The following is a 144179-nucleotide window of genomic DNA, read 5'->3' as shown; positions in this document are numbered from 1 at the left end:
CATCGGTTGCTCATATGTAAGTTCAAGATGAAACCGAAGAAAATCAGAGCAAGTCCATGAGAGCCAAAATATGACCTTGAGTATATTCCACCTGAAATTGGAGACCATCTGAAGAATAGACTTGTTGCATTGAACACTAGTGACCGAAGACCAGATGAGTTGTGGAATGACATCAAGGACATCATACATGAAGAAAGAAGGGGTCATTGAAAAGACAAAAAAGAAATAAAAGACCAAGATAGATGTCAGAGGAGACTCTCAAACTTGCTCTCAAACGTTGAGCAGCTAAAGCGAGAGGAAGAATTGATGAAGTAAAAGAACTGAAGATTTAAAAGGGCGTCTCGAGAAGACAAAATATTATAATGATATATGCAAAGAGCTGGAGATGGAAAACCAAAAGGGAAGAACATACTCAGCGTTTCTCAAGCTGAAACAACTGAAGAAAAAATTCAAGCCTCCAGTTGCAGTAGTGAAGGGTTCTATGGGGAAAATATTAAATGACGCTGGAAGCATCAAAAGAGGATGGAAGGAACATGCAGAGTCATTATACCAAAAAGAACTAGCCAACGTTCAACCATTTCAAGAGGTGGCATATGATCAGGAACTGATGGTACTGAAGGAAGTCCAAGCTGCTCTGAAGGCATTGGTGAAAAACAATTTTCCCCATAAAATCCTTCAATATTCCAACTTGAGGCTTGAATTTTTTCTTCAGGTCTTTCAGCTTGGGAAATGCTGAAAGTGTTCTTTCCTTTTGGTTTTCTATCTCCAGGCCTTTGCACATGTCATCATCATACTTTACTTCGTCTTCTCAAGCCACCCTTTGAAATCTTCAATTCAGCTCTTTTACCTCATCATTTTTTCCTTTTGGTTTAGCTACTCGACTTTCAAGAGCAAGTTTCAAAGTCTTTTCTGACATCCTTTTGGTCTTTTCTTTCTCTCCTGTCTTTTTAATGACCTCTTGATTTCTTCATGTATGATATTCCTTGATGTCATTTCACAACTCATCTGGTCTTCAGTCATTAGTGTTCAAAGTGTCTAAACTATTCTTGAGATGGTCTCTAAATTCAGGTGGGATATACTTAAGGTAGTACTTTGGCTCTAGTGGACTTGTTCTAATTTTCTTCAGTTTCAACTCAAACTTGTGTATCAAGAATTGATAGTTTGATCAGCAGTTGGCCCCTGGCTTTGTTCTGACTATGATGTTGAACTCTTCCATAATCTCTTTCCACTGATGTCATCAATTTGATTCCTGTGTATTCCATCTGGCCAGGCCCGTGTGTATAGTCGCCATTTAAGTTGTTGAAAAAAGGTAGGGTACAAGTTATTTTTTTAATATCTCAAAGTACAAGTTTAGACTACTTATATATAACAAAAGTGTATCCTCCCCACTTGCAGAAACTACTCCATTGACCCAAAGTCCTCATCTCAAGACAAGAGGACAACAAGAAACTTACTTTAGAGCACTGTACACAGATCTCATGATTAACATACATTTTTTCCCAATTTTTTGGGGTCCTCCTTCAGACCAGAGTGTATGTTTCTCTATTCTTATTTTTTCTCTTTCAATATACCTAATATTTTTGGTTTTATGGAAATTCAACATTTTAGTTGTATGTGTTGGTCTGGTTATACTTTTTGAACATAATTTCCAGGTGTTGTAATATAAAAATAATTTCTATTTTACTAATTCACAGGATATCACCAGATACACATGTGATCATGAGATAATCAATTGGGAATAAATTTATAAAATTATAGAGTGTACAGGGATATATGCATGGCATAGGAGTACATGGATGGTGGGAACAATAAGCACTTGACTACTAGCTGAAAGGTTAGCTGTTCAAACCAACCCAGAGGCACCTAGAAAGACAGGCCTGTTGATCTGCTTTCCAAAATTCATAGCCTTGAAAACCCATGGGGCAGTTCTACTAACACACATGGGTTGCCATGAGTTGGAATCAACTTGAAAGCAGCCAACAGCATATACATGTGATACATACACCTTTTAAATTTCAATGACCTTGACATGTCCCTTTATATGTATGTGAAAATACTTTGTTTTACGAAGAAATTGTTTTGATAATTTATGCCCTGAATTCCTCTTCCTGAGAAGCATTTGATTTTAACTCTATGAAAAATCAGAATGTTGCGTGCACCTCATTAAGAAATTTAATGAGATATCCAATTAGTACATTGAGAGACTTAATTTATCACCCTCATATTTAAATGAGGTTTATTTATCATATCTTAAATGAGAAACTTTAGTAAAAAAACTGGTAAATATAAATACCAAGTTTTGCTGCTTGGCTGGTCTCTCTCTCTCTCATCTATCTTACTATCTATGCCAACCTATTTACTCCTACACTGCACAGTTAAAAAAATTTTTTTAACATAGCTCACAATGATACATAAAATACAAAAGAAACCTAAATTTGAAGTAGATAAAAAAGAAAAAGCAAACAATTGGGTCTTTAATACTCGCTTTTATTAACATTATTCTGTATGACAGGTGTTCTGGATCACAGAGAGATTAATTATTAGTATTTACGTAATGATAACTGTGTTGACCCCTTGTGCTAGTCCTTACACTGGAATGACACAATGTAACCCAGATAGAAAAACCTCCTATGTGAGTGACTGGGCAATCCCAGGGAAGAGATGAAGAAGAAGGGATTTTCTTTGCTTTTATACAGGAGGAAGAGGCAGCTGCCTGCCTTTTTCTTCCAAAAACAAGAGCAAAAAGCCTTTGCTTCTTGGAAACAGGATGAAAAATTGTCTACATTCTTACCCTAACCTTTTGGGGTGTAAATACATTCCTTCAAAGGTTGATATGCCCTGAAGTCGCCAGGTTTGATGACCTAGAGATATCTCCAGTGTCCTGGGCCTCATTTTCCCTTGAAATGTAAACACATACCTGGGAGTTGGCTAAATCTTTCTGAACTTCTTTCACCAGGTGTACAGTTGAAAATTGCATTTTATTGACTATACAATGGCATTCACCTGTGTGGATCATAATAAATTATGGATAATATTACAAAGAATGAGAATTTCAGAACACTTAAATGTGCTTGTGAGGAACGTGTACAGAGCCTTCAGTATGGATTACACCTCAACATAAAGAAAACAAAAATCTTCACAACTAGACCAATAAGCAATGTCATGATAAATGGAGAAAAGATTGAAGCTGTCAAGGATTTCATTTTACTTGGATCCACAGTCAACACCCATGGAAGCAGTAGTGAAGAAAACAAAAGATACATTGCATTAGCCAAATCTGCTGCAAAAGATCTCTTTAAAGTGTTGAAAAGCAAAGATGTCACCTTGAAGACCAAGGTGCACCTGACCCAAGCCATAGCATTTTTAATCATCTCATATGCATGTGAAAGCTGGACAATCAATAAGGAAGACCAAAGAATTGATGCCTCTGAATTGTGGTGCTGGAGAAGAATATTGAACATACCATGGACTACCAAAAGAAAGAATAAACCTGTCTTGGAAGAAGTATAACCAGGATGCTCCTTAGAAGCAAGGATGATGAGACTATGTCTCACATACTTTGGACATGTTGTCAGGATTGATCAGTCCCTGGAGAAGGACATCATGCTTGGTAGAAGGTCAGCAAAAAAGAGGAAGGCTCTTAACAAGATGGATTGACACAGTGGCTGCAACAATGGGCTCAAGCATAACAACAATTGTGAGGATGGCACAGGACCGACCATGGCAGTGTTTCGTTCTGTTGTACATAGGGTCACTATGAGTCAGAACTGATTCCATAGCACCTAACGACGACAACAACTCAGTTGCAAATTAACTTCCCCAGGCTTGCTTTTACCCCAGGATCCCAAATTTCTGCAAAATTCATTCAGGAACTCCTAAATTTGCAGAAGCAGAAAAATATTTTCTCCACATGCCACGGAAACATAATGGTAAGATCATAGAATCTATATTAACAAGAAAATTAGGCTAAAGTAACTCTAGATAAATTCCTTTAAGTTGCTCTTTTTTAAGGAAATCTTAGAAGCACCTTCTTACCCCATTAATTGTGTCAAAAATAATCAAAGCACAAAGAAATTAAAGCATATAGGATTTATTCCAGAATTCAAGTAGTTAATCTATATGCATACTGGGGTATCTTTCTGTCCAGAAAGAAAAACAGAAGGGGCTATTTTAGGCTAGTTACAATGAGGTTTTAAGAAGGAAATAGAATAGAAAATTACTCATTGGCTATCTTAGAGTGACTAATTGAATCATGCCTCCCCCTCTGAGATTGACTGATATCAGGTTACTAGGTGGTCTCTGTGGCCTGGCCAGCCCCCCATTCATTTGCATAAAACCTCGGGTGTAGTCTGAGGGTTTTAAAATAATAAAGGCACCTCAACTACTCAAGACAGTCTAAAGTTTTAGAATTCTCTCTCAGGAAGCAAGGGAAATTACCTAAAGTTAAATTATTTTCATGAGATAGACTCTGCACTAGATTATGGTTTACAGATGTCTTTGTCACAAGGAAGAATCTGCAGGACTTCACGGTCACTGTGTCCCACATTCTTTCTTTTTATCTGTTTTTGAGGTACATTTCACAACAGTCCACGACTTTTGTGAAAGTTCCTATGCAGTCAGAAGAATCTGTCAATTTGGGCCTCAGTTGTCTTTCTTATTGACAATCAGCTCTCTCTTCAGAGTACAACACACACACATACATATTTGCCTGTGTATGTAGACACACAGAAGACAAATGAGCAGGGCAGATTTATTTATTTAATTCCAAAAAATGTAACTATGTTATGTCTGGGATTTTTGTCTTTTCTATTTTTATTTTGTTTTCAGTTGGGAAATTGAAATAAGCTTCACAGAATTAAAGAACCAAAATGTTTTGTTGTAAAAAAGGGAGAAAAACTTACTGGGCTCATTTAAAATGTTCTTTTAGTAATTCTATACTCTTAGATAAAATACATCTGCCCAGAGCATATGGTTGAAGTCAGATTTATTTATTAGGAACAGAACATTTTAGCATTAGAAAAGAAATTCAATATATAGCAACTCTAATGGTTTCAGAGCTAATTTTAGAAAAGGGTATGTCTAGAACACATATTGATTTCTAGTATTGATAAAGTTTGCTTCTTCGGAACTATATATTTCCAATTACCTTTCTGTTTCCCACTGGCCAAAGGAGATTCCTAACTTTTTTGAACCATAAATCTTGACAGGAGATAGGTGCCTTGTAATTAAAAGGAAAATTCTTCACTGTTAATAGAGAGTTAATGTAGGATACTGAAAAACATTTTGTAGGGGAGAGACATGAGTTTAGTTCTAACTCAAGCACTCAATACCTGTACAAAATTGAAGAGTAAAATTGGTTTACTCATCTATGAAATTACTTCCATTTTAGAGATGAATGCAGAGGGTAGACAGGGCACTGGATGAAGAAAAACTACATTTTGCAGTCTTTGAGAGGCATAATAGTGTTGTATAAATTGCCTGGCAGAATTCATGAGACACAGTAAGCACTCCACAAATAAGAGAAAATATAAATAAATGCCAATAAAACCCACTGCCGTCGAGTTGACTCCGACTCATAGCGACCCTATAGGACAGAGTAGAACTGCCCCATAGAGCTTCCAAGGAGCGCCTGGTGGATTTGAACTGCTGACCACTTGGTTAATAAATGTAGCACTTAACCACTAAGCCACCAGGGTTTCCTAAATGCCAATAGTAGAAATAATTTTTTATTGTTTTTCCATAGTGCCCTGATCTCCCTAACCTAAAGCAGAGTAACTAAAGACACACTTGGCAAGTTTCTTGAAGTGCACCTTAAAGAATTCTTATATGCTGAGCGACACAATCATTTACACACCTTCAACAAATCAAGAGTAGTACCCCGGTGTTCAGGTAAAGAATGTCTAGAAAGTTTATTATCAAATGAATTGTTTTAAAAGAGGCAAGTTTGGTTTGTTTGTTAGTTTGTTTTAAACAAAAATGTAATAGTATTGGTACACAATGAAACAAATTATCCCATTGTCTTGCTTTCTTTACTCTTAGTTTTCTTCTTTTCTCTCTCTTTCTCTGTCTCTCTCAGTATGTATGTTTGTATGTGTGTATGTAGTATTTCATTATTTTGGCCATTTTAGACGCCTTCTATTCAGTTCTCTCCTCCAGATTTCCATTTTAGTTGTTCTTAAGAGATCTTGTCAGTGAAATGTAAGGCAGGGACAATAAACATCTGTGTGACAAAAACAAATCCTTAGGAGAGGGATTCCTCCTTCTCTCCATTATTCTTCCCAAGTAATAAAATAGTGAGTTATGACTACAACTTCATAATTAGTAGAATAATCCCTAGGATTATACTGAAGCAAAGAGTTTCATTGCTGGATGTTTATGCTGATTGTTTATTTCCTTGAAGTTTAATCTGCTCAGTCTTACCTTTTTCTGCGGGTGGCCATTGTCCTTTGAAACAACTGAGGGCAGATGTTTTGATAAATTTTCTCAAATCAACACTTAGTATAACAAGTCCTGGTAAATCTACATATCTGCCCTTACTGGAATTAGGGTTTGTGGGTACCTGTAAGATTATGCCCCTGCCTAACAGTCAAAACACATTTGCATTGCTCTTGCCTCTCCAGAGCAAGGTTCAAACAGCATATATCATCTTTTCTGAAACTAGATTATACACCCCGATTCACTAATTTCAATCTCAATGTTGTTCTTGGTTCTTTGATTTTTATTCATTCAACAAATATTAATTGAGTTACAATTTGTCACACACTAGACATAGGGCAGTAAACAAGCAGCAAGATTATAGGATATGAGGTTAGTGGGGTTTGTGAATCAGGCAGGGTAAGATATTTGAATTTTTTTATGTTTGCTAAAAAACCATTAGAAGTTATTAAGCAAACAAATATATTGATGTGGTTCTTGTTTTAAGATCACTCGGGCTGTTGAAAGCTTAATGACTTGTTAGAGAGTTAGAAAAAGCAGGAAGACTCAATGCCTTTCTAAACTAAAAAACCAAGCCCATTGCCATAGAGTTGATTCTGACTCATGGCAATGCCATGTGTTACAGAGTAGAGCACCTCCACAGGGTTTTCTTGGCTGTAATCCTTATGGGGTTGCTATGAGTTGGAATCAACTCAATGGCACTGGGTTTGGTTGGTTTTTTAATCTTTATGGAATCAGATCACCATCGCTTTCTCTCACAGTATCACTAGGTGGATTCAAACTGCCAACCTCTAGGTTAGTAGTTGAGTTTGAACTGTTAGTGTTATTCAGGGAAGTTTAATGCTTTTCTAGACTTTCTATAAAGGTAAATAACTGCTCACCTACCTGGGTCCAGTATAGTAGATATTGTCAAGCATGGGCTCTTCAAACTGACTCTGCGTACAAACACTGGCTCATCATTCACTAGTTATGTGACCTTGAGAGAGTTACATAAACATCTCAGTTTCCTTACCTGTAAAATCAGGATAACAAGTGTAACTTTCTCAAATAATTGACATGAGGATTAAATGCCGGTATATTATATATACAGCACTTGGAGCTATTCCTTCTAAAATCCACCTACTCTTTTCTCTTTCGGTTCTGTGGATTTTTTTATTACCTCACCACAGAAACTCCAGGTCTTCCCAGCTTGATTATTTTTCTTAAAATCTTGAGCTCATTTCTTTATTCGAATCTGGGCTACATATTTTCTCTTTTTTAGTCTGAGTGAAATCACTTGCATTAGTAGATTGCCCGGCTATCTGTCTAGTACATACCAGTTGTCATATTCTTCAGTGCAGCCTGGGTTTTAGACTTCTTGACCAGACCTTGTTGCCCAAACCCATGTAGGAAATCCATATTCATACTTTTTAATGTTTACTATCAAGAATGTATCAAGAATGTAAAACCAGTGACATCCCCTACAATGTTTATTGCTATTCTTTGGTGTCTGAGGCTCACATTTTTATTTTAACTATAGGATTTTATTGTATCCATTTTATGATGATGAATAATTCATGCTATTTTTTTTATTAGTTAGCTACTGAATGACACCAGTTTTAGCCTTCCAGATTTAAAAACAAAAATCCCAATTGCCTCATAATGTTTGTGGTGCTTTGAAGTTTTAGTCTAGAGATAAGCTAACATACTTGTCTATGTGTCTTTGATTTCATTAGGACAGGGAGCGTATCTGTAAGAGACCTAATCTGTAGGGCTTTCAAAGGAACAGGCTGGATTAAATCAGAATCTGAGGGTGGGCCTCCCAGGTGAGTTGCCAGAAGCTTAACTGGTCTCCTAAGTTGAGAAGTGTGACCCTCCAGTGTAGCCAGCTCTCTGCTGGCTATGGTTCACAAGCATTTAAAAATCATTGTAGTTTGTTCTTTTGTAATAATCTGAGAATTTGAAGAGAATGACTTGTGTGATGACAGCTATTGTATATGTTTAGGTTTATAAGAGGTTAGTTAGGGGGGAAATATAGTCTTTGAGAAACAGAACAACATTTAATAAGTTGACTGTTGCTATTATTCAATGATAAGAGTCCTGGTGGCACAGTGGTTAAAACCCTCAGCTGTTAACCAAAAAAGGTCAGCTGTTCTAACCGACCAGATGTTCCGTGGAAAAAGATGTGGCATTCTGCTTCTGTAAAGATTGCAGCCTTGGAAACTCTATGGGGCAGCTCTACTCTGTTCCTATAGGGTCATTATGAGTCGGAATCTACTCGAAGGTGGTGGGGATTTTTTGTTTTTTGTTTTCTTCTGGTTTTATTATTCAGTGATGGCAAATAGTCTCACTTTGAGAAATGCCCTTCTTGAGAAGTCACACCCTCTATGTTTTCTGATATAATGAGGGAGTTCACATTTTTTCAATCAAGTAATTGACTATGATTTAAAATTCAACAAAAATTATAAAAGGAATGATTGTTGGGCTTTTATTATATCCCAAGCACTGTACTAAGCATTGTACACCCAAAGTTTCATTTAATCCTCACAAAATCTTATGATATTGTGTATTATTATTGTGTCAGTTTCACACATGAAGTTAGTAGGTATTGAGCAGAAAATTCAATTATTTCCATTGGAGATCCAGTGTCAGGTGACACACATGTACTATGTCACCATTTCCCTGGCCTAACATGCATTAGCAAAAGCCGACCCAGAATCTTGGCAATCTAAATACTGCTGAATACTTGCCTCTTGAGTGGTTCAAAACTCTTCCAAACTTAAAAGGAAAGGGAAATCACATTGAAGTACAAAACTACTATTGCTTAAGAGGGGAGTTGGTAAAATTTTCTTTTGAAGGCCAGGTAGTAAATAAATGCTATAGACTTTGCAAGTTGTAAGATACTTGTTGCAGCTATTCTGCCATTGTAGCATGGAAACAGCTGTAGACAGCAACTAAGCAAATTGGCATGGCAATGTTCCAACAAAACTTTATTTGCAAAAACTGGCTGTAATCCACAGACCCCATTGACCACCCACTGACCCCTGGATTATGGAAAAAAGTGGGTGTAATTTTTATTTAATTATGTAAAAATCACGGAATAATCTTTGAAATAATGGGTGAAAGGTCGTTAGTTTTCCATACTAAGTGGAATTGAGATATTATAAAGGTTGGCAGTTCGAGTTCACCAGCCACTTCTTGGAAACCCCATGAGGCAGTTATACTCTGTCCTATAGAGTCACTGTGAGACCAAATTGACTCAACAGCAACATAATGGCTTGTTTTCTCCAGGAAGGAAAATTCTCAAGACTGAAATCCCTAAGCCTAAGGGATGAGAATAAAACTTATCAGTGTAAGAACTAAATAGAGATGAAATTATTCTTCCTGGTAGAAGACCTGGCAAATCAAAACCCTTTCCTTGTTTCCCCAATACACTCCAATACATCATCCCAGATGTACTCATCATCATGAAAACATTATTTCTGTGTTAAAAACATCCAGCAGCTTTTGCCTTCAGAATGAATCCTCAATTTCTTACTCCAGCAAATTGTTTCCACAATCCATCCCCAACCTACCTGGATTACATCATCTCATGGCACCTCCACCCCTTGCCCACAATCACATTTAGCCTGTTCCATTGCTAAACATCTCCGCTGAGCTCCCAGTTCCTGAAATCAGAGCTTTACAGGTGAGTTGACTTTTTTTTTTTAATTGTGCTTTAGGTGAAAGCTTACAGTTCAAGTTAATTTCTCATTCTGAAATTTATACACTTATTGTTTTGGGACATTGGTTGCAATCCCCACAATGCGACAGCACCCTAGCCCTTTCCACCCCAGGTTCCTTGTATCTATTCTTCCCATTCCAGTCCCTACCTGCCTTCTCATCTTGCTTTTGGTCAGAAGCTGCCCATTTGGTCTCGTATATCTGATTGAACTAAGAAGATGTTCCTCACATGTATTATTTTTTGTTTTATAGTCCCATCTAATCTTGGTCTGAAGAGATGACCTCGGCAATGGGTTTCAGTTCTGGGTTAACAGTGTGTCTAGGGGCTGTAGTTTTGGGGGTTTTTCCAGTCTCTGTCAGACTGTTAAGTCTTGTCTTTTTATGTGAATTTGAATTCTGTTCCACATTTTTCTCCTGTTCTGTCTGGGACTCTCTGTTGTGTTCCCTGTCAGGGTGGTCATTAATGGTAGTTGGGCACCATTTAGTTCTTCAGGTCTCATGCTGGTGAAGTCTCTGGTCCATGTGGTCCTTTAGTCCTTTGGGCTCATATTTTCCTTGTGTCTTTGGTTTTCTTCATTCTCCTTTCCTCTGTGTGGGATGGGACCAATAGATGTATCTTAGATGGCCACTCTCAAGCTCTTAAGACCCCAGAATCTACTCACCAAAGTGGGATGTAGAACATTTTTTTTATAAACTATGTTATGCCAGTTGACCTAGATGTCCCCCAAAACTATGGTCCCCAGGCCCCAGTTCCAACTATTCTGTCCCTCAAAGTTTTTAGGTGTGTCTAGGAAACTTCTTGGCTTTTGCTTTGATCCAGTTGACTGACTTGTATTGTGTGTTGCCCGTCCATTCACAAAAGTTGACTCTTGTCTACTATCTAGTTAGTGATTTTCCCTCCCCTTTCTTCACCACCCTAGTAACCATCAAAGAATAATTTTTTCCTATGTTTAAACCTTTTCTTGAGTTCTTATAATAATGGTCTCATGCAATATTTGTCTTTTTGTTATTGACTTATTTCACTCAGTATAATGCCCTCCAAATCTACCACTTTGTGAGATGTTTGGGGATTCATCGTTGTTCTTTATTGTTGCATAGTATTCTGTTATGTGTATATACCACATTTTTTTAATCCATTCATCTGTTGATGGGCATTTAGGTTGTTTTCATTTTTTCCTATTGTGAATAGTGCTGCAAAGAACATGGGTTTGCATATGTCTATTCGTGTGATGGCTCTTATTTCTCTAGGGCATGTTCCTAGGAGTGGAATTGCTGGATCATATGATATTTCTATTTCTAGATTGTTTAAGAAAATGCCATATCCTTTTCCAAAGTGGTTGTACCATTTTACTTTCCCACTAGCAGTGCATAAAATTTCCAATCTCCCCACATCCTCTCTAACATTTGTTATTTTGTGTTTTTTGGATTAGCGCCAGCCTTGTTGGGGTAAGATGGTACTTCATTGTAGTTTTGATTTACATTTCTTTAAGGTCTAATGGTTGTAAGCATTCCCTCATGTGCCTGTTAGCCACCTGAATGTCTTCTTTGCTGAAGTGTCTATTCATATCCTTTGCCCATTTTTAAATTGGGTTATTTGTCTTTTTGTTGCTGAGGTGTTGCAATATCTTATAGATTTTAGAGATTAGACCCTGATCAGATGTCATAACCAAATTTTTTTTCCCAGTCTGTAGATTTTCTTTTTTTATGCTTTTGGTGAGGTCTTTTGATAAGTATTTGATTTTTAGGAGTTCTCAGTTGTCTAGTTTCTCTTATGGTGTTTGTGCATTGTTAGTTATGGTTTATATATTATTTATGCCATGTATTTGGGTCCCTCGTGTTGTCCCTATTTTTTCTTTCATGATCTTTATCATTTTAGATTTTATATTTAGGTCTTTGATCCATTTCGAGTTGGTTTTTGTGTATGGTGTGAGTATGGGTCCTGTTTCATTTTTTTACAGATGGATATCCAGTTATGGCAGCACCATTTGTTAAAGAAGCTGTCTTTTCCCCATTTAATGGACTTTGGTTTTTTGTTAAATATCAGATGCTTATAAAAAGTGGATTTACATCTGAGTTCTCAATTCTGTACCACTGGCTGGTGTTATACCAGTACCAGGCTGTTTTGACTACCAGGGCGGTATAATAGCTTCTAAAATCAGGTAGTGTGAGGACTCCCACTTTGTTCTTCTTCTTCGGTAATGCTTTACTTATCCAGGGCCTCTTCCCTTTCCATATAAATTTGGTGATTTGTTTTTCCATCTTGTTAAAAATTGTAGTTGGAATTTGGCTCAGGATTGCATTGTATCTGTAGATCACTTTGGATAGAATTGACATTTTCATAATGTTGAGTCTTCCTGTCCACCAGCACGGTATGTTTTTTCACTTATGTAGGTGTCTTGGTTTCTTGCAGTAATGTCTTGCAGTTGTCTTTGTATAGGTCTTTTATGTCTCTGGTTAAGTTTATTCCTAAGTACTTTATCTTATTGGGGGCTGTTGTAAATGGTAATAATTTGGTGATTTCATTTTTGAAGCTGTCTTTATTGGTGAGGGGAATCCAACTGATTTTTTTATGTTTATCCTGATACTTTGCTGAAATCTTCTATTGGTTCCAGAATTTTTCTTGTAGATTCTTTGGGGTTTTCTGTGTATAAGATCACACCATCTGTGGATAGGGATACTTTTACTTTCTTAACAATTTGGGTGCACTTTATTTCTTTTTCTTTCCTTATTGCTCAGGCTAGGAACTCCAGCAAAATTTTGAACAAGAGTGGTGATAAAGGGCATCCTTGTCTGGTTGCCACTCTCACGGGGAATGCTTTCAGTCTCTCTCCGTGATGTTGGCCTTTGGCTTTGTATAAATGCCTCTTATTATGTTCAGGAATTTCCCTTCCATTTCTATTTTACTGAGAGTTTTTTTATCATGAATGGGTGTTGGACTTTGTCAAATGCCTTTTCTGCATCAGTTGATAAGATCGTGTGGTTCTTGTCTTTTGTTTTATTTATGTGATGAATTACACTGATTGATTCCTAATGTTGAACCATCCCTGTTTCCCTGATCATGATGGATTATTTTTGATAGGCTGTTGAATCCTATTGTCTAGAATTTTGTTGAGGACTTTTGTGTCTATGTTCATGAGGGATATTGGTCTGTAGTTTTCCTTTTTTGTGGCGTTTTTGCCTGGCTTTTGTATCAGGGTTATGCCAGCTTCATAGAATGAGTTTGGGAGCATTTCTCTATGCTCTGAAACACCGTTAGTAGTACTAGTGTTAACTCTTCTCTGAACGTTTGGCAGAATTCCCCAGTGAAGCCATCCAGGCCAGGGCTTTTTTGTTGTTGTTGTTGTTGAGTTTTTTCTTTTTTTTAAATTACCTCTTCAATCTCTTCTTTTATTATAGGTTTCTTTAGTTTTTCTACCTCAGTTTGTATTAGTTTATGTTGGTAGTATGTTTCTAGAAATTTGTCCATTTCCTCTAGGTTTTCAAAATTTATTGGAGTATAATTTTTCATAGTATTCTGTTATGATCCTTTTTATTTTAGTTGTATCTGCTATGAAATCTCCCATCTCATTTTTTATTTGGATTATTTGCTTCCTCTCCCATTTTTCTTTTGTCAGTTTGGCCAGTGGTTTGCTGATTTTGTTGATCTTTTCAAAGAAACAACTTTTGGTCTTTTTGACTCTTTCTACTGCTTTCCTAGTCTCTATTTCATTTTTTTCTTCTCAAATTTTTATTATTTTCTTTCTTCTGGTGTCCAGGGGCTTCTTTTGCTGCTCTCTCTATTTGTTCAAGTTGTAGAGTTGATGTTTTGATTTTGGTCCTTTCTCCTTTTAGAATGTGTGCATTTACTGCTATAAATTGACCTCTAAGCACTGCTTTTGCTGTCTCCCAAAGGTTCTTGTAAGATGTATCTCATTCTCTTTGGATTCTATGAATTTCTTAATTCCATCTTTGATTTCTTCTATAATTCAGTAGTTTTTAAGCAAGGTGTTGTACAATATCAATATATTTGATTTTTTTTCCTTGCTGTTTCTGATATTGGTTCTCCTTCTATGGCATTATGTTCAGAAAAGATGCTTTGTAATATTTTGATGTTTTGGATTCTGTTAAGTCTTGCTTTTTGGCCTAAAATATGGTCTATTCTGAAGAATGTTCCATGTGCATTGGAAAAAAATGTATACTTGGCTGCTGTTGTGTGGAGTGTTCTGTATATGTCTATGAGGTCAAGGTGATTGATTGTGGCGTTTAGATCTTCCATATCCTTATTGAGTTTCTTTCTAGATGTTCTGTCCTTCACCAAAAGTGGTGTGTTGAAGTTTCCTGTTATTATTGTGGAGCTGTCTCTCTTTTCATTGCTTCTTAAAATTTATGTGTTTTGGAGCCCTGTCACTGGGTGCACAGATATTTATTATAGTGTGAGTCAGGGTTGTATCCTTTCATCATACCTATTCAATTTGTATGCTGAGCAAATAATCTGAGAAGTTGGACTATATGAAGAAGAATGGGGCATCGGGATTGGAGGAAGACTCATTAACAACATGCATTATGCAGATGACACACCTTGTTTGCTGAAAGTTAAAAGGACTTGAAGCACTTACTAATGAAGATCAAAGACCACAGCCTTCAGTATGGATTGCGCCTCAACATAAAGAAAACAAAAATCCTCACAACTGGACCAATGAGCAACATCATGATAAACGGAGAAAAGATTGAAGTTGTCAAGGATTTCATTTTACTTGGATCCACAATCAACAGCCATGGAAGCAGCAGTCAAGAAATCAAAAGACGCATTGCATTCGGTAAATCTGCTGCAAAGGACCTCTTTAAAGTGCTGAAAAGCAAAGATGTCACCTTGAAGACTAAGCTGCGCCTGACCCAAGCCATGGTATTTTCAGTCACATCATATGCATGTGAAAGCTGGACAATGAATAAGGAAGACTGAAGAAGAATTGACACATTTGCATTGCGGTGTTGGTGAAGAATATTGATTATACCATGGACTGCCAAAAGAACGAACAAATCCATCTTGGAAGAAGTGCAACCAGAATGCTCCTTAGAAGCAAGAATAGTAAGACTGCATCTTACATACTTTGGACATGATGTCAGGAGGGATCAGTCCCTGGAGAAGGACAACATGCTTGTCAAAGTACAGGGTCAGTGGAAGAGGAAGACCCTCAATGAGGTGGATTGACACAGTGGCTGCAACAATGAGCTCAAGCATAACAATGATTGTAAGAATGGAGCAGGACTGGGCAGTGTTTCCTTTTGTTGTGCATGGTGTAGCTGTGAGTTGGAACTGACTGGACTACACCTAAAAATAACAACATGTCCTCCTGGTGTATTAACCCTTCAATCATTATATCGTGTCCTTCCTTATTCTTTGTGGTGGATTTTGCTTTAAAGCCTATTTTGTCAGAGATTAATTTCCACTCCTGATCTTTTTTGGTTGTTATTTTTGTGATATATTTTTTCCCATCCTTTGGGTTTTAGTTTTTTTGTGTCTCTTGTAGACACCATATAGATGGATAGCAGTTTTTTAATCCATTCTGCTACTCTCACTCTCTTTACTGGTGCATTTAGGCCATTTACATTCAGTGTAATTGTTGATAGGTGAGTTTACTGCTGTCATTTTGATGTTTTGTGTGTGTGTGTCTATGTGGTATTGACAGTTTCTTTATTGTAGTTAATTTTCCGTGCTAAGTCCTTTTCCTTTATATATTTTTTTCATCTTTTTAATTATTGTTGATTTCATATTTGCTAAGTCTACATGTTTTTCTTCTTTTTTATTTTGATGGGTAGGTTTGTTAGCTTCCTTTGTGGTTACCTTGAAATTTGCCTTTATTTTTCTAAGTTTAAGCCAATCTTTTATTTCTTGATATTGCCTTAACTTCCTCTTCATGTGGAAGTTCTATGAGTACAATGTTTATTTCCTCTTTTTTGTTTTGATGTCATCATTTACATACTGACATTTTCGGTTCCGTAATTTTCAGTCTTTTAGCTTTAATTTGTTTTTGTGAATTCCCTATCTGGGTTGATAACTGGTTGATCTGTCCTGTGTTCTAGTCTTGGATCGTTGTCTGCAATTGTTGGTTCTCTACCTGGAGGACTCCCTTTAATATTTCTTACAATTTTGGTTGAGTTTTTGCAAATTCTCTTAATTTCTGTTTATCTGGACATGACCTAATATCACTATCGTATTTGAAAGACAGTTTTGCGGGATATATAATTCTTGGCTGGCAATTTCTTTCCTTTAAGATTTTATGTATATCATCCCATTGCCTTCTTGCCTGCGTGGTTTCTGCTGAGTGGTGAGAGTTTAGTCTCATTGGTTCTCTTTTATAGGTGACTTTTCATTTATCCCTAGGTGCTCTCGAAATTCTATTTCTGTCTTTGGATTTGGCAAGTTTCATTATGATATATTTCGGTGACTTTCTTTTGGGGCCTACCCTGTATGGGGTTCATTGAGCTTCTTTGATAGATAAATTCTTGTCTTTCATGATATCTGGGACATTTTCTGGCAGCAAATCTTCAACAATTCTGTGTTTTCTGTTATTCCTCCCTGTTCTGGTACTCCCATCACTCGTAGCCTTTTCCTCTTGATAGTGTCCCACATAATCCTTAGGGTTTTTTTTTTTTTTTTTAAATCTTTATTCTGATTTTTCCTTAAATAAATTGCTGTCAAAGATTTATTTTCAATTTCACTAATTCTGACTTGTTTTGCCTCAATTCTGCTTCCAAGACCTTCTATTGAGTTTTCTAATTCTGAAATTTTCTTGTTTTCTTTTGGATTTCTAGTTTCTGTCTCTTTATGTATTCTATCAGCCTGTTAATTTTGTCATTTTGTTCTTTCTATTGTTTTCCTGAATTCCTCTATTGCTTTATTAGTGTGCTCCTTGGCTTGGTCTGAGTTTTGCATGATCTTCTTGATCTCTTAGAAAGCTCTCTATATTAGCCTTTTGAATTCTTTCTCAGGTAGCTCCATTATCTTATCTTCCTCTGGATGGTTTCCTGGTTCTTTATTTTGGTTGATTGCTGGGGCCACCTTGACCTGCTTCTTTATGTTGTTTGATTTTGACTGTTGTCTCTGAGACATCAAAAAATATTATATTTATTTATTGTATGCTTGTTTACAGTGGCCTAACTTTTTGTTCTGATATATGCAAGTAGGCCGGGATTGTGAGCTACTTTTGTTATTGGTGTCTTTGAAGTTCCCACTCCTGTCTCCAGGTGGTTAAAGCAGCTATTGGGTGTGTGAGCCCATGAGTCTGTTCACTTTTCTTGTGTGGGTGCAGCACAGGTATTCAGGTTGTCTGTCACTGAGTGCATGGTACAGACTCTCGCTTATAGTCCTAGACAGGTTTAGGGCTGCATAGGGGAGTTTGGAGCAGATACAGTAGGGGGCTATGCATGGAGCAAGGCAGGGGGCTGATAGCTGCCCCCGGTTGCCTGGGCAGAGGTATGTCCCTGTCCCCTAGAGTCCATAGTGGGAGAGTACTGCAGCAGGTCCTTGGGAATCTGGTGGCTTTGCCCAGAGGGACTGGGAGGCACCACTTATTCTCATACCCCTGTCGTAGGTGGCTAAATGGAATGAGTAGTAATGCCAGCCCTCTGCCCCTTGGTGTGGGTGGGTGAGACCACTGCTTAAGGGGCAGAGCTATGTTAAATGCCACAGATCTGAAGCTCCCCCTTGGCTGCTGCAGTTGAAAATAGGCTTCAAGTGTATAGGCTTCTATTTTATGCTAATGAGGGCATGTGGTGTTGAATCGGCCCACATAGATCTGGGCAGCAGTGAAGAGTGCTGCAAGTCTGTGGTTCCCTTATGCCAGTGGCTGGGTGAAGAGGCAGGGCCTCCCAAACTTTCCTGAGTTCCCAGCTTAGGGGATGTGGCTTTTCTGAGTGTTGCAAGGCTGGTGTGGGAGTGGAGAGCCCTGAGTTCCTAGCTTAAGGGGCGTGGCACTTATTGAATACTGCCAGACTGGTGTCTGAACATAGTGGGGTGGGGGGCAGGTGAGGGGAAGGAGGTACTTCTCCCCTATGAAGCTCTGGGAGGGGGAGGGATTATCTTGCCCCTGCATGGTAGGTTAGAAGCTTGTCCTTAACTTTTGCAGGTCTGGTGTTGCTCCTACTTGTTTCTGGAGGTGTATGCGAATTCGTTGCTGTTTGGCTGCACCTGATGTGATGGGGATCATCTTTGAATGTTGTGCTTGCCTCAACCAATGTGCACTGTGTAGGTTTAGCAGGGTGCTGGCGATCACGTGATCTGTACTTCTCTGCTGTTTTTGAATTGTCTCTCCTTCTACCTACTGCTCAGTCTGATTCTTCAGCTTTTTTGATTAAGGTTCCTATATTGTCAAATATAATCAATTCACTTGTTTTGGGGGGTCTTTGTTGTAAAAGGGATGACAGGAGGTGTCTCTTATTCTGCCATCTTGGCCCTGCCTCTAATTTTTTTTTTTTTTTTTTGAGGTTAAAATACATATATGGAAAGAGATTTGGACCCTGGTGCTGCAGTGGTCATACATTTGGCTGCTAACCAATAGGCTGGTGGTTTGAAACAACCAGCCACTCCATGGGAGAAAGATGTGGCAATCTGCTTCTGTAAAGATTACAGCCTTGGAAACCCTATGGGCAGTCTACTCTTTCCTATAGGGTCTCTGTGAGTCAGAATTGACTCAACAGCAATGGGTTGTATATATATATGTTTATGTATGCATAGGGTCGCTACGAGTAGGAATCGACTCGAGGCACTGGGTTTGGTTTTTTGTTTTGGCATGTATGTATGTATAAAACAAACATTTGTCATTTCAACATTTTTCATATTTTAAAGCAATTTCATTTTCAATTCATAACAATACTCTACTGGAGAGTTCAATACCTGTGAGCAAATCTCATCATTCCATTAATATTTTTGTTTGTTTTGTTTTTTGCTCAGCTTAAGGGAGTATTACAATTGTCAGTACTATGTCTGACTCAGTTTGAAGCAACTGAGAAAGTCCAGAATGGCAGAAGCAAAGTCTAAATGAACTTAAACCATAACAACATACAAAACTAAATAAAACAAGAAATCTGTATGCGCCCTCACTTCACAGGGAGACAGTGAGAATGAATGATTTGTTTATGGAATCTTCTTAGTAATTACATTTTAAAAACATGACTCTTGAAATAAGAAACTTTGACAAAGCAAAATTTAAAAATTTCTGAGAACAACCATAGGCACAAATAGACACCAGGAGAATCACCACCCAAACAGAGAGCAAGACAAAGGCCCTAAATACTCATTTCATGGTTGCATAGCATGTAGAAGAGTTTGAACTTAGACAGAAGTGGATTCCGTATTTCAAACCTTGGGCAGGTGCTGGTTGTTGTTGTTGTTGCCTTTGAGTCAGCTCTGACTCATGGCAACCTCATACGTAACAGAACAAAATGTTTTCCAGTCCTGTGGCATCTCCATGATCATTGGTGTGTTTGAGTCCATTGTCGAGGCTATTATGTCCACCCAACTCACTGAGGTGTTCCCTCATTTTCACTGAATTTCTGCTGTGGCAAACATGATGTCCAAACACAGGAGGTGCCAGTTACCTTGAAAGATTAAAACAAGAACAACAACAGAACAAAAAGCCTAGAGAATGTCTGTCACTGATGTGGAGTCTCTGGGTGGCACAAACAGTTAAGGGCTGTATTACTAACAGAAAGGTTGGTGGTTCAAAAACACCCAAAAGTACCTCAGAAGAAAGGCCTGGTGATCTGCTTCAGAAAGGTCACAATCGAAAATGCTATGGAGCTGTTCTACTACTCACACGTGGGGTCCCAATGAGTTGGAATTGATTTGCCAGCAACTGGTTTTTGGTTTCTCACTGATAAATAGGGTTCTCTGTGATGCTTAGAAGGGAGAGGTGAAATGGGATGGTGGAAAACTCAGAAATCAATTGTCTAAGAGACTGGGGCTTGCACAAAGTTCCACCATGTGCTATGAGAAAACTGAAAGCAGGTGACTTTCTCTTGAGTCTCAGTTTATTCCTTTGTAAAATGACTACAATAATGACTACAATAATAACCGTCCATTCCATTTTACCACGTTGTTAAAACTAATGGAGCGAGTACCTGGCAGAGTGAGTGTTCAGTGTATCAGATTTATTTCATCACGAGGTAGTCAAGCTAATTTCAAACCCAAGCCAAGCACATGGATTCAAGAGTTAAGGAACTTCTGGGTGCCAACCCCCCCCCCCAACTTGCTCTTTGTAAGGAGGCACCCTTGGCCATGGAGAATTTCTAGCCTAGGTTTAAGGGCTATAGGCAGCTCTGACCATAATTAGGAAAGTGCTGGAGATACAGACACACAGAGATCAAGCTATGCCGAAGGGTACAATTGTGGGTGAAAGCAATCCATTATGTTTTAATGGGCAGACTCTAGAGATGCTATCAAATGCATTTCTATTTTCAGAAGAAAGACGTGATAGATATCCACATAATTCCAGATAACATAATATCGGCTCCTAGTATTTGATGGCCCACATATAGCTCTTGCTGTACAGAGACATAAAGGAGCCTTGATTCTCACCAAGAAAATAAGGGCTGCACTGGAAATGTTGTTTTAGTCACAAGAAGTTTACAGTGTGTGCCATCCATTCTGTAAACAGTGTGGCAATAAAGTTATGACAATTAATCATCTTTTTAAACCACTATTTGTCGAGTTGCAACAATATGCAAGATTTGGCACTATTAGATCCTGACAAGAACACATAAATGTTAGCCATGGTCTCTGTGCTCAAACAGCTTGACGTAATTGGGAAGATAAAATGAAAATTTAACTTATAACACTTGGCGCTGCAAATGTTAGGGAGCAGTAGTAGGCAGATGCAGACTTCAGATACATCATTTATTAAGATCTAAACAAACTTATTAAGTACTTCAGACCTTATTACCTCAAGCCCATAATAAGAAGGGAGACAATTCACTCAAAGGCACACACACCCCAACATGCAGACTATGAGGCAGAGGTAGGCAGAATTTTAGGAGTCAGAGAAAGGAAGAAAGGAGTAGAGAGAATCATGGTGAGTGAAAGGGGCTTCACAAAGAGCATGGTACTAGATGTGTGAGTTAGGGAAAGTTGGACAGAGAAGAACTCCTCTTCCCAGAGAGTGAGTGAGCATGCCCGTCAAATTGGAGAAGGGTTGCACAGAATGAAGACTATGATTAAGCCACAAAAGACTAACAAGTATGCTCTGAGTTCTGCTCAGTCAACCTTGAAGAAGATGCTTCAGCTGAGACTGTAGGAAGATGAAAGAGAGACAGCTATGTAGGAGAGTTCACACAGGTGTGCCGAAGAAAGGAGCAGGAGCATTAAGAACTGAGCAGATCAACCAGCCAAATGATCAGATGACTAAGTGTAAAGTCCTTGCTTTTTTTAGCTGATGATCTTAAAATATTTTGCAAAGAGTGGCTGGACAGGCTAAATTATACTTCCTTGACTTGGTCATCCACACTGCTAGGCAATCACCTTCAGAAAGGCAGGAGAGACCACAGTCTTCATAATTAGTCTATAATAATCAGTTTCTTTCAAAAAAATGTAATCTGTTAGGACAGGATATCATTGAAGAAACAGTTAACACTAAACAATATTTATTTAGTGTCAACGATAGAAAATGTTCTAGACATTGGGGATAGAGCACTGAACAACAGATAAATCTGCACATTACTTTCTAGTACAAGAACATAGATGAAAAACAAATATATAAATAAAAGTTTTCGTTGATCAGATGCTAAGAAATGTTATGATAAAAAACAAAGTGAGAAGATGAATTAGGAGTGCTGAGTTGTACGTGTATGAAATAAATAAATAAAGTTGCCAGAAAGTAGAAATCTGACACATGGCAACTCCATGTGTGTCAGAGTAGAACTGTACTCTATAGGATTTTCAAGGCTGTAATCTCTTCAGAAGCAGATTGCCAGGCCTTCCTTCTGAAGTACCTCCAGGTGGGTCCTAACCACCAATCTTTGGGTTAGTAGTTGACTGTTTAACTGTTTTCACCACCCAGCAACTCCCAATATGTATAAAGGCAGGTGCAATCTAAAACAGAGTGGGCAGGGAAGGCTTTGGTGAAAATTTGACATTTTAGTAAAGAATTAAAACAGATGAGGAATGGAGCCATGGGAATGGATCCCAAAGTGACAACATACTGTAATGTCTGTTCTGGGTACAGCAATAAGGGCAGAGGAGCTGAGAGAACTGAGTCATGGAGAATAGTAAGAGGTCCAAAAGCAACAGATACCAGGTGATGGAGCAACTTACAGATTATTAAGGGATTTTAATGTCTACTCATATTTAAATGGAGAGCCACTGGAGGATTTTAAACAGAGGAATGCTGTGGCATTGTTTCCATTTTGAAAGGATGACTTTGGGTTCTTTTGGAGAATAGACTAAGAAGGAGAAGCCAGGATAGAAATAGTAAGGCTGATTAGGTTATTGCAGGAACCCAGGTAAGAGGTGATTATGGATTTGCTCAGGGTGGTAGCAGTGTAGGAAATAAGACGAGGTTAGGCTCTGAGCATACTCTGAAAGATGAGTCAATAGATTTCCTGACAGTCTGTGTGCAAAGCATGACAGAAAGAGAGACATCAAGGACAAATCCAAGGTCTTGGCTTAAGTAGTTATACTGATAGCATGGCCATTTCCTGAGTGGATGAAGATGTTTGGAGGAACAAGTTTGAAGGTCAAGATCAGGAGTGTAGTTTTTGCACACACTAAATTTGAGATGCCCACCAGATGTCAAGATGGAGATGCCAAATAGGCAACTAAACTGAAGGAAATATTTCTCAGTTTTATAAACTTGCCGGTTGACAACATAGCAATGGTATTTAAAGACATGAGATTTGTTGAGATCCCCAAGGAAATAAGTGTAGGTAGAAAAGAGAATAAGCCCAAGGAGTGAGCCCTGGGGCCCAATGTTTAAAGGTCTGAAACACGAAGAGAAATGAGAGAAAGAAAATGAGAAGGAGTAGCTGATGAGGGATGACAAAAACCAGGGCAGGAAGCCAAGTAAAGAGAGTGTGTCAACCACAAAAAAAAGGAAATTATAGACCTATATCCCTCAAGAATTTAGATGCAAAAATCCTCAACAAAATTCTAGCCAATAGAATTCAACAACATATCAAAAAAAATAATTCTTCATGACTAAGTGGGATTCATATCAGGTATGCAGGGATGGTTCAACATTAGAAAAACAATTAATGTAATACATCATATAAATAAAACAAAATACAAGAACCACATGATCTTATCAATTGATATAGAAAAGGCATTTTACAAAGTCCAACACCCATTCATGATAAAAACTCTCAGCAAAATAAGAATAGAAGGAAAATTCCTCAACATAATAAAGGGCATTTATACAAGGCCAACAGCCAACATCATCCTAAATGGAGAGAGTCTGAAGCCACTCCCCTTGAAAACAGGAAGCAGACAAGTATGCCCTTTATCACCACTCTTATTCAACATTGTGATGGAGGTCCTAGCCAGAGAAATTACGCTAGATAAAGAAACAAAGGGCTTCCAGATTGGTAAGGAAGAAGTAAAAGTATCTCTGTGGAAACCCTGGTGGTGTAGTGGTTATGTGCTACGGCTGCTAACCAAAGGGTCAGCACCTCAAATCTACCTGGCGATCCTTGGAAACTGTATGGGGCAATTCTACTCTGTCCTATAGGGTCACTGTGAGTCGGAATCCACTCGAGAGCACTGAGTTTGGTTTTTTTTTTTTATTTGTGTTTGCAGATGACATGATCTTATACACAGAAAACCCTAAAGAGTCCTCAAGAAAACTACCGAAACTAATAGAAGAATTCAGCAGAGTATCAGGATATATGATAAACATACAAAAATCAGTTGGATTCCTCTACACCAATGAAGAGAACATCGAAGAGGAAATCACCAAATCACCACCATTTACAGCAGCCCTCAAGAAGATAAAATACTTAGGAATAAATCTTACCAGATATGTAAAAGACATATACAAAGAAAACCACAAGGAACTACTTCAAGAAACCAAAAGAGACCCATATAAGTGGAAAAAGATACCTTGCTCATGAATAGGAAGACTTAACATTATAACAATGTCTATTCTACCAAAAGTGATCTATAGATACAATGCAATTCTAATCCAAATTCCAATGGCATTTTTTGATGAGACGGAGAAATACATTGCCCACTTCATATGGAAAGGAAAGAGGCCCTGAGTAAGTAAAGCATTACTGAAAAAGAAGAACAAAGTGGGGGGCCTCACGCTACCTGATTTTAGAACATATTATACCTCCACAGTAGTTAAAATAGCTTGGTACTGGTACAACAATAGATACATAGACTAATGGAACAGAACTGAGAATCCAGATATAAATCCATCCACATATGAGCAGCTGATGTTTGACAAAGGCCCAAAGTCAGGTAAACAGGGAAAAGACAGTCTCTTTAACAAATGGTGCTGGCATAACTGGATATCCATCTGCCAAAAAATGAAACAAGACCTATATGTCACATGATGCACAAAAACTAACTCAAAATGGATCAAAGACCTAAATATAAAATCTAAAATGATAAGGATCTTGGAAGAAAAAATAGGGAAAAGGCTAGAAGCCCTAATACATGGCATAAACAGTATACAAAACAATACTAACAATGCACAAACAGCAGAAAAGAAACTAGATCACTGGGAGCTCCTAAAAATCAAACACTTATGCTCATCCAAAGACTTCACCAAAAGAGTAAAAAGATTACCTGCAGGCTGGGGAAAAGTTTTTAGCTATGACGTTACATGATACTGCAAAAACTCAACTAAAAAGACAAATAACCCAATTAAAAAATGGGCAAAGGATATGAACAGACACTTCACGAAAGAAGACATTCAGGCAGCTAACAGATACATGAGGAAATGCTCAGGATCATTAGCCATTAGAGAAATGCAAATCAAAACTGCAATGAGATTCCATCACATTCCAACAAGGCTGGTGTTAACTCAAAAAACACAAAATAATCAATGTTGGAGAGGTTGTGGAGAGACTGAAACACTTATACACTGCAGGTGGGAATGTAAAATGGTACACCCACTTTGGAAATCGATTTGGCACTTCCTTAGAAAGCTAGAAACAGAAGTACCATATGTTCCGGCAATCCCACTCCTTGGAACATATCCAATATATAAGAACCTTTACACGAACAGGTATATGCACACCCATGTTTACTGCAGCACTGTTTACAATCGCAAAAAGATGGAAGCAACAAAGGTGCCCTTCAATGGATGAATGGGTAAATAAGTTATTCACACAGTGGAATGCTACACAACGATAAAGAGCAATGATGAATCCATGAAGCATTTCATAACATGGAGGAATCTGGAAGGCATTATGATGAGTGAAATTAGTCAGTTGTAAAAGGACAAATATTGTATGAGACCACTATTATAAGAACTCAAGAAATAGTTTAAACAGAGAAGAAAATATTCCTTGATGGTTACAAGAGTGGGGAGGGAGGGAGGGAGAGGGATATTCACTAATTAGATCGTAGACAAGAACTATTTTAGGTGAAGGGAAAGACAACACGCAATACAGGAGAGGTCAGCACAACTGGACTAAACCAAAAACAGAGGTTTCCAGGATAAACCAAATGCTTCAAAGGCCAGAGTAGCAGGTGCAGGAGTTTGGGGGCCATGGTTTCAGGGGACATCTAAGTCAACTGGCATAATAAAATCTGTTAAGAATACATTCTGCATCCCACTTTGGAGAGTGGTGTCTGGGGTCTTAAACACTAGCAAGCAGCCATCTAAGATGCATCCATTGGTCTTAACTCACCTGGAGCAAAGGACACTGAAGAACACCAAAGACACAAGGTAATTATGAGCCCAAGAGACAGAAAGGGCCACATAAACCAGAGACTACATTAGCCTGAGACCAGAAGAATTAGATGGTGCCCAGCTACACCCCATGACTGCCCTGATAGGAAACACAACAAAGAATCCCTGAAGGAGCAGGAGAGCAGTGGAATGCAGAACTCAAATTCTTGTAAAAAGACCAGGCTTAACGGTCTGACTGAGGCTAGAAGGACCCCAGAGGTCATGGTCCCCAGACCTGTTAGCCCAAGGCAGAAACCATTCCCAAAGCCAACGCTTTAGACGGGGATTGGACTGGACTATAGGATAGAAAATGATACTTGTGAAGAGTGAGCTTCTTGGATCAAGTAGACACATAAGACTATGTGGGCAGCTCCTGTTTGGAGGGAAGATGAGAAGGCAGAGTGGGACAGAAGCTGGCTGAATGGACAGGGAAATAGAGGGTGGAGAGAAGGAGTATGCTGTCCTTCTTAGGGGGAGAGCAACTAGGAGTATATAGCAAGGTGTATATAAATTTTTGTATGAGACACTGACTTGATTTGTAAACTTGCACTTAAAGCGCAATAAATATTTAAAAAAGAAAAAATAAAAGAGAGTGTATCAAAATAAAAAAAAATAAATAAATTTTTTTTTTTTTTTGAGAGGGTCAAATACCAAGTCAAACAAGCCCCATAGGTCAAATAAATCAGGACTGAGCACTGACCATTGAATTTAGCATCTGGAAATCACTGATGACCTTAATGAGCAGTTCTAGTAGAGTAACCCAGTAACCAGTTGCCATCATGTCTACTTCGATTCGTGGCAACTCCATGTGTGCTAGAGCAGAACTGTTCTCCACAGTGTTTTCAATATCTGATTTTTTGGAAGTAGTTTGCCAGACCTTTCTTCTGCGGTACATCTGGGTGGACTCAAACCTTCATTCTTTTGGTTAGCAGACAAATGCCTTAAGCCTTTGCACCACCATGGATACAACAGTCTGATAGAGTCGCTTAATGGGAGAATGAAGTGAAGAACTGGTAACAGTGATTAAAGATAACTCTTCGAGGAAATTTTGCTTTACCTTTATCAGAAAAAGGTTGAGGTTGATGAAAGGGGATGTGAGATCAACAGAGTTATTATTATTTGTTTAAAGATAAATGAGAAAAACATAGAACAAAATTCTAACTCACAAAAAAAGACCAGATTACTGGCCTGACAGAGACTGGAGAAACCCTGACAGTATGGCCCCTGGACACCCTTTTAGCTCAGTAATGAGGTCACTCCTGAGCTTCACCCTTCAGCCAAAGGTTAGACAGCCCATAAAACAAAACGAGACTAAAGGGGCACACCAACTCAGGGGCAAGGACTAGAAGGCAGGAGAGGACAGGTAAGCTGGTAATAAGGAACCCAAGTTTGAGAAGGGAGAGTGTTGACATGTTGTGGGGTTGTTAACTAATGCCGTAAAACAATACGCGTACTAACTGTTTAATGGGAAGCTAGTTTATTCGGTAAATCTTCACCGAAAGTACAATAAAGAAAAAAAAAATGAAGGCTAAAGGAAACCATAGCTTGTTTGTATGCTCATGGAAATGCTTCAGGAGCATGAGCAAAGGGAAGAGGCAGGAGAAGGGAGTTAATTGCTGCAGTGATGTCCTTTAATAGGAGAGAAGAGCAGGGATCTAATGTGCAAGAGGAGGTATAGGCATTTGATAGGAAACGCTCCGCTCATCCATGGAAACAAAAAAGAGTCAGAGGATATGGGTACAAATATAGGTGAGTAGGTTGATGTGGTGGTGGGAGCTTGGAGAAGCTTTTTTCTAACTGTATTTTTTCAGTGAAATAGGAAGTGTGTTCACCAGCTGAAATTAGGGATGGGGGAGGAAGTATTGGAGGGGTGAGAAAATGGTGTAGAAGAAAACCAAAAAACCAAACCCATTGCCACCGAGTTGATTCTGACTGGTGGTGCAATGGTTAAGAGGTCAGCAGTTAACCAAAAGGTCAGCAGTTCAAATCCCCCAGTAGCTCCTTGGAAACCCTATGTAGCAGTTCTACTGTGTCCTATAGAGTTGCTATGAGTTGGTGTAAAATAAAAAATCTAAAAAAACCAAACCTATTGCCATGGAGTCAATAGCAACTCTATAAAACAGGCTTATAGAAATATGAAATTTATGAGCAGAATCATAAACGCTATTCCTTTGGGCCTACTTATCCAAACAAGGAAAATCTAATTATATTACATTTCATACCCTATCATCATTCCGCTTTGAATCTATGTCACTTAAGCCATGTTGACCTTACTGAATTTAGTATCTTTCTTAAAATTGTTATGAAACAGAGTTAAACTGAAGGCAAGAAATGAATTTAATGCTGCAACAAAATTGAAGTCATGCTGAGACTGGAGGAATCCCTGCGGCCATGCTCCTCAGACCTTCAGTTGACACAGGACAGGAACCATCCCCGAAGACAACTCATCAGAAATGAAAGGGACTGGTCAGCGGGTGGGAGAGAGAAGCTGATGAAGAGTGAGCTAATTATATCAGGAGGACACTTGAGATTGTGTTGGCAACTCTTGTCTGGAGGGGGGATGGGAGGATAGAGAGAGAGAGAAGCCGGCAAAATTGTCAAGAAAGGAGAGACTGAAAGGGCTGACTCAAGAGGGGGAGAGCAAGTGGGAGTAGGGAGTGAGATGTATGTAAACTGATATGTGACAGACTGATTGGATTTGTAAACGTTCACTTGAAGCTTAATAAAAGTTATAAAAAAAAAAAATTGAAGTCATGTATGTGTTATGCATTACTCATTAATTGTTTTATTTAGTCTATATTATCATGTGGTGTAGAAAGCATTGTTATCCCAAGTTTATTGTAAGGAAATCCAAACTCTAGGTTTATTAATCTGCTCAATGTCACTACCAAAGTAATATGATTTCTGGAATTAAAAGGTGAAACTATTATATAGTCTGTTTACTCTGGGTCTGCCATTCCCCAGGAATAACCTTGTCCTTTCAGATGGATGTTGGCTGTATTAATTGTATTATTGTATTGATGTATGAATTTTTGGTTGGAAAATATGATAGTGATGTAAGTCCCCAATTTTTCAGCATTCTGGATTTCTATATACAATGAAGAAGGCCTAAGAAAAGGAAACAAATAATTCAGCAAAATCATGGAAACATCCTGATGTTCCAGAGATCTTACAGATCAAACAGACTAATGATATTAACTTATAAATAAGTCACTGAGGCCCAGACAAACAAACGACTTGCCAAGGGTAGCTGATTTAGTCACAGGAGAACACAGAGCTCCTGATTTTGAAGCTGGTGTTCTTTTCAGTGCATTTAAAGCACAATAAAAGGATTGAAATTAGCTTCTAAATCTATAAAGAGAATTACAATTTCCCCTTTGATTAATTTGACTTTGGAGTACTTTATAATGATATTTCTTTTGAAGTCAGCCAGAAAATCCCAACTTTTTATTCCAGATTTTCTATGTGAAGCTTTTACCATTAATATTATAATTTGAATTAAGATGAATTTTCTCCATTCACTTGATTCACTTGAATTTATTTCCAGCCTTTCTACGTGTTTCTCTTTACAGAGGTGGAAAAGGATAATTGTTTTGGGTCTGTAGAGTTGGCTACTTTCTGCTTCTTACTCAGAATGTATTCTTTATTGTCTGTCTTCCTTCCATGGCCTTCATCATTGTGAATTCAGTTCTTCATGTCCTGAAGAAGGTCTGAGGGATTGCTCTGCATGTTGCTAGATAGAAGGAGAAGGAGAGGGAGTGAAAAAAGAGAGAGAGAGAAGGAGCCTTAAAAGGGTGTTATGGATAAAGCGTGACCCCAAAAGGATATGTTGAAGTCCTAACCCTCCATTACCTGTGAATGTGACCTTGGTTGGAAATAGGGTCTTTGAAGGTGTTATCACTTAATATAGGTCATACTGGAGTAGGATTGGACCTAATCCAGAATGAATGGAGTCCTAATTTAAAGAGGAGACACATGAAGGGAAGACAGCCATGTGAAGACAGAGGCAGAGGTTACAGTGCTGTATCTCTAATCCAAGGATTGCCAGGAACCACCAGATGCTAGGAAGAAGCAAAGAAGGCTCTTCTTCTAGAGCCTTTAGAGAGAGCATAGCCCTGCCAACACCTTGATTTTGGACTTATGGGCTCCAGAACTGTGAGACAACACATTTCTGTTGCTTTAAGTCACCCAGTTTGTGGTACTTATTACAGCAGCCCTAATAAACCAACGCAGGGCAGAAGCCTGAAAAGGGATCTGGCTTGTTAAAAAAAAAAACAATGGCTTGTTAGGGAGGTTAAAAAGGAGACAAAAGACAAGCCTTACACAAGGCTGTGAAGGCTTCTAAGAGAAATACTCTTGGCTGACGATTTTGTAAAGAGCTGAATCCACTGGTGATAAGGAATGAGCACAAGAATCTTCAATTTCGAAACCGTCATGGAAACCAAGATAGGGGTTGATTAGAGAAAGTTCTGAGAGAGCTGCTTCACTGATTTGCAACAAAGAAATAAGAAAGGAACAGAACAGTCTCATATTTGTCTAATCATTCTTTAAAATCTGTTTTTGTCTGACATTTGAACTCCACAGAGCCTCTTTGATATTGAAATCTGTTTCAGGGTTCATTGTTTTTTTTACAAAGCTTTGTATCCTTTGGTGATCACATTAATTTAAATACATAAAGATGTGACCTAACAGGGAGAAGAAATCACAGGCAAGTCATAATATCTTAATTTTTCAGTATCTCACACTAGCAATCTGGTAGAGTTTAGAATTGAGGGATAACAGTCTCCAAGTTTGAATGATTGATTATAGAACGATTTGAGAAAGAATAAAGCTTTTTCCATCATAAAAGAAAACAGACTATAATAAGAAAGAATACAGATCTAAGCAGATATATTCTTTAAACACCAGGTTTCCACTTATTGAGTGTGTGTTTTGAGTAGGTTATATAAACTTTTTATGACTTTTCAAAATTTCTTGGTTGGTTCACCTGGATTAACTACAGATATTGCCAGATCTCTAATATTTCAGACAGTCTAGCTGTGGTTTTTCCAAAGACATCAGGCAAGTGCCTCAAAGCCTTATCTTATCATTTAATACAACACCACAATTAATTGACATTCCATGGTTGGTATTTTAAAAATTGATTTATCCTATTTTCCACAACTTGGACTTTGTCAAAGGTAAGCTCGATATAGTTCTCATCACTCAACTTAAAATGCTGTTTTTAACTGTCACTGTTGAAAAAAAAACTAGTGAGTTTCATTTGCCATGTGAATAAGTGTTTGTTTGGTGAAGGAGCAAATACACTGACTGGCCCATCAGCCTTCAGTTATCTCTTACATTGACTTGAAAGAATGTCAGGAATTCTACTGGTAGAAATAGTCATTTGAGTTAAAGTTGTTTCAATGATACTTTTAAAATTTCTGTGAGAGAAAACAATTGAGGATGTAATCAGCAATAATCTTTTTGCAAATTAATTCTGTCATTCATTCAACAAATTTATGCTGAATGCAGTGTCTATATGCAAGATACCGTTAGGTTTGTGGTACTACAGAAAGCAAAAGCAAGCAGAGTCTTTGCTTTCTGGAGCTTATAGTCTGTTGGAAGAGGCAGATAATCAAATAATTAGACTAATAAGCATATGATCCACCAACATAAGTTTTCAGAGGGAACAGAACCCAACTTTACACAGAAACTTGACCTAGATTCAAGGGTTAAGAAAGGTTTTCCTGAGAGAGTGAACCTTAAACTGAAGGAATGAGAAATCAACTTGGTCAATAGAAGGAGAGGAGAGGACTCCAGATAGAGAAACACATATATTCAGAGGACCTTTGATGGGAGAAAGCATGGTGTGTTGGAGTAAAGGAAGGAGACCTGGTGGTACAGTGGTTAAACCCTCAGCTACTAACCGAAAGTTTGGCAGTTCAAACTCCTAGTGGCTCTGAGGGAGAAAGATGTGATGGTTTGCTTCTGTAAGGATTCCAAACCAAGGAAAACAAAACCATTGCCATCAAGTCAATTCCAACTCATAGCAACCTTATAGGGCAGAGTAGAACTGCCCCATAGGGTTCCCAAGGAGTGACTGGTGGATTTGGACTGCCAACATTTTGGTTAACAGCCAAGCTCTTAACCACACACTACCAGAACTCCCATAAGGATTACAGCCTTGGGAACCCTATGATACAGTTCTTCTCTGTCCTATAGTGTCGAAGAGTAGGAATTAACTTGACGGCAATGGATTAAGGGTTGGAGTAAAGAGAGAAAGCCAGGTGATGCTGGAGCTCAGAAAAATGAAGAAAGGAAGGAAAGAGAAGACAGGAAGGCAGGAAGAAAGGATCATGGCAAATGAAGCAAGAGCAGTACAAGTAATAAAAACAAAATCAATACTTATATAGCTTTTAATATGCACCATTCACACTTTTAAGTGCTTTACATAAATTACCTCATTTAATCCTGGTAAAAATGGCTATGAGGTAAATACTACAGTTACCTTCATTTTTAGAGAGAAAACTGTGGCACAGAGAGATCAGATACTGCCCAAGGTTTGTAAGTAGTAAATGTAGGGGCTGGGAATTAAACCTTGGCAGTCTGGCTCTTAGAGTGTACTCTTACTTACTATACTGTGTCACCTCTTTATAATTAAAAGCTAAACTAATTATAATTTACTTTCATTGAATGCTGACTATGGGGCTTCCATATCAGAGCTGACCCAATGGCAACAGGTTTGGTTTTGTCGGACTGTATACCAGCCATGTCTCCATGTTCTTAAATGTATTAATACATTCATTCACTAAAAATTTGTTGACAGCCTACTCTTCTAGGAACCTGGATACACAGATGAACAAAACAGAAAATTCCTTCCCTCACAAAGCCTACATTTTAAGGAGGGGAGAGAACTAAAAAATAAACAAACAAGTAATGTATAGTATGTTAGAAGGCAACAAAGGCTTTAGAAGTGCCAGGGTGGAAGTAGTCTAAAGGGTGCCTAAAGAAGACCTCACTGATACGTTGACATTTGAGTAAAAATCCAAAAAGCGTGAGGAAACAAACCATGTGCCTATTAGAGAGGTGAACACCCCAGCAGAAGGAATAGCAAGCAAATCCTTCAATGCAGAATGTGCTTGGCATGTTCAATAAATAGCAAGAACACAGGGAGACAGGATAAGGGTAAGTGATAAGATATGAAATCAGATGGCATCAAGCTAGATCATATAGATCCTGGGGGTTATCACAGGACTTTTGTTATTACTCCAAGATGAGATTGAAAAGGCTTGAGCAGAAGCAGCACATGATGTGATGTTATATTCATAGAATATTAATAGAATAGTTTATATTAATAGAATAGTTCTGAATGTTACGTGTATAATAGACTCTGAGGGAGCAAAAGAATAAAAAATAATTAAGAGTCTATTTCAGTAACTTAGGCTAGACATGATGTCCTGGATCAGAAGGCTAGACATATGTGTGCTGAGAAGTGGTCAGATTCTTGATGTATTTTGTGCATGGAGCCAAATGGATTTTCTGACTGATGGGATGTGAGGTTGTGGAAAAAGGAAGGATCAAGAATGACTCCTCAGTAACTGAAAAGATGTATTTGCAATATACTGAGAGAGAAAAGACTATGGAAGCAGCAGGTTTGGAAGAAAAGATCAGGAATTTGGCTTTGTACTTGTTGAGTTTGAGATAACTATCAGACATTCAAGTGAAGATGCTGAAAAATATTTGTATCCGTGAGTTTGAAATTCAGAGGAGATTTTCAGGTTAGAGATAAATATTCAGCAGTCATAAATTTACAGATGATATGGAGGGTCATAAGATTGGATGAGAACCACCCTACTAGTGACTGCATATAGAGAAAAGTTGCAATAATAGTTCCCTGGAAAACTTGAGAATTTACAAACTGAGGAGAGAAGGTGGATCCAACAAAGGAGGCTAAGAAGTAGTGAATAATGTAGCCTGAGATCCATGGTGTACCATGAGCTAGTGCTCTTTCCAAAAGGTAGAAGTGATCAGCTGTGTCAAATGCTGCTGATCAGTCAAGTTAGTAAGGGTTGAGAATTGGCCTTTGGGTTTAGTAAGGTGCAGGCTATTGGTAAGGAACCCTGGGGGCTCAACAGTTAAGTATTTGGTTGCTAACTGAAAGGTTGGCAGTTTGAACCCACCCAACAGCTCTAAGGGAGAAAGACCTGGAAAACCCTGTGGGGCAGTTCTACTCTGTCCCATGGTGTCACTATGAGTTGAAATTGACTTGATGTCACCTAACAACAACAGATTACTGGTAACACTGACAAGACTTGTTTTGGTGAGTGGAGGATGAAAAGTCCAATTGGAGAAGTTCACAAGAAGAAATGGGGAGAGAAGAACTGGGGACAGCACCGTAGACTCATTTTTTAAGACATTTTGCTGTTAAAGAACGCTAAACATGGGTGGTAGCTTGGTGGAGGGGAGAGTGATGTAAAAGGAGAAATACATTTTTTAAAGATAGAATAACTGATAGCACATTTGTTTACTAATTGACAGAAACAATAGCGGAAATGATGGCATTAAGGGGGCAAGAAGTAATAGAATCTGATGTACTAGTGGCCAGTAGACCTTAGAGGCATAGAGAGTATGTCCACACAAACAGGAGGGAACCAAACCAAAGTGTATCATTGATAGTTAGGCAGATATACAAATGGGAGAAGGTGAGATTTTGCTTCTTTTCCTCAGTGAAATAGCAAGCAAGTTTGTCAGTTGGTATGAGGAAGAAACTATTTGGAGATTTGAGGAGGGAAGGAAGAGTATAAAAGTGAACGAGCCAGGGAATGTAAAAAAAAAAAAAAAACACCTGTCAGCACAGATTCATCTAATGCTCACACATCCTATGAAATAGATGCTATTATTGGGCCCATTTTATACATGAAGTAGCAGAAGCATAGAAATGTTTCATATTTTTTCCAAAGCCTCAGAGCTAATAAGTGGCAGGCAATTTACCTTTTTGATTGTAGTAAATATGTCTGTAACAGAACATCTGCCATTTCCACATCCTTCACATGTACAATTTAGTGACATTAATTGTACTCAACATGCCCTACAGCCATCACCATTATCTCTTTCCAACTTTTCATCACCTTGAAAAGAAATTCAGTGTCTCCTAAACAGTGAATCACTTTTTTCCCTCTCCCTCCTACACACCCCTGGTAACCATTAATAACCTTAGGTCTTTGTACATTTCCCTGTTCAAGATATTTCATATAAATGGAATAATATAATATTTGTCTTTTTGTGACTTACTTATTTCACTCAACATGATGTTTTCAAGATTCATCCATGTTAAAGCATGCATGAGAACTTCATTTCTGGTTAAGCCTGAGTAATATTCTATGGAGACTTTGAAAGTCAAATAAATCTTTATCCTAAGACCCATGAAAAGCTATTGAATCATTTTCAACAGGCATATGGCATGATCAGGTTTGCATTTTGAATAGGTCATACTTATTGGAATGTGGCCAAAAGAGTCTATGGTAACTAGGACCAGGATGGAGGCTGAAAACTGGAGAGAAGTGAATGGAATATTATGAGGAGTTAAAATAGAACACTTAGTGATGAATTCCTTATGAGGGATGTAGGGGTATGTCAAGATGAGTCCTAGGTTTCAGAATTGAAATACTGAATGGATGACAACTTCATTAACACAGAGACCAAGTTGGGGAATAAAGTACTTTAAGTTTTGTACCTACTGATTTTCAGGGGCTGTGAGCCATCCCAATGAAGATGTTGAGTGGAGAGTTGGCTATACAAGTCAGTTGCTAAGATAGCTGGAACCATAAAATGTGAGGCATGGCGTAAAGACGATAATTAAATTATACTGAGGATGAGATTGCTTTGGCACAAGCACACAATTGAAAGAAAAGAAGGTAATGGATAGCATCTTGGGAAACTCCAAAATTTGAAGGCTGCATGGAAGAGGACATGCCTGTGAGTTGCTGGAGGGCTAGGCAGAAGTTCAGCAGACTATTGTCAAGGGAGCCAAATAGAATATTTCAAGGGGGAGGGCATGATCAAGCAGTGCCAAATGCTATTGAGAAGCCAAATGAAAATCAAAATATTCATTGGATAATAGAAATAGGAAAATCATTGCAGACATTAATCAGGACTATTTCATAGAATAATGAAGGCAAATGCTAGACTGTAATGTGTTAGGATGAGTTGGAGGTCAGGAAGTTACTTCCAGACATACAGATAAATTTTGAAAGATGTTTAGCCAAAAAGATAATGAAAAAGAAGATGATAATGGGAGTATGGGATATAGATTTTGAGGGTAGGAATTTTAAAAAAGGATAGCTGTGAGCTTGTTTAAATATAAAAGGGAAGTTTCCGGTTGACAGATATTGGTTCGATTTGTGGGATAATTAATTTGTGAGATAATTATTAATATGAGATAGAGTGAGCTTATAGAATCCCAAACAAAGGTAAAAGAGTTGTATTGGCGGAGGGATATTTCCTTTAGGAGAACATGGGCATATAGATAGGTTTGTACAAGTCCTTTGCACATTTGTTTATTGGTGTTTTCTTTTCCTTTTTATTGATTTGAGAGTTCTACATTATAAGGACATTAACCCCCTCCTGTATCATATATGTTGCATACACTTCTCAAATGTTTTGCTTGTATTTTAATCTATTTGTGATTTATGACATGCCTAAATTTTAACTATTTATATTTAGTTTATTTTTATCAATTTTCCTTTATGGTTTCTGCATGAAGTATTCTACATAGACAGACCTTCTTCAACCAAAGTTTACAAAAAAGTTCTTCAAAAATATTTTGTAAGGCCAGTCATGAGATTTGATACCCACAGCCTAACAAATAAACTTTTCAGAAGACAATGCACATTTTGAGGACAGCAATGCCAAACTCCTGTTTCATATGGAGGCCATGGCTGAGCAGCCTTACCCAGGTCTGTGGCACTTGAATCCTGTCTATAATCGTTTCTATGTTCCTGGGGCAGGTTTCAGAAATGGCAATCTATATTTTCCATATTACCCAGTATCCTGGCCATATTGTTCTGCCGTCTCCAGTTCCTATCAGAGTTAACCAAAGACCTCCATTCCCTGAGTATCATTATACAGCACGATTCCGGCACCATAGCGGCCTTGGGGAAAAAATGGAAACCAAGGAAACTCAAACAGATCCTCAAAAGCCTGGAAACAAATGCAGAAAACAAGATATCCACTTGGAAGCTGACAGCCATGACATTGATTGACATCAGTAGAATGACAGTGCTCATACTGCTACTAATGAAACAGAAGCTGACAGTGCCATGAGAAAACAAATGGGTCTTTATCTTCTGTTGCTCAAGAGAGGGAGCTCCATGCTAAAAGCCCTTCTAATACCACTCCAGATAGAAACACACCTTCAGGAAGTTATGACTTTGAGAAGGAAGACATGAGAACAGAATATGGCAATGGATCCCCTGCAGTACAATTCTCAGAGACTTTTAAAGAAACCATCCCTTTGAATGAGCTGGCCATGCCACAAGACAAGACGTAACACCATCTGATTTTAGGGAGTTCTGGTGAAAGCGTAGCTGGTATGCACTCTAACCCTTTGGAGGGTGAGGGCAAGATTACATATACAGATGAGCAAAGAGCAGCTATCAGAAGTGTCCTGAAGGAGTACAAGACAAGGAGTCAGAATCTGGCATGGAAATGAGCTTGGATAAAGAAAAAAGCTTACGAGGCTGTTTCCAGAATCCCATCACCACTGGTAAAGTAGGAGCTACAGATGATGGTCAGTTGATTGAAAGCCAGAATACCCCATGGTCAGAAGTATGCAAGTCCACTGAAGATGTGAATGAGTTCCAGCAGGGGAGTCTACTCTGCTCCAGCAAGAAACTGTTAATGACCTGAGCCTGCAGTCCAATGCCCAGAACCCACTCAATGATAGGGAAAGAGTCCTGGATGTCAGTTTTGTCTCTCCTGAGACAGTACCTCTTCCTTCTCCTTCCTGGCTGGCCCAGTTCAAGTACGTTGATGAAATGATCTCTTGTGATATATCCCAGTTCTCATGGAATAGTCTCCTAACTTTACCTGAAGGAATGTCCTCTCAAGAAACACTCTTGGATGAGAAACTTGAGGTGGCTTACTATAAGGACTTCGATAAATTTATGGAGTGTCTCCAGCATCATACAGAGTTTAAGATAAAGAATGGCAAGACACCAGACTTGGAAAAGGAGAAAGGCAGGAAGCAAGAGTATGAAAAGGAGGAAGGGAGGAAGTCTAAAGCTTCTACCAGCTCCCAAAATCGAATGACAACTTATAGGTTAAAGAAAAATAGTGCCTTGGAAAGCTGACTCTCTGAGGATTCAGAAGACTGGGAAATAGAAGAGGAAAGTGAAGATGATGATAAAGAAGGAGATGTATGAGGTAGAATGTTTCTTTCAAGAAGTTTGTCCACAGGGTCATCTGAATTCTTCCAAATGCAGGCTTTATCAAGAGGTTGGCAGAAAGATAATCTGGAAGTCTTCTGAGAGCTCCCTCTCTCCCCAGCTCATCCTCTGGCCCACCAGAAATAAGCTGAAGTTGAAGCTTGGTGCATATGAGGGCACCCGTCTGGTATACAGGGTGAAGGAGCAGGAGGGCTGTAAAACTACTTATGGCAGGCACCAGAAGAAACATAGCATGGCCAAGCAGGAGGCAAAGAGAGCTTCTCACAGGTCTCTGGAAAGTACTCTGGGAGATCAAATAGGAAAGTGTCTTTTAGGCCAACAAATAAATCAGAAATTCGAGGCTGGTTCCGTAGAAGTTTGGGACATACTTAGCCAACGCAGCGATAACTCTGACAGACCAAAGACTAAAGCGTGTTGCAAGCTAACAAGCAAACACAGATTTGGAGCAGATGCCATGGATGTGAAAAACACAATATTTATCAAAGAAAGATTAGTAGCTTAACTCAAGAAAAGTGACAACACAGGCCTTTAAGATTATACTGAAAAATTGAAGCTGAAGATATATTAATAATGATTCTCTGTATAACTTATTAATTTCTTAAGTATGTTATGTAGCAGGCTTAAGGACATATTTTATATGTTTCATCTCATAGGAAAAAATTGAGCTTCAAAAAAAAAAAAAAAAACCCTGTTGCCATCAAGTCGACAGAGTAGAACTGCTGCATAGAGTTTCCAAGGAGCACCTGGTGGATTCAAACTGCCAACCTTTTGGTTAGCAGCTGTAGCTCTTAACCACTATGACACCAGTTTCCATTGAGCTTTAGATACAGAGAAAAGCTTATTATTACATATGACTTGATGGGAAAGAACATGTGATCTTTTTTCTCTGTCAGACCCAATAAAACTCTTTTCTGTTAACTAATAAGTTAACAAAATGTGACCTGCAAAGCCTTTGGAATCGTGAGTTGTGGAACAGGAAATAAATTAAAGTGAGCGTGTGTGGGGAAAAAATATTTTGTAAGACTCTCATGATTTTTTTTCAAACTTTTGAATAGTAATACACCTGGAAGTCATATTTATATTAGATATGAAATAGAAATCTACGCCCAAGCCACCTCCACTACGACTGCCTCATTGGTTACCCTTAATTAGTACTTGATGTTCACCCTCTAGCTTTTAGCCTCAAGGTCAAAAGCAGTTGTGTGGTGTGATCCAGGCCCATTTCCTTGTGCTAGATCAAAACTACCTATCTACCTGGTCACCTTCTTTATCCTTGCCCTGGAAGCAAGAAGAAAGAACTGTGCACATCTTTTCTCAAGCACATGTGCCCCCCTTCTATCAGAGCCATTCAGAATGATTCCCGGATGTATACTTTTGATGATTTTATTCCTTTCTCAGTTTAAAGGTATGTTTTAATGTTTTCATCAGGAATTTGTTATTGTACTATGAGGTCATATCACTTTCATCACAAAGTTTAAATTGTAAATGATAAAAATAAGAAATATCCATTAATGATTTTGCTGTGACCATCCCGACAAGAGTAGCCTTGCCAATCCTCTTTCTTAACGGTGTGGCAGGGTCTTTACAATTGGATAAAATTAAGTGTAAGACTAAACGTAAAAAAAGAAAATGTGGATGGCAGGGGGAAAAAAGGTTTCGTCTTCACCAGTAATTAATTCCATATTAACACTGTGTTGGATTGTAACTGATGTTGTGATATGCCTGCAAAAAAGTAGAGACTGCAGAGACCAGTTCATTAAAATTTTGATTTATAAGCGGGTTGGCTGATTAAAGTTTTTGATTGATTTGGGAGATATAGACATGGTTTTTTGTTGGTTTGTTTGCTTGTTTCCAACTCAATTGCTACTGAAGATAATTATAAAAGGAACCAATATGCTGAGTATTCATTACTTTAAGAACTCTAGATGCTGAAGATATACCTGATTAGATTAAAACTATGGAAAAAACACTTTCTTTGGATCAAATATGATCATCTTATTTTCTTGTGACTTGCTTCCCCTCTCTGAAAACAGAGTATGCAAATTTGAGGTGAAGGTTCTGTTTAATTACTGTCTTTAAATTAAATTAGATTAAAAATAATTGCAGTATAGACAAAGACTATGTATTTTCTATTTTTCCTGCAGCATCTGCTCAGCCAAAAATTCTCACTCTTTCGTTACCAAACTTTGTGCGGTTTAGGAACTGCTTGGAACAGACATTTGGGTAATATGTCTGCATATCTGAGAATAGCACTTTACTTATTTTGAAATTTTAAATATTTGAGATTTCGATCCCTTTTCTGAAAGAAAAGAGACCTGGTAGCACAGTCGTTAAGTGCTCAGCTGCTAACCTAAACATTGGCTGTTGGAACCCACCAGCCACTCTACTGGAGAAAGATATGGCAGTCTGCTTCCATAAAGATTACAGCCTTGGTTGCAGGGAGATTGGAATTATTATGCACTATTGGTGGGAATGCAAAATCGTACAACCATTTTGGAAAACAATATGGTGCTTCCTTAGAAAGCTAGAAACAGAAATACTATATGATCTAGCAATTCCACTCCCTGGAATATATCCTAGAGAAATAAGAGCCATCACATGAGTAGACATATGCACACCTATGTTCACTACAGCATTGTTCACAATAGCAAAAACATGGGAACAACCTAGATGCCCATCAACAGATGAATGATTAAACAAATTATGGTACAGACACACAAAGCAGTACTACTCAACGATAAAGAACAATGACGAGTCTGTGAAGTATCTCACAACGTGGATAAATCTGGAGGACATTATGCTGGGTGAAATAAGTCAATCACAAAAGGACAAATATTGTATGAGACCACTACTACAAAAACTCATGAAAAAGTTTACACACAACAAGAAACAGTCTTTGATGGTTCCAAGGGAGGAAAGGGGAGGGTATGGGAAAACACTAAATAAACAATAGATAAGTGGTAACTTTGGTGAAGGGTAAGACAGTACACAACACTGGAGAAGCCAGCACAACTTGTACAAGACAAGGTCATGGAAGCTCCATAGACACATCCAAACTCCCTGAGGGGCCAAATTACGGCGCTGAAGGCTGTGGGGTCCATGGTCTCAGGGAACATCTAGCTCAATTGGCATAACATAGTTTATAAAGAAAATTTTCTACATTCTACTTTGGTCTGGGGTCTTAAGAGCCTGTGAGCAGCCATCTAAGATGCTCCACTGGTCTCACCCCTTCAGGAGCAAGGGAGAATGAAGAAAATTAAAGACACAAGGGAAAGATTAGCCCAAAGGACTAATGGAAATGGACTACAACTACCACAGCCTCCACCAGACTGAGTCCAGCAAAACTAGATAGTACCCTGCTTACCACCACTGACTGCTGTGACAGGGATCACAATAGAGTCTGCGACAGAGTAGAAAAAAATGTATAACAAAACTCTAACTCATAAAAAAAGACCAGACTTACTGATAGAGACAAGACTTACAGAGACTGGAGAAACCCCAAGAGTATGGCCCCTACTATGGCACCTTTTTAGCTCAGTAATGAAGCCACTCCTGAGGTTCATCCTTCAGCCAAAGGTTAGACAGGCCCATAAAACAAAGTGAGACTAAAGGGGCACACCAGCCCAAGGGCAAGGACTAGAAGGCAGGAGGGGACAGGAAAGCTGGTAATAGGGGACTCAAGGTCAAGAAGGGAAAGTATTGACATGTTGTGGGGTTGTTAACCAATGTCATAAAACAATATTTGTACTGTTTAATGAGAAGCTAGTTTGTTCTGTAAACCTTCATCTAAAGTACAATAAAAATAAATAAATAACTACTGTATTTCACCAAAAAAAAAAAAGATTAGAGCCTTGGAAACCCTATGGGGAAGCTCTGTTCTGTCCTATAGGGTCATTAGGAGTCAGAATCTACTCAACTACACACAACAACTCTGAAAGAAAAGAAATATGTGTAAAAAATATCCTCCCACTCTTAACGCTTTGGAAAAATCTAAGTGTCCACTGGGAGATTTCTTACTGTTTTTAATTTAAAGGCTCAGAAATGATCAGAACTGAAATAATTACAATGTATACATTTTTCTTCTGAGTTAAAATGGTATTCTGAACAGTACTGTGGTCTGAGCCATAGAATTTAAGAGTTAGAAGGGGCTGTAGTGACCGATTGAAAAAACATCCCTGATCTGAGTCCATCTCTGTGTTGACTTATCTTGTAAATGGTCTTGCAACCCTCACCAAATCATATGGTATGTATGAAGGTTCAGATCTTCATCAACATGAAGAGGCTAGATTATGTGGGAGAATCTCAATACCTTCTCTGGAGAGCTACTAGTCTAAAAGTCAGTGCTCTTCACCTATCATTTACCTTCAAGGGCTAGGGTTATGTTTCTCATGCATATTCAAACATGAGATTACACAATTGAAAGAGTACCATTTAAAGAAGCTTGGAACGTCATAATTTGGGACAAGTGTGGGCAAAAGAGCTGTCCCCGCACATTCAAAAGACCATCATACAGAAGAAAATTAGATCTCTTCTTTGTAGCTCCAGAGTGTAGAGTAAGAACATCAGCACCAATCAAGGGTACTACATAGAGAGTTTTCAGATGAACCTATTAAAATTGTGGGACAATCTATGATCAGAGAAATACAGAAAGAAAATGGAATACTTGCCTGTTGGTGCAGTTGAGGTCCACTTCAAGGATGCTGGTGAGGACATTATAAAATAGCATAGGGCTCAGGTGACTTTATTGCTCACCTTGAGGTTCTATGATTCCATGAAATACTACATGACTCTTAAAACACTCTGATCCACAGTAAGAAGGAGGAAGGAGTGGAAATTTACTTAGTTCCTACAATGTAGTCAGCACTGTGCTAGCCATTAGCCACTTTTTATGTTAGGATTTTTAAGTCTTTATTATTATCCCCCACTTTATACATAAGGAAATTAAGACTGATATTTACAGATCAGAAAAAGTAGATATGCTATTCATGGTCATACTGGTAAGAAACTGCTAAAACCTTGAATCAAACTCAAGGCAGACTACAGAAAGTCTGTATCCTTTCCTTTATATCACTATTTAACTACTGTTGCTGTGTGCCATTGAGTTGATTCCTTCTCATAGCGACCTGATAGGACAGAGTAGAACTGCCCCACAGAGTTTTCTAGGTTGAAATCTTTAACCAGGTCTTTTCTCCTGCGGAGCAGCTGGTGGGTTCAAGCTGTGGACCTTTCAGTTAGCAGCCAAGTGCTTAACCATTACACCACCAGGGCTCCTTCCCTCTTTAACTACCATACCATAATTAAGCAGAGCTCATCTCACAGATGACTACCAGTTTGATAGGAACTAAGTAGAAGATTATGTTTAGCACTAATTCTTTCCATTTGCCAGTTGCTGTCAGGTCTACTCCATTTCATGGTGACCCTACATGTGTCACAATAGAACTGTGATACATAGAGTTTTAAATAACTGATTTTTTGGGAAGTAGATCACCAGGTCTTTCTTCCGAGGTACCCCTGGTTGGACTCGATCTTCCAACCTTTCAGTCAGCAGCAGAGTACCCATTAACCTTTTGCTCCACCCAAGGACTACAACTAACTCAAAGGACCTAAAATGCCTTTAAAGATAAAAAGTCTTTTATTTATCTTTGGTAGCTAAAAGTTCAGATGCAAACATCCCTGGGTGATAAAATTCAGTAATTTACATTGAAACAGGCTTTCCTGGGAGGCAGAATCCAGAGACAGGCATTAAGAGAGTAAGGTGACAACTGAAGAACAAGGTACAAATGTAGAAGAAGCTGAGAGACTGATTTTATTTTACTTGCCTACTTTCTGGCTTTTCTTGTATTTTCCTAATTTGTGAATATTAGTTGCAAATTCCCTGACTATAATTGTAAGGCTGATAATACTTCCTTGTTGTTGGGCGTGCTGCCAATTGGGAGTAAGCAAACTCTGAGAACAATTCTGTTTTTCATTCAGTGTAAATAAGTGTTAATGCCAACTGTATTTTCATTCTTATTTTTCCATTTAGAAAAGGTAATCCTTGGAGTAGAGGGTCAAGAACTGGTTTATCCTAAAAAGCTCCCTCTGGTACAGAAGCGAGATGTTGGGCACGCCCATGATCCCGACATACAGGTACAGGTTTTGACAGAATATTAAGCTTTATTGCTTTCCCATGACATTTAGAAAGCTGCATTTGCCTCCAACTCAAAAGCAAAAAGAAGAAAGGAGTCTCAATTTTTCTCTTCACTTTATAGGATGTGTCGGGGGAAAACAATCCCACCATAGATTAGGGAACAAAAAGGAGTAAGCAGAACTCACCTCACAGTTGACTTCAGGTTTTATGGGGTACCATTTTCTGGAGCCCTGGTGGTGCTGTGGTTAGGCTTTTGGCCACTGACTAAAGGTCAGCAATTTGAATCCACCAGCCACTCTTTGGAAACCATATGGGGCAGCTCTACACTGTCCTATAGGGTCGCTGTGAGTCAGAATTGACTTGATTCAATGGATTTGTTTTGTTTTTGTTCTTTTAAGTTTACAGTTTACATGTTGGTAAGTTCTACCAACAGCTTGTGCCCCATTTCCAGGCTGAATTAAGGCAATCCCATCTGTTCTGAGCTGGTGTTCATGAAGTGTAATCTCTGAGCATTTTACTTTCCTCGCAATCGGATGTGTAGATTGGTTTACTTTCCAGATTTTGCAATAAATCTGGGCAACTTTCACAGGAACAAAAAGGTCTGCTTGACTTGTCGTTTACAAAGGCTTTTATTCAGGAATTGAAATTTCAAACCATTTAATACGTTATTTTGAAAAGTAATAAATTTTATTGTAGAAAATAGGTTACACACAAATAGTAAAAAAAAAAAAATTGGTTGTTTTCATTTTCCCACTATTATAATAACTAGATGAATGCCCTTAATATTTATCACCATTGTTAGTTGCCATCCAGGGTGTTCTAACTCATGGAGACCCATGTGGGCAGAGTAAAACTGCTCCATATGATTGATCTTTTGGAAGCAGATCGCTAGGCCCGTCTATGAGGTGCCTCTGAGTGGGTTTGAATCAACATTTCCTGTAGTAGTCTAGCTCTTGACTCTTTGCACTAGCCAAAGACTCCACATATTTACCATTGTTGTTGTTGTTAGGTAGAGTGGCTTCTGACTCATAGCGACACTACGTAAACAGAACAAAACACTGCTCAGTCCTGCACCATCCTCACAATTGTTGCTGTGTTTGAGTCCGTTGTTGTAGCCACTGTGTCAATTCATCTCGTATAGGGTCTTCCTCTTTTTCGCTGACCCTCTACTTACCTATTTATCATTAGGCACTTGCATTTTAAGCATTAGGTTTTTAATTTGACCCATGAAGAATAAGTAAAGGGGTACTTAATTCCAACAAACTCTGGGAGTGCAAATCTTTGCCAAGGCAGCAACTCTCTTTTCCTCTACCATTAGAATAACCAGGCTTCCTGTTTCTCACATTTTAGATTTTTCAGTCATAAGTAAGAAAAATTCCAACTTTCTAAATGGTTCCATTGGCACCTTTTTTTCCTTGGCTTGAAACAATAGAATAGCAAATTTCTATCCACTCCCATGTGGAAATAATGTCTTACTATATTTCTCCAATAATTCTCTTTACAAATAAATTATCTCCAACTCTTTTTCACCTACTCAAACCACTGTATTGGTTAAAGTTGGAACTTAGCTAAAGGAGCAAAACCAGTTTTCCACCACTCATTTTGGTTTTCTTTCATGGTGGTCTCTTCTGCCATTTATTGTCTTAAGACTTAATCAAGGTTGATATTAAAATGTTCCATTATGAATATAGAAGATGAAACTGGAGCATCATTTAGAGCTAGAAAGTAGAGAAGTACTCAAAAAACAAAACTTTGGGCATATGTCCAATGTTCACAGGAGTCAACTGAAAGAGCTCCCAATAGTCAAAACTGGGATAAGCTGAGCAAAAAAATGTGATAATGTAGTATATTATAACCAAAAGTATAAAATAAATATCCATGAGACCATACTGATATAAATAAATGATTGAATAAATAAATAGGGTAGGAGGAAGAATAGAAAAATCTTACATACAGAATTCTGAATAAGTTATATGGACATGCCCTTTCATGGAGCTAGATAACTCCTCAGCCCTTAAGTGTGGGCTGCATATAGTGACTTCCTTCCAAAGAGTATACAGTATATATGCATATATATACTAAAAACCAAGCCTGTTGCCATCAAGTTGATTCTGATTCATAGCAACTCTATAGGACAGAGCAGAACTGCCCCAGAGGGTTTCCAAAGCTGTAATCTTTACAGAAGCAGACTGTCACATCTTTTTCTTCCAGAGCAGCTGGTGGTTCAAATTGCTGAGACAGCAAGGAAATATAATGAATGGTAAAAATCTGGATGACAGGGAAATATGCATTTTTCCATTTTATTTTGTTTTATAATTAGGAAAAGGCCCATCGAAGGTTTATAACTTGAAAATAACTTGAAAGTAAAATCTACCTTACAGTATTGGCTCCATTATAAATTCAGCTTTATCAGTATTTATCATTTTTTCCTGCAAAGACTACTTTTATAGGGCTGTGGGAGACCTGTGATTTTCCCCTTCACTCCACTACTCACCCAGACACACACAAAATGGATATTGTTTTGCAGGAAACTTATGAAGAAGAATTGTTGTATGAATTAAAGCTAAATAGAAAAACCTTAATACTTCACCTTTTGAGAACAAGGTAAGTTCTATCATGATTCAACATTTTACAGATTTAGTAGTCTATAGTATTCTACTTTTTGTAAAGACCACCAAGGAAGTGACTTTTTCAAGTTATTGCCACTTATATGTAATCTGAATTATTATTTGTCTAATGCAAGCCCATTTCATATCACTAGAGTTTAATTTTTCTTAGCTTTTCCTTTTGATGTACGTTTTCCATACAACGAAATACAGAAATCTTCAGTGTACATTCATTTAATTTCAATAAATTTGTGCACCTGGGTTACCCAAGCATCTACAAAAATACAGAACCATCACTCCAGAAATTTTCCTCATGCTTCTCCTCATCAACTCCTGTCAAACCCTGCCAACAGAGGCAGCCATATATCTTGTCTCTTTCCTCATCATAAATTAAATTTACCTGTTCTAGAAATTGTTATAAATAGTATCACATTGGTCATACTGTTTTGTGTAAGACTTTTTTAATTCAGTATAATGTTATCGAGATTCACCTATGCCGTTACATGTATCAGAAGTATGGTTCTTTTATTTTTCTTGAAGTATTTCATTGTATAAATATAAATGAAGTGTATTTATCCATTTTCTTATTGATGGGCACCATGGTTGTTTCCAGTGTTTAGCTGTCATGAAGAAAGTTCTATGAGAATCCTTGTACAAGTCTTTTTATAAACATAGGTTCTCATTTCTCTTTGGTGAATTGAATGCCAAGGAGTGATGTTCTTGCACTATAGGGTATGTATATGTTTAGTTTTATAAGAAACTGCCAGACTCTTTTCCAAAGTGCTTGTGTAATTTTACATAACTACCATCTTACCATCAATATCTCACATGTGTCTGTCAGTTTATTGTACTGTGGGGGCTTGTGGGTTGTTGTGATGCTGGAAGCTGTGCCACCAGTATTCAAATACCTGCAGGGTCACCCATGGCAGACAGGTTTCAGCTGAACTTCCAGACTAAGACACACTAGGAAGAAGGACCCGGCAGTCTACTTCTGAAAAGACTTAGCCAGTGAAACCCTTATGAATACCAGTGAAACATTGTCTGATATAGTGCTGAAAGATGAGTCCCTCACTTTGGAAGGCACTCAAAAGACAGCTGGGGAAGAGCTGCCTCCTCAAAGTAGAGTTGACCTTAATGATGTGAATGGAGCCAAGCTTTTGGAACCTTCATTTGCTGATGTGGCACTACTCAAAATGAGAAGAAACAGCTGCAAACATCCATTAATAATTGGAATGTGGAATGTACGAAGTATGAATCTAGGAAAATTAGAAGTCATCAAAAATGAAATGGAATGAATAAAGATCTATATCTTAGGCATTAGTGAGCTGAAATGGATTAGTGTTGGGCATTTTGAATCAGACAATAATCATATGGTCTATTATGCCAGGAATGACAACTTCAAGAGGAATGGTGTTGCATTCATTGTCAAAAAGAATATTTCAAGATGTAACCTGAAGTATGATGCTGTCAGTGATAGGATAATATCCACATGCCTACAAAGAGGCCCAGTTAATACGACTACTATTCAAATTTACACACCAACCACTAAGGCCAAGATGAAGAAACTGAAGATTTTTACCAACTTCTGCAGTATAAAATTGATCAAACATGCAACCAGGATGCATTGATAATTACTAGAGATTGGAATTCAAAAGTTGGAAACAAGGAAGAATGATTAGTGGTTGGAAATTATGGCCTTGGTGATAAAAATAATGCCAGAAATCGCACTATAGAATTTTGCAAGGCCAACAACTTCTTCATTGCAAATACCTTTTTTCACCAACATAAATGGTGACTATACACAAGGACCTCACCAGATGAAATACACAGGAATCAAATCGACTACATCTGTTGGAAGAGACGATGGAAAGGCTCAATATCATCAGTCAGAACAAGGCCAGGGGCTGACCGCAGAACAGGTCATCAATTGCTCATATGCAAGTTCACGTTGAAACTGAAGAAAATTAGAACAAGTCAATGAGAGCCAAAGTATGAACTTGAGAACATCCCAACTGGATTTAGAGACCATCTCAATACTAGATTTGATACGTTGAACACTAATGACCCAAGACCAGACGAATTGTGCAAGGACATCATACATGAAGAAAACAAGAGGTTACTAAAAAGACAGGAAAGAAAGAAAAGACCAAAATGGATGTCAGAAGAGACTCTGAAACTTGCTCTTGAAAGTAGAGTACCTAAAGCAAAAGGAAGAAATGATGAAGTAAAAGAGTTGAACAGAAGATTTCAAAGGGCCACTTGAGAAGACAGAGTGAAATATTATAAAGTCATACATAAAGACCTGGAGATGGAAAATTAAAAGGGAAGAACACGCTCTGCATTTCTCAAGCTGAAAGAGCTGAAAAAAAAAATTCAAGCTGAGTTGCAATATTGAAGGAGTCTATGGGGAAAATATTAAACCACTCAGGAAGCATCAAAAGAAGATGGATGTACCGATGACTGCCCTGACAGGGAGCACAACAGAGAACCCCTGAGGGAGCAGGAGAACAGTGGGATGCAGATCCCAAATTCTCACAAAAAGACCAGACTTCATGATCTGACTGAGACTAGAAGAATCCCAGTGGTCATGGTCCCCAAACCTTCTGTTGGCCCAGGACAGGAACCATTCCCAAAGACAACTCACCAGAAATGGAAGGGACTGGACGATGGGTTGGAGAGAGATACTGATGAAGAGTGAGCTACTTGTATCAGGTGGACACTTGAGACTGTGTTGGCATCTCCTGTCTGGAGGGGAGATGGGAGGGTAGAGAGGGTTAGAAACTGGCAAAATGGCCACGAAAAGAGAGACTGGAAGGAGGGAGCAGACTGACTCATTAGGGGGAGAGTAAATGGGAGTAAGGTGTATATAAATTTATATGTGAGAGACTGACTTGATTTGTAAACTTTCACTTAAAGCACAATAAAAATTATTAAAAAAAAAAAGAAGATGGATGTAATACACAGAGTCAATATTTCACTATTTCAAAAAAAAAAAAATTGGTCAACCTTCAGCCATTTCAGGAGGTACCATATGAGCAGGAACCAATGGTATTAAAGGAAGAAGTCCAAACTACACTGATGGCATTGGTGGAAAATAAGGCTCCAGGAATTGACAGAATACAAATAGAGATGTTTCAACAAGTGGATGCAGCACTGTAAGTGCTCACTCATCTATGCCAAGAAATTTGGAAGACAAGTACCTGACCAACTGACTGGAAGAGACCTATATTTATGCCTATTCCCAAGAAAGGTAATTCCATCAAATGTGGGAATTATTGAATAATATCATTAATATCACACGCAGGCAAAATTTTGCTGAAGATCATTCAAAAGCTGCTGCAGCAATATATTGACCGGGAACTGCCAGAAATTCAACAGGATTCAGAAGAGGGTGCTGAACCAGGAATATCATTGCTGATGTCAGATAGATCCTGGATGAAAGCAGAGAATACCAGAAAGATGTTTACCAGTGTTTTATTAACTATGCAAAGGCATTCGATTGTGTGGATCATAACAAATTCTGGATATCATTATGAAGACTGAAAATTCCAGTTCACTTAATTGTGCTCCTGAGGAACCTGTACATAGATCAAAAGGCAGTCGCTGGAACAGAACTAGGGGATATTGCATGCCTTAAAGTCAGGAAAGTGTGCATCAGGGTTGTATTCTTTCACCATACCTATTCAAACTGTATGTATGTATTATATGCTGAGCGAATAATCTGAGAAGTTGGACTATATGAAGAAGAACGGGGCATCAGGATTGGAGGAAGACTCATTAACAACCTGTGTTATGCAGTTGGCAAAACCTTGCTTGCTGAAAGTGAAGAGGACTTGAAGCACTTACTAATGATCAAAGACCACAGCCTTCGGTATGGATTACACCTCAACATAAAGAAAACAAAAATCCTCACAAATGGACCAATAAGCAACATCATGATGATGGAGAAAAATTTGAAGTTGTCAAGGATTTCATTTTCCATGGATCCACAATCAACACCCAGGCAAGCAACAGTCAAGAAAGCAAATGATGCATTGCATTGGGCAAATTTGCTGCAAAAGACCTCTTTAAAGTGTTGAAAAGCAAAGATGTCACCCTGAAGACTAAGGTGCACCTGACCCATGGCATGATGTTTTCAATCCCCTCCTCTGCATGTGAAAGCTGGATGATGAGAAAAGAAGACCAACGAAGAATTGACACCTTTGAATTATGATGTTGGAGAAGAATACTGAATATACCACAGACTGCCAAAAGAACAAATAGGTCTTGGAAGAAGAATAACCAGAATGCTCCTTAGAAGCAAGGATGGTGAGACCACATCTCACATACTTTAGACATGTTGTCAAGAGGTGTCAGTCCCTGAAGAAGGACATCATGTTTGGTAAAGTAGAGGGTCAGCAAAAAAGAGTAAGACCTCAGTGAGATGGATTGACACAGTGGCTGCAACAATGGGTTTAAGCATAAGAGTGATTTTAAGGATAGTGCAGGACGTTGCAGTGTTTCCTGTTCTGTTGTGCATAAGGTCACTATGAGTCGGAACCAACTCGATGGCATCTAACAACAACAACAACCAGCAATATATGAGAATTTTAGTTGTTCCAAATCCTCTCCACCATTTGGTGGTGTCAGTCTTTTTAATTTTAGCTGTAGCGATGGGTTTGTGGTAATATTTAATTGTTATTTAGTCTGCATTTCCCTGTTGTAAACTTTTTCATGTGTTTATTGGTCATTTGTATATTTTCTTTTGTAAACTACCTGTTTAAATCTTCAGCCATTTTTTATTGGATTGTCTTGTTATTATTGAGTTGGAGATTTTTGTACAACCGGCCCTTTGACAAATATAACTTTTGCTAATATGTTCTTTCAGTCTGTGAGTTTTTCAGACATTTTCTTATCTGTAGAAGTTTCTAGCCCAAAGACATTTTAATATATCAAAATTTTCCTTTGTGTTTCTTGTACTCTGTGACCTAAGAAACATTTGCCTACCTGCAGGTCACAGAGATATTCTTCTATACTTTCTTCTAAACTTTTCGTAGTTTTAGTTTTCAGTTTTGATCTATTACCATCTTGAACTTGTGTGTATGTGTTTGGCTTGAAGGAGAGGTTGAAGTTTGTATTTTTACAAATGTATAGGCCAATTATTCCAGAATATTTTGTTGAAATTACTTTCTTTTGCTATTGGATTGTTTTGACACCTTTGACCAAACTCCAATGACAATTTAAGCATGGATTTATTTCTGACAAATCTAATCAGTCCTATTCATCTATTTTTCAATCCTTAACTCAGTGCCACACTGCCTTGATTACTGTAGATTTAGAACAAGTATTAAAGCCAGGCTTTAGAACTCTGCCAACTTTATTCTTCTTTTTCAGAATCATGTGTTTATTCTAGGTCCTTTGCATTTCCATATAAGTTTTAAAGTCAAGTTGTCAATTTCTGCAAAAAAAAAGCTGGAATTTTGATTGAATTATAGATGAATTTGGAGAGAATGTTTATCCCAATAATATCGATTTGTCATGCTTTGTTCCTACAGACATTTAGGTTTTCTTTAATTTCTTTCAGCAATGTTTTTAGTGTGCAGTGTAGAGCTCTTGTGTGTCTTTCAAGAAATTTATTTCTAAATATTTTAATATTGTGCTCCTTAAACACAATTGCTTTTTTTAATTTCATTTTTCTATTATTTTCAGTTACTGTGTGAAAATACAATAGACTTTTAAAATGGTAACCTTGGATCTTGAGACTTCAATAAAATATTTTTTTTTAATTAACAATACCATTTGTAAATATTGAGTTTTACTTCTTCCTTTCTGATCATTTCTTTCTTTCTTGCAATGCCTAGGACCTCCAGTACAATTTGAGTAGAAGTGGTAAGAGTTAGCAACCTTACATTGTTCCTGATCTTAAGGGGAAAGTGTTAGACATTGAGTGATTAATATGACATTACCTGTAGGTTTGTCCTTGATGTGGTTTATCAGATTAAGAAAGTTCCCTGAGAAGTTTGCTGAGTGCTTTGTCTGTATCCATTGAAATGACAATTTGGTGATTTACACTGATCTGTTTTCCATTGTTAAACCATCCTGGTATCCCTGGGATAAACCCTATTTGTTTATTGTACTTTTTAAAAAATATAGTACTGTATTCAATTTCTCAATAGTCCATTAAGGATTTTTACAACTACGTTGATGATAGATATTGGTCTATATTTTTAGCATTTTTTATAATGTCTTTGTCAGATTTTGATATTAAGATTTGGCATCATAAAATGAGTTGAGGAGTGTTCCCTCCACTACATTTTTTAAAGTGCTTTTTTAAAAATTGATGTTATTTCTTTAAGAAGAAAGTGGGAGGCCTTACTCTACCTGATTTCAGAACCTATTATACAGCCACAGTAGTCAAAACAGCCTGGTACTGGTACAACAACAGGCACATAGACCAATGGAACAGAATTGAGAACCCAGATATAAATCCATCCACATATGAGCAGCTGATATTTGACGAAGGCCCAGTGTCAGTTAATTGGGGAAAAGATAGTCTTTTTAACAAATGGTGCTGGCAGAACTGGATATCCATTTGCAAAAAAATGAAACAGGACCCATACCTCACACCATGCACAAAAACTAACTCCAGGTGGATCAAAGACCTAAACATAAAGACTAAAATGATAAAGATCATGGAAGAAAAAATAGGGACAACCTTAGGAGCCCTAATACAAGGCATAAACAGAATACAAAACATTACCAAAAATGATGAAGAGAAACCAGATAACTGGGAGCTCCTAAAAATCAAACACCTATGCTCATCTAAAGACTTCACCTAAAGGGTAAAAAGACCACCTACAGACTGGGAAAGAATTTTCAGCTATGACATCTCCGACCAGCACCTGATGTCTAAAATCTATATGATTCTGTCAAAACTCAACCACAAAAAGACAAACAACCCAATCAAGAAGTGGGCAAAGACATGATAACTAAGAGCCCAAGAGACAGAAAGGGCCACATGAAGTAGAGACTTACATCATCCTGAGACCAGAAGAACTAGATGGTGCCTGGCTATAACCGATGACTGCCCTGGCAGGGAGCACATCAGAGAACCCCTGAGGGAGCAGGAGATCAGTGGGATGCAGACCCCAAATTCTCATAAAAAGACTAGACTTGATGGTCTGACTGAGACTAGAGGAATCCCGGCGGTCATGGTCCCCAAACCTTCTGTTGGCCCAGGACAGGAACCACTCCCGAAGACAACTCATCAGACATGAAAGGGACTGGACAGTGGGTAGGAGAGAGATGCTGATGAAGAGTGAGCTAATGATATCAGGTGGACACTTGAGACTGTGCTGGCATCTCCTGTCTGGAGGGGGGATGGGAGGATAGAGAGAGTTGGAAGCTGGCAAAATTGTCACAAAAGGAGAGACTGGAAGGGTTGACTCATTAGGGGGAGAGCAAGTGGGAGTATGGAGTAAGGTGTATATAAACTTATATGTGACAGTCTGACTTGATTTGTAAACGTTTACTTGAAGCTCAATAAAAGTTAAAAAAAAAAAAATTCAGGGATTGCAATGAAGAAAAGCATTCAGGATAAACATCCTTTGTAATCTCAAGGAACCAAAGGCAAAGCCAGAGTATGATGCCGGAGGACAACATAACCAGATACACAGAGTAAGACATAGTCTGGAAAAGGTACTTGAGAATGAAATGTTGGAAATCAAATTTGATTTTTACCAAAGAACTCATCACATTAGCCACAGTAGTTATGGACTATAAAGTTCTCACAAATACCAAAACAGCAAGTATTGAACCAGCCTAGTTTGACCTTGGCTGGGAAATTCTCACCTGTGTATGTGCAGGTCTGGGACACCATTCCTCGCCGACACTTCTTATTCTCTAACTTTTTAATTCAAACATCCTAGTGGTTATGAAGTAGCATTTCACTGTGACTTTGATTTGCACTTTTTTTAAAGACTGGAGCCCTGATACTGTACTGGTTAAGAACTTGGCAGCTAATCAAAAGGTCAGCAGCTCAAATTCACCAGCCTTTCCTTGGAAACCCTATGGCACTGTTCTACTATGGGGTCCTATAGGGTTGCTATAAGTCAGAATCGAATCGATGGCACCTAACAACAACAACAAAGACTAATGAGGTTGAGCATTATTTGTGTACTTATTGGCCCTTTGAATGTCTTCACTGGAGAAACGTCCATTCCAGCCCTTTGCCCAGTTTTTTCTTTGGTTATTTGTCTTAGGGGGCTTGCCATGAGTCCTCATGATAATAAGCTGACTGAGCAATCATAAAGGAATTGCTGGAAGGCCAAGACACTTGACTTCCTTGAGAGGGACAGAGTGATCCTTCCCCAAACGGACAGACCCACACAGTGGACTCCACCATCTGCTCTCTGGACCTAGCATGGAATGGGGTTGAGGGGGTGGAGATGTAGCATGTGACTGCCCCAGAAATGAGCACAGTGCTTCCTAACTGTTCTCCCAACAAGGGGCTCTGTTATTTAACCCATCCCGTCCTCGCTGCCCTCTGCCAAGAAACTATGCACTCAAGGATGTGGCCTAACAACAACAAATCACTTAATTTATTGTCCATATTTATTTCTCAAAGCCATGGTGAACTGCGGATTTGAACTTCTGGTCCGCTGATACCAACTGGACTCCTGAATCAAGTCGTGTGAGTAAAAGCAAACCTACATAAAGGTTCCTTGCCCTGGGGCTTTATCCTTGGTCGATATATCATTTCCTTAGTCTTTAGCTGCTGTCAAGTAGGCCCCTGACTCCGGGCAACCCCAGGCGCAACTGAAGGAAGTCCTGCCTGGTCCTGCTCCATCCCCATAATCAGCTTTGGCTCAAACCGTTGTGATCCATGGAGTTTTCATTGGCTATCTTCAGATGTAGATCTCCAGGCCTGTTTCTCGTTCATCTTAGTCTGGAAGCTCTACTGAAACCTGTTCAGCATCATAGCAATATAAAGCCTCCATGGACAGACTGGCGGTGGCTGCATGAGGTGCCTCGATGGGAAGAAACCAGGTATCCTGCGTGGAAGGTGTCCTTTGAAATCAGTGCCCGATGCTCTCTGGGTGCAGTCCAGTGATGTGGAACAAAGCAAACAGCAACGCTTCTGCCGGGCATCAGCCCACTAACTCCTCACTCCAGCATCCACACCAATGGCATGACCACCCTCTACTGCCTCAGTCTGAACCCAACACCCCAGGTTCACAACGGGACCTCAAACTCACCGTCCTGGAAACTCCTTTCAATTTCATTACTCCATTTGAGGAACTCACTTCGGATTTTTGTAAATAGCCAGCTGTCATTCTCCCCTACTGATTCTTCTTGTACTGAAGCAAGAATGTCCTGATTAAATGCATTGATTTTCTGGCCAAAAAAAATTGATGCTATTTCTTTTTCTAATGTTTGACAGAATTCACAAATGAAACCATCTTGAAGGTGTTCATGTATATGTGGAGGGTGCAGAGGTTAATAACCAATTCAATTTCTTTTATAGATATTGGGTTATTCAGATTATCAATTTAATTTTCTGCCACTTTTAAATTGCATTGTTTTTAAGGAAAATGCTCATTTCGTCTAAGTTGTCAGATTTTTGACATAAAGCATTTGTCCTAGTTATCTAGTGCTACTATAACAGAATGGCTTTACCAAAGAGTGGATGGCTTTAACAAACAGAAATTTATTCTGTCACAGTTTAGAAGGCTGGAAGTCTGAATTTAGGGCACCAGCTTGGGGAAGGCTGCCTCTCTCTGTTGACTCTGGGGGAAGGTCCTTCTCTCCTGCCAACATCCATGGGTCCAGTGACCCTTGGAAATGTCCATGTATCTTGGTATTGAGCGTCTCCTGTGCCGAGGAAGTTCTCTGCGCAGGAATTCCCAATCCAAAGAATGCACTCTGCTCCCAGCTCTTCTTTCTTGGTGGTAGTGAGGTCCCTCTCCTCTCTGCTCACGTCTCTCTCCTTTTATCTCTTGTAAGATAGAAGATGTGACTCTCTCATGGATTGAATTGTTTCTCCAAAAAATATCTGTCAATTTGGTTAGGCCATGATTCTCAGTATTGTGTGGTTGTCCACCATTTTGTCTCTGATGAGATTTTCCTACGTGTTGTAAATCCTATTGCTAGATGTTCATGAGATGGATTAGTGGTAGTTATGTTGATGAGATCTACAAGATTAGATTGTGTCTTGAGCCAATCTCTTTTGAGAGATAAAAGAGAGAAGTGAGCTGAGAGACAGGGGGACCTCGTACTACCAAGAAAGCAGCACTGGGAGCAGAGTGTGTCCTTTGGACCTGGGGTCTCTGTGCCTAAGAAGCTCCTCAACCAGTGGAAGATTGATGACAAGGACCTTTGTCCAGAGCCTATGGAGATAGAAAGTCTTCCCTTGGAGCCGATGTCCTGAATTTGGACTTGTAGCCTACTAGACTGTGAGAGAATAAATTTCTCTTTGTTAAATCCATCTACTTGTGATATTTCTGTTATAGCAGCACTAGATAACTAAGACACCCTCTTTAAGATATACTTCACACTGATCTTGCCTCATTAATGTGTAGTAATAAATGTATAGAGGTTAGGATTTATAACACATCACAAAATGGAGGATAATTACATCAGATCACAAAATGGAGGACAACCACACAATACCGGGAATCGTGGCCCAGCCAAGTTGACACATATTTTGGGGGAATGCAATTCATTCCATGACAGTGTTCAATATAATTCTCTTACTATTTTTTAAATTCTGGAGTATTGTAGTGATAATCCTTCTTTCATTCCTAATATTGGCAACTTAAAGTCTTCCTTTTTTTCTTGATCAGTCTAAAGGGGTTTGTCCATTTGTTGATCTTTTCAAATAACTAAAATTTGGCTTTATTAATTATTTTTTTCTATTATTTGTTTATTTCACTGATTCCTTAGTGTTTAAAGTATTTAAGCTATAATATTTCCTCTAAATGTTGTGTATTCATTACAACTCAGTTCAAAATATATTCAGATTCTTTGCCTAATGGATTATTTAGAAGAGTATTATTTAGTGTCCAATATTTGGGAGGTAGGTGTCTTTCTGTTATTCATTTCAAATTTAATTTCATTGTTGATAGAGTATATGCTTTGATGACGTCAGTTTTTTAAAAATTTATTTTGACTCACTTTGTGGTCAAAGATATGGTCAAACTTGGTGAATATAATACGTACACTTGAAAAATGTGTATTTTGCAGTTTCTGGGTGTAGTGTTCTATAAATAACAATTAAATCAAGGTAGTTGATGGGATTTTTTAGATTTTCTGTTTTTATCGAGTTTTTTTTTTGGGGGGGTTGTATTTGTTTTATCAACTGGTGAGAGTATAAAAAATTATATGAAAATATTAGCAGTGGTTATATCTTAATGGTGGGATTCAGAATAATTTGTTCTGTATGTTCCTGTATTTTCTAAATTTGCTATAATTAATGCATACTGCTTTTATATAATAAATGTAACTGTGGGGTTAGTATATATAAATATATGTATATATTTCACAGATTTTTACATTAATTTTGGCAGTGAAGGCAAGAGACTTTTTTATTAATGAGGTTTTTACTTTTTATTATTCTACTGAAGTTTTAAAGTCAGATACTCATATATTATGGGCACTTTATAAGCTTGAGCTTTAAAAGAATTTAAATTACTAAGCAAGAGATTTTCGCTTAGATTCCACTTGATCTGAGTTCTTCCTAAAGCACTGTTTTGCTAAAATTGCTTGAATTTTTTTCTGCCTATTCATAGTATTTATCAAACCATGAAATCTAGATAGGCTTTTCATATGAGTGAGTTTGTTTTTGCTTATCTATTTTTTGGAGAAGAGAACCTTGCTGAGATTTGAAAGCAGCCTGGAGGTGCCTCCTTTACATGACTGGTTTGACTGGTGAGCTTTGTAGAAGGAATAAATGTCACTACCTTTCTGTTTTCTTTTCCAGGGAGCTCCTAGCCTCAAATTACAGTGAAACCTACTCTTCTACAAAAGGAGAGGAGGTCACCAGGCATCCTCAGGTCATGGTATCCTATGGAAACTTCCTATTATTCTTTTCTGAAAATATTATTTCCTGGTTTGATTTTGAAACTGCACTCTAGCTTTGCAAGCAGCTTCAGGAAGCACTACATTAGAAAATGAGTCCTGAATTGATTATCCTAACTCAATAATCCTATAATAAAAGATGTGGTCCTTTGAGCCTAAAAGAAAGCTGATCACTGCTTAATAAGCAATTCAGTGATTGCTAATGTATTTTTATTTGGTAATGACTGGTGTTAATTCTGGGGGAAGGCTGAAGCAGGACATCAAAGAAGTACAAGGCTCACCGATGAGGCTGTATCACACTAAATAGATAAAACCTAAAGATATAAAACAATTAAAAAATCTTCCTCTAATTGACCCTTATTTTATTCATATCTCCTTGCCCAGTCCTTCTGATGCACCAAAATAGATAAAACCTAAAGGCATAAAACAATTAAAAAATCTTCCTCTAATTGACCCTTATTTTATTCATATCTCCTTGCCCAGTCCTTCTGATGCACCAGTATTGAAGCTTCTTCTTGATTCTTCAAATAAATCTTTGTTCATTTATCCCTTTCTAGTGGATACCAAACTGTCCAGTCAATTCCTACTCATAGGATACAGAGTCTATTTTTATACCTTCATTCCCCTTCCGAGGTCAAGCTCTCAGCACCCTTCTAATCAAAGCCAGTATTACTCTTTCTTATTAAAAGTATAGTTTTTAAATTTTATCTACTTAAGGCATCTGTCAACTTCTATAAATTCTAAGTCATTATGTAATCTTTATAAAATAGGACAGAAGGAAAACCAGGTAACATGCCTTTAAGCAGAGGAAGGGGATTGGCCTGTGAAGGTCTGAGGTCCTTGGAGGACCTGGGAGGTGTAACAGATAGGTAGGAGTTAAAAAGATGGAAATGTTAGGAAGAGTAATTACCTAATGGAATCACCATTGGCAAATTGCCAACTTGGGAATAATAAAGATACTGCTTGATTGAAGCAGAGAGAGACAGGATAGAAAGGTGCAAGGGGACATGGTTGAAGAGTGAGACCTAATTATAGAGATCATCAAGAATCTGGGCTTGATTTCACAGGCAGCTAGGAAAAATTGTAATATTAGCTCAGGAAGCTGAGTTTGATATAGAATTTTGGATGGATTAAAGAAATGATATTTCTAAGGAAAAGAGTCACATTTTTGAGCTTTATGGTTGTTAAATTCTAGAGTGAAGACTTCATATACTGAGCTACAAAAAGAAATCATGCAATTAAGATACAATGTTTCAAAAAGTATTCTAAAACAGTCAACTCTTTCCAAATAAATGAATACAATCAATGAATTAATGTAAATGAAATTCATCCAAATGAAATGCTGATGCACTCTGAACAGAAATATTTACCAACTAATACTTGTATTAATATTTAGATCATGTCAATATTTATACTTGTATTAATAGCCTCTTTATCCACTTTAGGATCATTGTTTTTACCAAGGATCCATCATACACGAATTAGATTCCGCTGTCAGTATCAGCACATGTAATGGTCTGAGGTAATGGAGAGTCTTTCTATTTCCTCTATGAGTTTTTCTGTGGATTTTCAAAGACATTCACCTTACTTCTAACCTTTTATTAACACTTAACCCATTGCGGTTGAGTCGTTACAGATTCATAGTGACCCTGTAAGACAGAGATGCCCCATAGGATTTCTAAGGCTTTAATCTTTATGGAAGAAGACTGCCACAACTTTTTCCCATGGAGCAGCTGGTGGGTTCAAACTGCCAGCCTTTCTGTTAGCAACTGAGCTCTAAACCACTGCACCACCAGGGTAAATAGTAAATAGAAAAATTAATGGGGGAAGAAAAAGAAATGAGTATCAGCTCTGGCCCATTGATTTATGTTCTTGCTTGAGGGAAAGATGTCTAATAAACCACACTAAGTAAGAGGAGTTTTGTAGTACAGGACCGTAGGATTCAGAGTGAGAAGACTTCTAGAAATCATCTAGCCAGCGCTCTCATGTTATAGCCCAGGATACTGAAATCAGAGAATTGTTCCAGCACATACAATTTTCTTATGTTATAACTGAATCCAAAAACCAGGCCTCCTGTGTCTTCCAGTCTTGTGAATTTCCATTATGCAAAAGTGTTTCAAAGGTTTTTACTAAACCAGGCAACGTGTCCAGTCTCTGAAACTAAAAGATAAGAGACAAAACCTATAGTTCTCTATAGATCTTGGCCTCAAGGAGGAAGGAGGAAGACTTGGGGAGGCAAAGGGGAGAAGAAAAAGAAACTTCTGTCTGCCTTTATGATGGCTTCACTTGAGTAGTCCCGAATCTTTTAAGGAATGAGGACTCCTTTAATGACAAAACTACCCCATAATAGTATTTTTACTTTCATATTTTTAGTCTACTATTAATGTATTCACAAATTACCTGTGAGAACTCTGGTGGCCACTGGGGGTCCACATCCACAGGTCAGGAATTACCATTCTACCTATTTTTCAAAGTAGAGATTTGGCTATCTAACTTCTAAAAATCCAGAGGAGTTGACTCTTAGAAAAAGTTACTAATGGCATCAAAGGCCACATGTCATCACATTCTTTACCACCGAGAGCACCGGCTACATGCTAGTGAAGCTTTGGCCTGGTGTTTTCCCTTTCTTTTTTGAAATAGCATTTTGTTGTGTTGTCGGTGAAAGTTTACACAGCAAATTAGGTCCCCATTTGCCAGTTTCTACAGGAGTTGTTCGGTGACATGAGTTACATTTTTCACAACGTTTCAACATTCTCAGTAGTTGTGTTCTGGTTGTTCTGTAGTTTCCCTTTCTTGAAAAGGAAAATCAATAAGAAAGGATGAAGTAGTTACAGATCTTGAATATAATTTGGATTCTCAATTTCCACAGGGGATTCTTCAGAATACATGACCAAAGGTACCTCATTGAACCAGTGAAATACACAGATGAGGGTGAACATTTGGTCTTCAAATATAACCCGAAGGTGCAGTATGCTGCCAATTACTCCTGTGCAGAGCTCAATTTTACCAGGAAAACTGTTCCAAGCACCGATACCAAATCAACAGAAAACCATGAAATGGAAGTGAGTGTTTTACATTTAAATCGTATTTCCCCAGGCAAAATACCTGTTATGTCTTTTATGGTCTGGAGAGACAGAATATAAGCCCAGCTAATGAAGTGTCCATGTTACTCTAAGTCTGACTCTTTATTTCTGAACCCTGAAAAGTCCATTTATTTTTTGTTTTTGTTATCTATGTAGAGAACATTCATTCTTACAGTAAATCTAAGTTTGGTCCACCAATATCAAGGAAAGGGGGCTTCTAAAATTCTACATACAGATTTACAGCTTTAAGGTCAAACTGGTTAGCAACAACAAGAAGTGAAATGTTCTGAAACCTGTTCTAGATATTGCCCTCCCTTCTATGTTCCTGGGAGTTGGTGGTGGTGATGATAAACCATGTTCCTCTTTTCATCAAGCCAAATGTTCTAACTTGGTAAAGAGAATTAATGGCAATAACAAATTGAATTTCTGGTGTGGTGGTTGCACATGAGAGCTCTCTGAGTTATGTTTTCTATGCAACTACTTCATTTCTCCTTAAATCCCCACCAGATGTTAGCCTGTAAGGTCCATGACTCTTCATCCTCCTCCCAATGGCACAGTCCATATTCAGGACAGTGTCTGAAACATACCAGATGCTTAATGTATGTTTGTCGAATGAATAGATCCATGACGGAATGATTACTTACTCCACAAAACAAAGACTTAATTCAAATCTTTGAGCAACATGCTTCTGATTTTTACTGAGAGAATATTAATCAATGCATGTACACTGAAAGCTAGAAACTTAAAGGAATTTCCTTGTGTTGGTGTTTTATAAAAATTAAAGGCCTATAATTTGCAACATTTCTACACGTTGTCTTGGAATTGAGACTATTGTAATTAGGAGTCGGGAGGAAGGGGAAGAAGTAGAAGTGATGCAGGCAACCCCATTAGTCAGTTCTATGTTTTAGCTCTCAGGTATAGAGAGCGGCTTTTAACATGAGCTTCTGTTTAACTTAGTAAAAGAACTAAATGCTAAAAACCATATTCACAATTATTTATTACCTTTATCTTACCTGAAAGATTAAACAAAGAAAGAATAGTCACAGATGGGATGTTACCTCAGGTTTATTAAAATCTGGTGTAAAAGACCCCATCTTTTAATAACATAGTGAGTCTTACTTGGATAAAGTCATAGAATTATTAGATATACTTTTGTATCTCACCTTCCTGTATCAATAACATTAATATTTCTTATTTTGAAACGGTATTTTTTTTTACTTAAACTGTTAAGATGATAAATGTTAATCATACTTCATTAAATTTTCCATAAATTTCCAGAGCACCCATAAAGAAAAACATATTGAACTGTTCATCGTTGCTGACTACAGCGTGGTGAGTTTTCAGATGAACATTTTGCTCTTCAGTCATCCTTAGGAAAATATAATTGTGATTCTAACAAAGAGGAACAGTATTCTAATGAGAGTTCCATCTAGGTTTCAGAGTTCTGTTTCTAGCTTCCCAAAACAGACTTATACAAGTGAGTATTGAATTCTTTCGTGTTATGGCAAATGAAGCTGAAACAGAATCCCCCTCCCCACTATGAACGTATAAAAGTTCTGAACAAAATATAAAAATTGAAAATATGTTAACAATGTACAGATGAGGTCAAATGAAAACAAAAAATTTCCACGTGCTAAGAATGAAGGAGAAAAGTCCTGTCAGAATGCAAGTAAAATTCTTAAAACTTGGTGGCCCACAATATATAGATTTCAGATATAGTACTTGGGAGTTGGGAGATTAAACTTCCTTAAGAACAAAAAATGGGACCTCAAGGCTCCACAAGGCTGAGATTTGGAAATAAGTCCTCTGCACGATGCCCAGAGCCAAAAAGGACTGCCCCAACCCTGAAAAAGGAGCTAGAAATTTCTGCCCACTAAAACTGCAAATGAGAAAGGAAATTTTCTGTCTGCCTGTAACCAGGGACAGGAAACATGTTACACATGGGAAAACAAAAAATCCTCAGCTCGTGCAATGCAAAGATGTGAGGCATGATCTTAAATATTTTTTGTGATGCAGAAATGCCAAGCAAAACTTTCAGCATAAAAACCTGGGAAACTGCTGCTGCTGTTGTTGTTGTTAGTTGCCATCAAGTCTAACTACTCTGACTCATGGGCATCCCATAATAACAAAACAAAACATTGCCTGGCCCTGTGTAATTTTCATAATCGGTATGTCTGTGTCCATTGTTGTGGCTATTGGGTCAACCCATTAAAAAAAAAAAAAAAAAAAGCCCTACAAACACTTTAACAATCCAAGATAAGACAAGGCACATAAGCAAGAGTCATACTGAAAAGGAGAATGTTGTTGTCAGTTCCAACTTGTAGTAACACTACAACAGAATGAAATACTGTCCAGTCCTAAGCCATCTTCAGAACCATTGCTGTATTTTAGCCCATTGTTGCAGCCACTGTGTCAATTCATCCTGTTGAGGGCTCTTCTCTTTTTCACTGACCCTCTACTTTATCAAGCATGATGTCCTTCTGGAAATCATCTACCATATTTTTTACACAAAGCACACCATCTGCATTTGTTTGTCAGCTGTGCCCTCTCCTATGAGGTATTTTCATAGGTGCTGCTATGCCTGTTTTTTTTTTTTTTTTTTTTTTTACATGTGGCTATGAAGAAAGATGAGCATTGCACACTTGCAAGGGTGCCTTGCAGGGGGAGGGTGCAGCTGGCAAACAAATTCAGAAGGTACACATTACTTGGGTAAAAAAATGGTAATGATATTTCAGATTGTTCTCTAAAATACAATTACATATTTCAAATTATTGAAAATTTAAAGATGAATAGAAATTACAATAAAAGAGCAAGAAAAACTGGAAAATGGACAGGTATACTTGAAAAATACCTACTTTACTATTTATAAAAGAAAAAAGTACATACACATGTTTATTAAGGATATGTATCTTTAAAAGATTCAGACATAATATTAGACACATAAAAAGAAAGAATTAGTGAATTGGAGAATGGAGGAGTTGGGAAAGTCACCATATAAGGGCCACAGACAAAAGAAGATTTGGGAACTATGGAAGGAAGATAAAAGACATGAGATGCAGAACAAAAAAAATCCATAATGAGAGAAAGTAGGTGATTGGATGAGGAATAAAAACTGAGAGACAAATACTGAGAATTTTCCAGGAATTGTTGTTAGTTGCTGTCAAGCTGATTTTGAGTCATGATGACCCCATGTGTGCGGAGTAGAACTGCTCCACAGGGCTTTTGAGGCTGTAATTTTTTGGAAGCAGATGGCCCGACCTGTCTTCCAAGACAACTCTAGGTGGGTTCGAATTCCCAAACTTTCAGCTACTAGTCAAATGCTTAACCATTTGCACTACCAAATGGAGCAATGTTTTTCAGAAATTAAAGGATGATAAATAAACAAAACATAACATTGTAAAACACTTTCAGAATATCAAAGATAAAAACTAAAAATAAGCCTAAACAAAGAGATTAAGCAAGAATATTAAAGGCATTGGGAGAAAGAAATCATACTTAAAGAGTTTTTATGGCATTTAGAATTCTGGAGGAATGTAGATACACTAATAATTTTAAACTTATTAAACCAAGTATGATTGTTAAAATATTTATTGTTACCAATAAAAAGGTAGTTATTAAAATGTATATTTCTCACAAGAATAAAGGGGAGTATAAGGGAATAAAGAGAACAAGACTAGTCCAATGGAAAGCAAGAAATGTAATGACTACATTCATCTGTTAGAAGACAGGAATTCTCAAACAGGATATAAAAAGTGTTTGCACGACAAAGTTTATTCTGGTAATATGATTATACTTTGCTTTAACATTAATAATTTTTAAAAATCATATGATCATCTCAAACATCTCTCTGTCTATGTATAATATATAATTTTAATAAAATTGAACACTCATTCCTGATAAAAGCCCTTAACAAAAAAATAGAAGAAAATAAAGGATAGTTACTAAAATGCTAATCTATATAAACATTAAACTTCTGATAAAATGTTACAAGCTTTCACTCTAAAACTGGAAATCAGATGCACACATTCATTGTCAACATGTTTTCTTTCAACATTTTTATTGGAATTGCTAGATCTATGTGCATTGAAAAGAAAGATGCTACACTGTTGCACATTTACAAATAAGACAAGCTACAATTAACCTATCAAAAACAATTTTGAAAAAGGAAATTAGTAAATTCTGAACATAAGAAAAATAGAAAGGCTTACATTAGTATGTTTATGTGAACATGTTAATTAACTCAAAAAAATAATTAGAGAAGGTTTTCATAATAGCAAAGGCCAAGAAGAGGTCATCAAATTTAGTATTTTACCCAAACCAGGTAAATGTTTGTTTGGTGTGATTTTAGGTGCTTTAAACTGGACTTAAAACCCACTGCCATCAAGTTGATGGAGTGGTAACTAGAGGACGCTTGCTAGATTCAGAAAAGGCATGCTTAATTTTTTTTTTTCCAATGAAGAAAGAAGGTTGATCAGTTGCATTTATCTCTATAGGATACCTTTTAATATCATAATATTATCAAGTCTAAATTTTTAATGCTGAGAACAAGGTCCTGACAGCACAAAAAGGAAATCTAGTTTGAGAAGAGAAAAAGACAACAGAGACTGGAGCAGCCTTCTAAGAGAGAAGGGCGAGCCACGGTTTTCTGACCCTTTCCATCAGATCTCTGACTCCAGGTATTTTCCTGGTTATAGGTTCCTTAGTTTTTGATCACCACGGAAACAGGAGAGTGGATGAAATTGCTGTTCTTTTCAATATAATGATTGTTGAGGGGCACTGTTAAGTTTTGTTTCATCAAAGTGATAAAAATGGACTCTAAAGAACACTTATCAATTGGTTTAATAAATCGATGTAACGTAACGTAAAAGAAGGAAAAACAAGGTTAGAAAAAAAACCTAAACTAGTGTTAACCTTGTCTTTAGAAACTGCTGTATGTAGTTATTTTTTTTATCAGAGATTTATCTCTGCATAAATTTCCCAGCCGTTAAGCTAACAAGAAGGACACCTGTTTCTTCATTATGCCAATGAATTTTTTCTTTTGAAATATCTCATACTGGATGAAATATTATCTTGGGCTTTTATTCCATTCCTATCATTAATGAATTTTTTTATCTGATGTTTATATTTCTAGTATCACAGGAATAGTCATCCTCATGATAAACTAAGGAACCGAATTTTGGGAATGGTCAATTTTGTCAATATGGTAAGTTTTATAGAGTTTGAATCAAGCAAAAAATACAAATGGAAAGAAACTTTTAGGATAGATTTCTACTGGAGTTTTGTGGTAACTTTGATATGGAGGCAGCCCAAACAACAAAAATTCACCAGAAACTAAGTAGCAAAAATTTCCTGAAATATTCATAGCAACAAATGAACCACAGCTCTGAAATTTTTGGTTTTCTAAGTAAATGCCATTAATATTTAAATAAGCTTAAAATATTGATCTCTAATAACAAAATTTATTTTAAAAATGTACAAGGAATTTGAACACCAATCATATAAAAACCAAATGCCATTACTTTAGGTCACTTCTTCACAGCCTTGCATAACAAAAATATTTTCAAGCTATACTTTTGCACAGCATTCAAGGTATACGTTTCAGAAAAATACACTAAAATGATTAATTTGGCTAATGCAGAATAAACTGAAATACTTTTAAAGAACAATATTGTGAATTGTATACATCTTTTTTATGCTGACTCCGAAGACACCCCAGCTCCATTACTATGATAAAGAAGCACCTAGAAGAATATGTTATAAGGAATGGCCTCTCTAGGTCAGTGGTTATCCATTTACCAGTTGAAGGACGTTTGATCTGTTTCTAGCTTTTGACTATTATTAATAAAATTGCTTTAAACTTTGAAGCAATGTGCAAACAAAACTACTTTAAACATTTGAAGCAATGTGCAAAGTGTATGTACAAATTTCACTTATTTTGTGTAAACACATAAGAAGTGGGATTGCTGGGTTATATGGTAAATTAGCTGGTTCTCATGAATTTTGATATATTTTGTGTTACTTTTCATTCAGTTAAAAAATATTTCTAATGTTCCCTGTGACTTCCTCTTTGATTCATCTGTAATACATAAGGTGTTATTTAATTTACTAATACTTGGGGACTTTTCATATATATTTATGTTGTTGATTTTTAATTTTAATTCTATTAACATTAGAGAGTATAGTTTGTTTTATTTAAATTCTTTTATATTTGTTAAGGCTTGTTTTATGGCCCAGAATATGATCTATCATGGTGAATGTCCATGCATACTTGGGGAAAAAAAAAATGAGTATTTCACTATGATGGAGTGTTCTACGAATGTCAATTGTGTCAAATTGGTTGACAGTGATTTTCAGGACCTCTATCGACGGCACTAGGGTTATAGTTTTACTTGAAACTCTGGTGGCATAGTGGTTAAGTGCTACAGCTGCTAACCAAAAGATCAGCAGTTCAAATCCACCAGGTACTCCTTGGAAACTCTATTGGGCAGTTCTACCCTGTTCTTTAAGTTCGTTATGAGTTGGAATCGACTCGATAGCAATGGGTTTGTTTTCAGTGGGTTATAGTCTTACTGGCTTTTTGGCTACGTGTTCTTACAGTTCCTGAGAGAAGAATGTTGAAGTATCCAATTATAACTCTGGATTTGTCTGTTTCTCCTTTCGGTGCTGTTAGTTTCTACTTTATGTATTTTGAAGCTCTGTTGTTAGGTGAAAATATATTCATGTTGATATGTCTTCTTGATGAAGTGACACTTTATCATTGTGTAACATTCTTCTTGACCTGTGGAAATATTCTTTGTTCTAAAGTCTACGTTGTCTGATATTAATACAGCCACTTCAGTTTTCATTTCATTAGTATTTGCTTACTCATTAATTTTTAATTTATTTATGTCTTTATATTAAAAACGCATTTCTTATAGACAGCATTTTTTTTCTTTGCCCAATCTGATGATCTCTGTCCTTTAATTGGTGTTTTCAGGTGACTTAAATTTAATATAATTACCGATATGGTTGGATTAAAATCTGTCATTTTGCTGTTTTCTACTTGATCTATAAATTATTTGTTTATTTTATCCTTTGTTCTGCCTGCTTTAGGATTGTGTACTTTTTGTGATCCATTTTATCTCCAGCATTGTATTTTTACTTATACTTCTTTTAAAAAGACCTTTAGTGGCTACTGGTGGGTTTACAATATAAAACACAGTCTACCTTCAAATAATATTATATCACTAAACATCTAGCCAAAGAATTTAATAATAATATGTACTCCAATATGTCCCATCCACTCTATCTTCAAGAGCAAGTACAAATTGTACTGTTTTTGTTATAGACAGTCAATTATCTTTTAGAGCAACTAATAATTAGCAGTACAACCTTGAGTATATACCACCTGAATTTAGAGATCATTTCAAGAATAGATTTGACTCATTGAACACTACTGACTGAAGACCAGACGAATTGTGGGGTATCATCAAGGACATCATACATGAAGAAAGCAAGAGGTCATTTAAAAGACAGGGAAGAAAGAAAAGACCAAAATGGATGTCAGAAGAGAATTGGAAACTTTCTCTTGAAGATAGATAGAGTAGCTAAAGTGAACAGAAGAAATGATGAAGTAAAAGGGCTGAACGGAAGATTTCTAAGGGCAGCTTGAGAAGACAAAGTAAAGTATTATAATGAAATGTGCAAAGACCTAGAGTTAGAAAACCAAAAAGGAAGAACATGTTTGGCATTTCTCAAGCTGAAAGAACTAAAGAAAAAATTGAAGCCTCGAGTTGTTCTATAGAAGGCTCTATAGACAAAATATTTTATGACACAGGAAGCATCAAAAGAAGATGGAAGGAATACACAGAGTCGCTGTGAGTGAATGTTTCTCAATGATCATGCTCCTACCCATTGGTAAAAAACAAAGAAAAAGTTGCCATCAAGTTGATTCCAACTCATGACAACTCCGATTGTGCAGACTAGAACTCTTCCCTAGAGTTTTCTTAGCTGTGATCTTTAAGAAGCAGATCGCCAGGCCTTTCTTCTATGGCATCTCTGGGTGGGATAGAACCACCAGCCCTTCAGTTAGTAGTTAAGCACTTAACCATTTGTGCCAACCAGGGACTCCTCACTCATTGCTAGGAGATTTCTAATGGTCTGGGCCTAGGACAGTTTCTTGCCCCACCCCCAGGGTAGAAGGTTTTTCTTTTTTCCCTTCCTTCAGCCACAATTTGTCTTCTCTTGAGTCCTGGGAGTAGGGGGAAAAATCTCCTGTTTTCCCCCAGCAGCTTAAAGGTTTTGTTTTTCAGGAGAGAAGGATCTGGGTAGGCTCTGATTTTTCTATGGCAGCAGCTGCTCCCACCCTTCAGACATACACCTCCAAGGGAGGGTATCTCTAGTCTCCTAGTCTGCCCACTTTTGTTCTTGTGATTATCCCGAAGGAGATCCATGAAAAGTCTGTGCATGGTGCCTGGGTTGAAACCACTTGTATCTGTGTCTCCCAGGGGAGCTCTATATTCTCATTGTAGCCCACAGTTAGCCTTTACCAAATCCTTGAAAATGTTTGGTGAATTCTCCATATCTGGTTGTATGGGGCTTGTCATGGATAGAATTATGTCACCCCAAAAATGTGTGTATTAACTTGGTTAGACCATGATTCCCAGTATTCTGTGGTTGTCCTCCATTTTGTGATTGTGATTTTATGTTAAATAGGATTAGGGTGGAATTGTAACACCCTTACCAGGGCACATCCCTAATCCAATGTAAACGGAGTTTCCCTGGGATGTGGCCTGCATCATCTTTTATCTCTCAAGAGATAAAAGGAAAGGGAAGCTAGCAGAAAGGGGGAGTACCTCATACTACCAAGAAAGCAGTGCCAGGAGCAGAATATGTCCTTTGACCCAGGGTTCCTGCATGGAGAAGCTCCTAGTCCAGTGGAAGATTGATGGCAAAGACCTTCCTTCAGAGCCGACAGAGAAAGGTTTCTGCTGGAGCTGATGCCCTGAATTTGAACTTCTAGCTACTAAAAAAAACTACTAGACTGTGAGAAAATTAATTTCTCTTGGTTAAAGCCATCCACTTGTGGTATTTCTGTTATAGCAGCACTAGGTGACTAAAACAAGGCTCATCATCTTTTTCTTTATTTTATGATTTAGGGGAAAGTTTATATAGCAAATTAATTTTTCTTTAAAACGGATAATACACAAATTGTTTTGTGTCATTGGTTGCCAACCCCGTGATGTGCCTTTTCTTCTCTACCCCAGATTCCCTGTTTCGATTCATACAGTTTTTCTCTTCCTTCCTGCCTTCTTGTCTTTGCTTTTGGGCTGCTGTGCCTATTAGACTTGTATACATAATTGAACTATGAAGCACGTCCCTTGTATGTGTTAATGTGTTATTTTTGGCCCTATAGACCTGCCTAATCTTTGGCTGAAGGGATGACCTCAGGAGTGATTTCAATACTGAATTAAAAGGGTGTCCTAGGGGCCATACACTCAGGGCTTCTCTAGTCTCTGTCAGACCAGCAAGCCTGTTTTTTAATTTGAATTTTATTCTACGTTTTTCTCCTGCTCTTTACAGGACCCTCTACTGGGTCTGGGTGGGATTGTGATCCCTGTCAGAGCAGTTGGTGATGGTACCTGGGCACCATCTAGTTGTTCTGAGCTCAGTCAGGTAGAGGTTGTGGTAATTGTGGCCCATTAGTCCTTTGGACTAATCTTTCCTTTCTGTCTTTGGTCTTCTTGATTGTCCATTGCTCCAGCTGGGATGGGGCCAGTAGATGTATCTTAGACGGCCACTCACAGGCTTTTAATACCCCACTGGCTACTCACCACGGTCGGAGGTAGAACATTTTCTTACAGATTATGTTATGTCAATTTAGCTAGATGTCCCCTGAGATCATGGTCTCCAGCATAAGCCCAGTACTTTGGTCTCTCAGGGTATGTGGATGTGTCTGTAAAGCTTCTAAGACTTTGTCCTAGTCCTAGTCAAGTTGTGCTGACTTCCTCTGTATTGTGTATTGTCTTATCCAGCACCTAAGCTACCACTTATCTACTACCTAGTTGGTGGTTTTCCCTCACTCTCCTCCCCTCCCTCATAACCATCAAAGATTGTTTCTTTTTGTGTGTAAACCTTGAGTTTTTTTAATAGTGGTTTCATACAGTATTTGTCATTTTGTGATTGACTTATTTCACTCAGCATAATGCCTTCCAGATGCATCCATATCATGAGATGTTTCACAGGTTCATCACTATTCTTTACCGTTGCCTGGTATTCCATTGTGTGTTTGTACCATGATTTCTTTATCCACTCATCTATTGATGGGCACTTAGATTGTTTCCATCTTTTTTGTTATTGTGAATAATGCTGCAATGAACATGGGTGTGCATATGTCTATTCGTATGATGGGTCTTATTTCTCTAGGATATATTCCTAAGAGTGGGATTGCTGGATTGTATGGTATTTCTATTTCTAGCTTTTTAAGGAAGTGCCATATTATTTTCCAAAATGGTCAAACCATTTTGTATTCCCACTAGCAGTGCATAAGAGTTCCAATCTCTTTGTAGCCTCTCCAACATTAATTTTCTGTTTTTTTTTTTTTTTTCTGATTCATGCAAGTGATGTTGGGTATCTCATTGTAGTTTTGATTTGCATTTCTCTAATGGCTAGTGGTCACCAGCTTTTCCTCATGGGTCTGTTAGCCTCTGAATGTCTTCTTTGGTGAAGTGTCTATTTATAGCCTTTGCCCATTTTTTAATTGAATTATTTGTGTTTTTATTGTAGAGGTGGCGGATTTTCCTATAAATTTTAGAGATTATACTTGTGTCGGATATGCCATAGCCAAAAATTTTTCCCCAGTCTGTAAGTTCTTTTTTTGCTCTTTTGGTGAAGTCTTTTCTTGAGCCCAAGTGTTTAATTTTCAGAAGATCCCATTATCTAGTTTATCTTCTGGTGTTGTTATTGTTATTTATGGATTGTATGCTGTTTATACTGTATATTATGGCCCTTACTGTTGACCCTATTTTTTTGTCCCTGAGCTTTAATAGTTTTTGGCTTTATATTTAGTTCTTTAATCCATTTTTAATGAGTTTTTGTGTATGGTGTGAGGTATGGGTCCTGTTTCATTTTTTTTACAGATGGACATCCAACCTTGCCATCACCATTTGTTAAAAAGACTGTCATTTCCCCATTTAATGGACTTTGGACCTTTGTTGAAGGTCAGGTGACCGTAGGTGGATGGATTTACATTTGGGTTCTCGATTCTGTTCCATTGGTCGATGTGTCTTTCTTGTATCAGTACCAGCTTGCTTTGACTACCATAGCTGTATAGTAGGTTCTGAGGTCAGGTAGTACAAAGACTCCTACTATATTCTTTTTCTTCAATAACGGTTTACTTATCCAGGACCTCTTTCCTTTTCATATAAAGTTAATGATTAGTTTTTCCACCTCTTTAAAGAATGCTGTTGGTATTTGGATTGGGATTAGATTATATTTGTAGATTGCTTTGGTTAGAAATGACATTTTCACAAAGTTGAGTCTACCTATCCATGAGCTTTTTTTTTTTTCATCCATGAGCTTTATAGGTTTTTTTTTTTCCCCTTTATGTAGATGTCTTTTGGTTTCTTGCAGTAGTGTTTTGTAGTTTTCTTTGTATAGGTCTTTTATGTCCCTGTTTAGATTTATTCCTAAGTATTTTATTCTTTTAGGGGCTATTATAAGTGGTGTTTCTTTCCTGATTTCCTTTTCATATTTCTCTTTATTGGTGTATAGGAATCCGACTGATTTTTGTATGTTTATCATGTAGCCTGCTACTCTGCTGAATCTATTAGTTCCAGTAGTTTTCCTCTGGAATCTTTTAGGTTCTCTATGTATAGGCTCATATCATCTGCGAACAGGGATACTTTTACTTCTTCCTTACCAATTTGGATGTCCTTATTTCTTTTTCTTGCCTTATTCCTCTAGCTAGGACTTACAGCACAATGTTAAATAGGAGTGGTGACAAAAGGGCATCCTTGTCTTGTTCCAGCACTAAAGAGGAATGCGTTCAGCATATCCCCATTGAAAATGATGTTGGCTGTTGGTTTTGTATAGATGTCCTTTGTTATGGTGAGGAATTTTCCTTATATTTCTATCTTATTGAGAGTTTTTACCCAGGAATGAGAGATGGATTTTATTGAATGCCTTTTCCGCATCTATTGAGATGATCATGTGTTTTTTTATTTATGTGGTGGATTACATTGATTGATTTTCTAATGCTGAGCCATCCTTGCATACCTGTTATGAATCCCGCTTGGTCGTGTATATTATTTTTTTGATATAATGCTGAATTCTATTGGCTAGAATTTTGATAAGAATTTTTGCTTCTATATTTATGAGAGATATTTGTCTGTAATTTTCTTTTTTGTCAAGTCTTTCCTTGGTTTTTGTATCAGGGTTCTGCTGGTTTAATAGAATGAACTTGTAAGTATCCCTTCCTCTTCTGTTCTGAAATAGTTTGAGTAGTCTAGTGCAAGCTCATCTCTGAGTTTTCGGTAGAATTCCCCAGTGAAGCCACCTGGCCAAGACTTTTTTTAGGTAGTATTTTATTCCCTTTTCAATGTCGTCTGTTGTCACGGGTTTGTTCAGATTTTCTACCTCAGTTTGTGTTAATTTAAGTAGATATAATTTAAGTAGATAGTTTCTAGAAATTAGTCAATTTCCTCTAGGTTTTCAAATTTGTTGGAATACAGTTTTTCGTAGTACTTTGTTACGATTGTTTTTTATTTCAGATGGGACTGTTGTAATGTCTCCCATTTCATTTCTTTTTTGGTTTATTTATGTCCTCTCATGTTTTACTTTTGTTGGCTTGGCCAATGGTTTGTCAATTTTGTTGATCTTTTCAAAGAACCAGCTTTTGGTTTTGTTGATTCTTTCTGTTGTTTTTCTATTCTCTTTTTCATTTCTTTCTGCTCTGATCTTTATTATTTCACTTCTTCTGGTGGCTGTGGGCTTCTTTTGCTGTTCTTTTTCTTTTTTGACTTGTAGGGCTAATGTTTTGATTTGGTCCCTTTCTTCTTTTTTTGATGTATATACCTATTGCTATAAATTAAACTCAGAACACTGCCTTTGCTGTGTCCCAAAGGTTTTCGTATGATGTGTTTTCCTTCTAGTTTGATTCTAGGAATTTTTTTATTTCATCTTTGAATTCTTCTATTACCCAGTGGTTTTTAAGCAAGGTGTTATTCAGTTTTCATGTTTTTTTACTTTTTTCCTTGCCTTTCCTGTTATTAATTTCTACTTTGATGGCATTGTTATCACAGATGTTTTAGATTATCTCATTGTTTTGGATTTTGTTGAGAGTTGCTTTGTGGCCTAAGATGTGGTCTATTCTGGAGAATGTTCCATGTGTGTTGGAAAAGAATGTCTATTTTGCTGCTGTTGGGTGAAGTGTACTATATATGTCTATGAGGTCAAGATGGTTGATTGTGGCCTTAAGATCTTCCATGTCTTTGTTTAGTTTCTTTCTAGATGTTCTGTCCTTTACCGAGAGTGGTGTGTTGAAGCCTCCTACTATTATTGTGGAACTGTCAATTTCTCTTTTCAATACAATTACAGTTTGTTTTATGTATTTTGGAGCCCTGTTGTTAGGTGCATAGATTTTTATTATGGTTATGTCTTCATGGTGAATTGTCTGTTTAGTCATTATATAATGTCCTTTTTTGTGTTTTATGATAGATTTTGCCTTAAAGTCTATTTTAGCTGAGATTAGCTTTGCCGTCCTGCTCCTTTTTGCTTGGTATTTGCTTGATATATATTTCTTTTCATCCTTTGATTTTTTTTGATATATTTTTATGTGTTCATGTCTAAGGTGTGTCTCTTGTAGACAGCATATTGATGGATCATTTTTTTTTTAATCGTTCTGTCACTGTCTCTTTATGAGTACATTTAGACAGCACTGGGTTTTTAGGCCATTTACATTCAGTGTGACTATCAATAGGTGTGAGTTTATTGCTGTCATTTTGCAGTGCTTTTTTTTTTTTTTTGCAATGCTGACATTTTCTTTGTTCCTCTTACTCTCCTGTGCTGAGTTCCTTTCGTTTGTGAAATTTCATTTTGTTTCTTTCATTCTTGTAGATTTTGTGTTTACTGAGACTTTATATTTTTCTTCTTCTATATTTTGATGAGTAGGTTCATTAACTGTCTTTGTGGTTACCTTGAAATTTACTGTTGTTTTCCTAAGATTGAATCAGTTTTTTTTTTCACTTGATACTGCTTTGACTTCCTCTCCATTTGAAAGTTGTTTATCTATACCATGTATTCCCCCCTTTATTGCTGTGATATTGTCATTTATAGATTGACATCTCTAGCTCCCTGTTTTGAATCTGTTAGTTTTGTTTTATCCTTGAGAGTTCATTACCTGGGTCGGTATTTGGCTGATACGTACCTGTGTCCTAGATTCAGGTTATTGTCTGATGTTGTTCTTTAACTAAAGGACTCCCTTTAATAATTTTTGTAAGTTTGGTTTGGTTTTTACAAATTTGCCTAATTTCTGTTTATCTGAAATGTCCCAATTTTGCCATCAAATGTAAGAGAGAGTTTTGCCAGATATATTAATCTTGGTTGGCATTTTTTTTTTTCTTTCAAGGTTTTATATATATCCTCCTATTGTCTCTTGCCTGCATGGTTTCTGCCGGATAATCAGGGCTTAGCCTTATTGCTTCCCCTTTGAACGTGACTTTATAGTTTTTCTAAAGCTGCTTTCAGAAGCCTGTCTTTTTCTTTGATTTTGGCTAGTGTGATTATGATATGTCTTGGTGACTTTCTTTTGGGGCCTATCCTATGTGAGGTTCCCTGAGCTTCTTGGATGGTCAGCTTTTCACCTTTTGCTCTTCATTGTATCCCACATAGTTCTTAGGTTTTCTTCATTCTTTTCTCTGATTTTGCCTCAAAGTGATAGCCATTGATTTGACTTCAATTTCACTGATTCTGTCTTCCATTGTTTCAAATTTGCTCCTAAAAGCTTCTACTGCATTGTCCGTTCTGAAATTTTGTTGTTTATCTTTTGGATTTCTAATGCTGGCTTTTTGTTTGTTTGTTTTTGTTTTTTAATGATTTCTAATTGTTTATTTTGACTTTTTTTCTTGTATTATTTTCTTGAATTCTCCTATTGCTTTGTCTGTGTTTTCCTCAATTTTGTCTGTTTTGGTTGGTTTTGTCTGTTTTTATCCATAATTTTGTTTGCATTTTCCTTGATCTCTTTCCTAATTGCTTAGAGAACCCTGAATATTAGGCTTTTAAATACCCTATCATCAGGTAGTTCAGTGGCTTTTCTTCTGCTGGAAGTTCAACTGGTGCTTTACTCTGGTCACTTACTGGAGCCATATTGTCCTTTTTTGTTTTTATGTTTTGATATTGTCTGCTGTCTCTGAAACATTCAGGTATGGTTTTCTTTATTTATTGATTGTAGGTTTGTTTGTTTCATCCTACCTTTTTTGTTTGTTTGTTTATATCTGGGCGGGTGGGCCAGGCATGCTTTGTGGCTTGTTCATCTATGAGCACGATAGTTCTCACTACTTTGCCCTGGTGTGCAGGGCCAGTTGCTCAGCTATGGTGTAGCAGGGAAGGTCCAAGAGAAAGGGAAGGGGCAAAGATGGGTCATTTGTTTGCAGTGTGAATCAGGCTGGGGGTGGGAGTGGGGTCTCTGCAATCTGGGAGGGGGAGTCCCGAGCCAGTAGGGAAGGTCCTGGGGTCTGGGCCAGGTCCCCTCAGGCTGAGGTGGGCAGTGGGGAGGGGCCTGGAGCCAACAGGAAGGGGCCTGGGGTCCAGGTTGGATTCCCTCATTGCTGTGGCAGGTGGTGAGAGGGGTCCAGAGCTGATAAGAAGGGGCCTAATGGCCAAGCAGGGTCCCCTGAGGCAACATTAGGTGGCAGAAAGGGTTTGGAGGGAAGGGGTCTGGGTTTCAGGTCTAGTTCCCTGGGGGCCACAGCAGGTGGCAGGAGGGGTCCGGAGCTGGAGGGAAGGGTCCTGGGTTCTGGCTCAGGTCTCCTTGGGACCACTGGCAGTGGCAGAAAGGGTTCAGAGCCCATAGGAAAGGAGATGGAGTGTGGACCAGATCTGCTGGTTACTGTGGCAAGAAGTGGGAGGGGTCCAGAACAGGCAGAAGGGGTCAAGGCTCCGGGCCTGGTCCCATGGTTGCTATGGCAAGTGGCAGGAGAGATCCATAGCCAGTGGAAGGGGTCTGGGGTCTGGGCTGGGTCCCTTTGGGGCTACCTGTAGTGGGATGGAGAAGAGAAGTAGGAGGGGATGTGAAAGCAGGGGCAGAGGGGCTAGATGGAAGAAGAGCAGTAGGGTGGTTTTATATTCTGGGTCCAAGCAATCAGGGTTGCTGTGATGGGGTGGTTATAGCCACTGTTCACCAGAGGGGTGAGAGTTGTAGGAGTGTACTCCTGTGGTTATCAGGTGAGAGACTCTGGGCTTCTTGAGCTGCAACCAGCAAACGGGATCTTACTTAGTCCTGGGTGTGTCCGAGCCATAGCTCTATCTCCGGTTGGAAATTCCATGGAGGTGCCTTTCTGCTTGCAGGGTTGTTGGCTATATTCCAAGATGGCAATGCTGAGTCATGCTGTTTGATCAGGAGCCTCCACTCCATATCTCTATTCTTTTCCCATTTCCTGTCGGTTTCTTCTTTTCCTCAGTGACTTCCAATCTAATAATTTAACCCTTCATTTATCTCTTCACTATAGGGTTGCTATGGGTCAAAATCGGTTTGACAGCAACAGGTTTGGTTTTTTGTTGTTATTTAAGGGTCAGGGTTCTAGGATTGATGTCTCTATTTGTTTTACTTGGTCTTTGTTGCGGCAAGATGGCTTAGTGTGTCCGAATAATCCACTGTCTTGGCTCTGACTCCACATCATCTTTTTCTCATGCTCCTCCACAGGTGAACTGGTGCCCTAATACCAACCCTCACTGAAGGAGACTGTCCTTCCTTAGCTTTCATGCTACTTGGTTGCCCTGTGACCTCAGCTTTCCAATGATTTCAAGAAAAAATATGATTTTGTAGATTTTCTGGCTACATCTTAGACAGGGAAGAACTCCCAACTGTCCAAATCTATGTTAATAGAAATTCAAAATCTTTCCTGATTTTTTCTAATTCCTAGGAATAGTGTGGAGTAGAGTGATTATATCTTACAGTCACATCTGTTTTCTCCCATTTCTTGTCACTTGCAATTGCTTCTTTATCACTACACTGGCATTGACCCAAATATGAGACCCAATCCCTTCTCCTTGGTTTCCCATCTGCATAGTAAACATGAATACAAAATTGCTACACTTTTACTCAAGATTTGTCTTTCATTGAGAGTTCACATAGTACTCCATATCACATACAATTTAAAGTCACATTGTCTAAAAGTTCTTTGGACCTTCCTATCATATTGCTTCTTACTTGCCTTTTATCTTCCACAGAGCCCAACTCGTACTTACATCATTTCACTGTATCCTCTCTTGTTTTTACTGTCGTTATCTCTTCATTCCTTTTATCTCAGAAATTCCGAAGCTCTTTCCCTACTATGAAGAGTTAAATCAGCCTTCTACACTCTTCCAAATACATATATCGAAACTCATCCAAGCATTCAGCAGATACAACGTGACTTTCATTTTATAGGACATATTCTTACTAGAAGAGAACTTAATCATAGGATGAAAACTATTTTCTCTCCTTGTACTTATATCCAGTTTTATGGGCTTTAAGCCCATCCATGATTTTTGGGGGGGTGGGGGTCCATGAACCCAGGTTAAAACAAACCTTCCTCAGCAGGACATGATTCATCAGTTTTATCCCGTGATAAAAATCAAGACCAACAGGACTGAAGAGGGACATCACATTCCCAGTGTGAATTTGAGACCATGATTTGACTAAGGACCAGGTCTAACTTCACCAGAGTTTCCAAGAAGTTTAGCTCTCATAATTCTAAAATGACCTTACTGAATTGTCATGTTGATACATGAAATTCAGTATATTCATATTCTGAAGATTAAGAAAAGTAGAAAGTTAACACAGGGTTATTGTATAAGATAATTATGTGAACATTAAACCTATTAATAACCACTTAACATTTTCTATTAATGTTGTCTGTTCTTAATTCAGATATTCATATTTTATCATTCATTCTTTATTTCAGCCTACTTTGTACTGGCTGTTACAGAATATAAATCAATATAAGATATTGTCACTTGTCTGAAAATCCTCCTAATAATTGCTTAAACTCTCTATTCTTTTGTCCTGGCATCAAAGTATCTATCAACTTGGTGTTTACAGAAGCAGATGGGAATAGGAGCGAGAAGGATTATGGACTACAGCTATTTCTGCCTGCTTTAAACAATCCCCAGTAAGGTTTCTTGGACAACAAAGTAGTTCTCAAAATCAAACTTGGAGAACAACCATGCCAGTTAAGCTAAATTTTTTGAAAACCTTTCTAATTTTCCACAAAACCAACTCATGACCCAAAGCAGAGAGATGAATAAAGACCATTCATTCCATTGTGTACCAGTGTTAATAAACTCATGTGACTATTATAATGGAGAGATTTAATAGTTCTTTTTTTTCTTAATTAACTTTTATTGAGCTTCAAGTGAACGTTTACAAATCAAGTCAGACCGTCACATATAAGTTTATATACACCTTACTCCGTACTCCCACTTGCTCTCCCCCTAATGAGTCAACCCTTCCAGTCTCTCCTTTCGTGACAATTTTGCCAGCTTCCAACTCTCTCTATCCTCCCATCCCCCCTCCAGACAGGAGATGCCAACACAGTCTCAAGTGACCACTTGATATAATTAGCTCACTCTTCATCAGCATCTCTTTCCTACCCACTGTCCAGTCCCTTTCATGTCTGATGAGTTGTCTTCGGGGATGGTTCCTGTCCTGTGCCAACAGAAGGTTTGGGGACCATGACCGCCGGGATTCCTCTAGTCTCAGTCAGACCATTAAGTATGGTCTTTTTATGCGAATTTGGGGTCTGCATCCCACTGATCTCCTGCTCCCTCAGGGGTTCTCTGTTGTGCTCCCTGTCAGGGCAGTCGTCGATTGTGGCCGGGCACCAACTAGTTCTTCTGGTCTCAGGATGATGTAGGTCTCTGGTTCATGTGGCCCTTTCTGTCTCTTGGGCTCTTAGTTGTCGTGTGACCTTGGTGTTCTTCATTCTCCTTTGATCCAGGTGGGTTGAGACCAATTGATGCATCTTAGATGGCCACTTGTTAGCATTTAAGACCCTAAACGCCACATTTCAAAGTGGGATGCAGAATGTTTTCATAATAGAATTATTTTGCCCATTGACTTAGAAGTCCCCTTAAACCATGGTCCCCAAACCCCCGCCCTTGCTCCGCTGACCTTTGAAGCATTCATTTTAACCCGGAAACTTCTTTGCTTTTGGTCTAGTCCAGTTGAGCTGACCTTCCATGTGTTGAGTATTGTCCTTCCCTTCACCTAAAGCAGTTCTTATCTACTAATTAAGCAGTAAAAAACCCTCTCCCACCCTCCCTCCCTCCCCCCCTCATAACCACAAAAGTATGTGTTCTTCTCAGTTTATTCTATTTCTCAAGATCTTATAATAGTGATCTTATACAATATTTGTCCTTTTGCCTCTGAATAATTTCGCTCAGCACAATGCCTTCCAGGTTCCTCCATGTTATGAAATGTTTCAGAGATTCGTCACTGTTCTTTATCAATGCGTAGTATTCCATTGTGTGAATATACCACAATTTATTTACCCATTTATCTGTAGATGGACACCTTGGTTGCTTCCAGCTTTTTGCTATTGTAAACAGAGCTGCAATAAACATGGGTGTGCATATATCTGTTTGTGTGAAGGCTCTTGTTTCTCTAGCGTATATTCCGAGGAGTGGGATTTCTGGGTTGTATGGTAGTTGTATTTCTAACTGTTTAAGATAACGCCAGATAGATTTCCAAAGTGGTTGTACCATTTTACATTCCCACCAGCAGTGTATAAGAGTTCGAATCTCTCCGCAGCCTCTCCAACATTCATTATTTTGTGTTTTTTGGATTAATACCAGCCTTGTTGGAGTGAGATGGAATCTCATCGTAGTTTTAATTTGCATTACTCAAAAAAAAAAAAAAGGGAAAAGCAAAGCCACCGCGGAGCTGGAGCTGTTCTCCCTCTGGCTCAGGAAATTCCAATGTTAATGAAGCCGCCTGGGAAGGGTGGGGGAGGGTTCAGAGAAACAGGAGAGTAGCACCCCGGAATATAGCCAAAGTTGCTTATCTTGCTTGGAATGACTATTTTATCTGAGATTCCCGAGGGGCGTGTTGCCTATGTGTGCTGGCTGTGTGGAGATTGCCCCCGCGGGTCTGGTCCGCTGAAGCTGCGGTCAGATCCTCCGCTTCCAGTCCAAAGCCCAGCGTCAAGGTTCCCCTGCTGGGATTCTGCACTCCCAGCTCCAAAATCAGTTGCTGCCTCCCGGGGACTTCTAATCCCGCCAGCCACGTCACCGCGCCACCCCCACGGACCAGCTAGGCCCCCTCCCGGGGTTAGTTCAGGGCAGTAGGGCTACGCCCCGTGCTTGTGCCGTTACAGCACCCAGTCAAAAGCCCGGTGCCAAGGTTCCCCGGCTGGGACGCTGCACTCCCAGCTCCAAAACCAGTCACTGCTTCCCGGGGACTTCTCCCACCAGCCGCGTCACCATGCCGCCCGTGCGGACTGGCTGGGCCCTCTCCCGGGGAGAGTTCAGGGGGGTAGGGCTGCGCCCCTTGTTTGCACCATCACAAGATTTTGAGTTCAGCTCCCCTGGGCCCAGACCTAAGCCCGGAGCCAAGGTTACCTGACTGGGACGCTGGCTCCAGGCTCCGAAAACAGTCGCTTCTTCCCCGTATTTGTTCGTTCTCCGTCTCTAAATCTGTGTTTGTTGTTCAGGGTTCGTAGATTGTTATGTATATGATCGATTCACTTGTTTTTCCGAGTCTTTTTTGCAAGAGGGATCCGAGGTAGTCTACCTAGTCTGCCATCTTGGCCCCACCTCAATAGTTCTTTTTTTAGACCCATCCTGATCTTAGTGTCTAGAAGGCTTATCATGGCTCAAGGTGGAAGCAGACCTTTTCAGTCCAGTTTCTTTGTTGAACATAGCAATTCACTCAGTATTCTGGGTGATTTACCATGCATTCTGTGTCAATACAACTTTTGTAAAATGATGCCTGTACTATTTACTTTTCTACCACATAAGTTAAAATTACTTTTTTTTAATGTAAAGGAATACAGTTATGATAAAAGATCATTTTAGCAATTTGACTGTGAAAAATTATTTCTTCTTTAAACAGATTTATAAAACTTTGAATATTCATGTAACATTGGTTGGATTTGAAGTGTGGACAAATGGTGATCAAATAAAAGTAGATTCCAACATAGAAACTACTTTATTAAGTTTTTCATCTTGGCAAGAAGTAATCATTAAAAAAGGGAAGACATTTGATCATGCTGTGTTGCTCAGGTATGTGTCTATTTTCCCATACAGTTTACCTGAATTATATATTAAAAAAAAAAAATGAATGAACAAAAAACATTTTTTAAAGCCATTGGCTTTTGAGTAAAAGACAGGGATTCAGTGTTATGTCTAGTTATTAAAAAAATTTTTTTTGGTTGTATTTATTAATTTTTCTAATATTAACACTACAAAGGAAAATTTTGACATATTCATATTCCTGATAGAGATGTAAATATTTTAGGTAAGCAAAGTAATTATAGAATCCATTTACTTCATTTATCTGCATCCAATGTTAATGCCTTCACCCTCCCTTTCCATTCCAGGCCCTGATGCTGTACTCTTCCCCTTGCAATATTCCATCAAAATCCACCTTTCTTGAAAAACACCTCACTCTCTGGACATATTTTGCTCATCGAAGTGTACCTATCTAGTGACCAGTGTTTCAAGAGTACTTTCTCTACTATCCAAGATCACAGACAACTAATCTGACATATTAAACCTTACCACAGTTTATTATATATCTAGACTAGTAGATTATGAATTACTAAAAAAAAAAGACATTTTAATCATTGTTGTTTTTAAAACACCTATTACAATACTTAACCCGTAGGAAAATGATAAATAATTGTGTAGATGATCTATAGCCTTATGTTGAGCTATGGTTCTGTTATCTCAGGGAATGATTAATCGTGGAAGAACTTCTATGGAACAACGCGGTCTTTTTAGCATCTCTTTTTTTTAAAATAATTTTTATTGCACTTTAAGTGAAAGTTTACAAATGAAGTCAGTCTCTCACGTATAAACTTATATACACCTTACTACATACTCCCATTTACTCTCCCCCTAATGAGTCAGCCCGCTCCCTCCTTCCAGTCACTCCTTTCATGACCATTTTGCCAGTTTCTAACCCTCTCTACCCTCCCATCTCCCCTCCAGACAGGAGATGTCAACACAGTCTCAAGTGTCCACCTGATACAAGTAGCTCACTCCTCATCAGCATCTCTTTCCAACCCATTGTCCAGTCCCTTCCATGTCTGATGAGTTGTCTTCGGGAATGGTTCCTGTCCTGGGCCAACAGAAGGTTTGGGGACTATGACCACCGGGATTCTTCTAGTCTCAGTCAGACCATTAAGTCTGGTCTTTTTATGAGAATTTGGGGTCTGCATCCCACTGCCCTCCTGCTCCCTCAGGGATTCTCTGTTGTGCTCCCTGTCAGGGCAGTCATCGGTTGTGGCCAGGCACCATCTAGTTCTTCTGGTCTCAGGATGATGTAAGTCTCTAGTTCATGTGGTCCTTTCTGTCTCTTGGGCTCAAAATTATCTTGTGACCTTGGTGTTCTTCATTCTCCTTTGATTCAGGTGGGTTGAGACCAATTGATGCATCTTAGATGGCCACTTGTTAGCATTTAAGACCCCAGACACCACACTTCAAAGTGGGATGCAGAATGTTTTCTTAATAGAATTTATTTTGCCAATTGACTCAGATAGCATCTCTATTGATACCCTTAAATCTACTATATTAAAATGGTACCCACTTTATCCACTTCATCTAACAACAACAACTAAATTCTCCTAAGGGAGCTAACAGATCTTGAAAATTTTTACATCTATTCTGTAACAGATGCGGTCTCCATGAGTGGGAATTGACTTAAGGGCAATGGGTGGGTTAAAAGATTGGTGTTAAGTCCATTCACTATACTGCGTTTTCTCTCTGAACACTTATTTATTTACATCTTTTAAAAGGTTTCACTTAGAGATGAGTGCAAGGTAGACTAGAATCAAGTAAAATTGGACTCTTATTTATTTAGAAAATCTCTTTTCATGATTTCAACCTACGATTACATTGGGTCTTTCAATGCCTAAAATATACCATAGATTGAAAGTGAGCCCACTATCAACAAATGTCATTCTCAATTACAGAACTCCAGGAAAAAAAAAAGACTTTCACCTTCACCCAATGAAAAGGCATTAGCATTGTGGTGGTTCACTGAAATTCAATCTTTATATTAATTCACTAACTTAGAGTGAAGACTGTATTTGTATTTTGTTTATAGTGGGAAGTGGCTCTACACGCACGCACAAGGGACTTCTTATCCAAGGAGCATGTGCCTGCCCCATTATTCCTCCAGTGTCATTAAGGTGAGCTGTGTTTTATTTATTTATTTTATATTTGAGTTTGAATTAAATTTCTGCAATTTCCTGTGTCTGATTAAAAGGGGCCATTTATGCTCTATGTCATATATTCCCACCATGATAAGTCATGAAGAAACTGTCATGTTTCCTTTATCAAATAGGAAAAGAAATGTTTCTTAAAAACCACAGATGAGTAATGAAGGTAAACCACTGTTGTCCAGAGTTTAAAACAGCACAATATACAGATTAACATATAAAGATTAGGAAGGCTCTTTTGCACATTAAATACAGTTATTTATAAGGACATGTAATGTACACCACACTTGATGGCTGATTTAGCAAATGAGAATAATTGTCCTTGCACTGATAGAAAACACATAAACAATTTAATATATCACATCAAGACAGGCTTGCAGTTCATTTTCAGAAGCCATTAGACCTACAAATTGATGACTCCCTTATTTATATGATCTTTTCCCAGATCTCTAAGCTACTAGCAAATGCTGCCAAACTAACTCTGTCTAAGAGGTTCTTAAAAAATCAAGATTTGGATTTATTTCCTTTAGTGCCTCTGCCTAGTTCCTATGCCCAGTCCAGTCTTGCTAAGACTACACACTTAAAAACTAGTACTTACTAAAATGACCACATGACCTGTTTATTATACATATGGTTCTTTTTATGCCTGTCTATACCTTCGTCTATGGTATTTTAACAAAATAAATTTTGCATAATAGTGTCAATCTCATGTAATATAGTAACCACTCCTTTGACTGGGATAATATAAGTAGTCCAGGACATATTTTAATCTTCATGTTAGTAAGACGAATTGATCAAATCAGAGATGCCTTAGCTTCACAGTAACCTGATACCCAACTCCACTTTGGAAATTGAAATTTCATAATTAATGTAGAGATTAAAACTTGAAATAGGAGTCTAATCTGTGGTAACAACCAACTCTGCCGTGGATTTTAACTCTCTGAATTTCAGATTTTTCTCATAATAAAAACTCTTTCCTTATGATTTCCTAACATTATTGCACAATGTGAGACAATAAATTGAAAACAAAACCAGGGATTTATTTTTGTTTATCCCATTTGAATATCTGGTACAGAGTAAGTAACCGATAATATTTATTTTATTTTGTTGGGTAGTTTTAGTTAATATTTTAGCTATTTATAAAGTCTATATAAATCCAACATTTGCTATTATTGTGCCATAAAATAGAATTTCAAAACATTAGCAATAAAGTCACTTAAAAGGTCATTTGTCCAACCTCATTATATAATTAAAGAAACTGAGGCATAGGGAAGGGAGGTAACTAAATTCTGGGTCTGTTAGCTAGCTATTAGAAGCCAGATCACTCAACCACTAGTTCAAAGCACTACGCACTACAGTGTGCTATCCTTTAGAAACTTCTAATGCACTCTTTTTTTTTGCATCAGGATCTTTTACCTGACATAAATATAGTTGCAAACAGAATGGCCCATCAGTTGGGGCATAGCCTTGGAATGCAGCATGATGAATTCCCATGCACATGTAACTTTGGAAGATGTGTGATGGATAACATTGGAAGGTAAGGCTCAAACAATATGAAGAACACATTTAAATATTTTGGAAGTGGCTATTAGGTAAAACTCCGTATTGTGGAAATATATTATTATTCTGTGGATTTTTTCAAATATACCCTGGAAGGTCCATTACAAAACCGTGCATGGCAAGGAGTTTCCTTTTTGAGACTGAATCTTGTCAGTGTCTTTCTGTAATGATATATAAAACTCCATCTGAATATATTGCAAAAGCACACTATGACAAATTACTAATATCCACAGCAGGGCACTTAGGAAAGAATTACACTCCTTATGTCTTGTTTGGCCATCTTTGCTATAACCTATAACTTCTTTCTTCTTCAAATCTTTACTCAAATGCCTGTCTCAGCGAGGTCTTTCTTGGTCACTTGATCCAACTTTTCAATTCTGTCCACCACACAAATTTCTTGGTATTTTCCACAGCCCTTTGGTTTTTTGTTTCTCACTATCTAACACGTTTTATATATTTTAATTATTTATCTTGCTTATTATTTTACTCTCCCACTAGGATATAAGATTCATGAGATCAGAGATTTGTGTCTGTTTTGTTCACTGTTACCACTGTCTAGAAAAGTTCCAGGAATATGTTGTTGCTGTTAGCTGCCTTTAAGTGGGCCCCTGACTCTTGACAACCTCAAGCACAATGGAAGAAAACACTTCCTAGTCTTGCACCGTCCTCATGATGAGTTGCAGATATAACCATTGTGATCCATAAGGTTTTCATTGACTGATTTTCAGAAGCAAATAGGCCTTTCTTTCTAGACCATCTTAGTCTAGAACCTCCCCTGAAACCTGCTCAGTATCATAGCAATACACAAACCTGTTGCCCTTGAGTCAATTCCAACTCGTAGCAACCCTATAGGACAGAATAGAACTGCCCCACAGAGTTTCCAAGGAACACCTGGCAGATTCGAATGCCACCAGGGTTTCCAATCTTTGGAGAAACAGACTGCCACATCTTCCTCCCCTGGAGCCATTGTTGAGCTTAAACTGTAGACCTTTTGGCTTGCAGCTGAATGCTTAACCACTGAGCCACCAGAGCTCTAGCAACACAAGAGCTGCCGCTAACACACAGATAGTGACCGTGCATGAGATGCATTGGCCAAAATTGAACCTGGGTCTCCTGCATGGAAGAAGAAAATTCTATCACTGAATCATCACTGTCCCCTAGGCACATGTTAGGTACTCCATAGGTAGTTACAGAATGAATAAATGTCCAGAATTCCCACATTACACCATAAATATTTTGTTGTCAGGTCCTAAGTCTTATACATCTTCACAGTATCTAACATAAAAACATAGTGCATTGTATATCATAAGAAAAATACCTGTTGATGATGATCAGTCTTTCCATATAACGAATGAGGTAAAGCAGCTAAACCAGCCAACACAGTGACTGGAATACAGTAATCACTCAGTAACTGGTATATAATTTTTTTTAATTTTATTGTATTTTACGTGAAAGTTTACAGAGCACGTTAGTTTTTTCATTCAAAATTTTATACACAAATTGTTTCATGACATTGATTGTAATCCCCATAACACGTCAGCATTCTCCCCCTTCCCTTTTCACCTTGGGTTCTCCCTGACCATTTGTCCAGTTTTCTTGTCCCTTCCTGCCTTCTTGTCTTTTCTTCCAGGTAGGTGTAGCTCATTTGGTCTCATATACTTAATTGAACTAAAGACATTTTTCACATGTGTTATTGTTTATTTTATAGGCCTGCCTAATCTTTGGCTAAAAGGTGGACTACAGGAATGACTTCAGTTCTAAGTTAGCAGGGTGTCCGGGGTCCATAGTCTCAGGCGTTCCTCCAGTCTCTGTCAGACCAGTAAGTCTGGTCATTTTTTGTGAATTTGAATTTTGTTCTACACTGTTCTACTGCTCTGTCCGGGACTCTCTATTGTGATTTCTGTTAGAGCAGTTAGTGGTGGTAGCCAGGCACCATCTAGTTCTGGGCTCATGCTGGTGTAAGCTGTGGTCCATGTGGCCCATTAGTTCTTTGGACTAATGTTTTCCTTCTGTCTTTGGTTTTCTTCATTCTCCTTTGTTCCGAAAGAGATGAAACTAGTAGCTCTGTCTTAGATGGCCCCTTGAGCCTTTTAAGACCCTAGATGCTACTTGCCAAAGTAGGATGTAGAGCATTTTCTTTGTCCCCCCAAGACCATGGTCCCAGTCCTCAGCCCCAGTAACTCAGTCCCTAAAGGTGTTTGAATGTGTCTAAGAAGCTTCTATGACTTTGCCTTTGTCAAGTTATGCTGACTTCCCCTGTAAGGTGTGCTGTCTTTCCCTTCACCAAAGTTAGCTTGTCTACTAGGCTGACTTTTCCCCATTTAATGGACCTTGGTCTCTTGTCAAAGATCAGCTGATTGTAGGTGGAGGAATTTACATATGGGTTCTCTTTTCTGTTCCATCGGTCTATGTGTCTGACCTTGTACCAGCATCAGGCTGTTTTGACTACTGTGACTGCACACTATGTTCTGAGATTAGGTGGCGTGAAGCCTACAACTTTGTTCTTCAATAATGCTTTGCTTCTCCGGGGCCTTTTCCCTTTCCATATAAAGTTGGTGATTAGTTTTTTCCATCTCCTTAAAGAATGCTGTTGATATTTGGATCAGGATAGCATTATATCTGTATATCTCTTTGGGTAAAAAAAAATATATATATATATATATATATTTTTTTTTTTTTTTGGTAGAATTGACATTTTCACAATGTCCAGTCTTCCTACCATTGAGTATGATATGTATTTCCATTTGTGTAGGTCTGTTTTGTTTTCTTGCAATAGTGTTTTGTAGTTTACTTTGTGTAGGTCTTTTATGTCCCTGGTTAGATTTATTTCTAAGTAGTTTATCTTTTTAGGGGCTATTATAAATGGCATTGTTTTCCTGATTTCCTTTTCGAAGTTCTCTCTGTTGCTATATAGGAATTCAACTAATTTTTGTGTGTTTATCTTGTATCTTGTCACTCTGCTGAGTCTTTCTTTAGGTTCAGTAGTTTTCTTGTGAAGTCTTTAGAGTTCTCTACATATAGTATCATATCATCCATGAATGGGGATAGTTTTACTTCTTCTGTATAAATTTGGATGCCCTTTATTTCTTTTTCTTACCTCATTGCTCTAGCAAGGACTTCTAGCACAATGATAAATAGGAGTGGTAATAAAGGGCATCCTTGTATTGTTCCCTTTCTCAGGGGGGATGTTGTCAACCTCTCTCCTTTGAGAGTGTTGTCTATTGGTTTTGTATAAAAAAAAAATTATGTTGAAGGATTTCCCTTCTATTCCTACATTATTGAGAGTGTTTATCAGAAATGTGTCTTGGACTTTTTCTGCTTCTATTGAGATGATCATGTGGTTCTTTCCCTTTGTTCTGTTTATGTTGTGGATTGCGTTGACTGATTTTCTAATGTTGAATACCTGGTCTGAATCCCACTTGATTGTGGTGTATTTTTTTTTTTTTTTTTGACATAATGCTCAACTGTTTTGGCTGGAATTTTGTTGATAATCTTTGCATCTATATTTATGAGAGATACTGGTATTTAATTTTCTTTTCTTTTTGTGGTGCCTTTGCCTGGCCTTGGTATCAGGGTCATGCTGGCTTCACAGAACGGATTTGGGAGTAGTCCTTCCTTATCCGTGGTCTGAAATAGTTTGGGTAGTACTGGTTGTGAGCTGTTCTCTGAATGTTTGGTAGAATTTTCCAGTGAAGCTGTCTGGACCAGGGCTTTTTGTAGTTGTTGTCATTGGGAGGGTTTTATTTATTTATTTATTTTTAACTCTTCAATCTCTTCTCTTGTTACAGTTCTGTTCAAATTTTCTATCTCAGTTTCTTAGTTTAGGTAGGTGGTATGTTTCTACAAATTTGTCCATTTCTTCTATGTTCTCAAGTTTCTTGTAGTATATAGTATATTTTTTCATAGTTTTCTGTTATGATCTTTTTTATTTCAGTTGGGTCTGTTGTAATGTCCCCCATCTCATTTCTTATTTGGGCTACTTGCTTCATCTTCTGCTTATCTTTTGCCAGTTTGGCCAATGGTTTGCCAGTTGTTGTTTTTTTTAAAATAATTTTTATTGTGCTTTAAGTGAAAGTTTACAAATCAAGTCAGTCTCTCACGTATAAACTTATATACACCTTACTACATACTCCCATTTACTCTCCCCCTAATGAGTCAGCCCGCTCCCTCCTTCCAGTCTCTTCTTTAGTGACCGTTTTGCCAGTTTCTAACCCTCTCTACCCTCCCATCTCCCCTCTAGACAACAGATGCCAACACAGTATCAAGTCTCCACCTGATACAAGTAGCTCACTCCTCATCAGCATCTCTTTCCAACCCATTGTCCAGTCCCTTCCATGTCTGATGAGTTTTCTTCAGGAATGGTTCCTGTCCTGGGCCAACAGAAGGTTTGGGGACTATGACCACCGGGATTCTTCTAGTCTCAGTCAGACCATTAAGTCTGGTCTTTTTATGAGAATTTGGGGTCTGCCTCCCACTGCCCTCCTGCTCCCTCAGGGATTCTCTGTTGTGCTCCCTGTCAGGGCAGTCATCAGTTGTGGCCAGGCACCATCTAGTTCTTCTGGTCTCAGGATGATGTAAGTCTCTAGTTCATGTGGCCCTTTCTGTCTCTTGGGCTCAAAATTATCTTGTGACCTTGGTGTTCTTCATTCTCCTTTGATCCAGGTGGGTTGAGACCAATTGATGCATCTTAGATGGCCGCTTGTTAGCATTTAAGACCCCAGACACCACACTTCAAAGTGGGATGCAGAATGTTTTCTTAATAGAATTTATTTTGCCAATTGACTTAGATGTTCCCTGAAGCCATGATCCCCAAACCCCCGCCCTTGCTCCACTGACCTTCCAAGTGTTCAGTTTATTCAGGAAACTTCCTTGTTTTGGTCCAGTCCAGTTAAGCTGACCTTCCCTGTATTGAGTGTTGTCCTACCCTTCACCTAAAGTAGTTCTTATCTACTATCTAATCAGTAAATAACCTTCTCCCACCCACCATCCCTCCCCCCTCTCGTAACCACAAAAGAATGTGTTCTTCTCAGTTTATACTATTTCTCAAGATCTTATAATAGTTAGTCTTATACAATATTTGTCCTTTTGCCTCTGACTAATTTCACTCAGCATAATGCCTTCCAGGTTCCTCCATGTTATGAAATGTTTCACAGATTCATCACTGTTCTTTATCGATGCATAATATTCCATTTTGTGAATATACCATAATTTATTTATCCATTCATCTGTTGATGGACATCTTGGTTGCTTCCAGCTTTTTGCTATTGTAAACAAAGCTGCAATAAACATGGGTGTGCATATATCTGTTCGTGTAAAGGCTCTTTTTTCTCTAGGATATATTCCAAGGAGTGGGATTTCTGGGTTGTATGATAGTTCTATTTCTAGCTTTTTAAGGAAACGCCAGATAGATTTCCAAAGTGGTTATACCATTTTACATTCCCACCAGCGTGTATAAGAGTTCCAATCTCTCCACAGCCTCTCCAACATTTATTATTTTGTGGTTTTTGGATTAATGCCAGCCTTGTTGGAGTGAGATGGAATCTCATCGTAGTTTTAATTTGCATTTCTCTAATGGCTAATGATCGAGAGCATTTTCTCATGTATCTGTTAGCCACCTGAATATCTTCTTTAGTAAAGTGCGTGTTCATATCCTTTGCCCAATTTGTAATTGGGTTGTTTATCTTTTTGTGGTTGAGTTTTAACAGAATCATATAGATTTTAGAGATTAGGCGCTGGTCAGAGATGTCATAGCTGAAAATTTTTTACCAATCTGTAGGTGATCTTTTTACTCTTTTGGTGAAGTCTTTAGATGAGCATAGATGTTTGATTTTTAGAAGTTCCCAGTTATCTGATTTCTCTTTGTCATTTTTAGTTATGTTCTGTGTTCCGTTTGTGCCTTGTATTAGGGCTCCTAACGTTGTCCCTATTTTTTCTTCCATGATCTTTATCGTTTTAGTCTTTATGTTTAGGTCTTTGATCCACTTGGAGTTAATTTTTGTGCATGGTGTGAGGTATGGGTCCTGTTTCATTTTTTTGCAAATGGATATCCAGTTATGCCAGCAGCATTTGTTAGAAAGACTGTATTTTCCCCAGTTAACTGACACCGGACCTTTGTCAAATATCAGCTGCTCATATGTGGATGGATTTATATCTGGGTTCTCAATTCTGTTCCATTGGTCTATGTGCCTGTTGTTGTACCAGTACCATGCTGTTTTGACTACTGTGGCTGTGTAATAGGTTCTAAAATCAGGTAGAGTGAGGCTTCCCACTTTCTTCTCCTTTGTCAGTAATACTTTACTTATCTGGGGCTTCTTTCCCTTCCAGATGAAGTTGGTGATTTGTTTCTCCATCACATTAAAAAATGTTGTTGGAATTTGGATCGGAAATGCATTGTATATATAGATGGTTTTTTGCAGAATAGGCAATTTTACTATGTTAAGTCTTCCTATCCATGAGCAAGGTATGTTTTTCCACTTATGTAGGTCCTTTTTAGTTTCTCGCACTAGTACTTTGTAGTTTTCTTTGTATAGGTCTTTTACATCCTTGGGAAGATTTATTCCTAAGTATTTTATCTTCTTGGGGGCTACTGTGAATGGTATTGATTTGGTAATTTCCTCTTCTATGTTCTTTTTGTTGATGTAGAGGAATCCAAGTGATTTTTGTATGTTTCTCTTGTAACCTGAGACTCTGCCGAACTCTTCTATTAGTTTCAGTAGTTTTCTGGAGGATTCCTTAGGGTTTTCTGTGTATAAGATCATGTCATCTGCAAATAGAGATAATTTTATTCCTCCTTGCCAATCTGGATGCCCTTTATTTCTTTGTCTACCCTAATTGCTCTGGCTAGGACCTCTAGCACAATGTTGAATAACAGTGGTGGTAAAGGGCATCCTTGTCTGGTCCCCATTCTCAAGGGAAATGCTTTCAGGCTCTCTCCATTTAGAATGATGTTGGTTGTTGGCTACATAGGGCTAGGTGCCCTTTATTATGTTGAGGAATTTTCTTTTTACTCCTATTTTGCTGAGAGTTTTTATTATGAATGGGCGTTGGACTTTTTCAAATGTCCTTTCTGCATCAATTGATAAGATCATGTAATTTTTGTCTTTTGTTTTATTTATATGGTGGATTACATTAATGGTTTTTCTAATATTAAAAAAGCCTTGCATACCTGGTATAAATCCCATTTGGTCGTGGTGGATTATTTTTTTGATATGTTGTTGAATTCTATTGGCTAGAATTTTGTTGAGGATTTTCGCATCTATGTTCATGAGGTATATAGGTCTGTAATTTTCTTTTTTTTGTGGTGTCTTTACCTGGTTTTGGTATCAGGGATATGGTGGCTTCATAGAATGAGTTAGATAGTATTCTATCCTTTTCTATGCTTTGAAATACCTTTAGTAGTAGTGGTGTTAACTCTTCTCTGAAAGTTTGGTAGAACTCTGCAGTGAAGCCGTCCGGGCCAGGGCTTTTTTTTTGTTGGGAGTTTTTTGATTACCTTTTCAATCTCTTTTTTTGTTATGGGTCTATTTAGTTGTTCCACTTCTGATTGTGTTAGTTTAGGTAGGTAGTGTTTTTCTGGGAATTCATCCATTTCTTCTAGGTTTGCAAATTTGTTAGAGTACAATTTTTCATAATAATCTGATATGATTCTTTTAATTTCATTTGGGTCTGCTGTGATATGGCCCATCTCATTTCTTATTCGGGTTATTTGTTTTCTTTCCTGTATTTCTTTAGTCTGGCCAATGGTTTATCAATTTTGTTAATTTTTTCAAAGAACCAGCTTTTGGCTTTGTTAATTCTTTCAATTGTTTTTCTGTTCTCTAATTCACTTAGTTCAGCTCTAATTTTTATTATTTGTTTTCTCTTGGTGCCTGATGGATTCTTTTGTTGCTCACTTTCTATTTGTTCAAGTTGTAGGGACAGTTCTCTGATTTTGGTTCTTTCTTCTTTACGTATGTGTGCATTTATTGATATAAATTGACCTCTGAGCACTGCTTTTGCTGTGTCCCAGAGGTTTTGATAGGAAGTGTTTTCATTCTCATTGCATTCTATGAATTTCTTTATATAGTCTTCTATAACTCAGTCTTTTTTGAGCAGGGTATTGTTCAGTTTCCAAGTATTTGTTGCCTTTTCCCTGATTTTTCTGTTATTGATTTCTACTTTTATGGCCTTATGGTCTGAGAAGATGCTTTGTAATATTTCGATGTTTTGGATTCTGCAAAGGTTTGTTTTATGACTTAATATACGATCTATTCTGGAGAATGTTCCATATGCACTAGAAAAAAAAGTGTACTTTGCAGCTGTTGTGTGGAGTGTTCTGTATAGGTCTATGAGGTCAAGTTGGTTGATTGTAGCAATTAGGTCTTCCGTGTCTCTATTGAGCTTCTTATTGGAAGTCCTATCCTTCTCCGAAAGTGGTGTATTGAAGTCTCCTACTATAATTGTGGATGTGTCTATCTCACTTTTCAGTTCTGTTAAAGTTTGTTTTATGTATCTTGCAGTGCTGTCATTGGGTGCTTAAATATTTAATATGGTTATATCTTTTTGGTGTATTGTCCCTTTAATCATTATATAGTGTCCTTCTTTAGCCTTTCTGATGGATTTAACTTTAAAGTCTATTTTGTCAGAAATTAATATTGCCACTCCTGCTCTTTCCTGATTGTTGTTTGCTTGATATATTTTTTTCCATCCTTTGAGTTTTAGTTTGTTTGTGTCTCTAAGTCTAAGGTGTGTCTCTGGTAGGCAGCATATAGACGGATCGTGTTTCTTTATCCAGTCTGAGATTCTCTGTCTCTTTATTGGTGCATTTAGTCCATTTACATTCAGCGTAATTATAGATAAGTATGAGCTGCTGTCATTTTGATGCCTTTTTGTGTGTGTTGTTGACAATTTCATTTTTCCCCTTACTTTTTTTGTGCTGAGATGTTTTTCTTTGTGAATTGTGTGTTCCTCGTTTTCATGGTAGTTGAATTTATGTTTGCTCAGTCATTATGTTTTTCTTGGTTTTTATTTTGAATTATGGAATTGTTAGACCTCTTTGTAGTTACCTTAATATTTACCCCTATTTTCCTAAGGAAAATCCTAACTTGCATCGTCCTATATCGCCTTGTGTTCTCTCCATATGGAAGATCTATGCCTCCTGTATTTAGTCCCTCTTTTTGATTATTGTGATCTTTTACATAATGACGTCAATTATTCCCTGTTTTGAGTACTTTTTTCTTTTTAAAATTAATCTTAATTTGTTTTTGTGATTTCCCTATTTGAGTTGATATCAGGATGTTCTGTTCTGTGACCTTGTGTTGTGCTGGTATCTGATATTATTGATTTTCTGACCAATTTCCTTTAGTATTTCTTGTAGCTTTGGTTTTGTTTTTGCAAATTCTCTAAGCTTGTGTTTATCTGTAAATGTTTTAATTTCACCTTCATATTTGAGAGAGAGTTTTGCTGAATATATGATCCTTGGCTGGCAGTTTTTCTCCTTCAGTGCCCTATATATGTCATCCCATTGCCTTCTTGACTGCATGGTTTCTGCTGAGTAGTCTGAACTTATTCTTATTGATTCTCCTTTGTAGGAGACTTTTCTTTTATCCCTGGCTGCTTTTAAAATTTTATCTTTATCTTTGGTTTTGGCAAGTTTGATGATAATATGCCTTGGTGATTTTCTTTTTGGATCAATCTTATATGGGGTTCGATGAGCATCTTGGATAGATATCCTTTTGTCTTTCATGATGCCCGGGAAGTTTTCTGCCAACAGATCTTCAACTATTCTCTCTGTATTTTCTCTTATCCCTCCCTGTTCTGGAACTCCAATCACACACAAGTTATTCTTCTTGATAGAGTCCCACATGATTCTTAGGGTTTCTTCATTTTTTATAATTCTTTTATCTGATTTTTCTTCAACTATATTGGTGTCAATTGCCTCATCCTCCATCTCCCCCACTCTGCATTCCAATTGCTCGATTCTGCTCCTGTGACTTCCTATTGAGTTGTCTAATTCTGTAATTTTACTGTTAATCTTTTGGATTTCTGAATGCTGTCTCTCTATGGATTCTTGCACCTTATTAATTTTTCCACTATGTTCTTGAATAATCTTTTTGATTTCTTCAACTGCTTCATCAGCGTGTTCCTTGGCTTTTCCTGTAGATTGCCTTATTTCATTCCTGAGGTCATCCCTGATGTCTTGAAGCATTCTGTATATTAATTTTTTATATTCTGCATCTGGCAATTCCAGGATTGTATCTTCATTTGGGAAAGATTTTGATTCTTTAGTTTGGGGAGTTGTAGAAGCAATCATGGTCTGCTTCTTTATGTGGTTTGATTTCAACTGCTGTCTCTGAGCCATCTATAAGACATTGTAATGATTTATTTTATATTTGCTCACCGAGTCTTATCTTGTTTTGTTCTGTTTCAATATACCCAGATGGGCTACTAGATTGTGCTGTCTTGATTGTTGTAGACTTTGAATCACTTATGTCCTATTCCCAGCTGGTTTGGGCTGTTACCAGATATATAAGCCTAAGAGTCCTTTCACTATTCTTGAATAGAATCAGCTTAAGTGTTCTGATTTTGGGTCACCAAGTGTGTGGTGTAGACTGTCACCTATTAACTTAGAGGAGTAGTGGTGATAGTTGTGTGCACCAGATTCTAGTAGCAGCAGGGGGTCACACTCCAGGGGGGGCAGGATGCTGACAGCCTTTCCCCATGTGACAGTGAGGCAAGTGTGTCTCTATTCCTAAAGCACTTTGGTGGGTGGGCTCTGTAGCTGTACCTTAGGCACCCAATGCTTGTACCTGTAAAGATTGGTAGGCATCAGTATCCTCAAACCCCTTTGGCAGGTGGCTAGGTGGTTTGGGTGGAGCTTCAGCCCTCAGTTCCCCATTGTGGATCAGTGAAGGCTCTGTTTAAGAGGTAGAGATATCAGACCTGGAAAACTTGTCTTTCCAGTGATCTGCTAAAACAATTACAGTCAGATCTCTATCAGAATTGCCTTTTCATTATAATAGCCACCTTGTTCCCTGTAGGGATGAAATCCAAAGACTGTGGATCTCATATGCTTGGCTGGAGCTGGTTCTGTATTTTTATTCCAGTTTAGGGAAGTCAGGGAAGGGTTTTTTGTCCCTGGGTTGTTAGTAGCTGCTTCTTTCAGGCCAGGAGAATGGGTTAGGGAAAAAAAAAAAAAAACGCAGAGCACTTCACTCCCGGCCCAAGAAATTCCAATGTTAATGAAGCCGCCTGTGGCAGGGAGGGGAGGGATCAGATAGATAGGAGAGAGTAGCACCCAGCAACATAGACAAAGTCACTTATCTTGCTTGTTGTTGACTGTTTTATCTGAGGTTCCCAAGGGGCGTGTAGCCTGTGTGTGCTGTCTGGGTCAAGATTGCCCCCGAGGGTCAGGTCAGCATCCTGTGTTTGTGCTGTCTCAAAAGCCCTGGTCAGCTCCTCAGCTCCCAGTCCAAAGCCCAGCGCCAAAGTTCCCCGGCTGGGATGCCACACTCCAGGCTCCAAAACCAGTTGCTGCCTCCCAGTGACTTCTCCTCCTGTCAGCCGCGTCGTTGCGCTGCCTACATGCCCTAGCTGGTCTTCCTCCGAGGTCACTTCAGGGGGCTAAGGCTGTGTCCTGTGCTTGCGCCATCTCAGGAAGCTGTGCTCAGCTCCCCTGCACCCAGTCCAAAGCCCAACGGCAAGGTTTTCTGACTGGGACGCTGGCTCCAGGCTCCAAAAACAGTCGCTGCTTCCCTGTGGTTGCTCGTTCTCTTGTTAGTCACGTCCGCGTGCAGCCTGCCTGTGCTGGCTGAGTCTCTACCAAGGTTACCCCAGGTGGTTAGGGGTTAGGGCTGTGTCCCATGCCTGCCCCGCCTCAGCAAGCTGTAATCAGCCCCGCTACTCAGCACCAGGGAACTGCAATGGCTCAAGGCTGTGGAGAGGGACACTGGTTCCAGAAGTGGTCACTGCTTCAGGGCGTGGCTTTTCATTCCCCTGTCACTCATGTCAACTCTTTACATCTGTGTTTGATGGTCAGGGTTCATAGATTGTCGTGTATGTGATCAATTCACTTGTTTTTCTGAGTCTTTGTTGCAAGAGAGATCTGCGGTAGCTTCTACCTAGTCAGCCATCTTGGTCCCCCTGGGTTTTTAGTGGTTTGTCAATTTTTTTGCTCTTTTCAAAGAACCAACTTTTGATCTTGTTGATTCTGTTGTTTTTATGCTCTCTATTTCATTTATTTCTGCTGTAATCTTTATTATTTCCTTTCTTCTGGTTGCTGTCGGCTTCTTTTGTGTTCTCTTTCTGTTCGAGTTGTAGAGCTAAAATTTTGATTTTGTATTCTTTTCTGATGTGTGTGTTTATTGCTATAAATTGGCTTGTAAGCATTGCCTTTGTTGTGTCCCAAAACTTTTGTCTGCATTTTCCTTGATTTGGCTATGTTTTCATTGGTTTTATCTGTATTTTCCTTGCTCTCTTTCCTAATCTCTTGTTAAAAAAAAAAAAGTTGCTGCTGAGTCTATTTCAACTCATAGTAACCCTATAGGACAGAGTAGAACTGCCCCATATGGTTTCCAAAGAGCAGCTGGTGTATTCAAACTGCCAACTTTTTGGTTAGCTACTGCATTATTAAATATTAGTTTTTTGGAATTCCATATTACTTAGTTTCACTGCCTTTTTTTCTACTGGAAGGTCATCTAATTCTTTATTTTGATAACTGGCTGGAGCCATCTTGCCCAGCTTTTTTATATGTTTTGATTGTGTCTGCTATTTCCAAGACATTATGGTATTATTTTCTTTATTTATTGATTTTATGTTCATTTGTTTCATCCTGCTTTTTTGTTTTGTGTTGATATGTCAGGCCTGGCAGGCCAGGTGTGCTTTGCTTCTTGTTCATTTGTGGGCACAATAACTCTCGCCACCTTGTCTGGGTGGGCATGGCAGCAGTGGATTGGGTGAGTCTACTTTGCTGTATACTGGGTTGGTGAGATGGCCAAGGGCGGACTGGGTGGGTGCTGTCTGCCTCCTGATGTTAGCCCAGCAATGTGGAGTATTCACAGCCCCTCATTAGATAGGCGTAGGTGTCGGACATGGAGTGGTACAGGCTCTCTTTCCATTATTCGACAGCTGGTTGAGTGGTGGGAAGGGAGGGTCAGCGTGGGCCCAGTGCAGTGGTGAGCCTGAGTACTGGGGATACTCTAGCCACAGTGACAGGGCAAAGTCTAGTGGGAAGGGAGTTGGTATAGAATGCTAGGTAGGGGGGAGAAGGAAAAGAAAAAAATAAAAGGTAGCCGGCGGGTTGTGGTGGGGTGGATCTGAGGGCCACTGGGGCAGGGGGATGACATATGGGGCCATGTGGGAGGTAGAAATAAAGAAAAGAAATAAACTAAATAATAAAATAAATGGCAGCATGGTGAGATCTGGCCAGTGCAGGTGAGCCGGTGTGTCAGTGGCACAGTATCCATAGTGGTGTGGTGGTGGCCAATGGGAAGTGGGAGGAAGTGGCTACAGGGCTAGGTGGGAAGGAGAAAGAAAAGTAAGAAAGTAAAAAAGAGAAAAATGATTTTAAAAATGTGGTGCCGTGAGTGCCAGTGAGTGGGGGCTGGGAAGACACAGGGGCCAGTGGGAAGGGAAGGGAGGCAATGTTCTTGGCTAGGTGGGAGGGAGAAAGAAAGTAAAGAAAAAAATGGTGGCATGGTGTGGGTCACAGGTGGAGGCAGACCCAGAGCAGTGGCGGGCCAATGTGTCAGTGGTGCTGTAGCCACAGCAGTACAATGGGGTCTGGCAGGAGGAGGATGGAGGTAGCATATAGGGCTAGATGGAAGGGAATAAAAAAAAGAAAAAAGTAAAAAAAAAATAATGGTGAAATGAAAGCTAGTGGGTGGGGACAGGGTGGGCTTGGTATGGTGGCATGTCTGTGTCTCTCTAGCCGAGGTCGCTTGGTGTGGCCTGGAGGATGGCAATCTAGCCAAAGTGGCACAGCATGGCCTGGCAGGAAGGGATGGAGGTGGCATATGGTGCAGAAGGGTGACGGGTGGGAAGGCATGTTTCTCTGGTTACCAGGTGCTCTGTCTCCTATTGGGAACTCCTTGAAGTTGCCTTCCTGTACTCCCTGTCCAAGGTCATTGCTGGCTGTGCTCCAAGATGGTGACACTCTTCCGTGTTAGTTGACAGGGGACCTCCACTCCGTGGCTCTCCTTGTTCTCTGTTTTTCTCTAGTTTCTTCATCCATTCAGTGTTTGATCTAGTTCTTTTCCCTCCATTTGATGTGTAAGTTTGCAGGATTGGCATTTGTATCTGCTTTACTTAGTTTTTCAGGTCTTTGCTGCAGAGGGATGGCATGGAGCATCTGTCTACAGTGCCATGTTGGCTCTGCCTCCCTGGTATCTATTTTACATTATTATCTACATAATTAGTAATATTTTTTCAGCGGTACCACCATCCCGATATAGTGTAATCTGGACTATATGTAATATGTTTTTTAATCATTTTATCGATAAAATGTCAAAACTGAATAAAGATGGAAGGCGTATAAAAATTTCAGTTTCAAGGAAGCATATCACATTCCTGGAGTGTGTAAGATATTATTAAATAAGTAATTTGGTTCAACAAATATTTTTCTAGGACTATACTGTGTTAACTAACAGTGATAAAAAAAAAAAAATAAACAGGTTATAATCTCTGCCTGGAGAAGTTTATAACCTTGTAAGGGTGATAAACAAGTGTGCATGTTATTGCAAGAGAGACAAATAAAAGGCAATACGTGAGCAGCAAACACAATCAGTCTTAAACTGCACGCTTCATGAAAGTTTTGCCAGATCATTGTCACTCAAATAGCATGTGTTAGCTGTGCGTCAATAAATTTTTCTGTGATAAAGAACCCAGTTACTGCTCTGCTGTAACATTAAAGGTAAGTGTTAGAGATGTTAATGGACTTTTAGATTTTCTCATTTATAATTGCTGTTTCTAAATTCTTCATAAAATGTTTATAATTGTTCTACTACTATATATTAATACGACTAATGTTTACTTTTAACTCATCTTATTTCTAGCATTCCTGCACTAAAGTTTAGTAAATGTAGCAAAAATCAATACCTGAAATACCTGAAGGATTATAAACCAACGTGCATGTCGAATGTTGCGTTTTCCAATAAGTTAAGTGATTTTCCATATTGTGGAAACAAGAAGTTGGATGAAGGAGAAGAGTGTGATTGTGGTTCATTTCAGGTATTTGAAAATGATGTTGCCTTTAACCTGCAAACTGTATACTCAGCTAGAACCCAGGCAGTGACGTAGCCATTGGTCAATTCTGGTGTTCCTTATTATAAAGCTTTAAAAATCACACATTTTGTTTTCATTTGGAAACAAGCTCTTAGTGTAGCCTCATTGCAAGCCTTTTTGCCAAATCACGAATCATATATAATGATCTTTCTGGAGATCAGCAGCATCCCATTTGCCTTGTTTATGTATTAACTGGACCTTCTTGTGAGAAGGGTCCATAGATGTCATTAAGTCTAATTTCTCATGCTCAGTAGGAATATGTTCTACAAAATCTTTCAGTCATCTGATTTTAACTCAGGGCCTTATGATGCTAGCCTTTATCACAGCAGGATAAAACCCACCTAACCCAGTGCCATCGAGTCGATTCCGACTCATAGCGACCCTGTAGGACAGAGTAGAACTGGCCCATAGTTTCCAAGGAGCGCCTGGCGGATTCGAACTGCCAACACTTTGGTTAGCAGCCGTAGCACTTAACCACTATGCCACCAGGGTTTCCACAGCAGGATAGTTCAAGTTATTAGAAAACTGTTTCTTATTAGAGCAAAAAACGTTTAACCCATTACTTACATATTGCAATCTTGGTCTCAGGGACATTTAGAATAAGCCTTTGGGATAAATTTTAAAGTAATTCTTAATCTGCAACACAAAAATGGCTGTTTCTTTCAAGAACTTGTCATTTAGTGTATGTCTTAGACAACTACTTCTCAAATTTTAAGTGCATATGAGTCATCTAGAGATGTTATTAAAAAGTAGATTCTGACTCAGTAAGTCTAGAGTGAGGCTGAGATTCTGTATTCCTACTAAGTTCCAAGGTTATACTGGTACTACTAGTCTGAGGACTACATTTTTAGTATCTACTCTCTAGATGCTGCACAGTCCAAAAGAGGTCTAATAGGATAGTAAACAAATACTTTCTTTTATAAGGATAAGCACAAAGCTGGTTCCTATGAGGTGGAGGTCAAAGATGTCCCAAATATGTCTTTTTCAGGCTGCCATACCACTCCATCATTTCTAACATCAACTGCTCCCCCTCAGCACTCTCCCTCCTGTCTTTGGGTTCCCTAATTTGCTGCACCATCTCACAGAATTAATGAACTGTATAAAGGAAATGGCTCGTGCAGTTGTGAAAGCTGGCAAGTCCCAAATTTGTAGGTCAGGTGTAGGCTTCTCCTGACCCATGTAGCTGCAGGAGCTGAGAAACCCAGACCAGCAGTTCAGACCACAGGCTGTTGGCTCACAAGGCTGTGGAAGCTGGTGAATAAGGTCACAAGATAGGCCATCGGTTCAAGGGGCTGTGGAGGCCAGCAAATCCCAGAATCAGCAGGTCAGACAGCAGGCCTTTGGGGAGCTCAATTGATCAAGAAACTGACTGGGGATCCGGATGCAGGGAGACAGCCTCACCAGGACAACATACACTTATACCTTAGATGCCATCCATACTCTAGGGAAGGGTGTAACTTTGGTATGGGTAGGGCTTGAGTCATGCCCCCCTGCAAGTCTGCAACCCAAAACATACTGTATACCAATCTCACCTTATCAGCATGCAGAGGTCAGGATCCACAACACATAAAATGGGGGACAACTACACAATCATGGCCCAGCCGAGCTGACACATAACCCCAACCATCACAGGTTTCATGTACCTTATTTGCGTAGTCCCATTCAATCATAGTGTGGGAGTCACAAAGACCATGACTAGAAGGGCCGTATTAAGTACTTCTTCGCACTGCAGTTGGTGAGTGAGACTTCATAATCAGAATCCATGTGGTGATTAGAGAGTTCATATGAAGACTGTGACCTGTTCAGAGGTTACAAGACCTAGACTTCAGATGTTTGAATTGTTAAACTGGCAAATGTTATGTTCTCTACATTTTAACAATAGAAAAATCAATTGACAAAAAAAAATGTTTCAGCTTTGAAAATGCAAATTTTTCCCATTCTTCGGAACAGTTCTACAATTTCATTCTAACACATAAAGTACCTTACCTGACCAGAATCATCATTTTTTGTAGGCTTTCATTTTACTAAAGCAGATACTATCTTATTTATCTAGTGGTGCTATAACAGAAATACCACAAGTAGATGACTTTAACAAACAGAAAACGTTTTCTCACAGTCTAGGAGGCTAGAAGTCCAAATTCAGGATACCAGCTCCAGGGGAAGATTTTCTAAGAGCTTCTCAGTGCAGGGACCCCGGGTCCAAAGGGCACGCTATTATTTCTTGGTGGTATGAGGTTCCCCTGTCTCTCTGATTCCTTCTCTCTTTTATATCTCAAAAGAGATTGACTTTTGACAACCTAATCTTGTAGATTGAGTCCTGCCTCATTAACATAACTGCCTCTAATCCTGCCTCCTTAACATCATGGAAGGAAAATTGCATCAGATGATAAATTGGTGAACAATCATACAATACTGGGAATCATGGCCCAGCCAAGTTGACATATATTTTTGGGGGATACAACTCAATCCATGACAGGGCCTAAGTGAACATCTGCAGTAATTAGTCAGTGATACATTGAAAAAGGTTGTCTCAAAATACTTAGTTGTATTATCTCACAACAAACCTATATTATAGGGAAGCAATGGGACCCTTCCAGGGAACAGAAGTCATCAGGAGAATGGAAGGTCACAAACTTTGGACTCTATTCTGTCCTATGAGAATCCATTAGCCATGGAGTACTGGATCCCATGAAGGAAGGAAACACAGAGTAAAAGTCCCAAACTCCAGTTCCAAAATGTATTCTTTATATATTTATCACAGCATTTAACTCTTAGAGATAAGCAATATTAAATTACACACACTCAGACCTAATTAACTGTTCAAATAAGAGCCAAACTACAAACCAATTCTTGATCTTTCATTTTTTATTATTGCCAAGGAATGCACTAATCCTTGCTGTGATGCAGACAAATGTGTGCTGAAGCCAGGATTTACTTGTGCAGAAGGAGAATGCTGTGAATCTTGTCAGGTAAGGCTCTTTGTCTGGGACAGGATTTTTCTGTTTATTAAGTGCACATGGGACAAAAGAACTCTCTGGACCCTATACCACTGATCCCAGATTGGGGTTAGGCTTGCTAATACCTGATAGAGCATCTTCTAAGATGCTCTGAATTCTGAAAATTGGGCTGTATTAGGCTCTGGGGAGTGGAGCAGCTGATAAGCTGTGCTTGGTCTTTTAGGAATTAAGTCACATGATAAGTACCATTCTTGCCACTTTGTAATTCATTCCCAATCTTTATAACTACAGTTAGGAAGAAAATTAGTATTCCAACAGCAGGATACCAGAAGAGAGAGAGAGAATATTGGGATTGGAATGTAATAGAGGCTAGTAGTTGGGAGAATATTCCTAATGAAGATGACCAGAAGTCTAAATGGCTCTGTCCAAAGAGTTATCAACACCTCTTTTATCCCACTAGATAGTGAATTCATAATGAAATTGAGGCATATCTTATTCAACTTTAAATTTCCCTAGAACCCAGCATAATTAGATGTATATTGAATGGCTGAATCAGAGATTATCTCTATGCAGTTCCCTGCAGCAATGACAGCCAGGATATTTTTCCAGTTCATTTGGAGAGATCTGATTTGTTAGGAATGGAAATCCCATATTATGTACAGAGGTTCCCAGCTGTGTGGCTGGGTGTGTATAGGGGAGGAGGCGAGCAGCATGTACTGAAATAAGGGATGAAGAAAAAACAAGATGAATGAAAACACCTGTCCATTTCTCCATTTTATGTCTGTTTCAACTCAGTACAAGGTTGGTCTAATACCAAATTTCAAAAACACTCCCTTACCATATTTAAAATTACAGAGAAGCCAAGGCATTTAAGAATAATAATAAGTGGAATGGAGAGGGAGGTTATGATCCATCCTTAGAGTCCTTTTAGATAAATTAAATGGGTCAACCTTCTGCCCATCTACTGAACCTTTCCAACCTAAATGTGCTCCAACTTCAATCTCTTTGTTTTTCCTTAACAGCTGAAAGAAGCAGGGTCCATGTGCAGACCAGCAAAAGATGAATGTGATTTTCCTGAACTGTGTACTGGCCACTCCCCTAGGTGTCCTAGGGACCAGTTCCAAGTAAATGGATTCCCGTGCAAGAATGCAGAAGGCTACTGCTTCAAAGGGAAGTGTCCCACCCGGGATGATCAGTGCTCTGAATTGTTTGATGATGGTAAGAGGCAACAACAGTGCATGATGGATTAAAAAAAAAAAAAAAAAGCTTTTATTTTTCTGCTGTCATCTTGCAGGAGTTTGGGACAAGCTTGTAGATAATGATATTTGTGGCATTCTTCCAAAATATTACGTAGAATCTCTCTGGATGTGGGTTTCATAACCTTGATCTTCCCCCTAATATTAATTGATTAGCTCAGAATGTGGGCTAAGGTATATTGTTACCTTTTCATATCTATGCTTCTTACCAAAACGTCTCCCTGAAGCAATAGGGTAGCTCTTTATTCCATTTATTCCATTCTGGTTTACCACCACATGGTGCTGAAAGGTCAATCACATTTGAAAAGCAAGGCCATTCATGATTCGTGACATTCATGCTTTCATTCTTTTACTTTTTTCACACCATTTTGGACCCCAGAGTCAAAAGGGAGTCATGATATCTGCTACAACATGAATAAAAAAGGAAATAAATTTGGATACTGCAAAAACACGGACAAAAATTTTGTTCCCTGCAGGGAGAGGTAAGTGACTGGTGAAGGAGAGCAAATGCTCTCAAATAGTGTTTTGCAAAATCAGAATAGCTCTCATTCTGACAGATGCTAACTTCTCTTTACTGAGGAGATGAGGAAGAGAGTACAGCAGGGAGGGTAAGATCTTGCATCCCTGACAGGACCAACTGGCATTTGTACGCTGTATTTATTAGCTGTAAGTCCTGGAATATAAAGAGGAAAGACGAGGAATATTTAAGATGCTAAGGAAAGAAGGAAAAGCTGGTGGCATAGTGGTTAAGAGCTATGGTTGCTAACCAAAATTTCAACAGTTCGAATCTACCAGGTGGCCCTCGGAAACCCTATGGAGCAGTTCTACTCTGTCCTCTAGGGTCACTATGAGTCGAAATTGACTCGACAGCAACAGGTTTGGTTTTTTGAGTTTTTAGGAAAGAAAAGGAGAAAAGGAATGCTACAATAAGAAGAAAAAGGAACAAAAGAGAGGAAGCAAAAAATAAGTAGAAAAAGAGAAAAGAAGGAGAGAGAATGAAAGAGTTGAACCCAGAAAAAGAAAGACAGGTAAAATTTTGAAATCAGAAGAGAGAGAGAGGGAATCAGGAGTTACAGCCTGCATTAGGAAAACATGAACTGAGCCATACTTGTAGGTCTGCTAGAGACGTTCTGCAAGGGTTTTTATGTGCCACAAAGCAGGATTTGGAGTGAAAACGACAAAAACAACAAAAAGTCCTAGGTTCAAGTCATGTGGACTATGCCAAAATAGGCAGATACTTCTTCTTTCCGTTGCTGCCTAGTCTGTAAAATGAGGAATATAATAACAACCACCTCAGAGGTTTGTTGTGAGAATCACCTGATGTGCTCTATGCAAAAAGAATAATAAAGAAATCTTAGTGGCATGACTAAAGTTATGATAATTCAAATTATTAATAATAAGTATTCTTCTGTAAACTTGAGCTAACATTGATTTGTGAGAATCACCAAGAAATCCGAAAGAAACATGATTAGTTTATGTTACTTTACCTACTCATCTCAGTTCCTAAGCTGTGAACTTTGATGGTCCAACTGTTTACCTGCCCCCCTGGTCCCTCTTCAACCTGCTAACAAGCCTGGGTCTAAAAAAGTGACCAGGCCATTTTGCAGCAAGTATAGCCTCTGAAGAGCTACTTCTGGGCCAAGTCTAAGAATACGCTCACTTTCCTTCAGAGATGTCAAATGCGGCAAGATATACTGTGCTGGAGGACATCACTCACCTCACTTAGGAGAAGACAAGACCTATCACCTTCAGGCTCCAAAGAAGAATGCAACCATAGAATGCAGGACCTTTTTCTTGTACCATAATTCTGAAGATGTTGGCCTAGTTGCATCTGGAACAAAGTGTGGAGATGGAATGGTAAGACAAAAAGTCTATTGTTTTATTAAAACTTCTTACTTCGGCCCATAAAAAGAAAATCCTTGACCCTATAATTGGCTCTAAAGAGGACTATATATTAGAAAACAGGGAAGAAATTGGCATTTTTTTATTGAACAAGGTAACAATTATGCTATAATAAATATTCATTTTGCCTAATCTTAGTTATACCACATGATGTTTAATTGCTATAAATGCACTTAATTAGTTGCTTAGAGAAGACATCTAATGAAATCGTAGACATAACTTTTTTCTAAGTAATGCAACTCTACATAGTCATATATTCTTCATTTTTTTACTCATTCAACCATGTTTAATGGGCATGTACTGTGGTGCTGGCAATGATGCTGTGTCAGAGGAGGTAGAGAAGAGTTCACTGAAGAATTCTGTAGGTTAAATTAAGTGGATCATTATAATTTAAAAGAAATATTTTCAAAGTAGTCCAATCAATGTGAATTTGGAGTCCAGAGGAAGAAGTGACTAACTTTGCTTATAGATCATAGAATAGCATCTTAAATCTGGTGACATTTCAGCTTTGACTTGATGAACAATATTATGCCACAAAAAATAAAATGGGAAAAGATTTTTTTGTAAAGAAACACCCACACCATATGCAAAGGTAATACATGTAAGATGTATTAAGATAAATGTGACAATTATGGTGTGACTGAGGCTTTGGGTAAAATGGCAAGAGATAAGGTTGAACAGGCAGAATAAGGCCATACTGAAAAACATTTGTAATGCCAACATGACAACTTCAGAATTTAAACTGTAAACAAAATCAAGATTTATAAACAGAAGAATACAAGAACAGTAAGACGGAAGGACTACACAGTCATTGTACCAAAAATAATAGGTCGATGTTCAAACATCTGAAGAGCAAGCATATGATCAAGAACTGATGGTATTGAAGGAAGAAGTCCAAGCAGCACTGAAGGCATTGGCAAAAAACAAGGCTCCAAGAATTGACAGAATACCAACTGAGATGCTTCAAGAAACTGATGCAGTCTTGGAAGCACTCACTAGTCTATGCCAAGAAATTTGGAAGAGAGCTACCTGGCTAACCGACTAGAAGACATCCATATTTGTGCCCATTCCTAAGAAAAGTGCTTCAGTGGAATGTGGAAACTTTTGAATAATATTATTACTATCACACACAAGTAAAGTTTTGCCAAAGATCTTTCAAAAATGCAGCAGTACATTGACAGGGAACTGCCAGAAAATCAAGCCAGCTTCAGAAGAGGTGGAATGAGGAATATCATTGCTGATGTCAGATGCACCTTGGCTGAAAGTAGAGAATACCAGAAAGATGTTTATCTGTGTTTTATTAACTATGCAAAGGCATTTGACTGTATGGATCATATTAAATTAAGGATAACATTGCAAAGAATAGGAATTCCAGAACACTTATTTGTGCTCATGAGGAATCTATACATAGACCAAGAGACAGTCAATTGGACAGAATGAGGGGATACTGTGTGGTTTTAAATCAGGAAAGATGTGTATCAGGGCTGTATCCTTTCACAATAGTTATTCAATCTGTATAATGAGCAAATAATTCCAGAACCTGGACTGTATGAAGAAGAATGTGGCAACAGGACTGGAGGAAGTCTCGTTAACAAACTGAGATCTGAAAATGACAGAACCTGGCTTGTTGAAAGTGAAGAGGACTTGAAGCACTTACTGATGAAGAGCAAAGACCACAGCCTTCAGTATGGAGTACAACTCAACATAAAGGAAACAAAAATCCTCACAACTGAACAAATAAGCAACATCACGATAAGCGGAGAAAAGATTTAAGTTGTTAAGGATTTCATTTCACCTGGATCTATAAACAATGCCCATGAAAGCAGCAGTCAAGAAATCAAACAGCGCATTTCATTGGGCAAATCTTCTGCAAAAGACCTCTTTAAAGTGTTAAAAAGGAAAGATATCACTTTAAGGACTATGGTGCACCTGACCCAGCTCAAAGGTGGACAATGAATAAGGAAGACTGAGGAAGAATTGAAGCATTTGAATTATGGTGTTGGCAAAGAATATTGAATACACCAATATTGAATATTACCAGAGGAATGAACAAATCTGTCTTAGAAGAAGTACAGCCAGGATGCTCCATAGAAGCAAGGATAGTGAGACTTTGTCTCACTTACTTTGGACACGTTATCAGTCCCTGGAGAAGGACATCATGGTTGGTAAAGAAGAGGGTCAGAGAAAAAGAGGAAGACCCTCAACAAAATGGATTGACTCAGTGGTGCAACAATGGACTCAAACATAGAGATGATTGTGAGGCTGGCGCAGGATAGAGCAATGTTTCCTTCTGTTGTGCATGGGGTTGCTATGAGTTGGAATTGCCTCAACAGCACATAACAACAACAACATATATATATATATATATTTTTTATATATATATATAGTGATGTGTGTGTGTGTGTGTATACAACAAATGTTCTTTGAAAATGAATGATTTCTCTTCGTGGTATGCCTTCCCCTCTCAGGATGGGAAAAAAAAGCAGAATTAGCATTTAGTAATCTAAGGGAAATTTTTTATTTCAAGCCTGTATATTAAACTGTACATTTGATCTTTAAAATTACTAAAAAATAATATCAAAATAATGAGAAGTCTAAATTTGTGAAAATTCAGGTATATGGTAACAATCACAAGCTATAACATTTGAAAAAATTTTTTTAACAAGATAGAATTTATGAGGCATGAGTTTGAAGAAAATACCAAACAATTTTCTCCTCGGCATGAAGTACAAAGTAAGGTACACTCCCCTTCACAGATCCCCACTAAGAGTGGCAGGGGCTGACAGGAGAGCAACTCTTAAGGAACAAATTTTGACCCTGTATGTACATTGTGACCATGTGAGTGGGGTGCCTGTTCCTTTAAGAAAAGGCTTAATAAAGAAATGTACGCACCACAGTGGCAAATTCCTAAAGAAGGCCTTCATGCATAGCAAATGCCGGTGTATTGGGGCAGCACAAAGATACCACTTAGAGAATTTTTCTTTTCATTTTTGCATTGAGATACTATTTTTAGACATGCTGAACTTAAAATGCTTAAAAAGCATTCTAGTTTCTTTAAGAATTTATTCTTTCTGGGTAAATTAATTTGGCATAGAAAGAGAAGGCAAACATATACCATTGCCCCCAAGTCCCATTTTTCTTGGCTATGCCAAAAAAATTGGCTGCAGAGAAAAGACAAAAAATAAAAGGAGAGAGAATGGAAGAAAAGGGGAAAGTAGGAAAGGCCAGAAGAGTTGAAGAGAGGGGAGGGAAGAAAAGGAAAGGAGAGACGAGGAGGGAAGAGAAAGATGAAGGGAGAAAGTTGACTGGATAGTTCTTTTGTTCATTTGGTCATGGCACAGAAAAGCTGCTGCAAAACTACCTCTGGAATTATCTCTTTATTAAACTTAAACAAATGGCAATATGAAAATAAGACAAATCTTAATATGTCCCTTTAGGTGAGTCTGAAAGACTTGAAGAGAGATCCAGGTAAGCTTTGAAGCAATCTGCCCCCATGCTCAACTGTGTATATAGAAAATCCATTCTATGTGGAAAAACAAAGAGAAATAATGGCAACGGTTGTAAAAGAATTCAATAGTGTTAAAAAAGAACAATCTGAGGAATCATAGATAGCCCCTGTGAAACACATACGCATTAAAAGAGAGGAAACCCCTTTAGAAAAAGTTGGGTGAATATTATGAATAAGATTTAACAGGATATTGAATCTATAAACATGGAATCTTTTAAGATCAAAAAGCACTGTCTTTAAATTAAAAAACAAACCGTTAGTGTTGATTATATGTAATGTGAGCAGTAAACCATAGAGTAGATGTTACGAAAAAAAAGAAAAAGGTAGTAAATTAGAAGCTAAGCTTCATAAGACATAAGAACAAGATCAAGGAATTAAAAAAAGAAGAAAATAAATAAAAGCATAAAAAACAGTTCTAAGAAACCCAGTATAGATTTAATAGGAATTCTAAATAAAGAGAAGAGTCGAGGGAAAGAAAAAAATGACTTAAAACTGTCCCTGAAGTGAAGAGTGCATGAAATAAAAATCTTACTTAGTTCTAGGAAAAAATCAGAGAATGAGATGAGCTCTTAGTCTTGCACTCATGCCATGAACATCAAGAATTAAAAAAAAAAAATTCTATAAGCTTAAAGAAAAGCAAATGATTTTTTCTACAGAAAAAATATTCCCTATAGAAAAAAATCATCAGGTTGTCACCATACTTCTATGCAACAAGAAATGCTAGAAGATAATGGAACAACAGCTATAGAGTTTTGCAGAACATAAATATTGGGACCATACATGCAGCTAAGTTATTATTCAGATAACGAAGCAATAGGATGACACTCAGACAATTTAGGATTAAGAAAATATATAGTAATGTATGTTGTTGTTGTTGTTAGGTGCTGCTGAGTCGATTTTGACTCATACTGACTCCATGTGACGGAGTAGAATTGCTGCATAGGGTTTTCTAGGCTGTAATCTTCATGGAAGCAGATCACCAGGTCTTCCTCCCAAGGAGCTGCTGGGTGGGTTCTTACTGCCCACCTTTGGTTAGCAGCTGAGTGCTTAACCATTGAACCACCAGGGATTCTTACGGTAATGTATTAAAAAAAATGTATAAAAAAAACAGTATATATTTTCTGAAAAGAAATATAGTCAATGAAGTTATCCAGTCAGCTGAGAAATTAATTTAAATTAAGAACTTAAGTTGCTGGGAAAGAAATTGCGGCGAGCAAGAAGATTTGTTAAAATGTCTGAGTAAGTTCTAGGTATCTGTTGTTAATATGTTTATGATGTAAATGTTAAAAATATCTTGAGTAAAGAATTATATTATCACAAATCTAAAATCTCAATTTGATCAAACAAAATCTTGAAAGAAGAGTGAAAGAAGTAAAAATATGGTAACGTTCTTTTTTATACAAGGAGTTAATGCTGACTTGTTCTTGAAAATGATATAATTAAGTGAATTCAAAATTTTTTAACTGAAAAAAAAGAAAATTTAAGATAAGTTAAACTAAATCAAGATTTAAAAATTATAGAATAAAAGTGACATATTATAAAAGGTAAGCTAAAATGTCCAATATTAGAAATCATATAAGATGACAGGAGTAGGTTAAACATATCACTTATTACAAGAAATATGAATGGATTAAAATCTTCATATTTAAAGTTTTTGGAAAGTCTTTAAATTGATGGCAAAGAAGAATGTGCAGCTCTTTGTAAAGAACTAGCTAAAAATAAAAACTAGCAGTCAAAAGTAAATAAATGGTCAAAGATAAACCAAGCAAAACCCAAAAACAATACTTTGGTAATAAAATTTATTAAAAAAAAAAGAAACTAAAAATAAATGTTATTAAACATAAATAAAAAGGTTAATACACTCAACAATCACTTGTGTATAACAAACATAGATCCTTGTATCAAATCAAAAGGAAAACTTGATGGAAATAGTAGAAGTAATTGGTGGAATTATGATTGTAGAATCTTTGAGAGATTAACATTCAGAGAAGTAATACGGGCACAGATCCGTTGCCTTCGCTCAGTTCTGACTCATGACAAGCCCGTATGTTACACAGGAGAACTGTTCCATAAGCTTTTCTTGGCTGTGGTCTTCCTGGAATCAGATTACCAGCTTTTTCTTCTGACGAACCACTGGGTTGGTTCAAAAACCAACCTTCAGTCCAGTGCGAAATGTTTGTGCCATCCAGGGACTATAATAAGGGCATATATATTTTAATAATTAGTAAGTTTGTATATAACAATTTTTAATGTACATTATTTTAAAATATTTATCACATATTTATAGGATTTCTTCCTCCATGGAAGACTGTACATGTGGAATTTTAGAATAAAAAAACACAAATTACGACTAAGTCATTCTAATTCATATTCATTACTTCATTTCTAGGTGTGCAACAATGGTGAATGTGTCGACATCAAAACGGTCTACAATTCAACCAGTTGCTCCTTCCAGTGCAATGAAAATGCTGTAAGATTTAACAGCTTTTTGAAAGCAATGCCTTACCAATGATTTATTTACATAGGACTTTACTCCTGAGCCTGTGTGTGTATATATAAATATATGTATGTATTTATGCACTCTTATTTTTTAATCAAATCTACTATAAGAATTCATGTTTTGCTAAATGCCATTATTAAAATTGATCCAAATAGTCAAATCAGGTATTACATATAGGTATTGCCAGTATTTATACTGTTACAGATAGGCATTGCCAGTATTTATATTATATTTATATTATATACTACCATAGAAATTTAGCAACTTATCTACTTTATATGAGGTTTAAACTTAAAAGTTGGTTCTATCATAAATCACTTGTACATAAATCACTTGTAGATAAATTACAGCAATGTCAACCTTAGCCTAAAGATTTTGAGAAAAATAACAAAAATTATAATTTTTTTCCTTAATTAACCCAGTGCCATACTAACAGTTTGAGCTTATGGATAATATCTCCCTAAACCTGTTTAACCTGTAATACCTATACAGAATTATATATTAGGCACTCTTTCAAGTGCTTTACATATATATTAAATTTTAAAATCTTCACAACAACCTTAAGGAGTGAGCAGTATTTTCATTCCCACTTCAACAGATGGAGAAATAGAGGAACACTGGTATTGTGTAATTTGTGAGTGAAGCAGGGATTTAAATCCAGAGAGTCCAGGTCTAAGGTCTGTACGCTTAACTATTACACAATGCTGCTCTTTGGTGAAATAAACCTTGTGTCGCCACCATTTTCTCATTCCAATATTATTCCATTATCACTAAGCCTGGTTAAGTCTGTTCTTTGCTTATGATATGTCCAACTCTAGCACGGGCCACTTATCTAAGGATATTGATGTTTTCTGGATAAATCATGTTGGGTTTTTAATCTGACTTTGAGTTTATCAGAATCATTCACTTTCTTAAAGGACCTCTTCAAAGGTGGTTACTTCTTGCATTTTGTTTGCTTGTGCAACATTGATGTTTGCATTTAGTTTGGTTAATTAATCAATAAAAATTTGTGTGCACATGAGTGAGTGTGTGTGTGTATGTGTTTGATGTAGAACTAGCACTAAATTAAGTGAGAAGCAAAATGCAGACCATGTTAGTAATTTGATGAAATTGTTTGATTGAATACTCTTCCAGGTGGATGGCCATGAAGTTGAATGCCTATGTGAAGAGCAGGGATCGCTAGGCTGGGAAGAAACCTTAAATGTTACGAGTGAGCATCCTAGGATAGTAATAATAGTGTGTGTCTGCATGTGTGTGTGTGTGTGTGTGTGTGTGTGTGAAAAGCCTTTCCAGATAGCTTTTTTCTTATTTTTGAAGTCTATGAAAACTTTTCCGTTGTATGTATTTGTATGGTCTTTTTATTACTTTCCATATTTTGATGTTCAAATTGGAATTTACTAGTTGTCTTTTAGAATCAGTATATGGCCTTCTGGCTAAATTTGGCTTAATTCTTCTAAGAACCCTCAACACAACAAGGCCTTTTTTGCATTCAGTGGATAACTGACAACCAAAACTTTTCCCATTGATTACGGCTCCCTTAAACATAGTAGAACCCTGGGTGAAGTGTCAGTTGCTAAAGCAGATAGTATTTTATATAATATTTTGGCTTTAACTTCAGAGGAAATTAAAGTTCTTGGGAAAGAAGAAGCAGAATTATAACAGTTTAGTTAAAAAATATTTCATTCTCCTAAAAGCTGACGCCTTGACTGAAGCCCATATTTCTAAATGTTACAGATATTGCCATCCTGGTCCTGGTGCTAGTGCTAATTGTTGTCGGTGTTGGAGTTGTCATATTATTAATTCGTCACCACAGGGGTCTTAAGTTGAAGCAAAATCAGAGGTAAATTTGCATTTTCCTTGTATTGAAGAGAAACATTACTGAAAACCTATAAGCTTGTGGCCGTGAAGGATACTTGATGTGGGAAAAATATAAGCCTCTTAGTCAAGACCAGGTAACAACTGTCTATATATCTTGTCTCATCCAAATGCTTATCCCAGTGGCTTCCAAACTTTTCTTCAAGTTAGAATCATTTGGGGGCCTTTAAAAAATACTGATGCCAGCTCCCACACCCAGACATTGTGATTTAATTGTTATAGGTTGTAACCTAGGCATCAGTATTTTTAAATACTTCTTTATTATTTAATATTAACTGCTGGTTTGTCCCATAGATGGTACCAATATTTAATTTCCTTCTTGACAGCCCACCTGGAGACACACTGGGAGTAGAAAATAAAGCATACTTTGGCGATGAGCCACAGACAAGGAATGCGCCAGTCTTACCAGATACTCAGTCGCTACAAGTAAGAACCTTTCATTTGTAATAGTAAATTAATCAATAAAAAGTTAGTTGTGTATGTATTTAATGTGGAACTAACGCTAAGCCAAGTGAAGTGGAAGATGCAGAAGAATAATTTAGCATAGTTTCACACAAAGGCAGTTTTCAGTCTAAATGTGGGGAAGGGAAGGAGGGCAGGTCTGTAGCATGAAACATGAAGCAAGACACTATTTAATTCATAATAGGAGACGTTGATTAATTCTGACAGTAATTTTTACTTTATAGGAAAAATTTATGAACGTAGTCCATATTCTGGGCCATAAAACAAGTAAATCAATGGAAAAGAACGTAATCTATATGAAGTGTCTTCTCTGGTTATAATGAAATACATTAGAAACCAATAATAAGAAGATATGGTGAAAATCTCTAATTCAAAAGAACCCATAGGTTAAAGAAAAAACCAAAAGGGAAATTAGGAAGTATTTCAAACTGAATGAAAATGAAACACAACATAACAAAATTTGTGGAATGAAGCTAAAGCAGTAACTAGAGAAAAATTTATAGCACTAACTGCTTAACTTAGAGAAGAAGAAACCGTTGACCTCAGCTTTCAGACACTAGAAATAGAAAAGAAAATAAAACTCAATGTAAAGAGAGGGTAAGAAAAAATAAATAGCAGGTTGATGACCGAAGAAATAGAAAACAAAAACGAGAAAGAAAATCAATTAAAATAAAAGCTGATTTTCTTTTCTTTTCTTTTTTTTTTTGAGATGAGCAGTAAAACTTGCTAACTTCTACATTGACTGCTGTCTTATTTATCTAGTGCTTCTATAACAGAAATACCATAAGTGGATGGCTTCAACAAGCAGAGATTTATTTTCTCATATTTTAGGTGGCTAGAAGTCTGAATTTAGGTTGCCAGCTATAGCGGAAGGTTTTCTCTCTGTGTTGGCTCTGGAGAAATGTCTTTGTCTCCTTGAGCTTCTGCTCCTGGGTGATCTTCATGTGGCTTGGCATGTCTTTTCCCCCATCTCTGCTTCTTTTGCTTGCTTGTGTAACCTCTTTTATATCTCAAAAGAGATTGACTCAAAATATACCCTAATCCTGCCTCATTAACATAATAAACATAACCTAATCATTGACATAACCTAGCCCTGCCTCATTAACATAACAAACACAACCCTTTCACAAATGATATTATAATCCCAGGCAGAAGTTAGGATTTACAACGCATATTTTGGGGGTATCCAATTCAATCCATAACAACTGTTCAGAAATGGTAAGCATCAACACAGGTTATCAATATCACAAAGCAGAAAGGTGCCATCACTAGCGATTCTACAAGTATTAAATTGATAATTAGAGAATCTTTTGAAAAACATATTTCAATAAAATCAACAGTGTAGATGAAATGAAACTATCTCTGAAAAATACAAATTACCTAAGCCTGGTGAAGCTATAGATAGCCTGAATAGCCCTACATCTATTAAATAAATTGAATTCCTACTAAAAAGCCTTTCCACAAAGAAAACTCTAGGTCCATATGCCCTCACTGGTGAATGCAGCCAAACATTTGAAGAAATAATATCAATTCTTCCAGGAAACGGGAGAGAAGGGGGAGTCCCCAACTCATTTCATAAGGCCAGTATTTCTCTGATACCTACATAGATAAAGTCATTATAAGAAAGGAACATTACTGACCAATACCGCTAATGAACACAGGTGCATAAATTATTAAATTTTAGCCAGTTGAATCCAACAACACACAAAAGAATAATGCATCACCACCAGGTGGGGTTTATCCCAGGAATGCAAGGTAAATTTAACATTTAAAAATCAACCAAATCAATTCACTACATTATTAGGCTAAAAGAGTAAAATCATATGATCATCTCAATAGATGCAGGAAAAGTATTTGAGAAAAATCTAATATACATTTTTAATAAAACTCATCTAACTAGCAATATAATTAGGATTCTTTTTGTGGATGACGGTGTTCTGGTTATACAGTTTCATAGGATTTGAATGCTATGCCCCAGTTGTATATGTTTCATAAGTCCTGTGTTTTTTTAATGCACGGTATTGGGGAAAATGTCCCCATCCCCCCCAGGTACATAAAAACCAAAGCCCAAACCTACTGCCATCCAGTCAATTCCAACTCATACCGTCTCTATAGGACAGAGTAGAACTGTGCCATAGAGTTTCGAAAGAGTGCCTGGTGGATTCGAACTGCCAACTTTTTGGTTAGCAGTTGTAGCTGTTAACTACTATGCCACCAAGGTTCAACATTATAGCAGCAATGCCTCCACTGAACTGCCCTGGGGTAATTAGGAATACATAGCTGATACTTCTTTCTCTACTTATATGGTGGTCTATTATAATTTTTATCCGTTTATACTCTTTATTATGCCAGTGGCAATCCCCAGATGGTAAAAACAAATCTTGTCCACCCAAATGGACAGAAAATGTGGTATGGATAAAGATTTAAACTTATACTGAGATTTTCTGGCATGAAACCACATGAAGCTAATATCAACCTTGTATGTTTGCTCTGAGGTTTGTATGAAAATGTACTTAGCACAGAGTTTGGTATATGTTAGCACTTAATATATGTTCATTATCAGGAGCCCTGGTGGCATAGTGGTTAAGAGCTCAGCTGCTAACCAAAAGTTTGGGAGTTTGAATCCACCAGCTGCTCCTTGAAAGCCCTATACTGAGGCTATGAGTAGGAATTGACTTGATGGCAGCGGGTTTGTTTTGTTTTGTTTTTTTTAATGTGTTAATTATCTACTATGTTTTATATGCCATTGCATTTTCTTTCTTAATTCTGTTTTACTTAAATTAATGTGTAAAGCAAGTGCGCTCCCAGAGAAGAGTCAGGTAAAGGTGGCCTGAGCGTGCAATCAATGATGAGTAGTCATAGAAGCCAACCACAGGTTCGCATAGAGCCTGGGGCAAATATGTTACATGTATGCTCCCTTAACGGCTTTTGATGGAGACCCTGGGTGGCACAAAGGCTTGACTACTAGTCAAAAGGTTGGTGGTTTGAAACCACCCAGAGGTGCCTCAGACGACAGGCCTAGCAATATGCTTCCAAAAGGTTACAACCTTGACAACCCTATGGAGCAGTTCAACTTTGCACATATGGAATTGCCATGAGTCAAAATCAACTCGAAGGCAACTAAAAAAAAAAAAAAAGGGCTTTTGACTTTTTGGTTAAATAATATATCTCTAGCACCTAGAAAAGGGGCTTGGTAAATATTCATTGAATATATAAATAAGTTTAATTCACTACTAATGGTGGATACACCCTGACAAACTATAAACACAAATTGTCATAGGAGAGTTTTGGGCCCTAAAATCTCATGTTTAAACTATTTGTATTTTTTTTTTTTAATGAAATTTGATAATAAAGTTTTATTTGCTTGCTTGACACTTTAGATATACATGAAAGGTATCAGGTCCTCAGCAAAATTGTCGTTTAGAGAAGAGCTGGTCTGGTGTCCTCTCCCTGCTTCATCAATGGTGATTTTGCCTCTGGCAGGTCTTGTTTCCACTGCATCTTGCTTTATAGTTGTGTTAATGTCGGCTGTGGAGTCAACTGAGTCGCTGGGTGGTGCAACAGTTAATGCACTCAGTTGCTAACCAAAAGGTTAGAGGTTTGAGTCTACCCAGAAGCACCTCACAAGAAAGGGCTGGTGATCTCCTTCCAAAAATCAGTCATTGGAAACCCTATGGAGGACAGTTCTACTCGGACACACATGAGGTCACCATGGGTCAGAGTCAACTTGAGAGGAACTAGTTACTGGTGTGGGATTAACAGGAAGCACTTTAAGATATTACCTCAGCCAGGCATATCTACGTTTTAATAGGAAGTTTTGGAGGTCTTCAAAAGCCTCTAAGGTCCAAAGGAATGTAGCTGGTTGTGGAATTTCAGGCGTTAAGACAATTAGATATATTAAGATTTGGAGGCTGAAAAACCTGCCTTGTGTACTCACATCACAACATGTAAAGGGGCTCCCTCTCTTCTCTTATGTGTGCTTACTTTACATATAGGTTCTGAGATAGATGCATCTGTCGGAGGAGAACCTAGGGAAGAATACTGTTGACATGTGTTTGAATATTTGTATCTTTTCTAAGAATATATTCCAAGAATAGCTGGAAATTTTACCTTATGGGTTTGGGAAATATTTATTCTTGCTTGAATACTAACTGCAGGTTAACAAATAGTATCTCTTTTCACTAGCAAAGAACTGCACACTCCTTGGAGAGCCTTCCATCTGGCTTTTCAAGTCCCCACTACATCACACTGGTATGTTCCCAGTACCCTTTCTGTCTGCTGTATAGTATTCTGTGTCCATTTCAATAATAACTCCAATACCATTTAGCCATTTGTTGTTTCCGTGAAGGAAGCCAATAATATAACTCAGCTCTCTGATTTGAGGCATAGATTTTGATTTCTGGCATAGAGACCTACTTCTCGGTTGGGCTGGGATTAGAGTGAGCGGAGTGGAGATCAGAGTGTCTTTATTTAAAATGTTGGCATTGTTTATTATAAATTCTTGTGCATTAATTTTTATTTTTAAAATAATGCATTGGTATTATTTGATTATGGACTTTTGTTGGTGCCCTTCCCCTCCCCGCCAATTTCTCCTGAGGTGAATGCCCCACTTCCTCACACTAGTCCTGGCTCTGTTTCTCAAGGGTAAAAACACAGTGATGGTTGCCAATGAGGTCTTGATCTACCTGAGAGCTTTCCACTAGAATGCTCAATTAACTGTGGTTGTATCTTCCCTGGATCAATATTTATGAGAGAGAAAGAAATTGGTATACACACAATACATTAGAGACTGAGTAGGAAAAAAGAAAAAAGTCATAGGATTGCTAGGGGTCAGCAGAACTGCCAAGGCCTCTATCTCTTCATGCCAGGGTCACAGCCACAGAGTAGAACACTTCTTATTCAGAACAGAGCCCTGAAATCACCAAGGTTCTTAACCTGTTTTTAAAATAAGCAGTTCTCATTAAGTTCTCATTTCTTTACTCATAACTAAAAAGGTGTGATCATAGTGGTTTCAGTCCAAGGTTCCACAGAATCCTCCATGCACACAAAGGATCTCAGAACCTGCTGCATGGTAGGGGGTGGAGCTGAATGAGCATATCTTCCCATTCCTCATTCAACCCATGCAGCCCATTTTGAACAATCAGTTTTACTGGGATTCCAATAAAGATATTGTTTGAATAAAAGCTCTGATGCTTAAAAAAGTGTTTAAAACCCTCTTATCAAATACATTGTTGTAAAGATTGGCAAGAAGGTTTGTACAAGAAAAGATGGTTACTGATGAAACTTCACTTAACCAGAACTATCTATCCCTCCACTCTATCCCGTAGCAATTTTTAAACCATCTTAGATTTTCCACGGCAGAGGAGGTGGTGGGTATTTGCGTCTCTGTGTGTGTGATACAATATCATTTATTTTTTACAGAAACCTGCAAGTAAAGATCCAAGAGGAATCACAGATCCCAATCCGAGTGCCAAAATGGTAGGTTCCTGTGACAGATAGTACCTTTTTAGGCTCTCATGATAGATAGTACCCCTCCCCCCCACAACAAATACTAGCATCCTATTGGTATCCTTTGCCTGCTCATTGATTGACTGAGGAGATTCTTTTTCCTTATCAAAGTAATATGATGGTTGAAATTGTTTTCACTGATGTCTTAAAATTCCTAACAGATGATTCTACATGGCATGTTGTAGCCCAAGAGATTTCAACCAGACCAGAGGAACAAGTTAGAATTCAACAGCATCAAAGCTGTGATACATTTTAGAAATTATAATGAAAAAAAAAAAACTTTTTTCTCAATCTTTGGTTGGCTAGAGTATACATAACTGTGGATGCTCTTCAAGTATTTTGAAGGGCATAGTACTCACAGAAAAAAGTGTAATTCCTAATGGAACTGTTTCCTTCATGACTGCTTTATCAAACTTTTCATTTACTCTATCAATCAATAATTATATCTGAAATATGATTTTGTGTTTATATTACTATGTCCATGTTAGAAAATGTATTGAAATCATTATGATTTTTCCCACAACTTTCCCCAACAAAGTATCCTTACAAGGAACCCTGCACACACTGCCCTGTTGGAGGCTGATTGATAAAGAAGGATGTGTTCTAGTGGTCCTTCCATTTCATGATGATAAACGCCCTCCCATCGCTGAAAGGTGGAGAGTAAAAGCACTCCTTTGTGCAAGCAAATGGTTGTATGTAGAAAAGCAAAATGATTTTCTATCTTTCGTGATATACTTATTCATTTCATAATAACTGCTTAATTAGCGGAGATCATGAAAAGTCTGAATTAATGTAGTACAATAGAATCTATAAAGTTTATTCTAATTAGATATAAATGAGTAACTGAAATACAATATGTTTATAGCTTTTACAGAAAACAACTTATTTTTTATCATCTCTTTCTATTTAGAGCTTGAAATTGGATATCCAAAATGGCTGTGTCAGCCTAGGTTGAGAATTCTGGATGCAAGATCTTCACAACATCCCAGAGATACATACTACACAAATTTCTGGTAGTTTTGCAAATGCTCTTTCTTCAAAGACTGGAAATGTTTAAGAAAAACAACTTCTTTCTGTAATATTTACCTGTAGAAAGCACATCTTCCATAGGCATATGCTACAAAAAATTTCTCATGGTTTTTTCAAATGCTCTTTAGTTTTAAACTATAAAATTAAAGGTCTCCGTTCTCTAGTATTTTTCTACAAAGCATTAATCTAGTTACTGTTAAAAGACTCAAGACATTGAGAATAATAAATTACAACCCTGAGTCTAAAAAGCAAAACGTGACTTAAAAGAGGTTGGTTCTTTGGGGACATAAAGGTACTTTCCCTTATTTGAACATGACATGGTTACCACTAATTCTGGCCTAAATGAAATTCTTTCCTGCAGAAAAGCCAAGGAAAGGAACACAGGAAAGCATGTGATTCCTTTAGTTAATGAGAAGGTAGATGGTAGGCCTTGCATATTTCCTATCAGTGAAGGAGGCAGAAGTTTCTCAGGTTTTCTAGGATAGTCACCATCACTACAGAGTGATCCTTCAAATTGTGGTGACACGAAAGAGAACATTAAATGCTCCTGGTAATTCTAAAATCTTAGGTTTGCCTTTCTAGAGTTCCTTATAAAAGCTGACAGAGAAGTCAAAGGGTTACAAGAATTTCAGAAAATTAACTCCAGCTAAGAGGAAATATTCATAATTTCCATAGAAGGTTTTGAGATCCTTCTAATATATGGCTTTGAACACTTAATGTCCAATTTTCTGTGCCTTCTCGCCTCACCGCTGTCAGTTTAAGTATGTGGGGTTGTCCTGGGAATGATTTCAGCTATATCTTATACAGATGCTTCCCAGCGTGTTCTCCCGTGTTCTCTCTTTTCTTTTTGTTGACTGTTAAAGCTACATGCAACTATCTTTGCATTTACTAAAATAAAAATTTCAAGTGCTAAATGGAAAGTTTCTCGTTCAATTAAATAAAGGTTGCAAATAAAGGAAGAAAGAGGGTTGTCCTTGGTGAGATATTTGTTGCTATGCTGACATGTTTATATGCCCTAGAGGAGAGAAAGAGCAGCACAGGACAGAAATGACTCAGCACTTTTCCCCTAGGCAGCTTTCAGTAAACATTTGCTGCTCTAAGAATATTGATAAATGTGTATTGAAAGCAAGTACTTATAGAATATGCTAACTTAAGTATTTTATGTAAATTGGTACAAAAAGAAAAAATGTCTGATATACACTGTTGTTAAAAAAAAAAAAATCCTGCTGCCATCCAGTTGATTCTGACTCACAGGACCCTATAGGGCACAGTAGAACTGCCCCATAGTATTTCCAAGGAGTGGCCCATGAATTCGAACTGTCGACATTTTGGTTAGCAGACGACCATATAACTACTGCGCCACCAGGGCTCCATACTATTGTTAGGTGCCATCAAGTAGTTTTCAACTCAGAGCAACCTCATGTGACAGAGTAGAACCACCTCATGGGGCTTTCTAGGATATAATCTTTATGGAAGTAGATCGCCAGGTCGATTCGCCAGATCTTTTCTCCCACAAAGCTGCTGGTGGGTTCCAACTGCCAGTCTTTTGGTTAGCAGCTGAACACTTTAACTATTGTACCACTGGGGCTCCTTTGATATACACTAGCCCCATTAAAGCAAACAGTAATCCTTCTGATTCCCAAACTGAAGGGACAAGTACATAACCAAAGAGTTTCATATTTCCTGAACAAATTTTCTACTGATGAACAATCTATATTTTGGTGATATCTAATTCCTTATTAGATTCCTTATTCCCTCCTGATTCCTTATTCTTGTTATTGTTTCCATACTTGTTCCAGAAAACTCAGCCACTCCCCTTCCCTCACTTTGATCCCCACATTCAATTAACTACTAATTTCTGGTGTTTTTTTTTTTTTTAATTTTCTGTTCTCTCTAATTATAAATATGTTTGGTACCCCTTAAATCTTCCTGCCTCATTGCTTCCTACATAAGTAATAACTCTAGCTTTCTAGTATGCTTCCCTTTTCTTCAAATAGCCCCAGGAAACTTCTGACAATTAAGCCCCATTTATTTTGGTTGGTGATTTGAGTACAACCAAAAACACCTCAGAAGAAAGGCCTGTCAATCTGCTTCTGAAAAATCAGATATTAGAAATCATATGAAGCACAGTTCTGCTCTGACACACATGGGGTTGCCATGAGTTGGAACCAACTCAGTGGCAGCTGGCAGTGGGGAGGGAGGGGGAAGCTCTCCACGTTTACCCATACTACTTATCCCAGGCTTTAGAGACTTTACCTATACTCCTTTCGAATGTTGCCACTATCGATTCTTCGGGACCCTCTCTTTCCAATATTGTCTATAGGTTACCATAAAATTGCTATGGCTTATCCCTTACCAGTTACCCCCTTGTAGGCCCAGTTTTGTCCCTGGTTATTGACTCAGGAATATACATCAGGAGTCCCAGTCCTCCTCGGGAATGGAGGTATGTGAGGAGTTGGAATTAAGTCTCCAGACCCCATAATCAGTTTTTCAGGGATGAGCCGTAGATGCTTCCATAGGCTCCATACAATTCCCAATGTTCTCTAACGCTAAATTTTACCTCAGCCCTACAACTGCACTTCTGACCCCAAAATATAGTATCTCACCCCAGTCATATAGAACCTCACTCTCTAGAACTAAAGACCTGCCTTCATTGTCAGCCTACTTAACTACGATCCTGATACTTTCCGGCTCTTGTTACCTCCCGGGAGTTGGGGAGTGGGAGAGGACTTGTATTCTTTCTCTTGAACTGACAGGAACCCTGTTGTGAATGGACAGACCTACTAGAACTACAGTGTAAGTACTTCTGTTTTCCACCTCAGCCCCTATGAACTTCTTGCTGCCCTTCCCCGTACATGGATTCAGAATTCTTCCTGATGCCTAAACTAGGACTGAGCTTGTTGCATCTTTGGGATGCTGTGTCTTGGGGTACTGGGTTATCCTCTGCAGCTGAGTCAGCTCTCCTCTGCCCTGGACAGAGATGGATTTATCAGGAAGTTAATGAAGCTTAACCCTCCCAAGACCTTTTCTCTAATTTTATATTTACATTTTTCCTTAACAATCAACAGAATTGATTTGGGAGAGAGAAAACTCAAATGATTTACCAGTAACAGTGGCAAAGTCTATACAAATAGGAAAAAAACTCATCTTTGTTAGCCTGAGGTTGTGGTCACAGCTGGGACAAGCAATGGACAAGGCTGAAATTGAATTGGAGAAACCTGGAAATGAGAGAATCGTGGATGATTTTGGTAAGCTCTCCATACATCCCTGGACAACTGCAGAATACGTGCATGGTTGTGGAGAGACTCAAGAAAGTGCCACAGAAAATAAAATCCAAGAGAGGATTGAAAACTAGCTGAATTTTTCTTACCAACGTAAATCCAGCACAGATCAATGGCAGAGGGCCCAAAACTTTACAGGCTCATAGGATTTGTGCAAAGCCTTTGCACAAATCACTGGCTGACCACTAAAGTGAAGCAGACCCAGAGGCAACCCACAGAAAAATAGGGTAAAGTATAAAAATAAACATTACAACCTGAGAAGAGACATCAAAAGCTGCAGGGGATGAGGGGTGGGAAGGGATAGATTCTACAGTTTAACTCCAGGCAAGTAACTTTTAAAAATGCTGCAAAAAATAAATCAGATTCATATTTTTTATAACATATTATCTTAACCATGGAAACCCTGGTGGCGTAGTGGTAAAGTGCTACAGCTGCTAACCAAAGGGTTGGCAGTTCAAATCTGCCAGCTACTCCTTGGAAACTCTATGGGGCAGTTCTATTCTGGCCTATACGGTCGCTATTTTTTTTTTATTATTGGGTATTATCTTAACCGTATTTTTACTAGCAATCACAAGTGCATATTTACAACAGTACTGCCGGGAATGCAGTGATGGTAACCCAAAACAAAACAAAAGCCCTCACTCACAGATCTATCTAGCATTCAAGTCTCAATGATCTCCCTAGAGCCACTATGACTTTTCTGAAGGTACCTGTCCTGCCAAATGATTATGGAATTCAAAAGCTGTCATTAGAGGTGCTGGAAATAGAAATTCATATTTTCTTTTTCACGTGCAAATGGGTAGTAGGCCTGTAATGAACTCTGACTTAACTCATCAATTAAATTCATAGAATGACCAGTAGGTGGCAACATAGTAAACTAAATCTCAGCTTAAAAACCTGCTTCATGATTCTATCACTTTCTAGACAACACTAGGCCTTCAAAGTCAGGACTTTAAATAAACTTATTAAGAAATGTGTTAGATTCAGTCCCTTGTTATTGAAGATAGAAATCTGAGTGAATTTTCTCAAACAACACTTCCTTCCTTGCCAGGGTCGTTCGTTGAAGCAGACAAACAGGGACCATACATAACATACCCGAAACAAAAAGGGAGCTAGGCTGACAGCCTGAAAGCTTTGAATGGAGAGTAAATAAATCATATTTACTCTACCTTCTGGAGTCCAGTCATCTTGGAGCTTATGTGCCAATAGATCTAAATAACCCACTTTCCTGAAAACTACTGCAAGTGTCTGGTTTTTATTGTTTGTTTTAATTTTATTCTGTTTGTTTCTTTATTCTTTTGGAGACCAGCAAACTAACTTGGCCCACTACTCCATGGAAACCTGAACAGCACCCCTTTTTTCCAGGGATGTATAATGGATACTAAAAGTCAAGGGAAACCAGGGGCTGGTGTAACCGTTCTGACTTCGTGGTGGACTGGTGATGACAATTTATGCCCCTCAAAAAAAATTTTTTTTTTTTTACTAACCATTTGTTTTTTTTTGTTTTTTACTAATCATTACCAAGGAGCGAGAAACATCAGTTAGAGTCCTGAGGTTATTGGAAGCTTCCTGATCACTGTCTAACTAAAAGTCCAGCTTTTTTGAAGCTGGGGAGCCATTTTATAGAGAAGTGACTGTCTTCCGGGCTTGACAGAATCATGAACATCTTTCTTCAGGAAAAGCTGTAATTGTGAGCTATCTATAGTGGATAGTGAATATTGATTACTAAGAAGATATATATTACTTTAAACTTTAGGTGTCTCTAGGGACAAAAGTTATATAAAAAGAGGTCTTTGGGGTCACAGGAACGCTCATCTGGAAGAGATTGTATCAGTGCTGTTTTAGGGAATCTTAGATAAGTGAATTCAAAAGACAATACCTCTTGCTCAAGGATGCCAGCAATAGTGAGCAATAGTGAGCACAAGCATACCATTTATTGAGTGGACACTATCTGTGCTTCTAGCACTCCATAGGTATTATTTCATTTAACCTCAAAACAACTCTAAATAGTATTGGTATCATCCTTTTGGAAACCCTGGTGGCGTAGAGGTCAGCAGTTCGAGTCTGCCAGGTGCTCCTCGGAAACTCTATGAGGCAGCTCTACTCTGTCCTATAGGGTCGCTATGAGTCAGAATTGACTCGATGGCATTGAGTTTTTTTTTTTTTTTTGTATCATTCTTTTACAGTTTGAGAAAATTGAAATAAGAAAAAGTTATACATTTACAAGCAAAATTATTGCCACTAGGCAGCATCCTGTGAGCCAAAGGATGGCAGGGGTCAACAAAGAGGTGGAACACTCTGATAGAGCCATCATCCTTGCTTTAGTAAAAGCAAAATGCACTAGATGACTGGTCACTTAACACAGGCATGGAGAACATCTGCAGAGCACCTTCCAGACTCCAGGCACTTTCACGTTTCTCCCTGAACCCCACTGCAGAGCTCTGGGACAAGTATTTACAGACTAGGGGACAGGACTATGGGACAGGACACCAGAGCTCCAAAGGCGAAAATAATCAAGCTAGCGCACTCAAGCAACCCATAGGGGTATACCAAAACAAAATAAAGCAAGCAGCTATGACAAAGTAAGCAAGCATAAACTAATACAATAACTTATGGATGGCTCAGAGACAACAGTCAATATCAAGTCACATAAAGAAACAGGCCATGATCACCTCAATAGGCTCTCAAAACAAAGAATCCAGGAATCTTCTAGATGAAAGTGCATTCCTGGAATTACCAGATGCAGAATACAAAAGTTTAATATACAGAATCCTTCAAGACATCAGGAAGGAAATGAGGCAATATGCAGAACAAGCCAAACAACACACAGATAAAGCAACTGAAGAAATTAAAAAGATCATTCAGGAACATAATGAAAAGGTTAATAAGCTAGAAAAATCCATACACAGACAGCAATCAAAAATTCAGAAGATTAATAATAAAATTACAGAAGTAGACAACTCAATAGAAAGTTAGAGGAGCAGAATTGAGCAAATAGAAGCTAGAATTTCTGAATGTTAAGATAAATCACTTGGCACTAATATATTTGAAGAAAAATCAGATAAAAGAATTTTAAAAAATGAAGAAACCTTAAGAATCATGTGGGACTCTATCAAAAGAAATAACCTACAAGTGATTGGAGTAACAGAACAGGCAGGGATAACAGAAAATACAGAGAAAATTGTTGAAGATTTGTTGGCAGAAAACTTCCCTGATATTGTGAAAGATGAGAAGATATATATCCAAGATGCTCATCAAACTCCACATAAGGTAGATCCTACAAGAAAGTTGCCAAGACATATTATAATCAAACTTGCCCAAACCAAAGAGATAGAATTGTAAGAGCAGTGAGGGATAAACAAAAAGTCACCTACAAAGGAGAGTCAATAAGAATAAGCTCAGACTACTTGGCAGAAACCATGCAGGCAAGAAGGCAATGGGATGACATATTTAAAAAATTGAAGGAAAAAAAATTGCCTGCCAAGAATCATATATCCAGTTAAAACTGTCTCTTAAAAATGAAGGTGAAATTAAGACATTTCCAGATAAACACAAGCTTAGGGAATTTGTAAAAACCAAACCAAAACTACAAGAAATACTAAAGGGAGTTCTTTGGCTAGAAAAGCAATAATATCAGGTATCAACCCAAGACTAGAACACTGGGCCGAGCAACCAGAAGTCAACCCAGACAGGGAAATCCAAAAAAAAAAAAAAGCAATATTATTTAAAAAAAAAAAAGTTCAAAAGAGAGTAACAGTGATGTTATTATATAAAAGAAGACAACATTAAAATAATAAAGAGGGACTAAGAAATGTAATCATACACCTTCCATAAGGAGAGGAACATATGGCGATACAAAGAAATAAAAGTTAGGATTAAATTTAGAAAAATAGGCATAAATAATAAAGTAGCCACAAAGGAGACAAACTATCCTACTCATCAAAATAAAATACAAGAAAAAAATAGAGACTCAGCAGGAACAAAATCAACAACAACAAATATAAGGAAAGGGCAATATATAAAGAAAATCTACTCAGCACGTAAAATTAAGTGGGAAAAAGAAACTGTCAACAACACACAAAAAAGGCATCAAAATGATAGCACTAAATTCATACCTATCCATAATGATCCTGAAAGTAAATGGAGTAAATGCACCAATAAAGAGACAGAGAGTGGCAGAATGGATTTTAAAAAAAGATCCGTCTACATGCTGCCTATAAGAGACACACCTTAGACTTAGAGATACAAACAAAATAAAACTCAAAGGATGGAAAAAAATATATCAAGCAAACAACAATCAAAAAAGAGCAGGAGTGGCAATATTAATTTCTGACAAAATAGACTTTAAAGTTAAATCCATCAGAAAGGATAAAGAAGGACACTATATAATGATTAAAGGGACAATACACCAAGAAGATATAACCATATTAAATATTTAAGCACCCAATGACAGGGCTGCAAGATACATAAAACAAACTCTATCAGCATTGAAAAGTGAGATAGACAGATCCACAATAATAGTAGGAGACTTCAACACACCACTTTTGGTGAAGGACAGGACATCCAGAAAGAAGCTCAGTAAAGACACGAAAGATCTAAATGCCACAGTCAACCAACTTGACCTCATAGGCATATACAGAACACTCCACCCAGCAGCAACCAAGTACACTTTGTTTTCTAGTGCACATGGAACATTCTCTAGAATAGACCACATATTAGGTCATAAAGCAAGCCTTAGCAGAATCCAAAACAGTGAAATATTACAAAGCTTCTTCTCTAACCATAAGGCCATAAAAGTGGAAATCAATACCAGGAAAAGCAGGGAAAAGAAATCAAACGCTTGGAAACTGAAAAATACCCTGCTCAAAAAAGACTGTATTAAAGAAGACGTTAAGGATGGAATAAAGAAATTCAGAGAATCCAATGAGAATGAAAACACTTCCTATCAGAATCTTTGCGACCCAGCAAAAACGGTGCTCAGAGGCCAATTTATATCAATAAATGCACACATCCAAAAAGAAGAAAAGGCCAAAATCAAAGAATTATCCCTACAACTTGAACAAATAGAAAGAGAGCAACAAAAGAAACCCTCAGGCATCAGAAGAAAGCAAATAATAAAAATTAGAGCTGAACTAAATGAAATAGAAAACAGAAAAACAATTGAAAGAATTAACAAGACCAAAAGCTCATTTTTTGAGAAAATCAACAAAATTGATAAACCACTAGCCAAACTGACAAAAGAAAAACAGGAGAGGAAGCAAATAACCCAAATAAGAAATGAGATGGGCAATATTACAACAGACTTAACTGAAATTAAAAGAATCATATCAGATTACACGAAAAACTGTACTCAAACAAATTTGAAAACCTTAGAAGAAATGGATGAATTCCTAGAAACATACTACCTACCTAAACTAACACAAACAGAGGTAGAACAACTAAATAGACCCATAACAAAAGAAGAGATTGAAAAGGTAATCAAAAAACTCCCAACAACAACAACAAAAAAAACCTTGTCTGGATGGCTTCACTGCAGAGTTCTACCAAACTTTCAGAGTTAACACCACTACTACTAAAGGTATTTCAGAGCATAGAAAAGGACAGAATACTACCAAACTCATTCTCTGAAGCCACCATATCCCTGATACCAAAACCAGGTAAAGACACCACAAGAAAAAATTATAGACCTATATTGGTTATCCCTCATGAATTTAGATGCAAAAATCCTCAACAAAATTCTAGCCAATAGAATTCAACAACATATCAAAAAAATAATTTACCAAGACCAAGTGGGATTCATACCAGGTATGCAGGGATGGTTCAACATTAGAAAAACAATTAATGTAATCCACTACATAAATAAAACAAAAGATAAGAATCACATGATTTTATCAATTGATGCAGAAAAGGCATTTGACAAAGTTCAATACTCATTCATGATAAAAAAAAAAAAAACTCTCAGCAAAATAGGAATAGAAGGAACATTCCTCAACATAATAAAGGACATTTATACAAAGCCAACAGCCAACATCACCCTAAATGGAGAGAGTCTGAAAGCATTCCCACTGAGACTGGGAACCAGACAAGGATGCCCTTTATCACCAGTCTTATTCAACATTGTATTGGAAGTCCCAGCCAGAGCAATTAGGCTAGATAAAGAAATAAAGGGCATCCAGACTGGCAAGGAAGAAGTAAAAGTATCTCTATTTGATGACATGGTCTTATACATGGAAACCCCTAAGGAATACTCCAGAAAAGTACTGAAACTAATAGAAGAATTCAGCAGAGTATCGGGATACAAGATAAACATACAAAAATCAGTTGGATTCCTCTATACCAGCAAAAAGAACATCGAAGAGGAAATCACTAAATCAATGCTATTTACAATAGCCCCAAGAAGATAAAATGCTTAGGAATAAATCTTACCAGAGGTGTAAAAGAGTTATACAAAGAAAACTAGAGTACACTTCTGCAAGAAACCAAAAGAGACTTAAATAAGTGGAAAAACATACCTTGCTCATGGATAGGAAGACTTAACATTATAAAAATGTCTATTCTACCAAAAGCAATCTATACATTTAATGCAATTCTGATCCAAATCCCAACGACATTCTTTAATGAGATGGAGGAACAAATCCCCGACTTCATATGGAAAGGAAAGAGGCCCCGGATAAATAAGGCATTGCTGAAAAAGAAGAACAAAGTGGGAGGCCTTACTTTACCTGATTTTAGAACCTATTATTTTATACCACCACAGTAGTCAAAACAGCCTGGTCCTGGTACAACAACAGATAGATGGACCAATGCAACAGAATTGAGAATCCAGACATAAATCCATCCACATATGAGCAGCTGATATTTGACAAAGGCCCCAAAACAGTTAAATGGGAGAAAAGACAGTCTTTTTAACAAATGGTGCTGGCAAAACTGGATATCCATCTGCAAAAAAATGAAGCAAGATCCATACCTCACTCCATGCACAAAAACGAACTCAAAATGGATCAAAGACCTAAATATAAAATCTAAAACGATAAATATCTTGGAAAAAAAAATAGGGACAACATTAGGAGCCCTAATACATGGCATAAACAGTACACAAAACATTATTAAGAATTCAGAAGAATAACTAGATAATTGGGAGCTCCTAAAAATCAAACACCCATGCTCATCCAAAGACTTCACCAAAAGAGTAAAAAAAAGCCTACCTACAGACTGGGAAAAAGTTTTTAGCTATGACATTTCTGATCAGCACCTGATCTCTAAAATCTACATGATACTGCGAAAACTCAACTACAAAAAGACAAATAACCCAATTAAAAAATGGGCAAAAGATATGAATAGACACTTCATTAAAGAAGACATTCAGGTAGCTAACAGATATATGAGGAAATGTTCACGAGCATTAGCCATTAGAGAAATGCAGATCAAAACTACAATGAGATTTCATCTCACTCCAACAAGGCTGGCATTAATCCTAAAAACACAAAATAATAAATGTTGAAGAGCCTGTGGAGAGTTTGGAACACTTACACACTGCTGGTGGGAATATAAAATGGTGCAACCACTTTGGAAATCAATTTGGCACTTCCTTAAAAAGCTAGAAATAGAACTACCATACGATCCAGCAATCCCACTCCTTGGAATACATCCTAGAAAAATAAGAGCCTTTACACGAACAGATATATGCACACTCATGTTTATTGCAGCACTGTTTACAATAGCAAAAAGAAGCAACCAATGTGCCCATCGACGGATGAATGGATAAATAAATTATGGTATATTCACACAATGGAATACTACGAATTGATATAGAACAGTGAGGAATCTGTGAAACATTTCATAACATGGAGGAACCTGGAAGGCATTATGCTGAGTGAAGTTAGTTGCAACAGGAAAAATAAGACCATTATTATAAGAACTTGAGAAATAGTTTAAACTGAGAAGAAAACATTCTTTTGTGGTTATGAGAAGGGGAGGGAAGGGGGGTGGGAGAGGGGCATTCACTAATTAGATAGTAGATAGGAACTACTTTAGGTGACGGGAAAGACAACACACAATACAGGGTAGGTCAGCACAATTGGATCAAACCAAAAGCAAAGCAGTTTCCTGAATAAACTGAATGCTTCGAAGGCCAGTGTAGCAGGGGCAGGGGTCTGGGGATCATGGTTTCAGGGGACATCTAAGTCAATTGGCATAGTAAAATCTATTAAGAAAACATTCTGCATCCCACTTTGAAGAGTGGCGTCTGGGTTGTTAAATGCTAGCAAGCAGCCATCTAAGATGCATCAATTGGTCTCAACCCACCTGGATCAAAGGAGAATGAAGAACACCAAGGACACAAGGCTATAACGAGCCCAAGACACAGAAAGGGCCACATGAACCAGAGACTACATCATCCTGAGACCAGAAGAGCTAGGTGGTGCCTGGCTATAACTGATGACTGCCCTGACAGGGAACACAACAGAGAACCCCTGAGGGAGCAGGAGAGCAGTGGAATGCAGACCCCAAATTCTCGTAAGGCCAGACTTAATGGTCGGACTGAGACTGGAAGGACCCCAGTGGCCATGGCCCCCAGACCTTCTTTTGGCCCAGGACAGGAACCATTCCCGAAGCCAACTCTTCAGACATGGATTGGACTGGACAATGGGTTGGAGAGGGATGCTGGTGAGGAGTGAGCTTCTTGGATCAGGTGGACACTTGAGACTGTGTTGGCATTTCCTGCCTGGAGGGGAGATGAGAGGGTGGAGGGGGTTAGAAGCTTGGGAAATGGACACGAAAAGAGAAAGTGGAGGGAGAGAGTGGGCTGTCGCATTAGTGGGAGAGTAATTAGGAGTGTGTAACCAAAAAAACCAAACCCAGTGCCGTGGAGTGTGTAGCAAGGTGTATATGGGTTTTTGTGTGAGAGACTGACTTGATTTGTAAACTTTCACTTAAAGCACAATAAAATTTATAAAAATTTTTTTTTCTTATCAAGATCTAAACAAATGGGCAATGGCTTGCTAAAAAAAACTATAATCTGGGGAGAAACAGCAGCAAGTCTATCCATATTCAGTGGCATTCTTCACAGTCACAAAATTGTGCAATCATCACCACTCTTTTTCCAGTTTTTTTTTTTTATCACTTTCAGTAGTAACTCAGTACCCACTGAGTTTTTAACTCTCCATTCTCTCCTTTTTTTTTTAATAGTAGTTTATTGTGTTTTTGTTGAAAGTTTACACAGCAAATTAGATTCCCATTTGACAATTTCCACACAGATTGTTCAGTGACATTAGCTACATTTTTCATAATGTGTCAGCATTTTTTTTGATTGTGTTCTGGTTGTTCTTTTTTCCAGTGCTCTATTTTCCCTGCTCCTTTACCATCTCACCTTTGCTTTAGAGTAAATGTTGACCTCTTGGTCTCATACAGATAGGTTTTCAGTAGAGCACCTTTCTTAAAGGTAATATTCTTCATTTTGTGTGCCACTATGCTATTTTGCTAAAAAGTGATCTCAAGGAATAGTGTTGGTTCAAAGTTTAAAGAGTGCATCAGGGCAATAGTTTCACGGAATCCTCTGGTCTCATCTGGTCCAGTTAGTCTGACTTCTTTTTAAAGTATTTGAGTTCTGCTTCATTTTTTTCTCCCATTCTGTCTGGGACCAGCTATTGTGACCCTGGTCAGAATGATCAGTGGTGATAGCCGGGCACCATCTAGGTCTGGTTTCAGGGTGGATGAGGTCGTGGCTCATGTAGGCTTGTTTCTTTTCTGCGCTTTTTGGTTACCTTCTTACTGTTTTTCTGCTGGCCAGTAGAGACCTGTAGTTGTGTCCTTGATGGCCACTCACAAGTTTTTAAGAACCCAGATGCTATTTACTTCACTAGGATGTAGATCATAATTTTTGTGAACTATGTTACTGACTGAGTTGTCCCAGGAGACTATGATCCCAAGCCCTCAAACCCAGAAAACCAAATTTGGAAGGTGTTTGGTTAGGTATGAGGATTATCTATATTTGTGTCTTCAGTGAATATATGTGCTTGCACCCAGATAATTGTATTTACATATACTCATAAATATTTCTATGGAAACCTGGTGGTGCAGTGACTAAGAACTTAGCTGCTAACTGAAAGGTCAGCAGTACGAATCTACCAGCTACTCCTTAGAAATCCTGTGGGGCAGCTCTACTCTGTGGTATAGGGTCACTATGAATCAGAATCAACTCATCCACGATGGGTTTGGTTTGGTTTATAGATACTTCTATCTGTTCTGATCTTTGTACACACCTGTGCCTACCCATATACCAATTTGCCTGTACCCATCCATATACACTTAAACACATATTTTAACTTTGGTTGTGCTGTGCTCACTACATCCATGTTCGGTGCCACTTTTCCCATCATCGAAAATAACTACTCTCTACAGTATAAAGGTCATCATGTTTGGTGAAGTAGGTCAACGAAAAAGAGGAAGACCCTCAATGACATGGATTGACACAGTGGCTGCAACAACAAGCTCAAACGTAGCAATGATTGTGAGGAGGCACAGGACCAGGAAGTGTTTCTTTCTGTTGTACACAGTGCTGCTATGAGTCAGAACCAACTCAACGGTACCTAACAACAACAACCTAACAATGATATAAAGCATACTTTACCCATGTCCCTTCCTCTCCCTGGTAAGCACCAATGAATGTTGGTCTCCCTATATTTATCTGTTCTTGTTTTCTTAGAAAAAAGAAATCATATAATATGTGTCTCTGCTTGACTTATTTCACTTAGCATTATGCCTTCCGGGCCCATTCATGTTATGTTTTGCAGATTCATCATTGTTCTTTATGGTTACATAATATTCCCTTTTATGTGTGTACCACAATTTGCTTATCCATTCGTTTGTAGATGGGCACATCAGTTGTTTCCATTTATTTATTATTGTGAATAAAGTAGCAATAAACATAGATGTCCACATGTCTGTTCATATTGTTATTTTCAGGTCTCTAGGGTAACCCTGGAGACACAGTGGCTAAGAGTTCAGCTGCTAACCAAAAGGTCAGCAGTTCAAATCCACCAGACGCCCCTTGGAAGCCCTATGGGGCAGTTCTACTCTGTTCTATAGGGTCCCTATGAGTCAGAATTAACGCGAGGGCGATGGGTTTTTTTAGGGTACACACCTAGAAGTGGAATTGTTGGATCATAGGGTAGTTCTATTTCTAGTTTTTTGAGAAAGCGCCATACCGTTTTCCACAGTGGCTGTACCACCAGCGGTGGATAAGTATTCTGACCTCCCCACATTCTAACCAACATTTGTTATGCTTTTCTATTTGTTTTTTTATCAATGTCATTTTAGCCGTGGTAAGATGGTATCTCATTGTAGTTTTGATTTGCATCTCTTTAATGGCTAATGACTCATAGGAAACCCTGGTGGCATAGTGGTTAAGTGCTACAGCTGCTAACCAAAAGGTCAGCTTTTGGAAACTCTATAGGGTCGCTATAAGTCACAATCGACTCAACGGCAGTGGGTTTGGTTTTTTTTTTTTAATGGCTAATGATAGTGAATATCTTTTTATATGTTTGTTAGTTGCTTGTCCTCTTTGATGAAGGTTCTGTTCACGTCCTTTTCCCATTTTGTGATTGGGTTGTTTGTCTTTTTGGTGTTGAGTTGCTGCAGTTTCTTGTAGATTTTAGAGATTAGATGCTTATTGGATAAGTCATTCCCAAATATTTTTTCCCAGTTAAAAGATTTCACTGTTTTAATAAAGTCTTTTGATGAGCATAAGTTTTTAATTTTCTTGAGGTCCCATTTATCTATTTTGTCTTCTATTCCTGCATTGTTCTGATGTTTGTTATCCTATTTTTACAAAAGATTCGGTCTCATAATTTTCTCCCTATGCTGTATTCCAGGAATTTTATGGCTTTAGGTTTAACATTTAGGTCTCTGATCCATTTTGAGTTAGTTTTTGTGTATGGTGTGATGTATGGGTTCTGTCTGATTTTTCTGCAGGTGGACATCCAGTTTTGCTAGCAACATTTATTAAAGAGACTCTTTCTGCCCCACTGAATGGACTTCTATCCCTTGTCGAAAACCAGTTGTCCGTAGATGGCTGGGTGTAATTCTGAGTTCTTAATTCTACTCCACTGGTCTGTTTCGGTCATTGTACCAATACCAGGCTGTTTTGATTACAGTGGCTGTATAATTTTTTTTTTTTTTTATATTGGGGAGTGTGAGGCCTCCTGCTTTGTTGTTTTTCTTTGATATTGCTTTGGCTCTTTGGGGTTTCTTGCCTTTCCATATGAAGTTGGTCATTAGTTTTTTGTGTTTTTTTCACTTCAGTAAAGAATGTTACTGGGATTTGTATTGGGATGCATTTTATCTGTAGATCACATTAGATAGTATTGACATTTTCACTGTGTTAAGCCTTCCAATCCATGAGCACAGGATCTTTCCAACCTTGTAGGTCTCTTTCTGTCTTTTGTAGCAATATTTTGTAATTACCACTGTGTAAGTCTTTTGTGTCCCTGTTTGGGTTTATTCCTAGTTATTTATCGATTTGGGGGCTATTGTAAATGGGACTTTTCCTTGATTTTTTTTTTTTTTTGGAGTTGTCTTTGTTAATGTAGAAGAATCCAGCTGATTTTTGTGTGTTGATCTTGTACCTAGAAACATTGTTATATTCTTCTATTAGTTCCAGCAGTTTTCTTGCGGAGTCTTTAGGGTATTCTATCTGTATGATCATATCATCTGCAAATAGAGATAGTTTTACTTCTTCAGTTCTGATTTGGATACCTTTTATTTCTCTTTCTTATCTTATTACTCTGGCTAGGACTTCCAGTACAATGTTGAATAAGAGTGATATTAATGGGCATCCTTGTCTAGTTCCCATTCTCAAAGGGAAGGCTGTCAGCCCTTCTCCACTGAGTATAATGTTGGCTGTTTGCTCTGCATATATGCCTTAATTATGTTGAGGAATTTCTCTTCTATTCCTATTTTGTTGAGTGTTTTTATCAGAAAAGTATGTTGAAGTTTATCAAATGCCTTTTTTGCATTGATTAATATGCTCACATGGCTCCTTTCCTTTGTTTTATTTATGGGATAGATTACATTGATTCATTTTTTAATGTTGAACCACCCTTGTAATCCTGGTATGAATCCATTGGATCATGTCGTATGATTTTTTTGATATGTTGCTGAATTCTGTTAGCTAGAATTTTGTTGAAAATTTTGGAAACCTTGGTGGTATAGTGGTTAAGACCCAGGACTGCTAACCAAAAAGTCGGCAGTTCAAATCCACCAGGCGCTCCTTGGAAACTCTATGGGGCAGTTCTACTCTGTCCTATAGTGTTGCATTTAGTCAAAACCGACTCATCACCAACAGTTTTTTTTTGGTTTATGTTCATAAGAAATATTGTTCTGTAATTTTCTTTTTTAGTGATGTCCTTGCCTGTTTTAGGTATCGGGTTATGCTGACTTTATAGAAAGTGTTCAGTAGTGTTCCTCCCTCTTCTATGTTTTTGAAAAGATTGAGTAGGCTTGGTGTCATCTCTTCTCTAAATGTTTAGTGGAATTCTCCACTGTAGCCATCTGGTCCTGTGCTTTTTTTTTGGCAGATTTTGATGATATCGTAAATCTCTGCTTTTGTGATGAATCTGTTTAAATCTTTTACCTCTGTTTGTATTAGTTTGGGTAGGTAGTGTGTTTCTAGGAATTTGTCCATTTCATCTAGCATTTCAAATTTTTTGGAGGCAATTTTTCATAGCAATCATTTATGATCTTCTTTATCTCTGTTGAATAGGTTGTAATGTTACCAATATCATTTCTTAGTTTGGTTATTTGCCTTTTTTTTTTAATCAGTCTAGTCGGTAACTTCTCTATTGATCCTCTCAAAGAACCAACTTCTAGTTTTATTAATTCTTTCAGTTGTTTTTCTATTTTCAGTTTTATTTCTGCTCCGATCTTTATTATTTCTTTTTTTTCTGGTAGCTTTTGGCTTTTTTTTTGTCCTTCTTTTTCTATTTGTTCAAATTGTCCTTTTAAGTGATTGATTTTGGATCTTCTTTTTTAATGTAGTCGTTTTTTTTTGTTGCTACAACCTTCCCTCTGAGTGCTGCTTTCGCTGTGTTCCAAAGGTTTTGATATGTTGTGTTTTTATTTTCTCTTGATTCTAGGAATTTATAAATCTACTTTTGAGTTCTCCTATGATCTAATAGTTTTTGTTTTGTTTTACTAGTGCATTATTTAGTTTCCATGTCTTTATTCTTTTTTCTTTATTCATCCAGTTGTTTATTTCTAGCTTCATACTGTTATTGTCAGAGAAGATACTTTGTATAATTTCAATCTTTTAAAATTTGTTCAGACTTGTTTTGTGTCCCAGCATATGGTCTGTTTTGGAAAATGATCCATGTGCGCTGGAGAAGAATGTGTATTGGTGTGATGTTGGTGAAGTGTTCTATACATGTCCATTAGATCTAACTGGCTTATGGTTTTATTTAAGTTCACAACGTCCTTAGTGATTTTATTTTTAGGTGTTCTGTCTATAATTGAAAGTGGCATGTTGAAGTCCCCTATTATTATTGTGCAGTTGTCTGTTTTTCCTTTCCTATTAGTGTTTGTTTCATGTATTTTGGTGCCTTTGCTGTTAAAAAAAAAAAATGCTGTTAGGTGCATATAATTTAAATCAATATGTCTTCTTGCTAAAATGACCCTTTAATTATTATGTAATGAACTTCTTTATCCTTTGTAATAGATTTTGATTAAAAGTCTGTTTTATCTGATATCAGTATGCCCCCCCCCCACTCTTTTTTGTTTACTGGTTTCATGGAATATTTTTCTCTATTCTTTTATTTTCAGTTTGTTTGTGTCTGAATGTCTAAGGTGTGTTTCTTGTAGACAGCAAAAGGATAGATTTTTCTTTTAATCCATTCTGCCACTCCCTGCTTTTTGCATGAGGTATTTAGACCATTTACATTTAAGATTATTATTTAAAACAAGGATTCTACCTCACTCATTTTGCTGTTTGTTTTTTGGGTACTTTGTGTCTTCTTTTTTATTCTGATTATTCTCTTTTTATTTGTTTTGGGATGCTTTTTCTGTGATGAGACTTTTTGTTATCTACGTTCTTCTCTTCTAAGTGTTTCTTCTTGGTGATTTCTTAGTGGTGACCACATAAGTTGTATTACACAACTTACAATTACAACAATGTCTAACATATGAGTAATAGTCAACATACAATCTGACATAATAACTCTATTCCTAATATGCTTCTCCCTCCCCCATTTCTGCTGGAGTGTCTCTATTAACATCAATATACTGCCCTGCCTATGGTCAATAAGTTTACTTTGTACTTATTTCTTAATGCTCTTGCCTTTCCTTTTGGAGTACTTTAAATAATAATTGCAAAGCTGCTCTGGTAGTGGCAAATTTCCAGAGCTTCTTTTTATTTGGGAATGTCTTGATTTCCCCTCATTTTTGAATGACAACTTTTCTAGGTAAAGAATTCTTGGATGGCAATTGCTTTCTTTCAGTATTTTATATATATCTTGCTCCATTGTCTTCTGGCCTCTAGAGTTTCTGGGGAGAAATCCACACTAATTCTTACAAAAGACCTTTGGTTTGTTACATTGCTTTTTTCTCTCAGTCCTTTCAAAATGCTCCGTTATTTGGATATGGCACAGAGTTGTTCTTTTTGTGTCTCTTCTGATTGGGGTTTGTGTAGCTTCCTGCATTTGCAGGCTTATTTCTCTGTTCAGGTCTAGAAATATCTCTTGGAAAATTGTTTCTGTGCCTTTATTGTTGTCATGGTGCACTGGAATTCCATTAATTGTAATGTTAGATTTCTTACCTGAATCCCACATTTGCTTTTCTTTGTTCTTTTCTCTTGTGGCTTGATAAGGTCAGTTATTTTGTCTTCTATTTCACTTATTCTATCTTCTTCTGTTAGACTGTTGCTGAGTGTTTCTTTGCTTTTTGTAAATCAGATGTTTTATTTTTCAGTTCCATAGTTCTCCTCGTTTTTGTTTTTTGAGGTTTTCAATTTCCTTATTAAACCTCTCATTTTGTTTCTCTATTTGTTACCTGATCTCTGATAGATTCCCCCCCAACCCCTTCAGTGTGCTTTTTTGTTTCTTTAAACATATTTAGCACAGTAGTCTGAAAGTTATCAATTGTTTGCACTATTCTGGCCTCCATAGGAGAGATTTTCTCTTCTTGATGTTTTGGTTTTGATTGTTCCTTCTCTTGGGATTTTGTGTGTTTTACTATCTTTAGTTGAACTTGAGTCATTTTGTTATCTTTTTTTTTTTGCTTTAAATTTTGTATTCTGTTTATTATTGGAAAATTTTCTGATTTGGCACCCTAGTGGCACAGTGACCACGGGTCAACTACCCTCAGCCCTGAAGGTTTGGAATGAGTCAGAATGACTAGCTGTGGGCTTGATATCTTCCCCTGAGAACCACTAGATAGCACACTTATCCTTATGTTTTTATTCAGTGCTGGTTCAGGAGTTCTGAGTGCTTGGTTTCTAGAATTCAATACCCAAACATGGGCTGTGGGGGGGATTAGCCAGTTGCAGATGCTGATGTAAGTGGTGGGGCCTAACTTTCCCGTGGCAATGGTTGGGGGCTCTCTATATCTTTCCCTCAGAAGTGTCCCTGCACAGGCACTCCTACTGTGTCCCACTGTGGGCCATTTCCTGTGTAGTCTGTCAGTCTGAAGTGCTCCTCTCACCCTACTGCCCTTGCAGTTCATTCTGATTCTAGTGCCCATCCATCCTGAGCCTCAGTGAGATTCAACAGCACTCCCACTCAGCACTATGCTCTCCCTTCACCCCCTCCCATTTATGGAGCTCACATGCTGAGTGGCCAATTTTGCACTGCATTAAAAAAAATTGGGCTAGAGCTTCCCCAGATTAGCTCCTTTTCTGTGTTCTCTATTTGAGGTGTTACCCAGCCCCATCTCAAAATGGCTGAGATGAGCAAGCACTCTCAATGTTAGCACGTAAGTTCTCACAGCTTCTGTGACAACCCCATTCCTTCCCTCTCCCACTTCGGGACTCACCCCAACTCTGCAACACCTCAGCTGCTATCCAGAGTTCTGAGATCTCAGTCTGTGCTTGCTTTTATTTATTATTCAGTAAGTTAGTTGCTGGGGGGGAGTAAATGGGAGGATCTACACTCACACTGTTTTT

At 37.9% G+C, this 144179-nt stretch overlaps 1 protein-coding gene across 1 annotated transcript; it reads left to right on the top strand.

Annotated features, from left to right (window-relative positions):
* The first annotated feature begins 39790 nt into the window (after positions 1 to 39790).
* ADAM7 (ADAM metallopeptidase domain 7) lies at positions 39791 to 129378 on the top strand. Its single transcript, XM_049865495.1, has 22 exons — positions 39791 to 39842; positions 44463 to 44566; positions 47095 to 47171; positions 59133 to 59211; positions 60676 to 60752; positions 62100 to 62292; positions 63592 to 63645; positions 67445 to 67516; positions 83603 to 83772; positions 85820 to 85904; positions 87341 to 87471; positions 102524 to 102698; positions 105632 to 105721; positions 106732 to 106927; positions 107345 to 107447; positions 108636 to 108822; positions 114765 to 114845; positions 116010 to 116085; positions 116610 to 116715; positions 117077 to 117176; positions 122634 to 122690; positions 129217 to 129378. Exons 1-22 carry the CDS (start codon positions 39791 to 39793, stop codon positions 129376 to 129378), a joined length of 2427 nt encoding a protein of 808 aa, XP_049721452.1.
* Positions 129379 to 144179: the final 14801 nt, after the last annotated feature.

This window comes from Elephas maximus, chromosome 22 (genome assembly GCF_024166365.1).
Source record: "Elephas maximus indicus isolate mEleMax1 chromosome 22, mEleMax1 primary haplotype, whole genome shotgun sequence".
NCBI lineage: Eukaryota > Metazoa > Chordata > Mammalia > Proboscidea > Elephantidae > Elephas > Elephas maximus.
This window is presented reverse-complemented; position numbering and strand designations above follow the sequence as displayed.

Coding starts and splice junctions, on each gene's coding strand:
- ADAM7 (XM_049865495.1), top strand. CDS start 39,791: ATGATTCCCGGATGTATACTTTTGATGATTTTATTCCTTTCTCAGTTT. Junction 67,517..83,602: donor TGGTCAATTTTGTCAATATG/GTAAGTTTTATA, acceptor TTCTTTAAACAG/ATTTATAAAACTTTGAATAT. Junction 83,773..85,819: donor GATCATGCTGTGTTGCTCAG/GTATGTGTCTAT, acceptor TTTTGTTTATAG/TGGGAAGTGGCTCTACACGC.